A 144179-nucleotide genomic window follows, 5' to 3' on the forward strand; every position below is an offset into this window, starting at 1 on the left:
GCTTATGGAGAAGGGAGAAGAACCTGCTAGTACTATGTCAGCCCATGGAACTTGCTGTTGTGTGTCATTCAGGCTTGTAAAGTGCAATAGTGTCATGCACCAATAATGTAGGCCAGGGAGCAGCTTTGCACAAAGGTATCTGAGTGTCAAAAACAGTGTGCAACAAGTCAATCATGAGCCTGAAAATAAAGCCATCCTGGGCTCCATCAGGAAGAGCACTGCCAGCAGGCCGAAGGGTGAGAGAGCTTCCTCAGCTCTGGTGCAAGAGTCCTGGAATGCTGGGTCTAGTGCTGGATTCCCTGGTCAAATAGAAACACTGACATCCTGGACTGAGACCTGGGAAGGGCAATCAAAGTCAATTAGGAGACTGGACCGTCTGTAATACAAGGAGATGCTGACAGATGTGAGACTGTTCAGTCTCTAGAAGGCTCGGAGGATATTTCAATGTCTAAAAATAGATTATGAGAGGGAGTAAAGAAGGCGGAGCTGGTCTCTTTAGTGGTATTCAATGAAAGAACATGACAAAATGGACCCAAACTGAAATACAACAAATTCCATTTAAGCATAAGAAATACCCTTGGCATTCCAAAACCAACCAAATACCGATGAAACAGCTTGACTGAGGAGGTTGTGGTTATTCTTGAAGATTCTCAAACTTTATAAAGCCCTGAGCAATCATTTGTGATCTGCTCTGGGCAGGAGGGTTGGATTAGATGATCTCTAAAGATTCCTGCCAACTTCAATGTTTCAGCAGTCCTTTGATAGAGCAAGCTGATAACAAAGAGTAATTTTGCTCCTCATCTTGAGTAACAATACACACATTGTTATGCAATGATAATTTGCTGAAGAACAAGGGAGAAGGCTCAAGATGGATGTCTAGAAGATTGGGTATGAAGCTAGAAGATGGTCATATATATATCATGGAGTAAATTGGTCTGTGGGACTGAGAATTCTCTGAAACATACCAGCCTTCTTGACACCGAGGTAAATGTTGAGACTGGCACGCTGAGAGCAGCACAAATGGGATACTTTTAAGTTTTTACTCAGTTGACAGCTCCATGAAGGTCAGCTTGAGGAAAAAACCTTTCACACAACTTGGGTGCAAATTTTACAAATAATAGGCAAAGTCTAGCACTGAGCTGACTTGATAGAGGCAGGACCTTTGGAAGTGAGAGTGGGCAGTAATTGTCTTCAAAATGAGTAATGGCATTTTACCTTGGGCCTTGCAGAAAGGTGAGAGTGGGTGGATTAACAAGAGGAGTTAGATGAGAGGTTTAAAATAATATGGGCTGGATGAATGACAAAAATATTCCGCAGAATTCTGGACAGAGTAGAATGGTATTGGTCACTGTCAGCAAACAGAATGTTACAAGAAAAAATATTTAGTAGTGTGGATACATGGGGAAAGCTATGATTTAGTGCTGTTGTACTAGAAAATGTCAGCAAGGGAGTCAGGTAAAACATGAATGAGAGAGTCCAGAGAATTCTCTAAGACTAAGGCATCAACCAAGCTGTGGGCCCTAGAGACATATGGCTATTGATATTGAAAAGAGAGAGATGAGTGCCAAGAGAATCTGGAGGAAAGTAAAACCATTTTGTCTGTCTGTTGCCTGCAATGATAAAAAGAGATTTTAATTTGGATCAGAATTAATGTCTATAGTAGAAACACAGCAATGACTCATGAGATATATATGTACTTATTGACACAATTTCCTACTTTGTAGGCTTTGATTCAATATGCTAATGATCAAGTCCAAGAGACAGGAGAACTAGAAGTTGGCAATCATGCTAGTACAGAGAGCAGACGTCAAGGAGTCCATTGTAGATTGTGGCTTGACTAACAAAGTTGAGATGTGAATCTCAGTTTTGAGCTTCTAGGAAAGAAACCTCGACAAAGCACTTTCATTGAAGGGCTAGAATGAGGGGCTGCACTGGAATCAAAGGAAGCCCCCAGTGTTCATTGCAAATTTCAGGGAGGTTAGAGATGAAAAGGAAGTGCAGAGGGAACAGGATTACAGATGGGTGTGAAACTAATGTATGGTTATATCGCAAACAGTAAGAAACAAAGGAAAAGGGTAGGAAAACGAAAGGATGAAAATGAACACATGGGAGACCAAATGAGATGAAACCTATGTGATGTGGAAGATGGTTAAAACAATTGTACCCCTCAAAGCAATTATTTTATGGTGATGCATTTTTAATCTGTCCCTTGTATCCACCATGACACTAAGTTGTGTTCTTATTAAATTTAAGTAAAAGGACCACCAAAGTTAAGGTGTCCATTTTTTGCTACACTAATGCAGTTTTCCAGACCTAGATATTACTACAAGAACTTGTGATCTGTATTTTTATTTAATTTTCTCATCTTTATGACTGTTTATGTACAGAGAGTCACAACAGGCTTTTCTAACTTTGAAGCAGATCACTATTTGTCTTGAAAATTGCAAATCTGGTTTTCTATGTTAAGTACGGTATGGGTATTAATCTAACTAAATGGGTTTTGAATTTGAGAAGTCAGAGGGGAATCACAATGCCACTTTATGAGAGAAATAAAAACCCCCAACCAACCCATCCCAAAACCCAATACCTTTGCTCCTTCAGAGAAGCAAATCACTTCCCTGCAGCATCTCTTGTCTGGTTTAAATAAACAGCATTTGGGGATATACTCTTTGCTCAAAATATTGTATTGTATTGTTGGAATATAACCAATGTCTTAAACACCACCTTTATTATATTTCAGACATTAGGCAAAAGCCAATTTTTTAAAGGTAATACCCCACATATTTTTCCAGATAAAGAACAATCAAATTCTTTGATTTTTGCAGAATTCTATCAGACTTTATAAATCTGTACAATGTGAAAGCTGAGTATTTGCTAACATGGATGAGATTGTAATGAAGATTTACCTTTGTCCCTTGATGTGTTGAATGCATTATGTCTTGTAAATTATCATCTTGAAGGTGGTGTATTTTTCAGTAACATCTAGTATATGAATATTGGGGTGGCATAGTAGTGCCTGTGGGTACTGTGATAACAACATTTGAGATAGATCTTATAGCACCTTCCAGTACCTAAAGGGGGTCTGCAAGAGAGCTGGAGAGAGACTTTTTACAAGGGCATAGAATAATAAGACACGGTGAAATGGCTTCAAACAGGCAGAGGATAGATTTAGAACAGATACTAGAGGGAAATTCCTGTGTGGGTGGTGAGGCACTGGGACAGGATGCAAAGACAAGTGTTGGATGTCCATCCCTGGCAGTGTTCAAGGCCGGGTTGCATGGGGCTTTCAGCAGCCTGGTCCAGTGGAAGGTGCTCCTGGCCATGGCAGAGGGCTTGGAATTAGGTATCTTTAAGGTCCCTTCTAACCCATTCTATGACTCTGACTGGACAACAGCAGAAAGACAACGACAATAATCCAGAGAGTATGACGTGTGTTTTATATCAACTATGTAACAAATATAGTTAGATATTTGCTCAAATTATAACTGCAGTATCAGGGAGCTCTGAAAAAGCTTTTAGAGTGAGAGGAAAAAAAAGGAAAAAAAATAATTTCCTGCTCGTCGTCGTACTCGTACGCTGACGTGGAGCGGTCACTGCTGCTCCGGCCCCTGCATGAGTGCCAGGGGTTCAACACGACCGACGGCAGCACGGTGACGGTGACGGTGACGGCGACGCCGCAGCCCGGCCCGGGGCGCGGCCGTCCCGCCCCCTCCCGCCCAGCGCAGTGCGCGTGCGCGGCCCGCGGCTGTGACGCAGTTGTTGTGGCGCGGCGGGGAAGCACGTGAGGAGTGCGACGTCACCATAAACACTCGTGGGCAACATGGCGGCGCCGCCGAGCGGCAAGGTAACGGGGGCGGGCGGCGGCGGGGCCGGCCTCTCCCGCCTCTCCCCCCGCGAGACGCGCCGTGTCCGGCCCTGGGTCGCCCCGGCTGGCGGGAGTCGCGGGGAGGGGGTTCGGGCCGCTGAACGGCCGGGCGGGTGCGTTTTCCCCGCCGGGTGGGTGTCGCCTCACGGGGCCGCCCCTCCGGGCACGGCCCTCCTGGCCTCGGGCGGGCCGGGCGCCGGCCGCGGACCGTCTGCTCCGGAGGCAGTCGCGGCCGGCGGGCGGGACTCGAGCCCTTGCCGCACCTGCCGCCCGGGCAGCGCCCCGCGCCGCCGCGGCAGCTCGGCTCCGGCCCCAGGCTGACAGGAGGCCGCTCTCCGCCGCGGGGGAGCAGCCCCGGCGACCGCGCTGGCTCTCAGCCTGCGGCAGAGGAACGCGGCTTGTCCCGTCTACGTGGCCGGGTGTCCGGAGGTGCTCATGGACGGTAGTGGCCTTTCCCCCGGCCTGCGCGCTGGTAGCGTGCGGGAACCTGCCCCCGGCGAGGGTACAAAGCCTTGTCAATCCTACACTTTGGTAATTTGAACGTTTTTGTGTGCCGCGGATCCTTGCCGAGCGTTCCGGAACGAAAAATTATTGCTTGACGGGGACAGAGCTCGCAAGAGGAGGAGGTACAGGCAACACCCACTTGCTTCCCTCCGCCCCCGCCAACAGATACGAGTTGTGTCCGTATGGTTTTTTGTAGAAATAGCTTTATTTCATGACTGCCTTCACCGCGTTTCAAAGCAACGCTTTCTGTGCTCGAGCACGTGGATCCTTTATTTAGTATTTAAAATCTCAGTGTCGTGTCCGATTGTATGCGGTAGCCACGGTGAGTGTGTGATTGTCTGTGGTTTCACTTTTCCAGCATAGGGCAGAAGATGATAGTTTCAGCTCATGCTGATCTCGGCGTAAGAGAACACACGTAATTAGCCACGTCTGCGCTTCTCCGAGGGTGCTGAGGGGTGCTCTTAGCTATAGCACGAAAATAATAGAGATGTTGCTTTGTGCCACCTTACCATATCCGTCTAAACCCAAATTGTTGGAGCAGGCGATTTGTGCAGCTCGCATTTTTGCACTTTTGTGTGTTTAACTGCTGTTAGATGTGTAAATATAAAGATAGCCATACTGTCCTCTCAGCTGTTTCTAGCTATGCACATCCAGTTTTTATATATACAGAGAAGTTCCTCTTCTGGTTTTATCCATTTTAATAACAATCCAAAAGTTTATTAGATGAAGGGAAATATTTTAATTTTTAGATTAATATTTTAATATTTAACAGTTTATTTTTTCAGGTTGTTTTTTGTTTTCCATTTAGGCTTTTATCAGGATCTTCTTCAGGATGTTTCTTGTGAAAGTAGCAGTATTATGATGATTTGAGATTGTGGATTAGTGTGTAAATTAGCTGTGTATTCATTGTTCCTTTCAGAGAAGCCTGTTTGCCTGAGATTGAATCTCTAAGATGTTGCAAAACTGTTTCAGTTATGCCACGTCCGCAATACTAATTCAGCTTGTTAATGCAAGTTCTAATTTACTAACATTCTTTGCCATGCCTCTTTTAATACAGAGTAAAAAATGACAGCTGTGTTTTCTCAAACTTCGTGAAGTGGCTGGGCTGGTTTGACGTTTCACTGCTCTCAGGAGGTGTTCCATCCTTCTCTGTATTTCCCCACCTGTGTGGTGCACTCTTGCTTTCTTGGATACTGTACTCATTTGATCTGTCAGTGATTAGATCTAGCAAGCTGAAATAATACATACAACTCTGCTTACTTTTGTCTGGGTTAGTTTTTTGTTGGGAGAACATTGTACCACAAATTATTACTTTGACTGGCAGCAGGATTTTGGAAGGACTCTCAAACTAATGAAGTTTCACTCAAAGTGGAATAAATGCAGTGTGGGTTGGTACAGACCCAGCATTCTCACTTCAGGCCTTTGGCACTTCAGTGTCTTTACAAGATGTGGATGTCCTAAGTTAACTGCAGTGTTCCTTCTGGCTGTGCAGTTTTGTAATGGGGTGTTTCAGGTGGTAGCTTTCTGAAAGAACAGTAGGCATTAGTTTGTGGGATGCTTTAGTCTCACGCGGCAGATCTTATTGAATGAAAGTAATGTATTTTAATCTATGTGCTCTTTTCTGCAAAACATTACACAAAGTGGATCCCATGGAAAACATGTGGCAGTAAGCAGCTGGGATAACCTGCACTGTTTCAGTTTTCACAAAATCTTGTTTTAGAAACCGTGTAAGATTGTGGTTTCTATGACATTTTTACCATGTTTGCCTTTCCCTTCTCTGTTGCAGGTTTTGGGGTTTGGGATTTGTTTGTTTTTGTTCTGTTTGTTTTTCTTTTTAATTTTATTTCCCAGACATTATTAATATCAGTAGATTCAGAACACAGATATTTCATGTAGTCTCTGGTTCCTGCTCCATACATTAATTGGATATAAATTATAAATTTGGTTATTTCATGTACTACTTTACTTGAACTTTTGTCCTGTTGGTTTTTTTTTTTTTTTTTTTTTTTTTTTTTTTTTCCTTGCTGGAACCTCTCATGAGGTTCTTATCAGTGTTTTCCTCTATATGGATGGTTAACTCGGTTCAGGAAAAGTTAATGCAGTTGAATTCTGGAGTCGTGACTCATTCGTTATTAATGACCATCTGCCCTAGAACAGTGTGAGCTTCAGTTTTTTGCCCTTTCTTAGAGTTGCCAGATTTTTCTGGAAGTAACTTGCTAATAAGGTCTTTCATTTTCAGAGCTTTTGACTTTATGCAAACAGGTATATTTATATATTATACATGTATTATACTTTATGAAAACAAGTACATTTTTTCTCATTTTGTTGCTTAGCAAATGGCATTTTGTTTACTGTATTCAGAGAACCTACTCTGGATTCACCCTTATAACAGAAAACCACGTTAGAAAATGAGCTAAAAGTTTGTATATGGGGAGAATTTCAGTCTGTCAGTATGTAGGTGATTATTGCAGCTGATCTAAACACAGTACCGATATTTTTTTAATGTTCTTGGAGTTCAGAGTATCTTCAGCACATGGGCTGTTAGATCTTTCTCAAGTTACCAATGGACACATGGGCTGTGAGTGAAGTTATTTTTCACTTGCTTGTGCTCTCACTCTTGGAGTTAAAGTTTCAGAGTGTTAACTGGCCAAACATCTGAGCTTTATCTCTAAGCTCAGATGTCTGGTCAGTTCAGCAACTAGAAGTGTTCAAGGCGCACTGTAGCTATTGCTAAATAGTAGTGGTGTTAATGGTGTATTGTTTGGTGTTTGCAGTGGAAGGGTTTGTTTATTTATTTATTTATTTATTCTTGTAGCTAGAACTAGCCAAGAGATTTTAAATACAGTATGTTAAAATTAGCTTTGCATCCTTCAGGTAGTTTGTTGGCATAGATACAGTGAATTATTTTAGGTGTATATCTATTCTGTGGGAGGGACAGTGTCATGCTCCACCTTCTACTAGTTAAATTTGAGTGCACAGAGGCTCCTGTACTATGCATTGTTGTGCCAATTTATTAAGCGTTTGATTTAAAATATTGTAGTGGTTTTATTTAAAGCTGAGTGGAAACACTAATTAATGTAGTGGTTTTATGTTTGCTAAATTCTGTTTGTTTATTGTAGTGGTTTTAGTGTTTACTCTCTTTTTGTGGGAGAAGATTAAGAGAAGCAAAGTAGGTTTAAGCTTAAAAATAAATAGTTTTATTAACACACGCTAAAAGAATGGGAAAAAAAGTTGGAAAAATAAAGCAAAACTAAAATGAAACTTCAAAACAATCTTCCCTTCTTTTACAAGCTGTTAACTTTCTTAAAAATAACATAGAGAGACACAACTTGTGATTTTTAGTTAGTTTTACTATATAGACATAATTTTCATCACTTTGGGAGAGGAGTCTCTCTAGAGTCCTACAGGGACATTCGCCACAAGACAAAAACAGTCTTATGGCTCCCAGTGTCACAAATCTGTAACTCCCTGGAGTTTTTTGCAGACTGTGCTGTTCCACCCATTAGCAGCCTTTCCCCTGGCTACTTACAGGCTTTTCAATGTATCTGGGGTACTGTTTTAAGAATGCTTCCTCTACTACAAAACAAGGATTATTTTCTATCTCTAAAATTGTCTCTATCTCAAAAGAAAATAGAGACTTCTTTTTATCCCAGGAGCTGAGGGTTTCAAATCACTTTTTCTTTAAAATCATTTTCATCTCAAAGACTGAGCCTTCTTTTTACCTTGCGAGTGAGGGGATTTAAGATTCTCACTTAAATCTTAAATATATTAATCCTTAACTTTGGTTAGAACCAGCATTCCCCTAAACAACATTAAGATGTTACAAGAAACAGTCTATTTTTCCATAGTTTACTCCAGAGAAGTCTGGTTAAAAATGTCCACATCCTCAATCCTTCTTTCTAATAATATTTATTAGCTCTTTCACTCTTGCTCCACTGACTTTATGTGGTGTCTTTTCTATGTCCACTCTCTCTTACTTTTCTCTCAGGGAAGGGTTAGGCCTTGGAAGCTTCATGTTGCCAGGAATAGGGTTAAATCTGCCCAGGCCTGCAGTGGCCATGTGATCTCTGCTGGGCAGCAGTCTTTCCCAATGCATCTCAGATTGGCCCGGGTTTCCCTCTCCACTCCTTTCCTCTCCATCTAGAAATGAGGGTGGGGGGAGAACTCTGCTCCCCCTCGGTGACAGTCGGGGCGGCCTCGGCCCAAGCGGGCCCACAGCTGTTACCGGGGGCCCGGTGGAGATCCGTCCCTGCTCCGGAGAAGTTTGAGAGCAGTCAATGTAAAGCTGCAGCCTCTCCTCCCCCGCCGGCATCGATGGAGCCCGGATGGAGCCCGGCCAGGTGTCGGGGCCAGCTCTGCCCCAAAGTGGGGGTGAGGGGGAAGCAGCAGGCTCCACTCGGTGTTACCTGTTCAGCTGACCAGGAGGAAAAGGGCCTGACTTGAACAAAATCAGGGTTTATATGGGTACTTCCCAAAGTCACATTCAGCATTCTCAGTGGTCAAAGCAGATGCCAATATCCCAAACTAGCCTTCAGTAGGTCCCTGTCCTTCTAAGGTCCTGACAGGGTAACACTGTACATTCCTATCTAACTAAAAACTAAATTGTGCTAATCCATGACAAATATTCATTATATAACTTTTTCAGCCTTTATAATTTACAAATTTTATAGTTTTAACCAATCATAATTATTTTTTATTATATTGTACTTTGTGGGTTTTCTTTGTGAACAGAAGACTGTCTCTCTTGACTTTACTTCAGGTTTTATGATGCTTGAATGTAAAGCAGTTCAGTGATAATTCTGAAATTTCTGTATTTTCTTTCCATTTTCTATTCATTAAGGATTGCTCTTTGCAGAAGTGCTTACAATAGGACCAGTGGGTTACTACCTGAAGCTCTTGCCCTCAGTACTCTGAACAGACTTGTGTTTTCACTGATATCCTGCTATTGTTGCATAAGTGGCAAAAATACTTTGTGGTTCAAGAAATTTTCAGAGCACATGAGGCAGAGCTTGAAATATGTACTGTTGTCAAGTAGGAAACTTTTCTTATGATGTGTAATTCCTGGTATTGAGAGCTTTCTTATATTTGTCACAACATGAACAACATTTGTGGGATTCTGCCCCCCTCCACCCCACCCCCACTTAGAAATCGGGTGTTTTTAAGACTAGCAGGGTGTGAAATTTTAGTTTCTTGGAAAAAACGTTGAGCTACAGGCTCAGCAAACAGAAGGTTCAATGAGGCCAAGTGCAAGGTCCGTAGGGCAATCCCAAGCATAAGTACAGGTTGGGTGGAGAATGGATTGAGATGAGTTCAGGGGAGAAAAACTGGAGGGTGTTTGTGGGTGAAAAGCTCAATATGACTCAAATGTCCACCTGCAGCTCAGAAAGCCAGATGTGTCTTGGACCACATCAAAAGCACTGTGGTCAGCAGATCAAGGGAGATGATGTTCCCCCTCTCCTATGCCCTCATAGGACACCACATAGAGTACTATGTCCATCTCTGCAGTCCTCACCATAGGCATAGATGGAGCAAAGAGGGCTATGAAGATGGTCAGAGAGCTGGAGAGCCTCTACTATGAAGGAAGGCTGAGAGTTTTTCAGTCTGGAGAAGAGAAGGCTCCAGGGACATCCTAGAGCACCTTCCAGTACCTAAGAGGGGCTTACAAGAGAGCTGGAGAGGGATTTTTCCCAGAGGCATGTAGTGATAGGATAAGGGGCAACAGCCTTCAGCTGAAGGGGGAGCATAGGTTTAGACTGGGTATCAGAAATTCTTTGCTCTGAGTGTGGTGAGACACTGGAACAGATTACCCAGAGATGTCTGCTCCCTGTCCCTGGAGGTGTTCAAGACCAGGCTGGATAGGGCTGTGAGTAACCTGGTCTAGTGGAATGTTCCCTACCCATGGCAGGGTGCTTGCAGCCAGATGATCTTTAAGATCCCTTCCAACCCTTTCTGTTATTTGTATTTTATTACAATTCAAATGTCAGATATTGTAGCATATCTTCTGTGGAGCAGAAGATCATGTTGGTCAAGTAATGTTAGCTTGATGCTTTGTGGAGCAGTCAAATGCACTGGCACCTAGTCATTGGAAACAGACTCTTGATAGGTCAGTGGTACTTCAAGTGTCACTTCAATGTTACACTTTAGCAGTGGATGTGAGAGTAAGCTTTGGGCAGACGTAAGCTATTCCAAAGAGGAAGATGGAAATTCAAGCAGTATGATATAGACTTTTATATTGAGTCATATTTATTAATACTTAATGCATAATTCTGAACTAAGATGCTTTCTTTTGTGGGTGTAAAGTCTCTTAGTCCAGCCATTGTCTAAATTGAATTAATTTTATTGGCCTGTAACTGTTTCCTTAGAGTGCTGCATCTTTTGTTCTGTTTCCTTTCCATCAGAATTTGAAAATAAGATACTCCACAGCTGCTATATCTGTTGTTGATGTTTGTGGATAGAGGCATTTTTCCTTAATTTGAAGTTTGCAGAGCATTCAGACTTTTTTACTCAATCCTTTTCTTATGGACATACCTGCTTGCTGTTTCGGCTGTTGAATCCTTGGTGAGGTCCTTTACTTGATTCTCTAACATGAGGCAAAAAAATGAAGTAGCTCCTATTGAAAAGTTGTTAATACCAGTATTTACACAGTGCCGTAGTTACTTACTGACTCCAGAGCAGTGGCTGATTCTCTATGTAAGTTCTTCAGGCTGTGTCTCTTATGAGATGTTGGATGGCATCTTGGCAGAGCAGTGCCAGCCTTGAGCTGTACTCTCTGGCAGAAAAGGAGTGAGTGGAACACGCTCTCCAAGAACACAGGGTGAGAGTATGAAGTGTCTGAAACATGGGACAAGCTGGGAGAGTTGCAGTGCTTCTCCTTCCTCTTAAGTGTTCTGTGTTTGGCAGGTTGTTGATATGTTGCAGACCTAGGAGCAGCAGTCAGGAGACACAATCAGTACTCATAGTGACAGCTAATACTTCGGTGCTCAGCACAGGCAGGGTGAAAAATACATGGGTGAGGATGGCAGGACCATTCTGTTCTGTAGTAGCCCCAGATCTTAGCCCTCCTTTTAGTTGTTGTCTATGCTTCATTGTCTTAGGGTACAGTGTTTTCATCTTTCACTAGCTGGTAGCACAGGGTTGTAAATTGCTATCAAATGGCAAGCATTAAATCACAAGGCTTTGCTTGTATTCAGGCATATATTGGTGGTGGTGGTGTGGCATCCCAGAGGCCTTCTGCTCATACATGTCTTTGGCAGTAAAAATGCTACGAATATGACCTGTTTGCTGCTCATTGAAAGCAGTACAGTAGGAATGTGGAGATGGGCATTGTTCATGCTGTGTCCTTATGGTATTAAGAATGATACAATTTATTTCTCAGAAAATATTACTGGGGCAATGGTGGGACATCAGAAACCTATTTTTTGCTGGACACAGACTATAAATACTTGAAGAGTTTTCCAGAACCTTAACTAGCATATGCCATGACATGTAAACTGAGCCTACGTCGTGCTGCTTCCATCTGTTTTTTTATAGTAGGTGGGTAGACAGCTATTGCTTTGTGCAGCTTTCCTAAGTTTTCTGCTGTGGTTCCCTGTTTTTACAGACCCTCAGTTAGGATATGAGTTGGAATAGCTGTTGTCTCTGTGTGGTATGGTGCTTTCAATGACTGATCAGAATGAACTGTGAATCTGCCTTTGACCTCTTATCACCCATGCGGAAAAACAAACAAAAAAACCCAGGTCCAAGTGGCTCAGTAGCATTTGGAAACTTGCGTAAATTTTTAGCTTTTGGTGGGATTCTGGAACAGACAAGGCAATGAGTTTAGTTTTCATTCAATAGAACTGGACAAATAAAAATGCTCTGAACTGTGCTTGCAGGCTGCCAGCATGGAGTTCTTGACAAACAGGAAAGACCGACAAGCATAAGCTTTTTGGGTACATTTTATTTCAAACTTGAAACTTTAGGATTATTAAAAAGTAATACTTAAATCATACAAACTTTTTTCCCCCTGCCTCCATTATTTTCTTAGAGAAAAAACTTGCCAATTGAATACTTTTACAGTCTTAAGTTGCCTTAAGTGGTAATGCTTATGACTTGGAAGTATTCTAGGAACTCAAGGATACCATGGATGGATAAATGTGTTCTGCACAGAACTAGCTTTAAGCTAGTAATATGTCTGAAAATCTTTCAGTAATTCCAGTATACAGCCACAAGACAGAATTAAAATTTATTTGACATCAAGTAATTTTCAAAGTTGTTCAGCTCCTGTCACATTACATCTTCATTTCCTTTGGTTGCATTGGTGTGTGCTTTTGATAAACGCTCTTTTTTTTGCATTTGTGTTTTTGTTGCGGAACCAGCAGAGTCTGGCTTTCATGTAGGCAATAACATCTAGACCTGTGACATACGCATCTCTGTGGGCAGTTCAACAGATGTTTGCAAACAGGTACAGAAGAAAACAGAGCAGTCACTGTTTAAATCTGTAGCGAGGTCTGTCATTGCTGGACAGCTGTTTTGGCCTAGAGCAATGGCTCTTCTCCCAGAGGTTCTGTTTCAAGGACCGGTGGAAAGACTGTGCAGAACACAGAGTTCTTATTAGCTGGATGGGTGGAAGGGCTGTAATACTGGGGTGAGGGATACTTCTGGGATTTTATTAAAATCCTAGGGACATGTCAACTTATCTAATGACCTGTGGTGTGCACTTATTAACTTGTCTTTTTTTTTCATGATGGGCTTACTGATTTTGTGTCAATTTAAGGGAAGAGTGATGGCTCTAATTATGTGAAAAGAAAATTAAAGGTTGAGCTTGGCTCTACCCACTTCTCATATTTGTAAAGAAGCCCATGATGAATATGTAAAATAATGAAAAGTGCAAAACCAAGGTGAGCCAGTAGCGTGTTTTCCTGTCTTGTAATATAAAAAGCATAATGGACTAACTGAACAGATAATACTCCTTAAAACTCTTGAATTCTTTCACACAGTGGGTAATGAGGCCTTCCTAGTTCACTGAAGGCTGAAGGTTATCTAGATTTAAAGGAGGTTAGGTTGCTTTCCTATGCTGAGGGTGTTGACAGATAATACAGAAGCAGATTTGGGTTGGGTTTGGAGGGATTATAGTTACTTCAACAGCTAAGGAGGGGCACCAGTCTCATTATCTTGCCCTGCCAGTGTCTAGTTCTTTTTACTGTCTCCATATGTAGCAGGATCTCACTATATAGATGTTGCATGCAGACCTTACACAAGTCCATGGTATTTTACTGATGCTTCAGGTCCTCCAACATCTGCTGCCTTTTTGCATGTTCTGCAGTAACCTACTTAGGCAAGAGGCAGTGTGTGATGCCATTCCTCGGTTTTGAAATCTGTTTTCTTGAATGCTTAAGAGGTCCAAGTGTGCTGACTGATGGGGCATTTCCCTGAGTGTTGGGATGCAGAGGAACTGAGCAAAAAACGTTTACAGGCCACATGGTGTGTGAGATTGAGATACTAAGTGTAGTAGCAGTTGTCTACTGGTGGATGGGGTTTACCTGTACGTGTAGTTTAACATTACTTTGAATCTTTGAATTGACTTTGAATAGCTTGCCATTGTTGCAGTACCAGAAACCCAAAATCTGTAACAAGCTACGTTTTACTGTAAGGTACTATAAGAATACCTGATAACATTTTTGAATGTTCAGCTTGCTAAGAACACTGTGAAATATAGCCACCCAATGTAGCTAATTTTCAAGTGCTACCACTATGGCATTACATTTCCAAACTCAGTTTGCTCAAATGCATTTATGGAGTCATCTTACAAAGTACTGCTGAATAGAGTGGCTCGATATTTTGAAGAATTCAGGAAGGTAACTTCCACAATATTTTGCAGATGGATTAACTGTGGGAAAAGATCTAGATATTCTTTTGTATGGTCAGTGTTAATCTCTTTCTTCAAATTAGTTACAGTTCCAGTTAACAGTTGGAAAAAGTATCACGCCTGTGATTGGAAAAGAAAAATCTCAGCAGCTTGGCTTTCTGGCCTTTCAAACTTGGAGGTTTTCTCTTAAGTAACAATATGAGTCGAATAAGTTGCTTTGTGACAAGTCCTGTGTTTTACAAACACCCTCTGAAGTTCTGAGTATGTGCTTTCATTTTATCACTTGTTTTGGTGGAGCATGGCGCAGGGACCTGAAGCTGTTACAAAGAGCAGTGTAGGATTTTTCAGTTACATGACAATTGTGGCATTGGAAACACTTCCCCGCGCCCCCCCCCCACCCCCCCTGCTCCATGAAAGGAAATGTTTGTTCTTCTGAGATGGACAGAAAATGATAAGAATGTTAAATGGCATATCTTCTAGACTGAGAAGGTATACTTTATGATACTTAGTAACATTTTTGGCAGAAGTGCGCTTCTACCAGTATAACTGATATGAATAGATTTTTTTTTTTTCTGGAGCAGTTGTCCCAGTGGTTGATAACTGGGTCATATTTCTGACTAGTTTTCATGATAGATCTGGTCCAAATAGCTACAAGGTAAAATTTAAATAAACATCGAGGTTCCCTTGTTTGAATTTGAAAACAGATAATTGGCAGAAATAGAGGGAGGATCTTTTTGGATAGAAAAAAGGAAAAAAAAAAAGCTGTAATAGAGAACAGGAAAGAAGACTTCCAATATTTGAAAGGCAATGATGTTAATAGTCCTTCAAGAGGGAGATGTGCTACGTGACCTTTAGAGATTTCTTCCAAGTGATATTTCTGTTTAAACAGCACAACTTGAAATTTCTTGCTTGTGTAAAAGGTAGAGAAATTGAAGTAAAACTAAAACAGAAAGGACAAGTTAAGTGAATTTTATTGCTCTTTTTAAGCCATGTTTTCTCATCTGGCTAGTTAAGCTTACACATGTAAACCTTTTAGTTTACTGGCCTGATTACAAGTGTAATGATTTTTAAAAGGTGACAAATGAGAAAATAACTCCTGATATTTTAGAACCAAAAAAATACAATATCTGTCTCTGATTAGTTTAAAATTTTTGGGCTTTATATGAAAAAAATATGTTTCTTAAGGCAGTATTTGCAGCTTGGTGTGAAAATGAAAATAGTTCTGAAACAATTGCTGTTATTATGTCATTTATTTAACTTCCACAAAATCTAGGGGACTTTTCACTCTTAGTGCTGTGTAAAATAGGACCCATTTACAGTATTTGTAAAGCTTCTAAGAGTACGATAAGCTTTGAAGAGCCTGCTAAATTTTGACAACCAAGGGTTCTCTGATTGTATTTTTTTAAGAGCATTATCAGAATACTGTGAAGAGTTTTGCAAATGCTTAAATGCAAAAGTTATGTGGGCCCTATGTACTCCTACAAGCTTTTCTTATCCAACTGCTATATATTTTGTCTTTCAGATGGTATCTTTGCCACTGGCCCTGAACATAGGATTAGGCATTTAATTTCAGGGTGTAGTTTTTTATTTCTCTGGAGTTCATCTTTTTACACTATTTGGTCCATTTTTAATTTAAATTAGTTTTCTAATTTTAACATGCTTAATGGCAGGTGGCAGAAAGGCAGACTATATGAGAAAGCTTTTCAATGTTTTAGAAGCTGTATAGGACTTTCACTGAACCTGTGCCTGCTGATATAAAAAGAACTAGATATTGAACGCATCTTCTTGTGCTGTTCTGACAAAGTAGTAGTAGTCAGTATGTTGCTTAGAGGGTAAGTTTGACCAGTTCCATTTTTTATTGTTTATTGATTTAATTAAGTGAAAGACTTGGATCTTGGACTCTTTGTAACAAAATCACTAACAAGACACAGGTGTTTATTTCAACTTCTCATGCCGAGTCACAATGATGATGGTAGGGGGATAAGCAATTTTAATGATTTTAAAACATTGGTTTTTAAAATTTAATTTCTCATTTTGTTACAGGTTGTATATGAGCAAGAAGGAGTTTTCATTCACTCCTCCTGTGGAAAAAATGATGACCAGGACAGCTTAATAGCAGGAATACTGCGTGTCATAGAAAAGGTATTTGCATAATACGGTTACAGAAATTTTTTGTATATGTTGGCAAAGCACATAACAAGTTTGGCAAATCTTAAATGTCTTTTTAAAGTGTAGGATTTTGTAAATGATCAAACATCACATTGTGTTTGACATTGTCATCATTTATATGTATATGTAAGTTTTAACATAGTCACACCTTGATTATATATGGCAATACGGACCTTGCTGTGTAGCGTTGAATTTTTTTGTGATTTGTATTGTAGGAAAATGAAGTGGTAGTAGACTGGAGATCACTGGATGAGACTTTGGATACTTCTAATATCCTCTGTGCTGGAAAGGTTTGTTTGTTAGTTATCAGTGTTCTTCATTATGTTTCTGTAGAAATTTTATTTTGTGTTAACTAATGCATAGGTGATCTCATAACTGGATGCAAAACTTCTTTATTATTGGAATTAATAGCTATATGTAGGAAACTTATTTGCAGATTGCAGCCCATTTCAGGGCTATGTGTAGGTTGACTGTACTTAGTTTTTACTTAGTTTTTCACTTGGTTCACAAATAAAATAGTAGGGGACTAACTATGAATACTAAAGACCAAATGAGTGCAAATATATCACAGTCACCAAGTCCCTCTGCGTCTACTGTGTTGTAATTTGGTGATTGACTCTTCATAGTTAGACATGAAAGTGAGAGGTGCTGTTCTAATGCAAAATAAAAATAGAAGCCTGTGGGGGTTTCAAGATGCAGTGATATGTGGTATTTAAGCAGTATTAAGAGGATGTGACTAAATAAAAAAGATTCAAGTTTTACACTTAAAAGAATAGTTTATGTTCATAGAGTCTGCAAGAGAGGCAAGGATATTTTAGGATGTTGCAATTTACCAAGTAAAACCAAACAGTCATAAGTCCAAATTTTCTGTGTTGAACTGTATCACATTTCTGAGGATTTCAATAGATTTTCTTTTAATTTAGGAAATAGATGTGCTTGTTCTTCATGTTGAATCTGAGAAACCAGGTCAATTTTCATGCCTTCTGTTTTTTGATAGTTGCTTTTGTTGCTTTTCTCAGGATTCCAGTTCTGTTGTGGAGTGGACACAAACTCCAAAAGAAAAATGTTCCCGAGGAGCAGACCGTCCAAGTAGTTATGAGGCAGAATGGGACATGGTCACCACAGTCTCTTTTAAGAAGAAACCTCATTCAAATGGAGGTACTTAAAAAGAAAATGTGGAGGGTATTTTTGTGTGTAGGGTGTTTTGGTTTTCTTCCAAGATGGTAACTTGTAACTGAAGAATTGCCTCTTAGATACAGTAAAATGGAATTTATTAGGACTTGAAAGGCTGTGATTCATTCATGGTAAGTGATGAATCTCTGGATGTAGAAAAAAATTTACAAATGGAATAGTTGTCATCTGCCTCTGTTTTTTTCTTTAAATTGGTAGAGAATTGTATTGAAAATTAACATTAAATCTAACTTCTTGCTTCGTCATTACATGTAGTAGCAGTTTTATCTGCACTGGGTTTGCATTCTTTAGAACAAATGGAATTCAATATAGGTGTCATGTTAGACATGAAAATGGAAAAATAAGTGGTAACTACTCAAATGCCTTTCCATACTGCAGGATCGGGGGAGATGGAATGTAGAGTTATGACATACATGGGTCTTTTATATGGTCTTTTTTACTTGGGCAAAATAATTCTGTAGCTAGACCATTTTTGTTGCAATGTCTCAACAGAGATGTTGAAAAATGAGTTGTGGCAAAAGAACAGTGATTCTCAAGTAATAGTTTTTCTCTGATTCTCACATAGTGTTTTTCTTTTAATAATACTTGTTTTCCATCTATTCTTTCACAGCCTGTAACTGGGGACTATTGTGCTTGTTTTACCATCTTTATTAATGTTTTTAAATGTCATGTCTGTCATGTATGAATACAGGGTTTGGCTTCCAGGTTATGAATGTTTTTGAGTAAAGCACAGTCTTTGGCTTTTATACACACGCACACATGCATAGGATCTCTGTTGGGTAAATACGGTTTATCACTTTGCTAATTTGTATTGAATTTTCATCTCAAATCAGCAGAGCACGTCTTCATCCATAGTCAGTGTCACTGAGCACTACTGACTTGGATTATGCTCTTTACCACTACTTGCTTCTTTCCAATTGCTGCATCTTGATGGGAGCAGGCCAGGGGTTATCCCAAATTCCTTCTAGGCATCCTGGCAATTTTGTGTCCTCTGGAGAAGTACACCTTAATCCTTTCTCCTTGAATATATACAGTCTTGCACAGCATGTATACAAGCTTGCACACTAGAGGAGGAAGGGGTGAGGGTGTGATTTCCAATTCTGTTGCCCTTACTTTGGTAGCAGCCTTACGCAACACGTGGCTAATAACTGTGAGCAGTATATAGGTTACAGGATGGCAGTGCATTTAATTTTTAGCTTGAGTAAGCAGCACCTGGTGGAAGTGCAGGTTGGATTTAGGAGATGTACATTTAACTGCTAGATCACTTCTGCTGTAGGATCACAGAGTATCTTGAGTTGCAGGCGACTCACAGTCCAACTCTTGGCTCTGCACAGTCCAACCCCAAGGGTCACACTGTGTACATGAGAGTGTACCTGGAGAACAAGTCAGTCCAAATACTTCTTGAGCTCTTGTTAAGCTTAATGCTGTGACCACTTCCCTGGGAGCCTGTTCCAGTGCCCAGCCATCCTCTGGGTAAAAAACCTTTTCCTTATAAACTGCAGGTACAGTTTTAGGGGAGTAGATTTGTTGATTGTTTTATAAGTCCGTAGAAGACAAGGAGGTTCAAAGAGAAGTCCATAAATAGCAGTTACAGTGTGCATTTTACTATTAGAACCAATGCTGGTGTTTGTTTTGACATTGTTTTTTAGGAACAGTGACAGCTGTAATGTGTTTGTAATTGCTAACACTGAAAGTCAAACTGAAATAATTCGCTAATTTTGTTTTTAAGATGCTACAACTCATGCAAATGGAGAAAGCAAGTGGTCGTTCCTGTTCAGTCTGACAGATCTGAAATCAATCAAACAAAACAAAGAAGGCATGGGATGGTCTTATTTGGTGTTCTGTCTGAAGGATGATGTGAAGCTTCCAGCTCTTCACTTTCATCGTGGAGACAGCAAACCTTTGATTAAATGTCTTGAAAAGCACGTTGCACTAAATGAGTAAGTATCAGGCAAGTCTTAGTTCTGTAAAATACAGATTGTTGGTTGCCTTAAATTACATAATTCATTTCAGATTGATACTTCCTGATTGTTATTTCCTTCCTTTTTTTATTAGTAGAAATAGTTTTCAAGGTGACTGAAGCTGTGGTTTCACACATGCATTTGGAATCTAAGCTGGATTGATTTACGAAGTATTTTAGAATCAGAAGTGTTATTAGATCTGAATGCCTCCGTTGCTCCCTCTAGTGGGTGCAGAAGCTTCTCGTGAACATGCAGTGTAAAAGTTAAATCCTTCATGAGCTACTTCTATAAAATGGGATAATTTCTGTTACAATTTGAGTTTGTCTCCTTTGTGCAAAATATGCATGAGTATTTACATGAGTGTGCAAGGTAACTTGCAGTACTGTCAACTAAATCAGTTATATACCAATTGGTATATAAATGTTTTTCCCCACAATTCTGTTCCCCTAGAATTTCTTGCCTGGTGGATATTTCACTCTTGATCTTTGCTGCACAAATCAACTTTCTGAGTGTAAATATATTTAAGACCCTGTCATTCTGTTAAATACTTTAAGGTTGTTATGTAGTTATATTGTGTTACCTCCAAGTTTTTTACTAGGATAAAAAGTTTTTTGATCAGCGTGGCATAAATGCAGAATAAAGTAAAATCTTCTGCTCTCACCATGTAGGCATAGGTATAATTTAAGAAGCCAATAGGTAAATAAGGTTAGATAGAATATGAAGAAATTAATGCGATGTGACATGTATACCTGTAACAGCTGTACTATCTGTACTATCAAACTAATGTTAACAGTGTAACATGTAATCTGTTTTCGAAAGTGTTTTGCTATTGTCACTTGTAACATAGTAGTCTGATGACAGATTTGAAGGTGGATAGTGAAATTGCTGCGGGAATCTTTACAGAGGGCTCTTCTTACATTAGTAGATCACTGAGGTCAGATGCCTTCTACAAGTAGGGCAGGCTGATGCTGAGTAATACAGAGGAAGATTTTGCTGGGGAACAAGTCAGTAGGGCGTGAGTGGTGTACATTTATTGAACTAATTTGTGAAAGGCTTTGACAGTTTCAAAGACATGGTGCTGGGATTTGTTATAATCAGAAGTTTTCAGCTGCTTGGAGAAGGTGGCATGGTCAGTGTGTCCAGTTGGTGGAATGGTACTGGCTGTAGCCTTTTATGTGAGTTTTGTAAGGGGAAAAGTCAGGAAGACCAAAAGAGAGGCTAATAGGGGGACAAGATGTACTTGTAAATAGGAATATTCTGTGTACAACTGTAGATTAGAAAATGACAACTTCATCTTAAATCCTGAGATTTTTTTTCTCTAGATTTCTTTCCTTAAACATATTTTAATTTAGTTTCCTAATTTCACAGCCTCTGCAGGCATAGGGAAACACTGTTGTCCAGCCATCCCCCTCCCTCCCTCCCTCCCTCCCTTCATTTTTCCTTAAGGAAATAGTTCCTTTTTGAACATCCTGCTGTGTTTACTTATTTGTGGATACCTTCTGACTAGCTGCTGGTAAGGTGAGGCAGGTTTTGGGAGCAACTGATGTAGCAGACACTGGAAAAAGACCTGTTGTCTTAGTTTGGAAAGAGAGGCATCTGCCAGGGAAAGCTAGAGCTTTCCTTGGAATGGATAAGGTAAACACCCTCTCTCCAAATTATTTTAATTTTGCAATTAGGGGCTTTCAGGCAAAGATATGGGAATAGGAATAACAATTCTTTACTAAGAATATTAAAAAATACAAATGTAGTAGTATGAAAAACCCAGCAAACAAACAAAAAATCCTAGAAACCCTGACTGAGTCAGAATACAACCTGACACCCTCTTGGACAGGGTGTTGGAAGCAGCCCAGATAAATCCTCCTGGAGTAACAGATGTGGTTCTGTTGGGAGTAGAGATGATCCTGTAGAAATGGCCCAGTGGTGGTGAGATGAGTCCGGTCTTCCTCTGGAATCCAGTGGAAACAGGCTACCTTGGTGTTCTGAATAGCAGGTTTTATACAGGTAGAAATGCTTGGCTCCACCCAGTGGGTGGAGCATCTCACAATGAGATTATGTAATTGTATCAGTCATGTTGTGAACCTTAATGGCCCATTAACAGCAGATATCCCCCTGGAGGGAGGATGGGTCGGAAGAGATAAGAACATTGCTCCACCTGGTTTTAACAGCTGCCCCGTTAACAGAAGGCACCTGCCCCCTCCCTCCTGGAGTTATGAGGAATATGTTATACAAGAGATAAGGAAAAGAAAACCTCCCCAACCAGTTTCAACAGATGGAAAATAGAATACACATTTTTGGTTACATATTGCAACCCAAGACACCTGTGTTATATAGTGAGTCACAGGAAGCTTTGTATTAGATCTGTGTAAATTGTTGCCTGTGGACTGCAGCAACATATTTGAAATTTTTTAACTAATTTCTAGGATAAGACAAAAAAACCTGAGGTGTTATTCAAGCTTGCAGGATGTGTTGTGCTGCTTGGTATTGCCACCTTGAACAATTGTAGGCATTAATGAATGCAAGAGCAAATACTTCGGGAACATTTAAGTAAAAAGCCATGACAGCTACAGAAATTTGATTTGGATTAACTTAAACATTGACCCAAGCAGGAACTTCAATTTTTAGTTTTCTTATTCTGTTAATATTGCTTTTGTCACCAAATTCTCTTCTGTTGTCTGCTCATGAATTATGACAATTTTTTTTCCCAGGGAAAGAGAAGGGAACAAATAGGCTATCCAAGTTATGGAAATGACAGAGTCAATCTGTATGTTTCTGTTGTTTCCTGTGCTTATTCATTTTTTAGTACATAATGTATCTCCGCTCACAACCTCATTTAGGAAAAGATGTTAACTCAGCTGTTTGGATGCCACAAGCAAATATATGTCAGTGAAATTACTAATATACCCATTACCCATTACTCATTTATAAAAATTACCATTTTTATTTTATAAAACATGTGATATTGATATTAAGGCAGAAATTTTAGCTTCTCTATATATTATCTTTATGTTATAGGTATTTTCTTATATTCCTATTGCCTCAAAAGATTTTGTCCTTCTCTAACACCATTCTTTATAAAATATCACATCATTGCTGAAAGCAGCATGAAGCAGCTAAACTCATACAAAATGGTTGGAAGTTGTTGCCCTAAGGATTATGTGCCTTCTAGTTTGATTGCACCGGTCTCGTATTGGGAAAATACCATGTGCACAAATGACACTTTCTAAGTCACAGGATTATGAGGAAGCTTAAGGAAATGTATAGCTCATAAATTTCTGAACAGTACCTTTAGATGTTGATGCCTGCCTGATTGTCAAGAAAGTATGTGTAATTAAAAGGAAGGTATGGTACAAAGTTTTAATTCTTTTAGTTAAGGAAAGCATAATACATGACTCAGCCTTTGCCCCTGTGCTGCTCTTTAGAAAAAGCCAGTTGAGCTTCATTAACTGTTACTGCCTCAGAACTATGACTGTGATGTCTGTCTGTCTCGAAAGAGAGAGAATCTCTTGTTACATTTCATATCCGTCAGTGTTTACAGTGTGCTGTCCTGTTGCAATGGGAAAGAGATAAGGCTTATTAAAGTTCTTATCTTTGACTTCAATAACATGGTAGATGATGTAGGTGCTAATAAAAAGAAAAGTAATTTTTCTTTCTGAGACTAGAAATAGCGGATTTAAACTTTGTGAGAGAGCAGTAGAGAGGTATTTTATAAATGTAAGTCTGTGGAATGGATTAGGGTCAGATGGCAAAGTGCTTGGCTTTCTCCTGCTTTGATACAAACTCTGAGACTTGAATGTCAGCCTGCTTTCTGAGCTGTTCTCTCTTCTGTCACCTACTGAGCAGTAAATTTGTGATTCAGCAGCTGCTTAAGGAAGTAATGGGGTACCTGTGCTAAATAAGGGGTAAAATGGCATATTGTAGGGGGAATAGGTGTGAGAGCAAAAGAACAGATTCATTACTAGGAGCAGCATGGTTTCACTGCCTTTGTTGTCGCTATTTACATCTGCCCTGCTGAGTAGCAAATATATTGAGCAAGAGTATACAAATACAGTGAGTTAGGCCAAATCAGGTTTGTGTTCGTTAAGCTTTTGGAGTCTACACAGAAATATATTTGCAGGGCTATACTGAGATGGTTCTATTTCACAGTACAATGGATCTGGTGTCTTTTAAGTTCCTGTCAGTATCAATCGTCAGAGTATTCTGACAGGATCTGTTGTAATTGGTTAGAAATTTGTTCATGTGCTTTTATATATTGAAAAGCAGTTTGTATTCCTTAATGTAATGTTTTACAGGGTGCCATAATGTAAGATTTACTAATGAGTAGAAAGAATTCCTTAACTGTATGGGTGACATAGGCTCTTTTCACTTCCTCTGTTAGGTTAAGGGACCTTTGTTGTATATTGAGTTCAGGCTGACTGTGTCTCACTGCATTTCCTGTGTCACATTTTATTGTCCATTGTCAAAACCAGAACACTGTACTTGAAGATAATTTTGTCTCCTATATGTAAATGGAGTTATCTTCCAGAGTAATTCCTCAAAAAATTTTCTAAAGCTTCATTTTTCAGGGAATGAAATAGTGCAATTCAGAATTAATACAGAAATTACTAACCTTTTGAAAAATGAAAGTCCTGTTTCATATAGCATTAGTTGGTTAACTTGTGCCAAGGACTAATAATAATCTTGCATCAAATCTTGGGGGTTTTTTGTTGTTTTTTTTTTATCCCACGAAGCCTGAAATGTGACTTCAAAAAAACAGTAAATGTTCTGAAAACTTTACAGAAAAAAAAGTCGCACCCAGACACCCTTTTTTAATTTTATTGCAGATCTCCACATGATGAACGGGTTCTTCTTGTGAAGACTCAGAAGTCACTGTCTCAGTCTTTTGAAAATCTCTTCGATGAGCCATCATATGGCCTATTACAAGTATGTATTATCTTTGAATTTTTTATTCAGAAGACATGTATTAAAAAAATGCACCCTACCATGTCACAGGAATATTCACTGAGTAATGATTTAACGCCATTGTAGAAGCAGTAATGCCATTTATGACCTTGTTAATTATTCCCAAGAATAATACCATTATAAAAGCATTGACCAAATGCTTACTATAGAAAGTACATTTAATTGTAAATTGTTTTCTATGATGTAGTAACTTTCCTGTGGTATTATTTCAAACCTATTCAAGTTAATGTTCTTTGTCATTCATACATATGGGTACAGAGTCTTAGGGAGGGAAAGGAAAAATCTTACGAGTTATCAAAACATACTAAGTCTAATTTTCTAAGTTTTCCTTGACTACGTATTCTTTTAATTGATATTTTCTGAGACTTTTGAAGGGATAATGGAAATAGAGCAGAAAAGAGGACAATATTGCCTAAAAATACGGGGGTTTTTTGATTCTACAATGGCTTATCATTTGGTGGGGCTTATGGACTTGTGAAAGCAGCAAAACTTGAGTGACTTAAACGAGGCCAGCGGGTTGACCCACGGATGTGTTTAATTAAAGAAAATCTTCATGAGTTAATTACATTAGTTTCTGGATTTAGTTGTCAAATCAAGATTTGTGTGAAATTCCTACCAGAGTACATGATGGTTCGGACTGTTTTCTCTGTGAGGGTAGGGAAGCTGGGTGTAAGATCTGTTTTGTGCCAGGAATCACTGATAGCAAACAGTGGAGCTGATCCACTTCTATGCATAGGTCAGGCTTACTGAGAACGCTGCTATCTAATTTTTCAAATCAATTAGCAGTATTACCTTCATACTTAAGAGATGTTTTTAATCATGGGATGATAGTTCTGTATTACTGCCAATACATGAAGCTGAAATAATTTTGAGAACTACAGTACTTTTCCTGGTGCTTTGCTTTGAATACAAGAACTACAAATAGATAGATATATATTACAAATATTGTAAACACAAATGTTTGTGGTTTGCTTGTTTTCCTTGTTATAACAGAAATGGAAGAAAGATCCATACATAGTAACAATGGGAAAATTTTCCAAAGTCACAAACTATATTGTTGGTAGTTTACGTTCAAGTGATCCATCAAATCAGAGGCGACCACCATCAGAAATGGCAGATTTTCTCAATGATACCATTCCGGGGCTGAAGATAAACCAGCAGGAAGAACCAGGATTTGAAGTCATTACACGAGTGAGTCTATAAATTAATGATACAGATGCATTGATTGTCTTTATGCACTCCTTTAAAAGAATGGTAGGACTTGAATCACGATGAGTTATACTCTTTATGCAATTGTGGCATAATACCATTTATTCTCAAGAGTTAAGATCATAATCAGTTACTTTTGAATATATCATTTTTATGCATGCAAATGTGAGTTTTCTTTGAAGGCAAGTTTGTAATTAATGAAATAGTGACTATAGTTGTGTTAGAGGTGCTACCTTAAAACACGACTGATCTTATGTTCAGTGTGTCCTCTGAGGTCAGTTAGAGCTACGTGAAGTAAAATTGTAGAACGCAGGCTAATAACCAACTTTCTTGGCTAATTGCTCCTAACATTTCCGTTTCTTTTAAGATTAAAACAAAATATTTAATTGGATGATTAATGTCTAGGGTGCATAAATTACAGATTTATGTAAGAATGGAACCAAAGCTAGAAGGAACTTAGAATTGGATCATGATTCACTGTCGATGCCTGTTGGAGTCTATTACAGATATGTGGAAAAGGTTTATTTTTAAATGCTTGAGATTATTATATAAGCAGCTTACATGTTTTAAAAACATTAAACTGTTTTATATGGGGAATTTTTTGAGTTCAAAGTAGTGTTAATATCTTAGCAGTGGCTGCATGAACTATGTAATTCTAAGGAGTTGCTGCCTGGCACTTAGTTAATTCATCCATGAGAAAAAGCATAACAAATGCTATATATAGAAAATAGCGTTGACCTATATGTCTTGATCTGACAAATGCCTTGAACTTCTAAAGAGTTAAAACACAGATTTGGGGGTTGCTATCATAAAAATATTTTTAGGAAGTAAGAATTTACTTTCTGCTGAATTCTCCTGTACTTAGACATGCAATTTGGGAACTGAGAGACTAAGCACAAACTGAAACTTTTGATGGGTGTTCCAAATTCTGAAAGCACACACATCCTTGGGATTTTTAAGAGGCTGTGTACCAAAAATGATCTTTCCAGTCATATTGTGCAGTCTGTGTAGCGGTAGCATCTCCAAACCCGAGCGGGTTTTCAGTTCTCTTGTAAGATGCACTCGTGTATCAGAAATGTGTTTTTGAAGTGAAAGCTCCTGATTGTCCTTGTTTGCTGTGTTGCATTATTTTATGAAAAGCTAGTCAGAGATGTTTGTGGAGTTAGAAGGTTGTTTAAAACACACCTACATCCTCCAAAGTCTGAAATAATAACATGTATAGACAGGTCCTCAAATGTCTTACTCTAAAGATCTGCTTTTGTGTTGGCCCACACTACTTGCTCATGTGAGTGCAACCTTCGATCCTTACAGTGACTAACTGAGGTATGTGCATGTGTAAATGTAATTGCACTGAATATAAGATACTGGCAAGCATAGAACTATTTGTGCAGTTGTTTGCAGCTACTGAAGCACTTCATTGGGATTCACATAACGCCTTTGTGTGTGTTTCAGATCGACCTAGGGAAACAGCCTGAAGTTAGTAGAAGAGAGCCTGTGTCAGCTGAAGAATGGGCTAAGAATATGGACTCTGAAGGAAGAATTTTAGATGTTGACTACATAAAGCGATTGATATTCAAAGGGGTAACTAGTTTTTCTAAATTCAGCAAGACCTATGGCTTGATTCTGGCTTTTACTTTCCTTCCCGAACTGTGGCTATGCTGCTGTCATTACACTTGTAATGTTTCATGCAGAACTTTGAGCATGACTCAGTCAGTTGTTATTGAGAGACTTCATAAAACATGGTTTCATGTCAACCAAATACCTCAGCAGTCTTGCAGTTATGTAAAGTGCTCTGCAAGGAGAGAGATCTTGTAGCTGGCTAAAGGAAATGAGTTGAAAATACAGAAGCTTAAGTGATAAAACAAATGAAAGTGGCTTTCAAGAGAAGACCAGTATTTCAGTGTTAGGATAATTGGTTTATTCTTTTCTCTTAAACGGTTTTTTCTTACCCTTCTCCAGCAAGAGCTTCTGGTTTTTTCCAGCAGTTTGGTGGGATTTGACCTTCATCAGAGCAGTACTAAACACTGTTGCTGGTATTTTTAATTGAATTGAGGGGTTTTGCAATATGAATGTGAATTTAGTTTCAGTGATGGAAATTATGTCCTGTAGCTTTTCTGCCTAATGTTACTTCAGTATTTCTATATTTTGATGGGAATCCAGCTGCCTTAAGGCACTCATTTTGTGCCGACTGATGCATATTTGCAAGCAGAAGTAGAGAATGGTAACACTGTTCCTTAATATTCACGTGCCTGATGTGCCCAATTAAGGACCCTTCCACAATCATGAGAATTACTACAAAACTTTTCTTCCTGTAGCCCACTTTCCTGTCATCTCTGCCCATTGCCAGGAGCGTGAGTGCTCTCTTTTATTTATGACTCAAGATCCCCGAAGTGGGGATAGCAAAAGTTCTTTATTTTCATGACTATACTGCGGGAGCTGTGAGAGGGTCTCTTGATGAGAGCAGGATATGATTCAGCTTCATACGCTTTTGTCATCTAAAAATGTTGAACATTACTTGGAAGGACTTCTGACAAGCAGACTTCTTGAGTGGATGCTAGTATTTTTGACTGAAAGGTTCATTGAAGGTGGACCATGTCTTGTGAGATGAAAATATTTGTTAAAAAAACCAAGTAAATGGAAGACTAGTCCTCAAGGTTGCTTTGTGGCAAGACCAGAAGTTTGGCAACTGAAGCAGCATTATATTTATGTAAACGCATTTTAAAGGTAACTTTTTTTTGCTTCCTTAAGTCTGTGATGGCTGTAAGTTGTTTTCTTTTTAATCAGTGAAGCAAAAACATTGTAAGAAAGTTATTTTCTGAAGTTCCTTTTTTTAGCTAAGCGTGAATCCAGTGCTTCTACAGTTTTCTGGTTAATCATACTGTTTACCTTCTGTTTCTCCCAGTGTGATACCTAGTTAGCATATGAAACTTGGCTACAATGTAAAAAGAAACCAACTTGAAGTTGCTGCTTTCAGAAGTGTTGTATCAATCTAGGAATGTTTCCTCACATTATGAAAATACTTTTGTTGATGCTTCATATCCATTTTGCCGCAGGGTCTCTGCCATACTTTAAGAAAAGAGGCGTGGAAATTTCTTTTGGGGTATTTTCCGTGGAATAGCACTAAAGAAGAGAGAGCAAATCTGCAAAAAAGGAAAACGTGAGTACAGTGACTTTTTTCTTACAAAGAAAATTTAAAAGTTGCATCTTTTTGGAGACATAGAAATGTAGAAAGCCTTTTGAAACACATCTGCTAAAATTGTTGAATGCAAGAACACGTGACATTTTCTTAAAATTTTTATACTAAAGACATTACATAAACAGGGTGTTGTTATTCTGTTTATCTCAAAGAATGGATGGAATAAATGAATGCTTAAATTAAAAAAAAATGAAATGTGAATGTTTGGTATCAAAATTGTTTTTCTTCTTCAGGGATGAATATTTCAGGATGAAACTGCAGTGGAAATCTGTCAGTGAGGAACAGGAAAAGCGAAATTCAAGATTAAGAGATTACCGCAGTCTTATAGGTAAATTCACATTTAGAAACATACCTAACTGCACACACACTTTTAAAAGGAGGAAAGGGACCTGGGGGTACTGGTGACAGCAGCTGAACATGAGCCAGCAGTGTGCCCAGGTGGCCAAGAGGGTCAATGGCATCCTGGCCTGTATCAGGAATGGTGTGGCCAGCAGGAACAGGGAGGTCATTCTTCCCGTGTACTCTGCACTGGTGAGGCCACACCTTGAGTGCTGTGTCCAGTTCTGGGCCCCTCAGTTTAGGAAGGACATTGAGATGCTTGAGCATGTCCAGAGGAGGCAACGAGGCTGGTGAGGGGCTTGGAGCACAAACCCTGTGAGGAACGACTGAGGGAGCTGGAATTGTTTAGCCTGGAGAAAAGGAGACTCAGAGGTGACCTAATCACTCTCTACAACTTCCAGAAGGGTGGTTGCAGACAGCTGGGGGTTGGTCTCTTTCTCCAGACAGCAACTGACAGAACGACAGGACACAGTCTCAAGCTGCGTCAAGGGAAATATAGGTTGGACATTAGGAAAAAGTTTTTCACGGAAAGAGTGATAAGGTACTGGAATAATCTGCCTGGGGAAGTGGTGGAGTCACCATCCCTAGAAGTGTTTAAAAAAAGACTGGATGTGGCACTCGATGCCATGATCTAGTTGAGGTGTTAGGGCATGGGTTGGACTCGATGATCTTGAGCATCTCTTCCAACCCAGACATTCTGTGATTGGGTGTGATTCTGTGAAAAGTTAATATGAAATTGAAAAAAGTACCCTTGCAAAGAGCCTGCATGAAGAGGCACTAAAAGCAAAGTGTTACTCTTTTCAGAGGTATCTAAACTTGGTTTTATACTTAATAATAAAACTTTCTCGACTAGAGTAAGTCAGAGAATTACACATTAGTGTTACAAACTGGCTGGATTTTTAAGCTTCCTTTACTTAATAACAAAAGATTCTTCATTTTGTGTTATGCCATAATGTGTTTTTACTGTACATGTTGTTAAAATAATGACATAAAATATGAATGTGAAAATGTGTCTGTTCATATTTTATAATTTCTTATAGGGATTTGTGTATGTGCATTCTGACTTTTGGGGTTTTACACCTACTTTTAAAAATTTCATCAAATTAGCAGTTTATATCCTCAGTTCTCTTTGGTAGTGAGATTTGGGCACCGGTGTTTAGAATTACTAAATGTTTTTTCAGGAGACAGGCCAAGATTTCTTTGTTATTCTGAGAAAAAGATTAAAATTATTTCAGGTAGTTATTCAACAGGCAAGCTGAAAGGATCAAAGTAGTCTAGTCTTGGTAGATTAATAAACTACATTTTTAGAAAATGATAACAGAAAAATAAATAATAGTCTAAGTTTAAAAAAGGCCAGGTGTTTGTTTCTGTTGAGACAATTATTTTAATTTTTAAGCATTTGAAATGTATGTGGCAATATTAGGGTTATGTAGTGTAAAATAGTTCCAAACCTACAAATACTCCCTTTATCAAACTGCATTCAAAATTTTGCAAAATTTCAAAATATATTAGTCTTGAATTTCACCTTATTAAAGAGTATACTGTGTGCTTTGTATGTTTAAAGCATCAAAACTGCCTGATGAGAGGCAGTTTCATCTGCTATGAGTTACAGGAACTTGTTACACAGTATTTATAAAATGCAGTAATGAACTTTCACAGTATCTCTGAGCTGATGATGTGGGAACTTTCCAACAGTGGGTTATGCTGCGTTGCATCGGTATTCATAAATGGCATTGTAGAGTTAACTTGCATAAAATTGGTTTTAATCCTCATAAGTATCAAACATTATGGCTGAATTATAATCAGAATTTTTCATAAAATGCATTATCAAAGAAAAGGCAGAAAGCTTTTGTGAGCAAAACCTTTCATTGCAGATAGGAAGGATTTTCTTTATTTTAAAATATCCTTTATTTTGAAATGACATTCAGTTATGCAGTTGTCTCTGACACTTCAAAGCTTTGCAACAGTGTTTGAGGAAGAAATTATCAGCTTTGACATTCTGAATTAATTTGATACTGGCTTTGTAGGACTGGTTGTGAAAGTGTTTTTAAATCTGGACTGTTTTCTTAGAAAAAGATGTTAACAGGACAGATCGAACAAATAAGTTCTATGAAGGCGAAGATAATCCAGGACTGATTTTACTTCACGATATTTTGATGACCTATTGCATGTATGATTTTGACTTAGGTAAGTTGTGTCCCTCTGAATTAATACAGAAATTTGAAAACTGTCTTGGCTTCTGATAAGCAGCTTTGCTTCTGCTAAGTCCTATTAATAGAAATGAACTTTTGTTGATTACAATGCTTTTTGTAAATGTTTTAAAAAAGATTTAATGTTTTGTAGTATTTAATGATGTAGGCAACTTTGTTCACTTTTTCTTCCTCTCTTCAATTTGATGCCTCTCTTAGGCATCTGAACTCATCAGTTGTGGTGGGATTGGGAATTAAGTGGTAGTTTGTCTTCACCACAAACCTATTTTTGTGGGGTTCTTTTGTTGTTTTGGGGGTTTTTGTGTGGTTTTTGTTAAGGTTTTGTGGTTTAGGTCTATTTGTGTTAACTTCTTTAATAGAACTGAAGCAGGCTTGCTTTTCAGAGTTTTAAATGGGTTTGGGTCTTTGGAGCTTGAGTGTTATATGTAATTTTTAAGACTGATAATATCAATAAAAATTATAAGCCAGCTGCCACTGCTGTAATTAAAGCTCAGCATCCTGAAACAGCTGTTTGGAAACATGATGTTCTTGTGAATATTTTAAAAGCTGGTTCTTGAGAAGTGCACTTAGCAATCTGTCAAAAATTACATTTTAGTGCATGCACCTGCTGCAGAGGGAAGAGTATATAACATCTTGCTTTAATCTCAGTGTTAATGTGATGGCTAAGTCTTGGCTTCTTGTTGATTGTCTTGAGAGAGAGGGAAAGATACTTGTAGTTGGTTCCCCCTCTGCCCTGGCATGACATTTGGCTGTTGTGTACTTAGGAGGTTTTTTTACGGAATTGTGTATCAGAAAAGTTTTCAGTTTCTAAACCCCCACTTCGTGCCAGATTTTGAAAACAAAAAGTAAGATTAAGTCTTTAACTGCTAGAAAACATGCTGTAGAGCTGTCATTCAGGTTTTGTCCTCTCTGGAAGAGTCTTGATCTTTGGCTTGAAAAAAGAGAAAAGTAAAACTGATGGTTTAAACATATAGCTCTGTTTTACTTCTTTCCACATTTCAACATTCATTAATGCACAGTGGCATTATAGGTGAAAGTAAAGCAAATTCACTAACCACTCCATTAAAAACATTGTTGAGATGGCTTAAATGTACACCCTGGATAAGACTTCTGTTTTATAAACAAGCAGGAATAATGGGAATACAGTAAATTTGACATTTTAGTTGTCCAAGGCTTCTACACATTGGTGCAGTCTACTCTTTGTCTTTTGGCAGCAGCTTTAGAGGGGTCTGAATAATGCCACAAACTGCCAGATAGGGAAGGGGACAAACCAGCTGCTATAGAATGTTTTTCTGAATTAATTCCTTAAATCGGCATTAATGATATTTGTTTTATTATTAACTAGACTTTTAAACTGCCTTGGACAGAATTTTCTCTATATTTATTTTTAGTTCACTGTAGTATTAAAAATGTGGGGAACAAAACTATTCTTTTCTTTTGACCATTTAGTTATTTACTTGTTTGCTGTTACTTATCCTATTTTTCTTCTCACTGTTGCTCCATAGTTTCAGTTATTGACTAATCCCCTTTTCAGTTACACAGTTACAATTACATCATTAAGAAATAAAGTCAGCCAATGAGAAATGTTATGTTGAACCAATCACTGATGATAGATACACACATTAATTGTGTTCTCTTATTTAGGGAGGTCAGCAACAATTGGGCAATAGATAAGCTGACAGTTGCATCAGTGGTAATTGGAAGAATTGAGAAGAAAGGGAAAAAATTACCTGCAAATATTGTTATGCTCTACTTAAATGGACTATTAATTGCAAACAAGAAAGCTGGAAGAAGCATTAAAAAACTAAAAATTTGAAAAACTTTTTTTATACAACTATAAAATTTTACAGCTGTTTGTAAAAATTATATGCTTTAGTGGGCATTTCTTTCTCCAGTTAAATTAAATCTTTTCTTGAGGACTTGTGTGAGTACTTTTTAGGTAGTATGAATTTTATTCACCAGTTCTAGGCACAAAACCTAAAAGCACGTCCTTGAATCAGATCTAGATATGTGTTGCTTTTGTGCTTCTTGCAAGCAATACTTTACTGTTAATTCCCTTTCTCACTTTGATAGGTTGAATTCTTCATTGTTGTCTGCTTGGTTCAAAACAAGTACTGTCCAAGCAGAACAGTCCCAACTTCCTTAAATAAAGGAATCTTTAAAGTATATTCAGTGACAGAAATTGTGTACAAACTCAGTTTGTACATATTTGAACAGCTACTAGAGCAATGTGTTTGCTTTATGTTCTCTTTAGATTGGCAGAGATGGCTGATACATCTTATTAGATCTTCGGGATGTTGGTGCCTATTAATACAAAATTGTCTTTACTGGAAGTTGAATTGGAGAATTATAATATCTGTATGTGCTAACATTTGTTTTACTCAGTCATTCATCACGCTTCAAAAATTACTGTTTAACTGCTGAGTTTAAATTCCTTTTTGCTTTCCCCCCCCTGCTTTTTCTCCATCAAGGTTATGTACAGGGGATGAGCGACTTGCTGTCACCTGTCTTGTATGTTATGGAGAATGAAGTAGATGCCTTTTGGTGCTTTGTATCATACATGGATCAAATGGTAAAATGAGGCTTTTTTAGCTCACATAAGCAGATAAGCTTTAGATAGTATTTGGGGTTAATTTTACTTTATAAATTTCACTGGGCTTTTTAAAGAAGTCATTTTATGTTTGGAGTCAATACGCTTTTGTTGATTTGGGTTGTGGTGGGTTTGCAATAGTATTGCTGTACAATACAGACATATTTGGCTCTTTAAGAATTCCAAAGTAACTGTCAGAGACAAATATGTGTTTATCAGGAGTCCTCAAGCAGGATTTTCTTCAGGATAATGGTTTCATTGTATACCTGCCTTTTGGCTTTTGTTAAATGCAGTTTAGACATCCCACAAACTGAAGCTTTTATGACTTGTGCATGTGGCAAAACAGTGTGTGACTGATATGACAGTAAAAGAAAATTAGGGATTTTTGTTTGATTGCGGTCAATGCTGCTTGGAAGTACAGAGCTTAGGCATATTTAAACTATCATTTGTTACATACAAAAATGTTAGCGAAGAAATACAGTTCAGTGCTTTAGTTAAACTTCTCAGTAAAAGACAGACATTTCATTAGATAGAAGTACAGTTAAATATCCATATGCTAAATACCTAAAGGGTGAGGACCACCGTTGCAATAACAAAACTTCTTTTAAAATAGCTGCAAATCTCAAAATGGAGTTAATAAAAATTACAGTGCTAATGTTTTATTCCATACAGCATCAGAATTTTGAAGAACAGATGCAGGGTATGAAGACACAACTAATTCAGCTGAGTCATTTGCTTCGTTTACTAGACAGTGGATTTTGCAGTTATTTAGGTAGGTGTATTATTTATGCATAGTAACTGGAACAGTTTCCTGTATTCTGTCCCTTACCAGTCAAAATATAATTCCAATAATATGAGTACAGGACTTGTAACTTTATAATGCCTAAAATATTTCAATAATTGCTCCATGCTTATTGAAAAATAGGGTCATCCTGTTACCAATTTTAAAAATATGCTACACTGTGACCAATATCTTTGATTCTAAAAAGGGCCTGCCATCTTAAGAATTAGTGGTGTGAGCATGTACCCATAAAGTGTGGGGTTTATTTTTTTTTTCACCTGTTGTCTGAACCAAATTTGATGCTTCTGAAATGTCACACTCTTATTCCTAGAATCTCAAGACTCAGGATACCTTTATTTTTGCTTCCGGTGGCTTCTTATCAGATTTAAGAGGGAATTTAGTTTTCAAGATATTCTTCGACTCTGGGAGGTAAGGAAGTATTTCATCACACAAACTCCAGCAGTTTTTGGACTTTAGAACAAAAAGCATGGATCATTTTGCAAAGCGTTTTTTAAAAAAAAAAGGATTTAGTACAATGATCTCAGGACAAGAGAGCATTTGTTATGTCTTTTTAGGCTAAAGAACAACTTGTGAAGTTAATGAAAAAAATACTTACTAGAGCTGGTTTGGAGAAACTGTCTTTTGCAAAAAGATTTGCACAGTGGCCTTCCACTGAGACTCTCAAGTCAAAACAGTAAGTTAACAGTTAATGGAAAGCAGCTCATGATAAAAGAAAGAGCATTTGTTTGATTAATTACTTGGTATTGGTGATTCTTTATAGATTAAGTTGAATGAAGCACTGTCAGTGTAGTTTGTGTTAGCTAAAACCATGACGAGGATGATGTCAGATGATTGTTAATCTTGGCGATAAGACCTTGTGATGCCAAATAACATGATGTAAAACATCAAAATGTTGAAGTTTGGATAATTCTGGGTTAATGAGGTGTTTTGTGGGTGGTTTTTTTGTTTGGTTGGTTGGTTGGGGTTTTTTGTTTTTGTTTTTGTTTTGTTTTGTGTTTTGTGTTTTGTTTTTTGGTTTTTGTTTGGTTTTTTTTGTTTGTTTGTTTGTTTGTTTTTTTTTTTGTGATCTTGGGATTAGATGGAATAATTAAGATGAACTAATATTTTGTTCTTTAACATTTTGTTCCAAGAAAATTGGGAAGTGTGTCAGCAGTACAGTCTTATTGTCTAAGATGCTTTTAACGGGGCACAATATTCACTGAAAACTCAGAAGATGAGAATAAATGTTCAGATGAACCGAGGGAGTATTTTCTAGGACATAACATAATATGTGTTGGGGAACAGAAGGGTAATGAAAAGAACAGGACTAAGATGCATAAGATTTGTACTATAATGAAAAGTAATGTTGTTTCTGGTGTGATGAAAAATAATGTTGATGCTTTTATTTACTTCTTCCACTAATAAAAAAGGAGTCACATAAAGAGAAGGACCAGTATTTAAAACGGCCTAAAGTAAATATTTTTTAGCTTTTTTATCATCAGTTGGTGGAATTTACTATCATAAAGTATTGAGGTGGTATTTCAACCAGAGGACAAAAAAGTTTATGGATAATTGTCATAGTTTTAATTTCTAACTGGGTGGAAACACTAATTAATGTAGTGTTTTTACGTTCACTAAATTTTGGTCTTGGTACTTATTCTTTCTGTGGGAGAGAGACTAGGAGAACAACAAAGCAGGCTTAACCTTAAAATGAGGAAATAGTTTATTAACATACACAAAAAGAAAGTTGGAAAAAAAACCCCTGAAAGATAATGAAACTTCAAAAACACTCCCCCTTCCCCTTACAAACTGTTCACTTTTTTACAAAACAACGTAAAGAGACAAAACTTGTAATTTTTAGTTAGTTTCACTATCTGACAATAGTCTTTCATCAGTTCATTAGGGGAAGAGTCTCTCTTAGAGTCATGGATCCCACTGACAACTTAGAACAGTTCTCTTGTGGGTTTTAAACTGTCACAAAAACAACTGCCTGGAGAAACCTGCCTTTGTGACCCTCCCAGGAGCAGTTTCCCAAGCTGCTTATGGGTCATGGGTCTTAGACTTTTGCATACTGGGATGTCACCTTTTAAAGATGAATAACTCCAAAGCAAAGGATTTTTTACTTCAAGGTACAGAGATACCTTCTCACTTCTTCACTGGCGCAGGGGGCTTCTCATCTTTATCTCTGTTCAAGCGTATTATAGGATATTACATAGTCCATCACAAACACCTTTGCTTAAATCTACATACAAATTAAAACAATTATCTCCCCAAATGCATATCTTTCTCATGATTTAAAGAAATGATCTAAATACAGAGTTCATTTCCATGGCTCAAGTAAGAATAGAACAACCAACTCTTCAACCCTCTGTCCTAATAGTCTTTTCACTCTTGCTTTACTGACTTCATCTTGTTGTACTTTATGTTCACTCTGTCGTTTCTTACTCTCTCAGAGAAAGGCTAAGCTCTGGAAGCTTCATGTTGCTAAGAAAGCGTTAAATCTAGTTGGCGTCTTTGTCTCTCTCTCTGTAGCTCGTGGTGTTAGATGTTCAAGGCTGAGCTAATGAGGGAGGAAGAACTCACAGAAACATCAGAGATTGGAGCACTCAAGCAGTCTAGAATCAAAAAAAAAAACCTAGGCAGGATCATAAATGCCTTCTCAGCCCGCCCCTCAGTGTAAATTGGGGTGGCCTTGGCCCAAATAGTGCCCATAGCTCTTATCAGGGCCCAGCAGAGATCTCTCTGCTCCAGAGAAGTCTGAAGAAAGTAGCTGTTGTAAAACAGCAACCTCTCCTTCCCGCCCTTCACCCGGGAGCCGATAAAATCCGGCCAAGCCTCAGGCCAGATGCCCCCCAAAAGGGGGGAGCAGCAGGCCCAGCTCGATATTACCTGTCTCTCTCTGGCCAAAGGAAGAAGAAAAAAAGACTTTCTTACAGGAAATCAAGGAGTTTTATATGGTACTTCCCAAAGTCACAGCTAACAATTTCAGTGGTCAGAATAGACGCCAATATTCTAACTAACTCTCTGATAGGTCCCTATCTCTTCTAAAGCAATTCTTAGGTCCTGACCTGGAGAATTATTTTACATTCTTTTATAACTAAAAAACCAAACTGTACTAACCCATAACAATAACATTCATAAATAAGGAAACCAGTATGTACAAAACCAGAAGAATTCTCTTATTCCAAGGTATAAATGATAATGATTTGGGAGGGAAAATGCACTCATCTTTTCCCCCACATATTATGTTTTTTAAAGACTAATTTTTCTTTTTAAATTGGTGATAACAGTATTTTTATTTATAATTTATAGTCCCAGGCTAGCATGTTTTTATCATCACTGCTTTAATGCATATATACGTGTACATACAAAAAAGAAACACACTATATTTCTCTCCCAAGGTGGGTTTTTTTCCTCTCTTAGGGGGACGATGGAAACCTATTGATATATCATAGTCTTCTAGGTTTCTTATAGCACATCATAATGTATGTTTACTACAAGGATTCAATTTCTTTGCTAGGAGATATGGAATGGGAAAGGGAATATCTTCACTTCATTTTGAAAAGGAAAACATTAAGGCATTATGTTGATGTTTTTATGCTAAGGCCAGTGTCACCTTGATCAGTCCAGCTTACAGTGGGCTGTTATTTCTCCTGTGCATAGCTATGCAGCTCCACTGGTATCAGTGAAGCTTACAGTGGGATTTACAAAGGCCTTTAAATTAACTACTTATTTGGGTGTTTGGCTGAGCAAACCTCATGTCCGGTTTTGTAATAGCACATGAATTGAGGGAATCCATTTGCAGGCTATATTACTCTGTGACATACTCACTTGCAGATCATAGCATGAAGGCGAGGTACCATCTGATATTTCAGTCCCACATTCTAGGACTTTGAGGGCGTTTTCTGCCTGTTGTGCTAATTTCAGGATTCTTGTGGACCTCTATTTCTGTCCTCTGACTTGTATGAACCACTAAGTTAGTACCAGGCGCTTTTTCCCTGTTCCCCCTGGCTTCATGACTTCCAGTGTTTTATCACAGAAAAAGGAATAAGAGATTCTTCCCTAGTCTGGTTTCTCCCATCTCCGTTCATCTTGGAAGATACCAGTTCTTATCATCTGGAGTAGAGTATAACTTCCAGCCTCTGGGAGTTGCACTTCCTGAGCAAGAGCAATAATCAGATTGTGGTAGAAAATCTAAGTGATTATTTCATTGCTCTGTGACAGAGCTGCATGCGACAGAGAGGTGACATTCCACCTTGTGTGGATAAGCTGAGACGTGTGATGTGAGTACAGTTATTTGTGATGTTACATGCAATCCCTTTTGTGTGCGGGTTAAACTTCTCTGGCTGCAGAAGGATTTACTTATAGCTCATTTTAGCAGTGCCTCTCAAACACAGCCCAGATAGCCTACTGACACTTTTCTTAGCTGTCCCAAAATTGAGAGTAGTTCAGTCCCTCCTGGACACTGGAGAGACAGGCAATATCACCTGGTAATTCCAGCCAGTTCTCAATCTTATGTTCACAGAGTGGGCGGCTTGGAAGAAACCCAGAAGAAAAATTCTGTAACAAAATTACAACTAACACCTAGCTCCAGTGTTATTCTAGTAGCATTCACCTAACATAAAGCCAGAATGACATAGGAATCAGTTACTTTACATACATTGGTTATGATATTCATGGCTGCTGAGGTAGCACTAGAACAAATGAGTCCTTACTTGTGTATCTATATTGGAAGAAAAAAAGAAAGAGTTATTGCTCCTTATTTTTATATTTTTACTTTCACACTTATAATTTAAATGCTGCTTTTTCTTCCATCCTTCCAGCATGTTGTGATGCTCCTGTTATGCATTTACATACATAACCTTAAGTTCATGCTCTACTCCAGACTTCAAAAGTTTTATCAAAAATGGTAGCAAAGGAACTTTTTTTGCAGCAACTTGATATTGAACCAAATCAATACACCACTCTTAGTATGTCCTTCTTATGAATTAGGAGTAGAAGAACACAATGGTGTGTAGACAGCCTGTGTTTGGTAGATAATAGGCATTTTCATTCAATTGTTATTTTTTATCAGCCTACTTGCATTCCAGTCTTTCTCCTGGAGTGAGAGAATGCTTTAACAGAGTATTGGTTGTCTGAAAAAGTTGTGAAATTTAATTTCTGAACTGGATCTTAATTGAAACATTCAAGATTAATTGCACCTTATTTTGGGTGAACTTGGTTTGGCTATCTTTGGGATTTATGCAATTCTCTTTACAGGTCACATGTACTAGTGATGGTAGTTCATGTATAAGCTCTTGCTCAGCTATAAGACTCTGTTCCATCAATAATGATGAAAAAAGTTTTTTGCTAATCAAGTAATGGGTTTTCAGCAGTCTCATTTCTTACTTACCTCTTTTGAGTGTAAATCCATTGTCTTAAATCCCTTTATCTGTCCGGGCAATTTGTGCAAGCAGACTTTAGCTTCTTTCTGGTTTTGTTAGTAAACTTGTTCTCCAGCTTTCTGCCCACCACACATGTTCTTTTAAATACTTTTTTTTAAAAAGGTCTTTCTGAATGTACAAAAATAGGGTATTAGTACTGAGGTTGCACTTTTCTGTCCCAGTGAACTCAAGAGTGATTAATTGTGTCCGCCACAGGACCGAAAGCCAATGTGTCTTCAGTCAGAAGGGAATACCCACCCACCCTCAGTACTCGCATGTACACATCTTTTTCTCATAGTGGGGGGATTGGGAACAACTTCAGCACTTAATAAGTAAATATTAGAGCATTTTTAGCTGTTACTGGGCATGACATACTTCTGCCAATTCACACTTAATGCGGATACTCTAAACCACACAAATAATTTGTTAGCTTCAGTTACTTCTGTTTCACATGAGCTGAGGCAGAGTCCACATTCACAAGACCACAAGCTCAAGCAGTTTAGTAGCATTATAGTGGACAATGTCTTAAGAACCAGATAAGCATTTGGTGACTCGGACTTGCAGTTGTCTCTAAAAGGCCAAAAGTAAAATTCCAAATAATATTACAAATACTTAGTTGCTTTCAAAACCAGCTTATTGTTAGTTAAGTGATTTGGTTGGAGGACTTATTTTCTAAGAACTACTTTTCAGAGGAAAAGTATAAGCATTTCAAATGTGGGGTTTTTATATTTTAACAGGTCATGTGGACAGAATTGCCTTGTCAGAATTTTCATCTTCTCCTTTGTTGTGCTATCCTAGAATCTGAAAAACAGCAAATAATGGACAAGCATTATGGCTTTAATGAAATACTAAAGGTACCAGATACTTATGCATTATTAAGCTGGTTTTGGCTGGAGCAGAGTTGTCTTCCTAGTGGCTAGTATGGGGCTTTTGGGTATTAAATTAAAATATTAGTTAACTTTTGGAGTTAATACACTATGATTGTGGTTTATGCTGGGGGGGAGGGAAAGGTGCATACCATCTTCCGAAGAGTTAAATGTCAACTGAATGTCTATCCTGCAAGCTTTCAAAATGGTATTGGGTGTCAGTGTTTAATGATAAGGTCATTAATAGATCGAAAATGATTCTCCCCTTGGATGACTGCTTATTATATTTAATACTAACTTTTGCTATATATTGTATGATCTAATTTATCACCTCTGAAAATGTGAGCTGCTGGGAAAAGTATGTAGGAGGGCCAGATAATTTGTCATGTTCAGAGATACTATGGATTCCTCTTGCAGACTTTGGATGCTGGTGAAAGGCAGCTGTTCCATACTGTTTCTTCAAGTAGTCTCAAAGCTTACAGACTATGTCTAGCATTTCACAGCTTAAGGGGCAGGCTAGTAAGGTGAAACTTATTAGCAGTGTAGTACAGTATAAGTGTATTTTGGGTAAAACATAGTTATCATTTATCTCACTATGCCTTTTGAATCTATTTTTAGCATATCAATGAACTGTCTATGAAAATTGATGTGGAATATATACTCTGCAAAGCAGAAGCAATTTCTATGCAGATGATGAATTGCAAGGTAAAGATACCTATCTACTGTGAATGTTTATAGACAGTAAAAGTATGTAGTTAGCTGTAAGTATTCATGTATGACTTGTGAAATAACTGAATGCCTGGGTACAGTAAAGCATGTTGTGTAGCTGTGCAATGCCTGTATTTGAGAATCTCTGAGCAAGAGTGATTTTGTATACCGTTTTAATACTGTTCACTGGGGGAAAGCTGAATTGTGCTTTTTGGTTGTGATTTCTCAACTCTCTCTAGGTAACCTCACTCGAAGAAATTTGATGTTTGGTGTGCTCGAGAAAAACTAGTTGAAAGGTGCATTGCATTGAAAGCATGCCAGACTTGCTAGGCAAAAACTAGTGGGTCACTCAATAAAAATAATTTTAATAACATGAACTGTAATTGTAATAATTGATTAGACTTTTACTTTTGTAATGAAGGAATTGTTAATTGTATTGTTAATCAGGAATTGATTCCTGAGTGTGTTCCCTTTGCTGTCTTTTTGAAAAGCAGCTGCAGAAAATGGCAACTGTAATGTAAGTATTGCTGAGAGATGTTTTCAGTACAGTTAAGTTCAGATGAATGATTGCTCAGATGAGTGAGTACTGGGAATGCAGGATGGACAGAGGGGACTTGGTTGTTAACTTTTTGCATTTAATTACAGTGATTTTTAATATTTCCCCTGCCGCCTCCTTTCTAGGAATTGCCTCAAACAGTCAGTGAGATCCTGGGGATAGAGAACAGTTCAGTAACACCAGATTCAGATACTGGAGAGGATGAAAGTGGAACGGAGTTGAGTTGTCCAACGTCGCTGTATCAGAGTGTCTCAACCCCTGTAGTCTCTGCCAATGGGACAAGGGACGGCGCTCAACAGACGGCTGAGACGCAAAGCCTGACACCTGCGTAATTACACTTGGTCACGTTGGAGAAGGACTTTACTGAGCACGTTTTGTTCAAGCACTTGAGAGATGGATATTTAAATTTGGTGTTGATTAAGCTTTAAGGTTGTAAAGAAAATCTGTACTGTAATGCTTTTGCATTAAAGCTTTACAACATGACTCAAATATTTTTGTAGTTTCTTCTACCAAAATAGCCTTTTGTTTTCAATAACATTCCTTAATATTTTTGTAGCCAAGTGCATTTTCTTTTTGCTGGTAAACTGGAAATGGATGGGTGATTAAGAATGAAAGAAATTTCTGCATTTGCTGAGCTTTCACACATATAGATATAAGACAGTGTGAGCTCTTTGACTTGAGCAGATTCACAATATGCCAGCTGAAGCTGCTGTACAAAATTTTCAAGCTGAAGTGATGCTGATGTGCTAAAGGAGGATTCTTTTGTAAATGGATTTTCCCTATCTCAAATGTTTACAAAAATACTTCTAAGTATTTGTTGCTGGTTGAATGTAGATTTGAAATGGACATTCATACTTGCACAGTTTAATGTCCAAATACTGAATTTTGTGTAATTGGGAGTGGATGAACAGTATATTTTTACATTAACATATCTTCACTTTATATATACATATATATATTTACACACATACACACACTATATACACAAATGTTTGTGAATACTAAAAGGGGTAGTTGTATTTTCAATATCTGAATAAACTCGACTGTTCATTCATATGAATCAGTTTGACCAAATTAATGCACAGCTCCAATGTGGGCTCTTTTTCAAAACTTTTCTAACTGAAGGTAACTTTCATGTGAATACATTCAGTCCTGCACTTGATGTAATTTTGCAATTGATGTCTTGCAAACTTTACTAATGTTCATATTTGCTAATATATTAACTGATGAATTAGCTACTTACACTGTAAGTTTTTATGGCAACTTTATCTGGAGAATTAATAAGCAGGTTATAAAAAAGCCAACCAACGAACCACACACAAAAATAGTGATCACAATTAACATTAATGCATTTTTTGTATCTGCAATAGGCAGTGAATTTATTCCATGCCATGCTGATGTCCTTTGACGTTATGTGAAATTTAACATAACTGATTAAGTGTGTTCATTATTTGGTAACTATTGTACATATATAAAATAAAAGTCAAAGCTGATTTAGTGTTTTTAATTAAATAATATTTAGAGAAAAAAAATCTAGTTGTCTGGTTGTTAATGTAAGAACGTGAGACAGAGGGGAGAGCTAGTGGTTATTCCATGAATATGACATATTTTGTGGGTAATGCAGGGTTGTGGGAGGTTCTGCTTGTTAACTACAGAGTGGAACACTCCTTTCCTCTCTAGGTAGTTGAGGTGTGGGATATGGCAGAGCTTTCTTTTCTTGTGGAGCAGTTTATTTTTACCAATGTTATTTGTGCCATCTTAAGCAAATACAAGTAATACAGAAAGGCTTTTAAAAATCAAGTTGTTACAATAATTTGGGAGTCAGTTCAACTTCTCTCACCAGTTGTGTGCAAATACTGGACAGCTGAATCAGTACAGATTTCAGTTTTAATATCATCAATGTGCTATCTCTCATCAGTTAATAAGAACTTGAGTTCTATGCCGTGAATGTCAAGGATTCACAGCTCAGTGTTATCTGTAGCCTTTCATTTCCTGCCTAGGAAATTACTGTGAAGCATCATGCCTTTGTTCCCTGGTGAGCATTGTACTTCTTGGCAGTTAATTTAATGTGACAGAATACAGAAAGGCATTAGAACTTAGATATTCAACACTTTGCTTCAAAGATGTTAAGCAAGTTAGTTTCAGTATTTTTTGGAGTACCTATTTCAGTTTGAAGTGTACTTGCAAAATATTTTTCATCAAAAATTATGTTCAATGAAATTATGGAAGGAGGAGGGAAATGTCTACAACAGAAATGCAGTGGGCAAGCTATCAGTTAACTGCGTGGTTCTTAGTTACTCAGGATGTGCAGCCATAAAAAAACTATTGAAGATACTAAGATCTCGAAGAATGCCATAACTGGCTGAACATGAATATTCAAAAGTTTGGGAAAGGCATATTTAAGTGGAATTCTGTAATTTCTTGGAATTACAGCTATGGCTGCTAAGAAAATCTGCCAGCCCTTGAAGTAAAGTTTGCCTTTCCTTTTTTGGGTATAATTGTTCATCTTTTCCCTTTGTATTCAGCACTTGGATGTCAAGGATGAGAAGGTTGCTTGTGAGCTAACAGTGAACAGCTGCTGTGGAGGCTCGGGGTAGGTAGGCTTGCTCAGCTTCCCAATGCTCAGATGAAAGGCTCCTCGCAGCATTCATTATCTGTAGTTTCCTTCCTGTTGACAGGCAGCCTTTCAAAGAGTTGCGGGGGGAACCTTATTCTCCACCAAACTATTCCTGATTGTTTGGGATGGATTTAGTCTCAGTGGAGAATACAAAAACATTGTGAGAAGCCTTAATCAGGATCATGATGGCTAAAATGCCATGAAATGCTTTGGGTTGACTGTTCAGGATGTTTAAATTTCTTTTGTATTTGAACTACTTAGATCGTTCAGAATGAATGTGAACTAAACCAGAACACAGGTTGGCCACAGTTGTCAGGCCATAAAAGAGGCAATACTGGTTTAATTCTTGCAAGCCTGCTTTGGTTTTAATGCTTGACAATTGAAGATAATTATCTTCTGTGGATGAGGTTTAAAACTTCGTATTTTTCAATCATAGCAGTTTTCCAATGTTGTGTGTTCCAAGGTGAAAATTACACTGACATAGTTCTTTCAAAGACTTTTTTTTCTTATTTTACCTCTTTGGACAATTTTTTTTTGTTTTGAAATTACGTTATTTTTCTTCTGTTTGTTGGCAAGATGATAGCTTACAAAACAGAGAAATGGAATTTGCTTCCAAAATTGAGGTGGAACTTTCTTGGAAATTTGGGCTAATGTGAATGTTTGTGAAATGGTTTTGATACTGTGAAGTGAAAAACCATAAAAAGACGATCCTTAGTTCCCCACGGTCATGACCTGAAGCTTCAGTTACATTGAGTAGTGTTTCTGTTCAGCTACAGTGACTATGTTTGCACCAGTGAATGTCATAGCCAGTGGCCTTCAAACCTGTGTTGGGTTTGGAGATTTTGTTTTGGTTGTTGCAGGTAATCTTCGTAAGGAATTTAAGGCTATATATATGTTACAACAGATCCTGGTTGCCTTGAGAATCAGATGTAGAAATAGTGTGATAATTGAACTGCAGATCAAAACAAAAACATTGTTTTGGCAATGTTTTTGTTTTGATCTGTAGTTTAATTCCAAGTAATGTTCAACAGAGCCGAGTTTTGTTGCTAACAATATTTTTCTTAAAACTTTTTAAATTTTTCTAGTGGACAGTTTTAAAATGCTGATGGTGCCTCATGAATTATTCTTTTTAGTTTTTCATCACACATTACTTGACAGTATTTCTTGGCCCCAGTCAGCCAAACAGCAAGGAACTGGTTTCCTTGTTACTTTCAAATACATTCTTGAGCACCAAATTAAAGCTCTATTGATGAAACTTTTCAGAAACCTGTAAGAAGTATTCTTCTAGCTTCAACATTTTGGGATAACATTTTAGTTCAAAATATGTGAAGCACTTATTCCTCGTTTGTCTAAATAATTTTCTATTGCAAGACAGTTGCCTAACTTGAAGATTTTATTTTAAATAATTTACCATTCAGAACTTGGATTATGAACTAGTTTCGGTATCACTAGCATGATTTATGCATACTACTGTGATGCAAATGAAGCCTCACCAAGTATGGGATTGAATTTCTGTAGGTGGAAGCTATGTTTTCCTCAAACCATTCCCTGTTGGACAACAGGGATGAAAACGCTGAGGAGGTTAGTGACATTTTAAAAGTGCATCTGTGAATTGATTTGTGTTACAAATATGATTGGAGAAAAGCAATTAAGTGGGCTGAGTACAGGATTAATAATTTGCTCCTTTGTTAACTGTTCCTCAGACTCAATTTTAGTCATTGCATTGATGCAACTTAAAACTGAAGTTTTGTGGGCTGCAGAAGAGTGACTGGTAAAAGTTTTACCTGTGGTTGGCTAAATATCTTAAAATATATTTTTCAAATCTGTTGCATGTTTTTTCTGAGTATTTGGTCTGTGGCTGCTGCCATCTCTGTGTGAAAGGACCATGGTGAGAGAAGTCAGTGCTTGTTCGTACAAGAAAAATTCCAAGAGCTGTTCTATGGTGGCTAAGTTTAAAGCCAGAAATCCTAACCCTTGGTTCTGTCTGTGCAATTATGTCTAGCTCAGTAGCTGGGGTGACCATGAGCATTGATAAGGCGATGAGACACAGATACCTAACTGAACACTTAAAAGACAGGTTTCATATGTGTGATACTATATTTCATTTGAAGATGCTCTCAAATGGTTTTGTTTTTTCTTCAATGGTGTTAAAAGATAAGTTGTGGTTCACCTTTAGTGGGACTTCAGAATGTGCTATTCAATTAAGTGATATTATTGCAGTGCAGGCCTTGTATAGACAAAGCTTGAATTTGATTTTTCATTCAAGCAAGGATTTTATTCTTAAACACTTTTTAGAGAATGTGTGCTATTCTTTCACATTAAATCGCAATATCTTTGGCACAAATTGAATTTTTCCGATGAATTTTAAACAAAATACATATTGTAGGATGTTAATTTTTACCTCATCCAAAATTAATTTCACAGTTGAATCAAATACATATTTCAAACTTTCTATGTAATTCAAATAGATGAATTCTATTAATTTCATTCTTCTATTCCTTTCTTCTAGATGGGTTTTGTTTTGAAAGAATTCAATTATAATATATATTTTGATTATACAGGCCTCATACCCTCCTTTAACATTAGCTCTTAGACTCTTTCTACAGGTGTATCTTGTTATTAACCAACCTCTGCAGAGCCTGATGTGCAGAGCTGAAACTGCTGCCCAGGCTACAGCAGTTCAGCAAAAGGTGGTCACTTGTGTCCTCTTGGAATGTTGTAGTTGATCCTGGCCAGCAGCCACGCACCTGCCCAGCTCCCTGCCTATTCCACTCTTCCATGGGATGGGGAAAAAATAGAAGGAAGGCAGGAAGGCTCATGGACTGAGGCAATGACAGTTTAACAGGAAAAGCAAATGCTGCTCCTACAAGGAAAGCACAAGGAGGATTTAATGCATTTCTGCCCCTCAGCAGGCAGGTGTCCATGCACCTCCTGAAAAGCAAGATCTCACCACAGCATCCTTGGAAAGACGAATGCCGTGATCATGAATGAAATGCCATGACCTACTTCCTCCTTTCCTTGAGCTTTTATTACAGAGCACAATGGCACGTAGTGTGGAATGTGCCTTTGGTCAGTGTGGGTGAGCTCTCCTGGCTGTGACTGCTCTCAGGCTTGTGCCCACCCCCGTGAAGTAGCCAGAGAACCCCAGTGCTGTGCAGCATTCAGCAGCAGCAGCTGAAACCCTGCTGTGTTACTGACACTGACCCAGGCACAAACCCAAACACATCACCATACAGGCTGCTATGAGGAGAGTGAACTCCATCCCAGCCTGGCCCCTTTGGTGTGATGATTCTTGATGATGAATGAGATCATGTTAGGAAAAAGTCCTTGCTATATTGAAGAGGACACTTTTAAAGCAACCATCTAGATCTGGTGCAAAAAATGGTTGTATTACATATAACTGGTGTGCAGATGTTCTGTTTTGCTTGCCAAAACTCAACAAGATACAACACCAGATTTTTTCCAACGCACTCTTGGTGTATGAATTGGTCCAGATGACCTTTAGGTTCCATCAGTACATGCCACCTTTGGGCATCGGTCTTGGAGAGCTTGCACACACTTTTCTGGTTTTACTACTCCAGTAAGTGATGCAGGAGGACAAGGAAGTCTTTAAAGTAAAAACTTTTGGGTTCAGGGACTTGATAATTCCTCAAGCAACAAACAGTACAACTACTGTGACCAAAAATGGCAAACCCAGTTCTTTGTACTCTGCCCTGTGCTGCTACACTTGTTAGGCTGTTATGATTAACTTGTGCAGCATATGGTGAACAACATAAAGGAGATGATAAATTTCAGACCTAAATTATCTTAGCCAGATCAATCATACCACACATCTTTTCATCATGTGGTGAATACCTGTATATGTACATAAAACAAGTTTGTTAGAATTCCAGATTTGCAATATTGGAAGGCACTCTTAAAAACTTGTCAATAATTCATTAGCTACAGTATCTCCTGTTGGAAGGCATGTCTTATGCTAGATGCCCGTTTAATCAATTTGTAGGATACTTTTGGAGATCCTGCACTGTATTATGTAAGCAAGTTTCAGGTGTTTGTGGATTTCCTGGGCAGGTGGAGTGATTGCACGCAGCTGGAGATTTTCTGTACCTTCTGACTTCCCTCACATGAGGTCTGCCTTTGCTGGTGATTGTGCAGCTGATTATGTGTAAGCAGCCCACTCTGCCCCAGCATCTGTTTAAATTTTGTAGCCATTATAGTATTTCTGGGGTAGGTACAGTCTGGGAATTTATAGCTGGGCTCTAGGGGCTCATGTAAGACTACCTAAGGGTTGGTACTTGAGGCTCTCCTGTTCTCTGCACCCTTCCATTTAACTGAATCCACCCCTTTGTACGATCTGTTACTCCCATCTGTACCTGTTTCCCTTATCTCTTTCGTGAGAATATTATGAGAGACTATGCCAAATGTTGCACTACCATCAAGATGAATGATGTGTATTGTTTTGCCTTGGTCCACAGGACTATCATAAAAGGAAATGAAATTTGCTTGACTCAATTTGTTCTCAGCAAATCTGTCTTGACTGTTTAATCATCTGTTATCTTCTGGATCTTGACAAATAATTTTGGTACTTCTGTCTTCTCAAACAAATGAAATTAGACTGGTCCGTAATTCTTCAGCCCTTCTTCCTCCCCATTATCTTCTTGGAGATTGATATAATTTTGGCCTTTTCCCAGTCTTTTGTCACTTGCCCTTCCCCATAGTTCTTAAAACAGTTATTGATGGCAGAAGTTTAATGAGCCTCCTCTGTAAGTGGTTTCTGTGTTCTCAATTGCTGTGATCAGACTCATCATGAGTGTTCTCCAACATTGTTTCATCTTGTTAAAAGCAAAGAGCTTATCTCTCTGCCCTTGCTATTAGTTATGATAGACATCTGTTCACAGTTGGCTCTTTAACAAAGACTGATGTAAGAAAAGTGCATTAAATATCTAGCCAATTTTAAGGTGGTTTTTTTTTGTTTTGTCCTTTCCTTGTTTTCAGTGGTCTGATAGCTCACTTCTCGCTGCTGCTGTAGCATTTTTTTAAAAAAGTTGCTTTTGATGTCCTCTATTAATGACTTTGAATTTTGTACCATAGCTTTCATCTATGTGCTTTTCTGCCTGTGTTTGGTAGCTTGGTCCTAGTTTGCATCTCCTACAAGCTCCTCCTTTGAATTGAAGGTAATAACGAACTAATGACTTACGCTGCTACTACTAAAAGTGTAGTAGAAGACAACACTTCCTCTGTAAAGAAATAGTTTCCTGATTAAACTATGTTTTCCCTGGAGCGAGGAAAGAACAGTCTTTCTGCCCTAGGTTACCTCTTCTTGGCTCTTGTAATATACTGAAGTTATTGAAATCCTTTTTTTTTTTTTTTTTTTTTTCATTGTTAATTTCTGCTTTTTTTTTTTTTTTTTTTCCGCAGAACTTTTGCTGAAGATTGTAAATTCACTTTAAGTTCATAATATCATCTGTATTCCCAGATCTTCCTAGCCAGCTTATCTTTTGGTAGATATCCTTGCCCAATGGATGTCAGTTGGTTAAAATCCCCTTAGTGTTACAAGAGCTTGGGATGGTTTTGCTGGTTGCTTGAAAATCTATACTTTCCATATCTTCATGACTTAAAAATTAAGTGTATATTGTCATCATAGATTTTTCAGCAGACCTACATTGCTCAGAGAATTGGAGGAGTTTGTGTGTGTATCTCTGGTAAACAGGAGCAGATTGCACATACTTCTTTCCTTTTTGAAAAAGCTCCTTTGGTTAGTGTGCTTGCCAATTGTTTCACAAAATCATTGTTTTACCAACAAAATTTTGACTTGAAAAGGTAGTGGGACTTCTATTTTCTGCTCATGTCAACATCTCTTATGCGAATAATTAGCACGTGTTCTCTGCCCTGCCTTTTTGACCTAGCTTGAATAATGATGGGGGTTTACATTTTAGATCCTTGTGGAAGCCATCTTCCTTTATGCTGTTTTGATATCTTTTCATAGCTTCATTTCTTTGTTCTGCCACATGATGACTTGAGGGGTTTTCCTGCTGTAGCATGCCTTGAGACAGAGGCTTGGTGATCTGGGAGAGCCAGGGATAAATTCAGATAATTTCTTGGTCTATACTAGTTTCTCTGCCCTGTGAATTTCAACCCCCAGTTAAATCAAGCTACAGTAAATGTTACAAATATTTTTAAGGAAAACATGCTGAAACTGGAAGTCGATATCTCTAGTGGAGGTAAAATGACTCAACATTGAAAACATCTCACAGATGTTCACTTTAGATTTCAGTTTTCACTTGAGAATTCTGCAAATCTTTAAGCTTAAAATGTGCATAGCTGAGGATTTCAGACAACAGTGACTCTGCTGTCTCATGAGAGAGAAAAAAGTGTGCAAAGAGGGCTGTGCAGTTTCTGAATTCTGATTATAGGCAATGTCCTTTGATCTGGTGCTGGTATGGCAAAGTCCACCTACAAAAATACAATTTGCAAAAGAAGAACTTCCTTTCTAGAGAGAAGCAATGTCCCTGTGGGACATATGGGCAGACAACATAGTTAAAACAATTGAAGCACTTGAGTCCTCCTACCTGTTATTAACACCTGCTGACACAATACACCTTTGTTTGTTTTGCATTCAGGAGTCATGCTGAAGAGGTTATGAGAGACAAAACCTTTGCTGTGCTCTGGTTATCGCACAGAGATGCAAGGATAACAAGGCTCTGGAGCAGTAGGGTCATTGATTTGTGTGATGTCCCAGCTGCAGAGTCAGGATCTGACAGTAGATAAAATCATGCTCTGTCACGCCTGTAGGTGGAAAGGCAGCTCAGTTGTGCTCAGTTTTGTCACTGGACCATTCAGAAAGTGCTAAGCAACCTCACTCATAGATTGTTCAACTGTAGGAACCGTGTCTGTGTATCTCATGCACAGCAGATAGGAATATCAAAATCCAAAGATGCTTTCCTATCATCAAAAGTAATGAGAAAACAGGACAGAGAACATATTTTTGTAACTTAGGGTATGAGACAGAGCTAATAATATGTGTAGACGTGCTTTTCTCTGACTGGGAAATGAAGTAAAACTTTGTGGGCTAGCATAACAAAAATGGTTGATTTGCATTAAAGGAGCAGGTAGAGGAAACAAATATTACAAACTTACTGCCAACAAGAAGAAATTATCTTTATTACATGTTACTCCTGGGAAACTCTGGACAAGTGAGTCAAAAAGAGTTTAGTTCTGGCCTCTCATGTTCTGAGGCAGCTGTGAACCTGTCCTGATCCTGAACATCAAGCATGACCATCCATTTCAAGAAGGGGAGCATCTGACTGACAGCAGCCAGTTTGGAGTGGGAGTGCTTTTTTTTTTTTTTTTTTTTTCCCCGCCCCCGATGTGATAAAACATAATTCCATGATATTCAGTGTGAGAAATTGAGAAAAAGCCTCAAATCTGTTGAGCTTCTGTGTTGTTCTTGTAGAAGAGGAAGACGATTTCCCAGGTGATGCTGATATGTAAACGATAGTTACGAGGTGTGGAGTCTTTCAACGGTGAAGGCTTTGAGGCTGTGAAGGGGGTTTGTCTGCAGCTGAGTTAGATGTGACGTGAGCTTAGCACCGACAGGTATACTTTCTGCTGCTTGCCTTGTGCAACTTCTTGCTCAATGTCCCACCTTCAGTCGATCTAATTTCAAACTTTTTTTCTCAATCCGTGTGATCTGTGTGTGTACCAAGCTAAGGCCATGCGCAGTCAGCTGTTGCGTTCAGCTAGTTTGCCTCTCTTTGAGGAGGCTCAGGGCAAGTCATCCATGGTACTTTTCAAGAGGAAGTAGTACGTTTCCCCTGCCTGGTGTGTTGGAACAGAGAAAACTGAGTCTGTATTTGAAGGAAACTGACACAGTGCTCCTAATTCAGATGTGCTGTCCGGTGCTACATGCTGTAAGGTAACCTATTCGAAGGATGTCGTGGAGAAATTTTGCAAGATGAAACAAGTGAGGAGGAGGTGGGACGGCAAGTGACTGTGACACGTCACAAAATGAATGTTACAATGAAAGAGAAATTAGAAATCCTAAATTTCGCAAGTAAGCTTGCAAATAGAGTTCCTTCAACCCTGCAGCCAAGTTACTGTTTCAGCAGTCGCCTTCTGCTCACTTAAACGGAGAGAGATGAATTTCTACACAAAAGAGTTTCTCGCTATCTCTGCACACCTCCCCTGTGCCGAAGCTCATCCCCTGCAGTTCTCTTTCATGCTGTCCCCACACTGCCGAGCCTGTTGCTCCCGGGCTCCGAGCCCTGCCGCGCCGCGCCGCGCCGCGTTGGAGGCTCAGGCCGGGCCGGCCGTGCCGCTCGGGGGGCTCCGGAGCGGAGCGGCGGCGGCAGGCGCAGGTGTGAGGGGAGGGCGAAGGAGCGGCCCGGAGCAGCCCCAGAGCGGTGGCGAGAGCCGCTCCGCAGCGGCACCTGCGCGGCTGCTGCCGGGGCCCGGGGCCGCTGCCGGCGTGAGGCGGCGGGATCGCTCGCTCCCCGCGCTGCGCCGTCCCGTCCCGCCCCGGCTGCTGAGGTGAGCGGGGACCCGAGCGTCCGCCTGCCCGCGGCTCTCGTCACCTGGAGACGGGAGTCCCCTAATCGCGTTTCCATCAGCCCCGGCGGACGCGTATAAAGGCGGCGGGCGCGGGCGAGGCGGGCAGAGCGCGGCGCTGCCCCCCGCCCGCCGCCGGCCCCATGCAGCCCGCCATGATGATGTTCTCCAGCAAGTACTGGGCGCGCCGGGGCTTCTCGCTGGACTCGGCCCTGCCGGAGGAGCGCCCCGCCGCCGGCAGCCTCACCGTAAGTGCCGGGGCCGGGGCGGGCAGGGCGAGCCGCCGCGGGTCGGGTGCCGCCGGGGCGCGGTGCGTCCGCCTTGCTCCGCGCCTCACGGTCAAGTCAGCAGTTTCTCAGCAGCTGCGGGGGCCGGTGAAACTAACTTTGCTGTCGAACCGGTGCCCGTTGAAAACGCTGCCTTGAAAGTGTCATAAATAGAAAAAGTTTCTTTTGCATTACAACGGGAACACCGTGCCAGGGGACTGCTGCAAAACACTGTCAGGAGAGAGAAATGGTTCTCTGAGGTGATGATATGGGTGCAACAGGGGCTTGCTTGGGTGGTTTCAAACATGGCATAAACTTCTGTATGCTCACAGGTAAATTTATTGTGACTAAATAAGGCAACCTGCTCTGAATAAATGAAATATTTAGGATTATGAAGGCTGTGACTCCTATAAAAATTTTGTAACAGATGAAGATTTTTATCGGTTGAGTAAAACCAGCAAAATATACGGGCTTGTGCCAGTTTTGAATTGGCTACTACTGTCTTTATAGTAAAATGTGGGCTATCCCTGTTTCTATATGCTCAGCTTCCATTGAAAGCATTGAATTGAATGGAATAAATTTGTTTTACTCTCTTTATATTTGAGTTACTTTCTTCATTGAGTTCTGCTCTAAGTGACTTCTTTTCCTGAGGACTTGCACTTGCTCCAGATAATTTTCATTAGGAAAGTTGGTCTGGTAGTCATTGTTTAATTATGAACTGTACTAATGAACGTGGCTGATAAAATTCAAGTTCATCCTCTTCTCATAACAAATAGGTATTTATTCTAGTTTTTAAATGCTTGAGAGGGTCCCTCAGTCATCACTTTGGGTAATGCTCTCTTGAGAGTATTAAGGAACCTGTGACAGGCTTGGAAAGTGCCGAGTGCCCTTGTTTTCCTCTCTTTTTGACAGTATTGAGATTCTCAGGTGCTCAGTTGATTCCATGATCCTGTGTGTACAGAACTTCTAGAAAGCAGCACACACAGAAAAACCACAGATGCTCTAAAAGCAGCACCTTTGTCACTTCATGTGGAGGTTGTGTGCTTGATGTATGTGAAAAGGACTTAGACAAATCCCAGATATTACAGAAGTTAAAAGTCACCTACCCCTACCTATCCCTGGGCAAACCTCCTATCATATCAGGTAGGAGCAGACTCATATAAGCTCAATTGCTAAAAAATAAATGTTCTAAACTGTTCATATATAATTCTGCAAACAAATTGCTTTTCCAGATTGTTTCCTTGTATACTAATATATGATGAGAAAAGACCACAGAGACTTCTTAGCACGTCCCGTAACAAGTTAAAACATGGCTGGTTTCACCTGTGCCATTTAAAGAGTGTTAAAAGATCTTTTTAAAAAGCTGAATTTTCAGGTTATTTTCTGTAAGCTGCTTTAGAAGTTACTGAAGGACAATTTAGTCCATTTGATATATTGAAATAGTGTATTTTTTAATGTCTATCTTCATATTTTTTATGGATTATAACAAAGCAGTTAACATCTCACTGGAGACTGATTTTTTTCTAGGAGTAACAGCCTAGGTATCAGAAAATGCAAGCTGCGTTTTGAAAATCATGGTCAGTGTTATAAAAGTTGTCTATAAAGACTGTACTGTTGGCATCTCAACAAGATTTAAGCTGATAAAATGACATTTTTTGTAAAATGCTGACCGAAATTTTGTTTAAAGCAGTCTTGGACTCACAAATAATGAGAAGAATGTAAGAGTGGCAAGGATGGTGTAATTTTCTGTATTTTTTGAGTTCCTCAGCCAACTCAATTTCTGTGGGATGTAAAGTTTTTCACAATGAGAACAATTAGCCATTGGAATAATTTCCCAAGAAAAGCAGTGGATTCTGCAGCAGTGGATAATTTTAAGATTCTGCTGGACAGGTTGCTGGGTCATCTTGTCTAGACCGTGCTTTTGCCAAGAAAAGTTGGACCAGATGATCCTTGAGGTCTCTTCCAACTTGATATTCTGTGTTGCAGTCTAAGTATTTCTGTTCTTTGTATAATCAACAGAAGTCTTGTTTTCTCAGGAAGAATTACATTATATGATAACATTAATTGTACTGCAACAGAGAATATAAAGTTTTGGCTTTAAAAGTAATAATTGTTAATACAAAAATACAGACCAGTGCACATCTCCGTAAACTGACTGGTACAGATTAGAATAGCGTCCCTGTGATTTTGCAGCAATATTCAGGTTACAATAACTGATCTGCAGGCTTTACCAGTAATTTAGACTGTCTCCATTTGCTTCACATTTACTTCTAATGATAGCATTGCCCAAATAATGCCATCATATTTGTATCCCATTTATGCTTTTCCTTAGGGATTTTTAAATTTAGTTTTAGTGTGGTTTGTTTTTGTTTGGTTGGTTGGTTTGTTTTGTTTTGCTTGGTATGAACTGGTCTTTTATACAATTATCTCTAGCAGCTGCCTTTAACCTGTGATTTTGATTTCAAGCATGATCTTTTCTTTCAAATTAAGCCAGGATGAGTTCTGTTCAGCTATTTTTAAACAAAAATTTCTCTTGCGAGAAATGCCTGTTTTCATCTAAAATGATCATGTCTTTAATCCGTTTGTAGCTAAACAGATCAAGTTCTGGGAAAAATGAGGAGAAGAAAGGGAATAAGGGAAATGGGAAAAGTGAATCTGCTTCTGAAGGTGGAAAGACAGCTGTGGTGTTTTCCTTGAAGAATGAAGTCGGTGGATTGGTGAAAGCTCTCAGACTCTTCCAGGTAACGTTTACAAATCATTTATGCTGGCTGGGCTGGGGACAGGTACTGAGGTCAGGCTCTCTGTTGATAACAATCTAATGGACCGTGGCAGGAGGAGTAGAGTGCAGCTATGCTCGCTCTGCAGAACTGGATAAAAGTAACTTAAAATTTTATGGACCATTGAACAAAGCATTTTGGGCCTGTAAAGAGTTTTCTGGAATTAAGTTTGACAGTGATGCTGATGTTCACATGATTCACTTTAGGTTTCTGATGTGATTCTCAACGCTGTAAATTAGATATGAAATTGTCTGTGCAGGCCACAATGAAAGGAGGCACTTTCAGAGAGCAGTTTGGAATCTCAGTTACATACAATCAGGTGATGCTGGTGGCAGCCTTGCTTGGTCTTCAAATTAGAGACACCTTGAAATGTTTGCAGGGTCAGGGTTTTATGTGTCTAACTGGAATGTAAATTGCGAGGTATTGGTTCCCACATAGATCCCCATGCAGTCAGTGCTTGTTGATCAGGCTCCTGGTCACAATGCTTGGAGGTGTGTCTGAGGAGCATTAAAGCAGCATGATAAAAGTCTTAAGCCATTCAGTCTGTGCAGGGAAGCGAAAGTTAGGAGTCTGCCTCTCAGGCCAGGGTGTAAGTGTGGGATCACTGGGCGTTACCAGTCCTCACTCATAGTAGCTGGCTCTGGGAATAGGTTCCCAAGGCTAGTGTAGATAAGACACGTAGATTCTCCAGCCAAGTAAAAGAGGTGAGTTAGACCCACAGGAGTGAGTCTGCCAGGAAGCAGTGTGTTTGACAAAAAGAGGGGATGAGTGAGTGAACAGAAGTTGCAGTAGGGGTTGTGTTTTCAATGCAGCTGTTCTCCAAGGGTTAAGTGTCTAACCTGCAGCTCTGGCTGAAATGCTGGTATGGGTTAATACCTGAAATTCTCGATTTAAACACCTGCTACCTCTTCTTGGGAATAGGCATAGAACTCACATTGGTCTCTTAAAATGTGCCTGGAAGAGGTGTCAGGGATGTCCACCCACATCCATGTAGTCTCTAAACAATTTGAGTACTGCAGAGGGGAGTGCAAGGTTTTGTTCTCAACTTAACCTAGGGAAGACAAAATTGAATTTATTATGTGATTGGGTTGCTACATTGTATACACAGTTATGGATCACACCAATGAAAGAACTATGTCAGTATATCCAGAAGTGTGAAAACAGACATCGCTGGTTGGCTCTACCAGAGGAGATCTCCCCCCGAAATGGACATTTATGTAAAATACAATGGGCAAGTGGAAATACAGACACAAATTTCTTCCCATTTGGAAGTCAACAAATGTTTTATTGGCTTCACTGAGTAAATGCAAGAATAGTTGTGAAAAGTAATAGATAGTTTCTGTCTAGCAAGAAAAAAGAAAAATCAGAGTCCATAGGAGGTCAGTCATGTTGAGAACAGCCATCTAATCCAACCTCCTGTTTTGAAGCAAGGCTGTCACACTAGATCAGGTCAGCCATAGCACATTATAGTTATCTGTGTTTGTATGATACCCTTGGCACACCAGTAGCTGTGGTGGGAGAGAGACCCCACAGGAAAGTTTTCATGCTAGAAGTATTTACACAGTTATGGCTGTTGCATGATTTGTGTTTGATGGGACACTGCAATAGAGAATAAATTGAGCTAGATTTTAATCATATTGCTGTTAACGCTTCATGTTATTGATAATTGCACAGTAGATAGGTGAGGATTGAGGCACATTTACTTTCATAAAAATATTTTCTTCCTTGCATAGTAAGGTACATCAAGTAGTATGTTTAATAACATCTGTTTAAGAGGCACAGTCAATTATATTTAAGTTAACATTATTGTTGTGAAAATTGACAGCTAAATTTGCATTAGAATTTAATATTTATAGCAAAGAGAAATATAGAATTGTATTATTAAAAAAAAAGTGTTATACTGTCCTCTGTAAGAGATTGTTTTGGTAAATAAAATGAAATAATTACTTGGCTTTCTTCATTAAAAATAATAATTTTATTTTCACTTTCCATGTAAGATTTTTTAAAATAGTTTAAAATAGTTTTTAAAATAGTATGTGTCACTAACTAATCCTGTAAATAGAAAGAGGAAATACCTTCAATAAAAAGGCCTTTTAATAACTGGAAAAACTTTCCTGAAGAATATGCCACCAAAATTGCTCTTCTCAACTTGCTCTTCTAGGTATGTCTGTATTTCATCTGTTATTTCATCTTTCCACAGGAAAAACACGTGAGTATGGTTCATATTGAATCACGAAAATCAAAGAGAAGGAATTCAGAGGTGGAAATTTTTGTGGACTGTGACTGCAGTAAGAAAGAATTTAATGAACTAATCCAGTTGCTCAAGTTTCAAACGAATATAGTATCTCTCAATCCACCGGAAAACATCTGGACTGATGAAGAAGGCAAGGCTGTTTTTGTATCACTTGGTTTAGATACTGACAGATGTTTTGCACAGGTATCTCCATGATCTTACACTCCAGTACATTAAATTTGCATTCTGTCTCCTACAGATCTCGATTGTGTCCCTTGGTTTCCCCGGAAGATTTCTGAGTTAGACAAATGCTCTCAGAGAGTTTTGATGTATGGATCTGAGCTGGATGCTGATCACCCTGTAAGTGTAACACAGAATTGTCCTGTAGATGATTTGTTGGGTTATTTGCCAGTCAAATAAAAAACCTGTTGGCTGCTGGTTGTTTTAGAAGATGAGGATTGGTTTCTCTTTGGTTACTTCAGTGAATTCATTTTCTTTTACTGTAGAAAGATACACAAAATGCAGGTCCCTCGCAAAACTTATTTACTGTTTAGCAAGCATATCCTCTTTTGCACTGCTTGCATTTCAAAAAAAAAAAAAAAAAAAAAAAGTTGATAAAAAGGTTTCAAACTTGAGAATTTAGACCAATACAACCTTCAGTTCTGCCAGAAGTAGCTCTTGGGTAAGTATTACAATTGTCAGTAGGTGTCAGAGAAAAAAAGAATTATGAAGGAATTATTTGGCTCTCAGGAGGCAATTACAAAATAAAACAGAGAAACATGTTCCTGCTTTTGATGAATGCAGCAGATGGGAAGGTGTCTCCATTGCTTCCTGACTTTGGTGGCAGGAGACAAGCCTGCATGCACAAGTTATATCTGTAGTAGTGTCAAGTGCTCAATGCAAAAGACAGAAAAAAGGGGTTTTTATTGTTTTATTTCTTTTGGCTAATGGCTATAAATGCGTAACCTCTGAGTCTTTAGATGGCAGATGATTGCAAGCATTTGTGTTAAAATATTTTCCCTTTCTATAAATCCGAGTTTCTACCTCTGAATGACTTGACTGAAAGATACTGGTGGTAGATAGTTACATTAATTCCTAAAAAAGGCTGGATTAAACTGGTGTTGTCGGAAATTTCCAGCTGAAAGGAAGTAGGCAGTGAACTAAGGTATCTGACCATAAGACTGTCTTGTAATAGAATCAATTAAACTCCAGCTGTAGATGGTAGTTTCCTTTGATTTTTATTGCACGCATTTTGTGCTGTGTGGGAGCTCAGGCACAGAATTCTCACCCCTGTGCACACAAGCCAAATGGACACCATCACAAAGCTCCATGGCAGCCCCACTCTCTCTGGTGTCACCTGCCCACATACCAGCCACAATCATCATCATCACCTTGCTTGGTTCTCAGCCTCCTGTATCATATGGGAGCCCTTCCCATACTGAGGGTCCATAGTCAGGGAGCACCTTCCGGAATCCTGGTTTCTGACGTGGACTTTTTGATGACAAACTAGGATTTAATTCACATTTTCTCCAAAAGAAAAAGCCTGTTGATTGTCTTCAACCCTATACCATTATTTGGTTCAAACAGAGTTTGTAGAGACAACTCATTCCAGCTTTGAGTTTATGGCTGTGACAGGCCTTTAGACGCTGTTTTATGTTCTGAGCTGGTACCTTAATTAAATACTTGAGCGCTCTGCTGAAAATTTGCCTTCCGATTTACAGAAAACAAAAAAAGACATTTGCATTATATGAATATATATTTTACACTTGGGAAGACTCTTACCAACACAATTTACACACCATTTGTTAGCCTATGCAGCATGCTAGATGTAAGAAATGGGGTAAGAGCCCTTGAATCTGTGCCTGGCGTTTGAAAGGCCACTCCAGGTACCTGCCCTGTTCCTTTGCAGTGGCATGTATGTGCCGGAGGACCAAAGGGAATTATCCTTTCCAGAACCTGTCAGGATAGCACCACTTCAGCAGCTTAGCCTTAACCCACTCCATAATGACTGATGATCTCAGTCTCAGTTTCATTACACTTGACAGCCTTTTAAGTCCCCTGTGCTGTCTTCCATCACTTTCCAGGTCTCCTGAGTAGTCTTTAGCTGAGTAACTCAACATTTACCCTAAAAGGTATTAAGGAGACAAGGAGGCTCCCCCAGATTACAGCAGCTCTTTGCTAGTCAGAGACGCTTGTCTGTGTAGGAATGGAGGTTTGAAGGATTTCTGTAGTCCTGTGAAATTCTCCCATACTCTGCTCCAGCAGCGCAGCTTTGGTTATGGAGCAGTAAAATGTCTTCTGTGTTTTATGGAAGCTCATATAAGTATTTCAAATCAAGCAATGCTATCCTTTCATTTGTTTCAGTGTTTTGCATTTGTCTGTGGGAGCAGTACAGAAAAAAGACATTTTAATTTTCATATTTGACTGGGGGAAACTTAAATGTACTTTCTGGGCTACTAACTGGGTAACTTACATAACTCTTTACCCTTTTTTACCTTCAAGAGATTGGCAGCCCTACTTTTAAAATGGATTATTTTTCTTGTAGTCCAAACCAGAAGTGTCTTTGTATTTTATAGATATAGAAGAGACCTTGTTCTAGTTTTGTTATAGCTCAAAGAGCTGTAACTGGTCAGTGTGTATGTATTATACAACTCTTTTGCTCTTAATATGGAAAAGGTGTCAGCTTACTGTAGCCCACGAGGTAGAGCCTTTCCTTTGTGACTCAAGCTGGTGCTGGAGGCTGATGGTTCAGATCCCAATGTGTTGGTTAAGATGACAACTGCTGAAATAAGAATCTTCAAAATGAGTTGCATGTGATATTTAGATGCTTGATTCTAGTTGAAGAAAGATGTATGAAGAATAGGTAGATTATTGTGCTATGTACCTGTCTGTAAATCTCAGTTCAGACCAAGGAAAACATGAGTGAGATGAAAGGACAGGAAAAAAGTTTCCCTTTTCAACTGGGCTGTACCTTTGCACAAAACTCTCCTGAAAGAACTCCTGTGGAACTCTGGTGAGGAAAATAAAAAAATCCTTATTTTCTCTTGCAGTCCAATAGACAGTGTTAATCAAAATACAATGCAACTAAGTACTAAATAAACACTTCAATGATTTATTTCATAATTCTTACAGCTAATTTTATGTCCTTATTGTAAATTACTCTCTTCTTCCTTGCTTAAGGGATTTAAAGACAATATCTATCGACAGAGAAGAAAGTACTTTGTGGATGTTGCCATGAGCTATAAATAGTAAGTACTGGCATAATTCTTCCCTGTGCTGCTGACTAGTTAGAATTCATGCTCTACTTAATTCTGTAGGATGAAGTTTAACAGGAGACAAAGTCATCCTTTAAACTTTGACTAGTTTAGTGTAGGCGATAAATTACGAACCTGATGCTTGGAATCCCGTTACATTTTTGATATAGCTACAGGCAAGTAAAGCATTTGTGTCTTGGTTTGAAAGGACAGGTATCTGCTAGGGAGAGGCGGGGCCTCTCTAGGAATGGGGAATTCCAGTCCCTTCCCTCCATGTTATTATAATTTGGAAGATTAAAAAAAAACTTTTCAGTCAGAGCTATAGGGAAAGGAATAACAATCCTTTACTAGTAAATATAACAGGACAGACAGACGACAACAGCAATAATAATAATAATAATAATAATAATAATAATAATAATAATAATAAAAAACAGACCCAAGGACCCCGAGGGGCTTTGTCTCACAAGTCCTGGGCAGTCTGATCTCTTGGGATCCCAAGAGCACCAAACCGAAACGGGGGAAACTCTGGGGCTGATGGCTGGAAATGGTGGGGTGTCCCCAGCAGACAGGGGGGTGCCCTGGCAGATGAAGTGAGCAGTGCTGAAGAAGCCACGGCGGCTGGACCCGAGCTGACCCAAAATCCGGCAGGGCAGGCAAAAAACTCCGAATTCCTGGGCGCTCCAACAGATGATAGAATTCTCAGGACTGAACCCCTCTGTTAACAGTGGAATCCACGCAGCTACCAGTCGCCCGACCGTCCTCCCCGGAAAAAACCGAGAGCCGAAAAAGAACCACCACCCTCAGTTCCTGGGAGCCTTTCCCTCCCGCTAAACTAAGTGATCCACACCCTTTTGTACGGGTTAAGCACCCTTTAACTATCAGTATTTAGTCTCCTAGCAACTTACGGGGGGGAAAAATTCCACAGGAAAACTTAACACCCAACAATTGAAAGGCAAGCACTTTCTTTCAGCTTGCCTTTTTATTCACAGCTGCTTAATATTTTATTCACAGCTGCTTAAACTTTGGAAAATATTTTACAGATATTTGCATGTCTTACTGACAAACTGCTGAATCATACATATCTGGCATCCATACATAGTTGGAAGAGCTCACTAAACAGCAAGGTTATTATTTTATTTTGATGCGTATACTGAGTTGAGGCCAATGGCATGAGGTTCAACAAACCATGTGCCAGGTCCTGCATTTGGGTCTCAACAACCTGGCCTCTTCTCCCAGATAACAAATGACAGGATGAGAGGAAACGGCATCAAGCTGCACACGGGTTTTTTTATTGAAAACGTGGTCGGGTGTGGAGTAGGCTGCCCAGTGAAGGGTTCAAAAGGTGTTTGGATGTGGCACTTTGGGACAAGGTTTAGTGGTGAACATAGCAGTGCTGGGTTAACAGTTGGATTTGGTCATCTTAGAGGTCTTTTCCATCCTTAACTATTGTATGATTCTATGATTCTACTGGATGCTGCAAAATGCCATTTATCGGTTTTGCTAATACAACTCCAAATTTCTTAGAATTTAGTCAGTACATTCTATGTAGTTAGAGAAGCTGGTGACTGCACACAAGTACACTGCAAGTGTTTTCTCATTCTGATTTTTTTCTCCACTTCAAGTCAGTATTTTCAATTTGCTACAGTCCCTGGAAGTTAGGAAACTTGCTGTTCTACCTACAAACACCTACTGTGTTGCAATTTTCTTGTCACAGAAGCACTCAACTAGTTCTAATCCTACTCTGGGTTTTATTTGCAATAGGTTTAAGCCCCCCTTCTCAAGGGAAAGAACATATTAATTTCATCTTCTTTTCCATTTTCTTCTCTACGCTTCTTCAGGTTTTCCGTTTTTTCTCCTTTGAGATTTCTACCTATGTAGTTTAAGAATATGAAATGTGCAGTTTTTTTCTCCACTTCTAGGAGGCACATCCTGTCAGGAATCAAGTCAAAACTGAATTTTTGGAGGTTTTTCAGCATAAGGCTGTTACACAAGCTGCAGAAGACTGGGGGAGACAGAAGGATTAACTCTGCTTTGTGGCCATATATAATTCTGATTATATTTTTCCTTTGCTTTTGTCCCATGCCAGTCATCAAGTTATAACCAGTCTTACACATGTGTAGGTGCTAGTGTTCTTTCCCTTTTCTTGCCACAGTGGTATTTGTTTAGCTGGGTGCTCATGGCATCCATCCAGCACACTGAGCTGCTACCTGCTGGGGCAGGTATTTGTTAGTAGAGAAGCTCTCCAGGCTGCCCAGCTAAGCCCTGAGTTTAGCCATCTTTCAACTGTAAATTGAGGTAGCTTTTTTGTTAGAATGTTTGTTTAAAGCTGGTTGATTTATTATCTTAAGTCTAATGCTTGCAGTGAAGTTAGTGCTTCTTGCCTAGCATTTACTGCAGTGTGAAATGTCAAGTGGATACCTGTGGATGAGGGCAGGCTGTATGTGCTCTTAGGCCCTTTGAGTAATTGGGATAGCTCTCCATTTATCCATGATGGTAGCAGAAGTGCTATGCATTTCACAGCTCTAACTTGCTGGTAGGATCTTCCTTCCTTCTCAGGCGCCTAAGTGCTGGAAAGGCGATGCAGCCAGCTAACTAAGCAGTAGTTGGTCTTTTGCTTCAAAGTGTGGTAGTTTTGTCCACCCTAATGACTTATTAAAGAAATATGGGTATTGATCTAGTATCGATACCCAACTGTGACGGACAAAAACTCTCTAACAGTTTAAAGTTAGAAAGTGTATGTTTATTACGGCCGGGCAGCACGCGGGATATTTCCCTAATTCGCACTGCGAAATTCACAGGTAATTACAAAGCCTTTTATTTACAAATGTGTTGAATATCCAAAATACAAACGCGTATTCATACCCCTGTCACCTCCCATTCCTCGCTTGGTATGCTAATTGGCAAAAAGGCTGTTAAGCATGCGTACTTTGTTTCTTAAAATGAGTCGGGGGTCTATTCTGGGGAGGGGTCACCCAAAATGAGGAAGTAAGATGAGTCTTCCTCGTCCTGACATTTCTACCTTTTCAATGCATTCATGGCAAGTGATTCCTTGGTAGAACTTACAGTTTCCTGTGTTCAATGGGTCCTTTAAGCAGGAAATCTGCAGCTATCTTGTGTCCTATTTACCACATTTTGTTTTTCATTACAAGCACAACTACATAAACATAAACCTGACAAGAAATAAGTTACAAAATCCGGGGTAGCTTATCTAAGATCTGGCTTTCTGTTAACTGCAAACAAAGATTACATATCTATTTCAGCTAGTTCAGCAACTTCCTCAAAATTAACGTCTCATTCCCCACTTCTTCTTTGAAATGAGTAAATTCTTTTACTCAGTATACAGAGTCTTCCTCATCTATCCAAGCTGTACAGCTAGTGTCTCTCAAGACTAAGCCATACGCCTTTGATAGTGATGTTAGAGCTGCCACTCGTCGTAGCATCCTCCAATTCCAAACAAGTATTACAATGGCTAACACTAAACTTATGCTGACCAAAATAAGCAACACGACTATAGGGTGGATTAAGGTATTCAATATTCCGGTTGCTGTTGGTAACTACTCAAAAAGCACATCCCGCCAATGATGAGACAAATATTCCTCAAGCCTTTTAAAAACGCCTTTGATGGTCTCTGTGTCATGGTGTATAGTCACAGCCTTTCTTGGCACTGGTGGAGTAATCTTGTTCTGGTTCTTATGGTCTTCAGTACATACCTGAGTGATGTTAAAGTCTTATCGCACTTATCGCACACCCTTCTGTTTTGAGCCTAAACTCTAGACATGTACTCAAGCATTTATCACAGCATTCAGGACTAACCCTGATGAGTTTCATGGGTGGATGGTAAGCCTCGTGGAACCCATCCTGTACAAATGCATACTTACATCCCCAAACATTTCTTCCCTCCCACAAGCTTGCATTTGTGACTTTTAGTATCTTGTTTAAAGCCTTACGAGAGTAAGGATCATAAGCTCTTCCTTGGCACTGGTATATTCCAGTCACATTATACCTTCGTGGTATTGCATTGACTCCTGTTATGGATAAGGTAATTACTACAATAGTTACAACTTTCCACATAATGTCCAAAATAACTCTTAGTCCATTTATTCGTTGTTCCGAGTGGGCTTCAGCTTCAGTTCGTTATCGCCTGGTGTGGCTTTCCAAATTCCCTCTGGGGCTTTCTTCACTCGGGAGTGATGGATCCAGGCCTTCTGTTCTTGGATCTTGATTGCAGTGAAGGTAGTGAGGAGCACCTGGAATGGTCCTTCCCACTGTGGTTCTAAGGTTTTTTCTGCAAAAGACTTAACATACACCTAATCCCCAGGCTGTACAATTAGGTACTGGCCCATCCAGTTCTCTGTTTTGAGTTCCAGGCACATATTTCTCAGTTTCTCTAAGTTGTTTATTTAGGCCCACCATATATCCATGTAGGGTTTCTTCCCCTACTTGAATGGATGCTGTTCCCTCTTGAACTGCATATGGCCTTCCATACAATATTTCAAAAGGGCTTAGTTTCTCTTTTGCTCTTGGTTTTGTCCGAATTCGCAACAAGGCCAATGGGAGAGCCTGAGGCCAGGGCAAATTTGCTTCTTGCCCCAATCTTACAATTTGTTGTTTAATCAAATGGTTCATCTTTTCCACCTGGCCACTAGATTGAGGGTGGTATGGGGTGTGCAATTCCCAGGTGGTGACTTATTTGCTGCACAATTTTCGAAATAAAGTGTGGTCCCCTATCTGAGGATATGGTAGTTGGAACTCCAAATCGTGGTATTATTTCTTGCAACAGTGCTTTGGTCACCTCTCGGGCCTTAGCTGTCCTGGCAGGAAAGGCTTCTGGCCATCCTGAAAAGGTATCAGTTAACACCAATAGGTAACGATACCCTCCCTTCCTGGGCAGTTCTGTAAAATCAATTTGCCATTGTTGCCCAGGTCCACAACCTTTCCCAATTTGTCCCACTTTAGGCTTTGGGGTATTTTTAGGGTTAGTTCGGAGGCAAAGACTACACGCCCTGCCATTTCCTGGCCATGATTCTTTCTTTCAAATGGTTATACAGGGCATCTATTCCCCAGTGTGTTTTCTCATGTTCCCTCTGTACTAATGACCACAACAAATAGGAGGGTACTACAAGTTTCCCTTCTTCTGTTACAGCCCATCCTTCCTGGTTATAGCTTGCCTTTTCTACCTTGATAAGTTTCTTATCTTTCTTATTGTTCACTGGCTTACCTTCCATAGAAACTTTTCCCTCTGGAATCAATGCTGCCTCAACAGCCTTATCAGGTACCTCACCTTTTGCTGCTTCTTTTGCCTCTCTGTCTGCCAGCATATTCCCTTCTTCCAATTCAGAGCTCACTTTTTGGTGTGCCTTTATGTGCATTATGGCTACTCTCTCAGGTAGTTGTATGACATCTAATAGCCTCAGTATCTCTTGTGCATGTTTAATACTCTTGCCTTGTGAATTCAGCAGTCCTCTTTTCTTCCAGATGGCTCCGTGAGCATGAACCACTCCGAATGCATACCTTGAGTCCGTGTAGATGTTGATCTCTTTTCCTTTTGCCAGCTCTAGGGCTCGGATTAAGGCAATTATTTCAGCCTTCTGTGCAGATGTATTAGTTGGTAATGATCCAGACTCTATTACCTCTCTGCTTGTGGTAACTGCATACCCAGCATGCCTTCTTCCACTGATGACATAGCTGCTTCCATCAGTAAACCACGTGTCAGCATCCTCAAGCGGGGTGTCCTTCAGATCTGGGCGGCTCAAGTAGGTGGCTTCAATGGTCTCCAGGCAGTCATGGATCACTGGTTCTCCCATACACCCACTGAGGAAGGAAGCTGGGTTCACAATGTTAGTTACCACAATTTCAACATCATCTTGTTCTACCAGTATGGCTTGGTACTTCAGAAATCTCTGTGGGGAGAGCCAATGTCCCCCTTTTGCCTCAAGGACTGCAGACATTGTGTGATATACTAGCATAGTCATCTTCTGGCCTAGGGTGAATTTGTGTGCTTCTTGGATGTTTATTGCTACTGCTGCAACTGCTCTGAGGCACCCTGGCCATCCTTTAGCTGCTGTGTCCAGTTGCTTGGAAAGATAGGCCACTGCCCTCCGGTACAGGCCTAAGTTCTGTGCTAATATTCCCAAGGCAATCCCCTGCTTCTCATGAGAAAACAGGAAAAATGGTTTACTCACGTTTGGAAGTCCTAGGGCTGGAGCTGACATAAGGGCTTTCTTTAGTTGGTCAAAGGCTCGGGTTGCATCTTTTGTCCACTGAAGATCTCTGCTCCCTTCCGTGATCAGGGCATACAGAGGTTTAACAAGCAACCCAGAGTTATAAATTCACAGTCTGCACCACCCTGTCATGCCTAAAAAGGTTCTTAGTTCTTTCACTGTCTGAGGTTTTGGGGTCTGGCATATTGCTTCCTTGCGATCCTGCCCCAGAGTCCTTTGTCCAGCACTTACTTCGTAACCCAGGTAAATGACTGTTTGCCTCACCATTTGGGCTTTCTTCTGGGATACTCGATACCCCTGCAGGCCTAGAAAGTTTAGGAGGCTTACCGTCCAGTCCACGCATGTCTCCTGGGTCCAGGTGGCTATTAAGAGATCATCCACATACTGGAGTAACTGTCCTTCTCCTGGTGGAGGTTCCCAGGACTCTAAATCCTTGGCAAGCTGTTCCCCAAATATAGTGGGGGAGTTCTTGTACCCCTGTGGTAACACACACCATGTGAGCTGAGTTTTTCTTCCAGTTTTAGGGCTTTCCCACTCGAATGCAAAAATTTTCTGGCTGGCTTCATGGAGAGGGAGGCAAAAGAAAGCATCCTTTAGATCTAGAACAGTAAACCAAGTTAGTTCAGGTGTTAAACAGGTTAACAAGGTGTAGGGATTGGCAACCACTGGATACAAGTCTTCAGTTACCTTGTTAACAGCCCTTAAATCTTGTACTAATCTGTATGACCCATCAGGTTTCTTTACTGGCAGAATAGGAGTATTAAAATCAGATTGACACTCTCTCAGTAGTCCTAGCTGCAGAAAGTTCTCAATAACTGGGCTAACCCCTTCTATATCTTCTTTCTTTAGAGGGTGTTGTTTAACCCTTACTGGCTGTCCTCCTTCTTTAAGCCTGATTTGCACTGGTAGTGCATTCTTTGCTCTTCCTGGTATATTGGAGGCCCACACTCCTGGAAATACTTGATCCATTATTTTCCTAAAATTTTCCTTTTCACTTGCCACTTCAATTTCTTTGGTTATTAGCATTAAGTTTAACAGTTCTATATATTGTTGATCCTTTACCTCCAAACTAATTTCCCCATTTTTGAATATTATTCTTGCTTCCAGCTGCTCTAGCAAATCTCTGGCCAAAAGTGCAGATGGAGCATTAGGCATGTATAAAAATCAATGGATGCCCCACTGTTTTCCCAATTTATACTTCAATGGTTTGCAAAAATAAGCTCTTTCAGATTGGCCAGTTGCCCCCTTTACCATAATATAGTCATTGGTTACAGGTATTAGGGCCTTATTTAACACTGAAAATGTTGCCCCTGTGTCTATCAAAAATTTCACTTCTTTTTCTTTGTTCCCCAGTTTAACTATAACCAGAGGGTCCCCTAGGGTAGGGCCCTCCGGTCCCCTTCAGTCCTCTTTTACATGAGCAACTACCTTTTCCCTTTTCTGATCACCTTTTCTATGTTCATTACCCTTTCTTAATTCTGGGCACTGGTTTTTCCAGTGACCAAATTTCTTACAAAATGCACATTGATCTTTTCCTAGTCGGGGTGGTCCTTGTTTTGGTGGACCTTGCCCATGTTTTCCTTTTTCTCCTTCTTTTACTACTGCTGCTAGTTTCTTCATCCCTTGTTTATACCCTTCTTCCTGGTTACTAAAAACTCTCCAGGCCTCATCTAATAAAGTTTCTAAATTCCGTCTGTTTGGGCCCCGGATCTTCTGGAGTTTCCGCCTGATATCTCCTGTGGATTGTCCTAAAAATAAGTTTATTAATTGCTGTGTTCCTTCATCAGATCCAGGATCCAGGGTGGTGTGTCGGCGCCTTGCGTCTCGCAGGTGATCTAGAAATTCAGAAGGTGTTTGAGAGGGGCCCTGTTTGATAGCATATAAGGCTGACCAGTTTATGGTTTTGGGGATTGCTCTTTCTAGCCCTTTTACTATTAGTTCTTGGTATCTCTTTAACCGCCCTAACTCCTCATCATCATTAGGATCCCAACCTGGGTCTTGAAGGGGAAATACATCTTTAACATCCTCCTGTGTTGTCCTACAATCATCTTCAGCCAGATCCCCAGCTACTTTCCAAACTAATTGTTTCTCAGTTTCTGTTAAGGCATCAAGTAGCAGTTGCAGATCTGCCCAATCAGGCGACAAGGTGAATGCTGCTTAATCATAAACTTCATTTTCTTAGCAACCCCTATAGGATCACTTCGATAGCCCTTAGCAATCCTTTCCCAAATTTCTAAATCAATTGAGGAAAAAGGAACTTTAATCAGTTTTGTTTCACCATCAGAGGTTATTGCTTGTCTTAGAGGTGCTTGTATGACCTCTCTGGTTTGTTTTCAGGTCCTTGATGCTATAGGTCCTTGTGAGGGAATCTTAGGACCTGGTGGGAGGGGTTCAGGTTCATCCCACTCACTGTCACAGCTAGGCAGTGGTGGATCCCGGGGTTTAGGAGTGGGTGGAGAAACCCCTACCTCAATTGCTGTCCTCCCAACGGAAGATGAAGCTAAAGATGAAGTGGAGGGGGTTGGAGTCAATGATGGTTCTGAATTTGCATCCCCCACCACCCTCCTCCTTTCCTGCCTCCTAGGGGCTGGCTTAAGTATGTCTTCTGTCTCTTGTTCCAAAGCCTCTGCTTGGTATACTTTGTCAGGATGGGTGCACCTCTGATTTATCGAGCAGGTACTACAACACCGTTTGGGCTTCCCTTTAGTAGCTTTATTATCCTTTTCAAGGGCTAATACTAAAGGATCAGATGGTGACCTCATTCCACAATCCCTTTGTCATTCGGGATGATTCCTGAGAGTGAAAAACGTATCAGCATAAGCTACTTCTTGCCACTTTTGTTCACGCCGAAGGAAAGGCATCAATTGTAATAACGTCTCATAGTCCAGTGTACCGTTTACTGGCCACTTCACGCCTTCATCAAGTTTATATAATGGCCACCATTGTGTACAAAGCTTAGCAAGCTCCCTCTTAGTTTCAGTACCACCACAGCCCACCAGTTCTTTCCAGTGTGTTAAGATACACCCTAAAGGGCTTCCTCTGGGAATCTCTTTGCTCTCACTTGCCCCCATGTTTAGAATCCCTTTTGGTCCGAGATGTTACAAAACACAAAGTAGACGACTTCAATTGTGCTTCTCAGCACCAAAAATTTCTCGGCTATTTCTGCTAGCTCTGGGCATAAGTTCTGGGCTCTCTGCTTTCTGCACACAATCAAAGCCTTTTCTTAGAGAGACCCAACTCCAAACACCAACCGTTTTAGGTTCACAAAGAAAATAGCCAGGGCTCCCTCACGACCCCAAACACACTCTACCAGAAGTTTCAACAAGGTCTCGCCGAAAAATCATACGGATTTTGGCCGGGACACCACCCACAAATCCCTCCGTGAGGAGGAGGTGGGGGGGTAACCCTGATCCCACGCTGCCTCTCCACTCTGTGGTTAAGGACTACACCACCAGGACTTTAAAATATTGCCACACACTCTAGCAACTGCAAGCCTCACAAACAAGCAAAAACGTTTTTCCCTTTAACTAAAACACTCACTCGCCAAAAGAACTTCTTAGGGTTTTACAGGGATTTTAGAGACACGGTCCGAGACTGCAGAGCCTGGATTCCCCCGCAGTTACCAGGGAAACAAATCACCCCCTCCCAATTCCTGGGGCTGGCTCAGGTTTCAAACCTCCTTACGCCGCTTGCTCCTTTTAGTTCAAATATAAACAATTTAAACTTACACAAATGCTTTTTTTTTTTTTTTTTTTTCCCCCACCTAACAAAACGTCAGCAAAATCTTGTTGCCAAAAGCACTCGCTGTTCAAGCTCACACACAGTCTAATTCCCCTATAGCACACAATCATGATACAACACAAACACTTTAAATCCTTCCGTCCTGCAAACAGAGGTATCCCTCCACTGCTCAGGCGGGGAATTCAAAAGGCTTTTACAACTTCAAGCTTGCAAAACTCCTAAAACCATTTACACACGTTACTAACACACTCCAAAATCACACAAATCAAAACGCTTACACAAACTCCCACAGACCACGATACATACGGTGCACCAATAATTCTTCCACACCTGAAGACACAAACACACAAAACCACGAGACCACAGAACACGGATCCGTTCACACCACACACACTCCGTGCACTCGGGGCCGCAATCGGGATTTTCCGGGACCCACAACGGGACCCTTCGCGTCCCAGCACGGGCTCGCCACACGGATTACGGATTGTCAAGGTACCTTTAAACCACAAACTGTAACCGGAGCCACCGCTGCTCCTAATACACAACAACAACAACACCGGTTATTTTACTGCCGCCGCTGCCTCCTCACGGGACACGGACTACCAAACCACTGATACCAAGCTCCGCAGAGCTGTCACAACTTTTACAAACAAACCCAAGAGGCGTATGTTGTGCACGAGACGTCTCTCAGTGTCTTACCAACCGCCTATACCAAGGTACCTCTTTTCAAATATAAACATACCTTTTGTCCGTAGTTCCAGCAGGTTCTGGTCTTTTCCCGGGTGGTCAGTGGGACCGCAGGAGCCCTCTTCCCAGAAAATTCCGGGTGGGCGCCCAGAGGGGTCCTGGACCCCGCTGGCCCCACGGCCAGAGAGAGCAGTCTCCTGCCTGGCTCGCCAAAATGACTTATTAAAGAAATATGGGTATTGATCTAGTATCGATACCCAACTGTGACGGACAAAAACTCTCTAACAGTTTAAAGTTAGAAAGTGTATGTTTATTACGGCCGGGCAGCACGCAGGATATTTCCCTAATTCGCACTGCGAAATTCACAGGTAATTACAAAGCCTTTTATTTACAAAAGTGTTGAATATCCAAAATACAAATGCATATTCATACCCCTGTCACCTCCCATTCCTCGCTTGGTATGCTAATTGACAAAAAGGCTGTTAAGCATGCGTACTTTGTTTCTTAAAAAGAGTCGGGGGTCTATTCTGGGGAGGGGTCACCCAAAATGAGGAAGTAAGATGAGTCTTCCTCATCCTGACCTTTCTACCTTTTCAATGCATTCATGACAAATGATTCCTTGGTAGAACTTACAGTTTCCTGTGTTCAATGGGTCCTTTAAGCAGGAAATCTGCAGCTATCTTGTGTCCTATTTACCACATTTTGTTTTTCATTACAAGCACAACTACATAAACATAAACCTGACAAGAAATAAGTTACAAAATCCGGGGTAGCTTATCTAAGATCTGGCTTCTGTTAACTGCAAACAAAGATTACATATCTATTTCAGCTAGTTCAGCAACTTCCTCAAAATTAACGTATCACTAAAACCAAAAGAGAAACACCTTTTTGCAAAATAACATAAAGTTATCCTGCATATTTCCAGAAAATAAAACAAATAAAGGGAAGCAAAACCTTTTCCTTCTTTAGATTTTGAAGGCTTAAGAACATTTTTGCAGGCACATTGCAAAAATTACACAATCCAAAACAGAGGTTATTTGAGGACCAGACCTTGTACTTCAGCAAAACTGCTCGGATGTATTCCTTCATTCCACTCATCTTTTCAAACCTTTAAAAGATTTCAAACTTGTCCTACTATTACAAGCAGAATGAAAAGAAGAGGCTCCAAATACTCTTAGCTGGGACCAGAAAAACTGGGAGGCCAGTTCTTAGGGCAGTTACCTAACGTGTCAAAAATCTCATTCCTACTTCAGGTCTCCTGCACTGGTTATCCTTACCCCCAGGGACATGCTCTGTCTGCTGGTCTGTGCAGCCAGTCTGCCTCTGGGTATCCATGGAGGGACAGCCCAGGGAGAAAACCTCAGTATCCTGCTGCAGCGCAGCCCAAGCCATGCTGAGGAAAGACAGATATGCTCAGGGAAGACTGTGCTGCTGCAGCTGGGCTGTTTCTGCTACCCATGCTGTGGAACTCAGAGTTACTTTAGGTGTCTTGACACTATATCACAGTCTCATCACACTCTCTTCTGCTGTCTAATGACTATTTACTTATTTTTACAATAAAACCAGCTCTTTTACAAGGGCTGTTCTCCTTGGAGATAAACATCTTTCAGTGTCTTCCAGGCAAGTGACCTCCCTAATCACTTACTGAGGTTTGATGTGTTTCTACTTCTAATTTTCCATTGTAAAAAAACCAACAACTCCCACTTGTTTCCTTAAAAAACAAACAAAAAAACCAAAACCAAAAACACCCAGAGATTTGGCTGCAAGGAATTGGCTCCATAAAAAGTTGAGTTGAAAATCCCAGGTCAGCATTTCCTTTATGAATTGCTACTGTTCTATAGTCGTAGATGCTTTGCTTTGCTTGAACATAAAGTGGTGTCTGAAATGAGGAGAGAGAAAAAAACATTACTAAGTGAACTTGGAAGAGCGGGTATTTACTACAGCTGGCTGTTAAAGGAAAAGACATGTTAATAGAGCACAGCAGTGAAGATTCAGTGTATGAAATAAATGAACCAAAAAAGCCATAAAAACCCATATTCCTCCCTCTTTCACTTAGCTTCTATCCTAAAGATAGTGAAAATGCATTAATCTTGCTAATTAGTCCTTTGAGACTGATTAGGGTTTAGAAAAGTGTTGAGAAAATTAAATCTGTAGGAAACATATGATGTTTAAGAGGGAATTAATAATATGAGTCGATAGCTCATGACCATGGCAAAGTGGAAAGACCCTATTTTAATAAGGAGAAATAAAATTTCAGATTAGGTTAGCATGTAGAGTCATCTTAACCACAAGGAAACTGGCTATAGGATTGGCCATTTCCATGATTTATTGAGATCTTTGAGTGCAAGGTGGGTCTTGCATGTTGAAATAAGAAGTTAAGAAACACAAAGTTTGTAGAGATGAAGGAAAAAGATATGGATCCTTCCACAAGTCTGGCTGCCTTGATTCTCTCTATAAAGAAAGCAGTCTCATGATTAGCTGGAAGTAAGATCAGCTCTCCTAGGCATAAAGCCTGTTAAAGAATTAGCGTTCAGCGAACCTTGCTTCAGTACTAATGAATTTTTTGAAACAGTAACTAAATTACAAACTTTTTAGTGAGAAGGGAACAAGCTTCAGATCCTTGATTGTGCTTATGCCTTTCTAGTGCCAGGCTAAATAGAAACGTGAGCTTTTCTACTGGTAAAACATATCTTCCTACTTGATGTGCCAGTGCTGACCCATACTGGTAGTATCCATAGCAGAGGTCAGGCCTAAGGAGAAGGGATGAGGCTGAGTATTCTGGCAAGTGCAAGTGCATGGAGTAGCAACCTGTTTGTATCTGTCGTGTATAGTACAGTTCAGAATAGCTATGCTACGCTTTCCATGAGCTGGCAGGCAGCTTAGGGTTGATGAAGTGTTAAGGAGAAGGGCAGATACTAGACCTGAAGGACTGTCTCCCACTGCAGGATGGTCACAGAACCAGTGCAACTTCTGCGGGTGAGAAATACTTCACTAAATGTGTTGCAATTCTTGTCACGTCTGCAAAAGTGGCTGACAGGGAACTAGTGCATGTATTGGATATTCAGCAGTCCCTACCAAGTATGAGCACCTCATACAAAGTTGCCTTTGACTGACAGGTAACTGCCATGAATCAAAATCCTTTGATATCATGAAAGGCAAGGGGATTAAATGGTAAGTTTTCAATAAAGATGAAGGGACAACCCAAATGAATGTAGGGCAGATGATCCTCTCTTGTGCATGTAGGGACTGCATAGCAGCAATCAAATGTGACATGAGGGCTTATTCCTTGTTATCTTGTACAGTGGAGACAGGATTATGAATTGAGCAAGAGCTGGCAGCAAGAGCCCAGCACTGAGGTTCTCCTGCTGCAGTGGAACTGCCCATGTCTGATATGCCTGTTCAGCTGCTGTCTGTGGCACTGGGGAAGCTGCAGCACTGGGCTGGCTGTGCCCGTGTTGCCAGCCCTGTGGCAGGAGAGCGAGAGATAAGGACTGATGGAGCAAAGGAGGATGCTGTGAATCCCTTTGCCAATCTGTACATTGTTACAGTGCGGCAAAAAAAGATGCTTGAGGAGAAAGCAGATTGCAGAGATTACATATTCTAGATTGTGAATATTAAATCCAGAGGAACATTATAACATTTCTAGGGGGAATTAATGACGTGAGATGATGGCCCATGACCATGTCACAGGAAATTCCTTACAGGGAATACAAGGCAGTGCGAGTTGGAAGGAGCTCTTCACAATGTTCACACTGTCAGTCAGTTTTGAATTAACTGTAACTACTCAAGGCAAATCTTGGATGTCAGAAGCAGATTTGCAGGTATCCTGGAAGGCTTCTGCTTTCCAATGGCTATACATCTGTGCGAGCGGAAGGGGGCAGAGGAGCAGGACAAGATTAAAACAAAAGGAGAAGTATATTTAAAGACTTAGTTTCCTCTAGGCTGGGCAGCTGGCTCTGAGATGAGCTTCCTCATAATGTAGTCCTGCATGAATTCAGGGTTCCAAACATATCTACACATGTAAGAAATGAGTGCACATTTTTTTAATTGGATACATACATTTTTAAGTATCTATGTAATTGCCTAATCTTCCCCCAGCATTTGATGCTGTGTGAATATTATATATTTTACAGAATGCATAGAGAATGCAGTGTACTGAAGGTCTTACTCAATTTACATCTTAGACTCAGTCAGGATCTTCAGCCATCCACTTGCAAAGGTACCAGTGGAAGTAAGTGGAGGATTATTAGTCTGATATAGGAACATGGTATATAAGAAATCCATCTTTCTACTATGATACATACAAAGATTAAGAAGTAAAGAGATTGCTTAGTAAGAAACAGTTCTTAAGGAAATGATAGAATGTGTACATCATGACATCAAGAAATAATTCTAAGGAAGAGGCATCAAGCTGTCAATTAAAAATAGTTCAAATAGTTATAATAGTCTCATTTGCCTTTTTTAAAATGATACTTCTTGTGGAAATGTTGCTATCTACAATGTCTACAGTCTGGTTGTATTCAGATGTATTTTGAATTTTTTTTTTCCAATAGTGGTCAACCCATTCCCAGAGTGGAGTACACAGCTGAAGAGGTTAAAACTTGGGGGGTGGTATTTAGGGAACTCAGTAAACTCTATCCCACCCATGCTTGTCGTGAATATTTAAAAAACTTTCCTCTGCTGAGCAAGTACTGCGGATACAGAGAAGATAATGTGCCTCAGTTGGAAGATGTTTCTATTTTTCTTAAAGGTAAGATTCATATTTGGTTTCTCAATAGATATGGTTTAATGAAAACACTCTTTTTGCTAGTACGGAGTACAAAGCACGTTGAATGAAGACTCACAGCACTGTCAGTGGCCTTTGGTTTAGCCTGAAGTATCATTCTGGTCTTGTGTTCTCTGTGGCACAGAATGTTTTTGGGTCAAGAGAGTTTTATGTGGGTATTTGCAAGTACGAAATGGGGAGAAATGAATCAGTTGAACATGTAAGGCATGATGTTATCTTGGTACAGGGAGAAAATCCTTCAGTACGGTGAAAAGGAAGAGCTGAGTTGACACTGCTCTCTCATTGCCACAGATGGGGACTTCTGATAACCTCACTGGGCATCCTCCAAATATCCAGGCAGGAAAAAGAGGGAGTCAAATACCAAGATGACTGAATTAAAAGAAAAGAGCAGGTTTGGCATGCTGTTGTGTAGCCTGATGAATATTAGGCTTTCCTGAGTGCTTGAGAGAGACCTCATGAAGCTAATCCTTACATTTGTATATTGAAAAAGATCTGTTGGGCACCATAAGTGATGTGGTGCTTCTCTTTCATTTTATTTTTTTAAAGGATCAGTGTATTATATATTTAGGTTTGAAAATAAATTCTTATTTTTCATTTGCGACATGATATATCCCATGTGGACGATGTGGCAGATATGGAGCTGTTGTTTTTAGCTCTAGAAGAAAAGCCACCAAAGAATTAATTTAAGAGTTTAATTTCTCCTCAAAGTCCTTCAGATACATATATTTGTTTCTTAAATCTCTTACTCAGAAACTAAATTGTTATAAAGGTGGGTGTTTGAAAAAACCAACTTATGTGCTGGTAAAAGAATGATTAGCAAAGCATATTATCTAAATATATATATGAAGAAGCTAAAGAAAATACAGAATTTGTAATGACAAGCTCACTTTCCTCCGTCCATGTTTCATCCATAATTCTTGTTCATGAAAACCTGCGTTTGCTAGTAGCTAACTCATCATTCCTTGAATTTGATTGTGTCCTTCTGGGTCTCTCCTGTATTGTATTACGGTCTGTAAGGAATGATGACAAATTGTACAGATTTTCTCTCCCTAGCTAGAAATTCAAAATCACACACTTCTTTCAGAAATAAGCTTTCAGACTACATAGAGCAGGTAGTAGTATCTGTTGCAGAAAAACTTGAAATATTGTCCTGTAAAAACTTTGAAAGAATAAAGAAGAGAGAAACACATGCTTTTTGAAGTCACTGAGTCTGAAACTGTTTAACTCTAGGACTAATCTGTAAAAGGAAGACTGTTAAATATTTTAACTTCAGCTATAAAAATCTGTATTTTATTGATACAAAAATATTTTATCTGTAAAATAAGGGCAGATTTGTTTTCATCCTATTCTGTTCTGTTATTTTTTTAACATATTTTGCATATTTTCCAATATGGAAACTTCTGTTCCATTTGGTACCAGACATAAAAATTTTAAGAACATCACTTGCGTACCTTAGCTATTTTTTTTTTTTACAAAGATATAAAGACCAACTTTGAAACACCTCCAGCTGTTTTCATTATACATATGCTAGCAATGCAAAATACTTCTTGTATGTAATAATTGGAAATGATGTGTGGTGATCATCAAGATTGTTTGTGTCATGCTTCTGGTAGAATAATTAACAACAGATCTGTCACCAGAAAGTGATACAGTCATATATGTAATGTGATGTTTTATTATGTCCTTCACTTCAGAAAGGTCTGGCTTCACAGTGAGACCAGTTGCTGGGTACCTGTCTCCCCGTGACTTTTTAGCTGGCTTAGCGTACAGAGTCTTTCACTGCACTCAGTACATACGACACGGCTCAGATCCCCTCTACACACCGGAACCGTAAGTTACTGCCTTTGCTAAAGTACTGAAAAAATATGCTCACCAGTTTCTTGAAAGAAACAAGGGAATTTGCCAAGATTGAAAAGAGGAACCATTCTACAAAATGAAAGAAATTCTTCTTAAACTGTTGATGACAGAATCTTTCACATTGGTGAGCCAGAATTTAATTCAAAGACTTTTTTGTTGACTCTTTACAAGGGTCTTGAATGACTGGGTTATTTATATAGAGGGTTAGAAATACTATTTAAATTATGCTTCAGTGGAAAATGAGCCTTCACCTCAAAATTTTGAAAAAGTGTCCACATTTTCATTTTCTGCTGGACAACTAGAAAGAAGTTGTGGAAAAAACCCCCAAACCTGAATATCTTAAAAACCCCTTGCTTTCAGAATTTTAATTTGATCTTCTGTGCTCTCATTATTATATTTTTTGGACCAGGTTCCACAGCTGAACTTCGTTTGTCTCCTATAACACAACACAAGCAAGACATGGGGCACTATTCTCTTACCAAGAGAGAATATTAGATATGAAGCCTGTTCCAGGGAAATTGTGACAGAAATAAGAAACACTTTAATTATGACTTTTGAAGTAATAATTTGGAAAAGCATTGCAGATTTTCCAAAACAGAATATTGCAAGTTAGTGTGAAATATTTTGGCATATGGTCTTTTGATAAAAAGTGGGGAAAAAGAAGATCAAAGAGATTGTAGTTCTTTTCCTGTGTTATATATATTGTATTCTGTGCAGTAATTGCAGAACAGTACATGTCATTCAGATGATATGGAGGTAGTTTTACCAAAGGTATCTGCTGATCCTGTAAGTACAGGAGTGACATTTTTGCAGTGTATTAGTCGTGAGACAGTTGGCATAAAATTGGAGCTGTGGTTTAATCAGCTTGGACTATTTGAGTATGTTTGATCTTTTTCCAAATTTACACAAAGGATTCATACATTTATTTTCAGCTCCAGTCCTGTAAACATTTGGACTCATGCCTAAGTTTGATTTCATGAACTGGCTGCCAAAACCATGGAGTGATATTTTTGAATATAAAAGGTTCGATGGCACGGCATACTAAGGTGTATCTAAAAATGCAGTGGCTTTATTCTGGCAGGAGTCACCAGGTGGTGCTGTTAGACACCCATCTACCTTTTTCCTCAGCGTCTGAACTGGGCGAGGTACTTGCTGAAATGCTCTGAGGCTAGCTTTGTGTGCGTGTTTCTTCTGGAAAGGACGTGGTGACCCCTGAAGGATTTCGGTCACTTCTATAACCTCTGTAATTGGAACTTAAGTCTCTTAAATTTGTAGGCAAATTGATGGAATGGAAAATCTTGAGAGAAGGGCTTGGATGGAAGGAGAGGCTGAACCTCTTCTGGTCTATTTAAAAATATCTGTAGATTTCAAAAAAATAAATTATACAAGAGAAGTACTAGGCTTTGCATCAATGATTTTCTCTCCTGTGGGAAGCCAGTGTTTCAGGCTGCAGCATGTACCAGTGTTCAGCAAAGGAATGATGACATTTATTAACGTAGTACAAACTAGAAGAACATTTTCATCTACTGATAAGAGATTTAGGTACATAACTCCAGCAGGATAAAGGCAATAACATCTTCCAGGAAGCAATTAAGTGTGTCTGTGCATTTCCTGATGTTCTTTGGTTCATTGATTTGTGTATTTGAGAGTCCTGCAGTTTTCAGGATGCTGCTTACATTCAGAATTATGCAGTGGATCGTAGCAGCTGCTTTTTTGGTAACCTTTCTGGTCATGCTGTCTGGAAAGTAGATGAGTAATAATAACAATTGAGTTAGAATGAGGGTTTTTATTCCTTATTTGGGCTGAACTTAAAAATACAGGTTGTAGTATTAACACCTCTAAATATGACTAACAGAGGATTTAAGTTGTCATTTTCTAATGATGTAGTACCCTCTTACAGACCTACTGGTTCACATTAGTTAAGTAATGTGTACTATCAGGAATTCCATAGGAAAATTTTGAAAATCCTTTTTAAAATGTGTTTAGGCTTTCTTCAATAACATAGAACACACAGTAAGTGTTACCAGAAGTGTAGAGTGAAAGCCTAGTGCTTTTTTAAATCGGTGGCAAAATTAAATTGACTTGACTGGGGACAGCTCTTAATCTTCTGCAGTAGCTGCAATGCCCTGAGATCTCCTGGTTGATATATGGGGCCATAATGAGGTTTGCTGCAGGTCCCCCCACTGGTGAATGTTGTATTTCAATGATATAGACCTGGTAAAAAGGCTCCCTTTGACTTCAGTGGGCTTTCCATCAGATTTAACACCCGGGCTACAGAACCAGATACAAATTAGAGAGTTCATTTGGTTTGATCTGTATGACTACCGTATGCATTTTAAAAGATATTTCTTCCTGATTTTAATTATGTTTCTACTAGATTCACAGAGTTATGTAGATTTCTTCTGCTTTACTAACTAATTTTCTCCAAGAAAAATCTTTTGCTGTGAAAAGTGCATTACAAAAATCTTATTTTCTCTGAGCAACGTGTGTGAATAAATTAAAGGAACTTAATTATTTTCAGAATAAGACAAAACAAAAGAATCAAGCAAAGAATTATATTGTTTAGACTATCTATAAAGGGCCAGACTGGCAAAGAAGTCTAAAAGACTCCAATGACAATCCCAAATGCTGGTTCATGTTTCTGCCTGACGGATTTTGTGGGTTTGGGGATTTTTTTTGTTCATATGCTTTTTGCTTTAAGCTCCCCTCTTTGTAACTGCACTTTCAAAATACTACTTTGCATAGCTTTCATGGAAGAATCTACAAGCTAAAGGCATGAGAGAAATATCTCCTGCCTCCTCATTCTTTTCCCCTTGCCAAGAGAGACAAGTTAATGGGATTAGGCTTTGTCTAATTTTGTCTGCAAGAGTGGACATAACAAAGACCATGTGTCCCAGTGCAGAACTAGGAATAAATCATCTTTGCTTATTTGTTTCTGAAGGTTGTGGCTTCAGCATGGGAAAATAGAGATGTAGGCACTTGCTCAGGTGTCAGTAGTAGTGGTGCTGCTGTAGAAGCCTGTCTTCAGATGAGTGTGCTTACTGGAGCCAGAAACTCGGAGTCAGTTTCACTGTTTGCTTCTGCTTGAACTACTGATACAAAGCTAAATACATCTGGACTGATGGAGTGTAGCACAGATGCTCAGCAGTTAGTGTTGATTTGCCTGGTGGAGGTAAGAATTGGTGTGGTGGGCTTCCAGAGAATGGGCTTAGTAACTTAGTAACTTAGAATTTTTATGTTGGAAGTTGATGGTTGGAAAAATCAGGTTCCTCCAGTGAATTGCTCAGTACTGGGAAGTGGCATGTCTGTCAGACTGCAAACTGTATTCCCCAGCTGTCCTTTGCATTATTAGTGAGCTATAATCTTGCAGATGATAGAAGAAATTGTTGTGATTGGAACTGAATTAATTAAAGAAGGGCCTGTAGCTTTGATGATTATCCAGTCAAGTGATGCAAACCACCTCCTGAACAAAGAAATGGAGGCATGCAGAGCAAATCAGTTTTTCCAGTCTGAGTTCCAATGAGAAAGGGACTCCCATCTAGACTATGGGTCTCGTTGAATGAATTATTCTCATGTGAAGTTGGCTCAAACTTGTCACACACAACTTCAGAGAGGTGCTTGTCTCACCAAAAAGTGTGGCTGTAGTATGAGCAAAAGCTGATCTGCATCTGTCAGTGAGACCATTTGGACCGAGAAGGAAGACTTGTACGTGTCCCTCTGGTATTGGAACTGTATTTGATACACTTTTGGCGAGGCAAACTAGGAATACCAAAAACTTTAATCTTCATTTGTATACTCAGAAACTTCTATTTACAAGTATCTACCTACACATTATTGGTTCAGAAACTTCTATTTACAAGTATCTACCTACACATTATTGGTTCAGACTTCTTGGTGAGGATACTGAGTAAGAAAACTTTAAATTATATAGAGGGTTGTTTTTCTGCTCATGATTTATCTGAAATGTCATGTTCTGTGACTTTTCAAACAAGAATAGTTTGTAAAAGACAAATTGGATGATTTTGGGTAGAAGGCAGAAAACTTGGTGTTTTCTCCCTGGCTTTAAAACATTTGTTTGCAGCTTAGGACTTAAAAAAAAAAAAAAAAAAAAAAAAGAGAGAGAGAGAGAGAAATGTCTTTGAAGAGACAAAAGCAAAGGAAATGTCAGCTTGGATTTTTAAAGTGAACTTTACTACCAAGTCCATTATTTCCTGTGAGCAATTGCAGCAAAACTTTCAGAATTGTTTGAAAGCTTTTGTAGATGATGCATGTGCACTTCCGTTAGCAGTTTTTTGTACACTTATGTCTGCACTTTGTCATGACTAACAATGCACTTACAGATGTGAGCAGCTGTTCTTTTTGAAATTATTTGGATTCTCTGCTTTTTCTGAAATCTGCTTGCTGTAAAGTAGACTGCATAACAAAAGTACCCAGTAATTGCAGTAGGATCTTGTGACTAAGTGAGAAATTAGGCACACAGAAACCTCTGTAAGTATTGCCCCATATATCTGGAGGCAAGTGGCAAAATGTTTGATGTGAAGTGCTACCCAGGTACAGAAAGAGGAATGGACAAGAGGAAGAGGGAATGTCTTGGATTTTGATGTATGTGGAGAAAAAAGATGAAAACTGCACTTGTGAGACATCTGGCTTTCCCCTGGGCAGTTCAGTCTTCATGTCACCAAATTTGAAAGATTGTAGTGATCAGGCTCTTCACTCAATCTGGAAATGATGAGCAATTTACAGAACAGCTGGGGTTAAATGATATATACACTATTTAACAGAAGCAAATGTGTGTGCTTCTACCTACACGTGGAAACCATATACACAGAGAAGAACTACACTGTAAAAACCACGTTTTGTTGTAAGACGTCTAGGGTAGGGGGTCAGACTTTTGCAAAATGGCTTATGTTAAATTAATTATGGAATTATTATGGTATTAATTTCTGTAATGACTCTTTTCATTTCCATTCCCTTAGGGATACATGCCATGAACTCTTGGGACACGTGCCTCTACTTGCTGATCCCAAATTTGCACAGTTTTCACAAGAGATAGGACTTGCTTCACTGGGAGCATCTGATGAAGATGTTCAGAAATTAGCCACTGTGAGTCAAAATCTTTTTGTGGCATGTTCTCATCTCTCTTCCTTTTTAGCTGAAGAACTGATGTGCATTGTATTATTAGAGCTGTCTACATTTTCAGGTTCCAGGTGACTTATGATGTGACAATTACAGAGCTTTAGGTGTCTTTCTGTTGTTTTTAAGAAGACCAAAGCTGATCGCACTAAGTAATCAGTTTCAGTTTTACTTTCAATAATCACCATTTTTCATGGCTAACTGAGATGAATTTTGTCTGCTTTAAGGTGCTGGAAATGAGTAAGAAAGGTAAATTTGGAAAAAAAAAGAAACAAACATAAAACATTTTGATGTGTGATCTGATCTCTAGACTGTTAGCTCCTCCACAGGTGGCCACTTTGGCTCTTAGCACTGTTATTTCTGTACTCACTGTTCAGTTTTGCAGCTCTTAGTTGTATTCCAGTGTGTGACGGATTTTAAGAAGATGTTGCATCCTTTGCCTACTGCTCCCCTTGGAGAATATGTAGTTACTAAGCCAAAGCTGTGCAGTAGTAGATCTAGATCAAGACCAAGTGCCTTGGCCAGCAGCTGGGAGATGGATTCTATGTTGCATCAAGTGAGGCACAAGTCAGCAGACAGTGTGAGCTGTCTGTGTGTTAAAACTGTTAGATGCTGCTGAGACTGGAGCCTTCATAGCCTTTGTGTGAGGGACCCTGTCAAGTTGTCGTGAGCGCCTGCTCCTGAGCACCTGTCAGCCCTGCTCTGTTGCCATATTCCAGTAACTGGGATGCAACCTTTTGCATTATGACATAAGTTAGTGACCACTGGTCTTTACCACTTGCTTTGTTCAGTTGCTTTAACTTACTGTATATTTCCTTTGGTGGATCCTGTTAAAACTGAAGTGGCAAATAATTTAAGGAACTCTATTGGATTAAAAATCTCCATATTTATAAAGCTCCACATTTAAATGTTTTATCTTCTGAAAAATTCTGTGAGATTGATTTGGGGAATTGGTTACTTTAAAACTTTTGCAGCATACTGCTGCTCTTCTACACAAAAAGTGCAGTGGGGATTTAAAGGCTTGGAAATAAGTGTTGGATGTGGAGTCAAATTAGGTTCAATTAAACTTCAGAAGTTTTGATGTTCTGGCTTAGCAGAGGCTTAGAGTTCTGTCTGCCAAAAAAGGTTTTACCCCTTTGTTTGATTTGAATCCTGTTTGATTTGAATCTTCTGGCTCCTTCCAGAAGAAGCAACTAAATTTAATCATACTGTCTTCACTCCTTAGTTAGACAGGCTCAATGCCTTGCTCATGGCAAATTCTTCTCACATGATTCCGGGTGTGTTCCTTGTTTTTCTAATGGATGTCTGCAGAGAAGAAGCCATTGCTTGTATGGAGGAATCATGAAAGTTGAGTGGGTGTTTCCACCTTTGCTTGGGAGGGACTTAGCAGGAAACCTTCCTTGCCATAACATGCATTCTCAGGAGAAACTACCTAACTGGCTGTCCCTGTAAGTACTTTGAGGGAAATGGTATGTCCAAACGTTCACCCCAAAATAACCTTGGATGACATGGACCTGTTGCAGAGGATGAAGTTGGTACTGGGCTGTTTGGGTAGAGATATTAATATAAAGTGACCTCTGAATATTATATAAGAGCTTGTACTCATCCCCCTCATAGAAGTTTCCAGTTATGACTGACTGTGTCATCTGAACAATGAGCTGCTCCTGAATCATAAAGCAAAAAATAAAAGAAGACAGCTGAATCACTTTCCCTTATCACACTGAGAATCTGATATCTGAGTCAAAGTTGATTTCTCCTCCCATGCTGGAAATAGCTCTTTCAGCTGGAAGAGACGTTCAGAAAGAGTCAGAGGTGTTATTTTTTGTTGGAGCACAATGAGGGGCTGTGCTCCCCTGGGGTAGATGCTTGACAAATACAGAGATGTTACTTGCCCTAAAGTGTGCAATGTAAACAGCCAACTTGAGAGCAAGTAGAAAGAATACCTCTCGGTGGTGAGGGTGAGGAGGCCAAGAAATTCATTCAGCTGGGCACCAAATGTCACCTGAGGTGTCATTGACTAACATCTGCAGCATTCAGTCCCATTTCCGTCCTAGATAAAAAAACTGATGCAGCAAGCTGAGAAATGCCAGCCAAAAGAGTCTTAACACCAAAAAGCATTACAGGTTCCAGTGAAGCGACTTCAAAGTAAGTAGAGAAATGAATGGAGAGGGAGTATGCATATTAATGAGCTTGAATCAATATGCCCAAAGCAAGCTTGCCATTAGCCTGACCTGTTTCAAAAGATAGTGACATTAAGTGCTGAGCCATTACAGGGAGGACAATGGCATTAGGAAGAGAGGAAAACACCTCTTAGGAATGAATTCAGACCAAAAAGCAAAGACTTATTACAGGTGATTTCATAATCTTTTGCTCCATTCTGCTCTCGAGAAGACACTGTGTATCAGCTTTGATAGAGCTGCGCTTTGTGTCCTGCCCTGAGCTGCAAAGGAAACGTCTGATGGTTTTGTCCCTGCAGGGCTGACACGCTGGATATAGAGCAAGCTGGAGCCTGGTGCCTGGGCAGACTCGAGGTGTTTTGTAAATCGGAATTAGTCATGTCTGTGCAGCCCCATCGAGGGCAGGAATTAAATGGGAGAGCATTGCAGGGGCCCTGGTGCTGGCCAGCTGGAGAGAGAAGAATGGCTGCAGGGGAAGAGAGCTGAAAAGACAGAATGCAAGTTCCCTTCATCTTCTTGGGGCCTTGTAGTCAGATGAGGGAAAGAAGAAAGGAATTGCTTCTGCTTTGTCATGGAATACTGAAAGAGCCAAAAGGCAGTCTTTGTAGTGGTTTGTTGAGATTCCATTTTCATTTACAATGTTTTAGGAGAGTAAGAAAGAGGAAAGACAAAAAAAAATAAAAAGGTAACAGAGATTATGTTACTGAAACAGGCCAAAATATTTGCACCATCCACTTCTTTTCATGGAGTGTGGTATAATGCAGTTACTGGTTGAGTAAATACAATATTGACCATGCATGTCTGGGTTCTAATTATTATCATCATCATTACTCATGTCTTGTCCTATTCTGATTGATTTTCTAAAACTGCTTTTGAACTGTTTTTGCAGCATGTCTGGTTTTTCTATTTTCACATAGTACAGAAATAAAAAACTGCTGTCTTTTCTGCTTACCTATCAAATCATAAACTGTAGAGAGGACTTGATACGAGATGTTTCAACTAATTTATATAGTATATCATTTACAACATTTAACAGCATATAACGTAAGGTTCTGTCAGAAAAAATATACCAAAAAATACATCTTGATTTACATTTCAGTGTTAACTTTTAATTTGTGAACTTGGGAGCTGTCTTTTTAAAGCTGCAAGTTGCTAAGCAGGAACCTGCCTATCTTGCTAATGGCAGAAATGCCTCCTGACTCCTGTTTCAGCACAGCTCAGGTTGCCCCTTCAAGATGCAGTATGTATAGGATGTGTTTGTGAAGGTGAAATTCAGTGGGTGGCAGTTCAGAAAAGGGGTCAGCACAGTGTCTTTTTCAGGCAGTTCATCACCAGATCTTTCCTCCCAAGGATTTGGTCATTAGGGCCTAATTGGTTTCATTAAATTTTTTCCCAGTCATTACTCACTGGAAGTTATATTTAAACATCTAGTTCTTTAGAGCTGTAAAACTTTTATCTTTTCATCTTTCTTGATAATATTTGTTCTTGAATTTTCACAGCATGAGACAGTACAAATCAAGAAATTTCTTTAGTTCTGGCTGTCCTTTAAGTAGAAAACCACAAAATTTGCTTCTAAATTTGAAGGAATTGTGTGTGATGAGATCTTGTAAATGCATGTCAGACTAGTTATGAATCTAAAAGTTTTACCTTGCCTGGATGGTGACTGATGCCAATAGTTCATTTCTAAAGCTAACTTCAATTTATCTGCGTATGTATCACAAACAAAATATTTTAGAATTATATACTGAGTTAAAAACAACATTCAGAACTGCCTTTCTCTGGGTTGTGGTAATTCTTGTGACTTTACTTGCCTGTCTTACCTAAGGACCTATATTCTCTATTCTTGTTGACATCATTCTACTCCTTTTTCCATGCTGAAAATCTGGCACATAATTCAGGACAGTTCTCCATTATGTTTGCTGAGGAGATAACCAGAATGAAAGAAAAGGGAGCATTTTGGATGAAGACTGAGTAGCATTCGGTAACGTAGGGAAGACCCAGCATTCGTGGTCTCACTAGATAGATTAGCCTCTCATCTTCACAAATAACAGATTAGATTTCCCATGGGGGGTATTTGGTACTGCTAGGCTGTAAGTACAGTTTGTGAACTGGCTTACTGTCTTCCTCCATGGATGAACAAATGGAGCTGAGAAGAAAATCTGAGATTTTGAACATTCCTACTGTACATCTAAAAAATCAAGACCACCCGTGTGTTTCTCATTTATAGTTGTGAAATGATTGATAGGAAACTAACCACCATTGTAAGTCTGTGACCAGGTTCCCTGCTGAAAATATTCTGACATATAAAAATAATGAGGTGTTGGCCAACTGAAACCTGGTATTACAGCCCAAGTGCTATGGCAGTCACAGAGGATATTGAAATTTGACATTCAAATCTCTGCTTAGTCCTTTTTCTGTATCCCAGTTTAATGCCATTTATATGTGACAGGTGCCGAGAGTGAGCACAGTGAGTACCTTAAATCCAGTGGTGACATAGTGGACTTTGTTACAAAAATCTTACTTCTGGGTACACCTGTAGTTAGTGAATAAAGGAGCAGCAGCATTAAGAGCTGGGAGTAAATATGACTTAAAACTGCTCGAGTAAATTTTGATAGGCTTACAGAAGACATATGAAATTACTCTGATTCGGGCTTGATGTCACTTAAGGGAGAGGAATCAATTCCCAGGTTAACAGCTAGGATGATAAAGCTGAAATCAGGTATGATGGATTGCTATAGACAGACGTGTCCTGCTATACTATGATCTGTATGGTTCATCAGTAGATGGCCTGGGCAATGTTTCTGCTCCTGACTTTGACCAGGCAAAACCATCCATATGAAGATGTATTTGGAAATTACCCAAGTATGAAAACTGAAACTTTAACAAGGAGCAGAAGCAGATGAAATTTCATGGTTTTCTTGACCATCACAAAGTCACACAGGTGTGTGAATCAGGAGGAAAGGATAATGATGGATTATTTTGTTTGGGGAGAGGTGTTGCTGGGCTCACTGACTGCCCCTCTTAAACCATTCTGTAATTTGTGGGTTTGCTCTGAAAAATGTTCTAAAGGATTTAATAGAAAGTAATGGTCTCCATTTTTAAGGGTTTGTTTCAGCAATACTTTTCAATAAAGTAGCTGAAGCACTGATGTGAAGTCTTTCCTACATTATGCATAATCAAAAAGGTGGCCAGACAAGATAGTACGTATGTCAGAAAACAGGACTAAGGGGGAAAGAAAACAACTGTAGATTCCAGGGATCAATATTTAATATTTTAGAACACTGCAGTGGTCTCCTGAAATGCATTTTTACAGTCATTCTGTCACATATTTGTGGCACAAGAAGAAAAATATCAGCAGAGATACTTAACCAGCTTTAAACTAGCGCTGCAGATTGAAGAGTTCCATTACTGGAACTGGGAGCTAATTTTGTATTTTGTGCAGGAATTGTGGAAGTCTGCTAAGGCCTTTTTTCTGGGTATGAAGAGTCTGTTCCCAGGCTTGGATCTGTAAGAATTGTTGTGCTGGTCAGGGCTCTGGCTGGTGACTTGTGCCCATCATAAATAGCTGCTTAAGGGAGATGAAAGAACAGGATGAGCATATCTGATTATTTTCAAATGTTTTCCAAGCTTCTCACCAATCAGGAACTTGGAGAGCTCTTGTTCCCACAAATGTAACTTCTATGTATCGAATTATCTTGAAAGGATTTCTGTCTAGAGACAGCTATTTATGTTCGAAGACAAATTTTTAGTACCTGCAGTAACTTTGTCAATGACCTCTATGGCTCAACTATTCACTGTCTGTTGAACTGTCTCATTTTGTTGCTTTTAACCTGATTCCTACTAGTTTTTTTTGTATCTGAAGAGAAAATGATCAAAGCATCCCTGGAGGCTTTCGCTATGCCATCATGACTACAGAACACATTTTCTTGCTTAGTTCTCTCTTTTCCTGGGTAGGGAACCAATCATTTGTTTAGTCACTCGTCATGCTATTGAGGATGTTATTCCTCTCCTGAATCCTTTCCACCTTTCCAGCTAGAACTGGAAAAGGGAGAGGATATATCAGTCACCAGGCTGTGGAACACAGTAGATCAGCAGCTTGAACACCGACCTGAGATTTGATTAGGAGTACCACTGTGGAGTCGAGTCAGTTTTGTATGTGCTTGCTATAGAAGTGGGGACCTTTTGTGTGATAGGAAGACTGGACCTGGTGTGGTAGAGCTGACACAAGCTGTTGCTTAGGGATGAAAGAAATAGACTGGATGCAGAAGGAAAGTAGGATTCAGTGGATCCATCTTGCATCACCATACAAGGATGTGAGTCCCTCCAGTTTGTGATCAGAAAGGGGTAGGTCAACATAGGATGTGTTAATCTCAAAAAGAAACATGTGCTTTATACGGGGTCTCTCAAAGCTAAGAAGGTGAAAGAGTGCTCACCTGTTGCTACAAGGGTGTGCCCAGTTGGTCAAGTCAGTAACCTGCTTCTTGAAAGGATCTCATATTGCCCTAAAAGACAAAATTTTGTGCTCACAAGTAGCTAGAAACAGTGTTGTTCCAAAAAGTACTTATAAATATGTATCCTTGTGCCCAGCCCTGTAATGAGGAGGCTAGGTGAAAGAGAGAGCTAATTTGACTTAATTGGGAGCAGGGAAGAAATTAGAAACTTTACTGTAGAAATAATATAGTTCATTTTAGACAGGATGTGATTTATGAAGATCAAGCCCTAAGCAGTTAAAAACACTAAAGAAAAAGGCCCTATTAAAATAACAAATTGCAGCCAGAGACTGAGTTTTCTTCTATTTCTTATAGCATTTTGTTTCCAAAAGTGGTTAGATCATAATCTGTGAGGTTACTGAACTGCAAATGCGAATTTTCATGCACACAAGTAATACATTTTGACATGGAGGTTAACAAGAGAATGGTGCAAATTTCACACAGCACTGGCTTGCTAATTACATTTGTTTATTTTCAGAAGCAACTTCATTTTCATTAAGGAATTGCAGATTCTACAGTGGTAATCTTTGTCAGTAGTTCAATAGCTCACACTCTGAACACTTGCTCTGTTACAGTAGTAATGAAAGTGAGCCTGAAAAATAGCTTAGAAAAAAATTGTGGAATTTAGGAGTGTGTGCCAGTGGCAACCATCTTCCAATTCAGTGTTGGATCCAGTTGAGAAAGGTTGAGGAATGGGTGAAAGGAGTCTATGAATTTTGATAGGATTTTTTGCATATTTGTTTTCTCTTTTGACCTAGTGTTGAGAATGTATTAGCAAAAAGACATAAAGTATCTTTTATAGAACATACGTAACCAGGAAAAAATAACGTATCTATCATAAGCTTCCAGGGAGCAACAATAAGACAAACATTTTGGGTAACAACTACTAACAAATAACTCATAAGTTACTGGAATAAAGGTTTAAATAAGGGGGGGGGGGGGGGGGGGGGCGGGGAGGGGGGCAGGGGGGAAGAGCAATAAAGGAAAGTTTGTAGTATATTGCTGCTGCTGTTCCTGACTGCCCCTGTGCTTTCACCAGTATGTAGAAGGAAAGCAAGAATCTTGGGCTCTGTGTAGGTATTGTTCACACTCTAAGACATTATTTAACTCATTTGTACAAGACATGGCCGTCCTCCAGAACATAGGTATATCAGGTAGTGAAGGAGTTTAGTGTGTGGCAGCTCATTTCAGCCGTGTCTAGGTCTCGCTTAGGACTGAGGGAATGTCTGTGCTGTGGGTGCATAGGTGGAGGAGTTGGAGCCATGGAGCCAGAGTAGCTGAGGAATGCTGTGCTAAGATAGCTTTGGTGACTGTAGGAAGGGTTCTCTTTGGAGTAGCTCCCCGAATGCAGCCATCTGGTTACCTGGCTGGGACCCACAGTGGTGTTGGGATGGGCCAGCTTCAGGCTCTCTTTGCTCAGGGATCTGTGCATCCTGCTGCATTGTGCTGTGCAGCCATGGCTGCTACCCTTCATACCCAACCCTCTTTTCAGGGGTCAGTGACTCCATTAGGAGAAGGAAGCCAGGAGACTCTGCACTCAGGCAGAAACCAAAACAGTTATGTGTAATCACAAAGTATCACAGAATGGGTTAGGTTGGCAGGGACCACAATGGATCATCTGGTTCAATCTGCCTGCTCAGGAAGGGTTATCCTCGATCACATTGCACAGAATTTTGTTCCAGATGGTTTCTGAATGTCTCCAGTGAGGGAGACTCCATGACTTCTCTGGGCAATGTTTTTCAGTGCACGGCTGTCCCCACAGTAAAGTTCTTCCTCAAGTTCAGGCGGAACTTGCTGTGTAGCAGTTTCTGCCTGTTGTCTCTTGTCCTATTTCTTGGCGCCACTGAGAAGAGCCTGGCTCCCTCCTCTTGACACCCTGCCTTCAGATACTGATAGACATTGATGAAGTACCCTCTCAGCTGTTTCCTCTCAAGGCTGAACAGGCCCAGCTCCCTCCGTCTCTCCTCATGAGAGAGGTGCTCTTGAGTCCCTGATTCATCTTCATAACCGTTTGCTGAAGTTGCTCCAGGAACTCCATCTCTCTCTTATACTGGGGAGCCCAAAACTGGACACAGCACTCGGCACAGTGAGGTGTGGTCTCACTGATGTCCTCAAACTGTTCACTATTCTTTTTATTGTCTGGGATAGTTCAGTAAATAATTTTGCTTCTAAAAGGACATACATACATGTAGCTATTATGCATAACCCAAATAGTGTTGTATGGAAAGAGTCTTAAAATACGTACCTGTACAGAGCTGAACAGATGCCAACTTAATGTTCACAATCACAAGACTTGACATACCTCATGTGCTCAGTCTAACTATCTCACACAGCATGTTTGAGTGCTTTCTTTGTATGTACAGATTAAAGTATGGAAGTAAGACAAAATGCTTCTGGCATCCATAACTATGCCAAGGGCTTAATTCCTTAATGCTTCAACTTTGGAAGTGATTCTTATGCCTGTCGTCACCTTTCTATCAAATGGCATCAAAGGGCTAGATGGAATATGGTCCCATAAATTTTTAATTGAGATATTTTTGGGATATCTACCATAATAATTTTGCAAGTATATCTTAATTATATATTTATAAGTCCAATGCTGATGCTATAGAGGGCCAGGGGGCAGTTTGCCAGTGCTTTCAGTAAGCTAGGTCCGTGGGCTAAATACTAACCTCATTTCCATGTCTACCATCTCCTAAAAGATGTTGAGTTGTACACATGCAAATGAAAGTAGAATTCGTTGCTGTAAAATTAATTTTTATCATTTGCTTTCCAAAACATCTGATTTAGAAATAATGGTTTCTGTGGGGATTTAATTGATTCTGGAGGACACGTGATTTTGCAGTTGTGTCTCTTCCTTTGTCCAAACTTTGTGCTACAACATGCAACAACTTCTGTTAGCTATTTCTTAGAGCTAGGAGGCTTTCTGAAGTTATTGAATGAGGGTTTTTGTTTTATTTTTTGATGATTTTGGAAAGTTAAAGCAAGTACTCTAAACCTGAAAGCATTGTTGAAGTCAAAGACTTGGTTACAGAGAAGGGCCTTGGTTTTGGTTGTTTTGGTTTGATTCCAGCTGTGGCTGAAATTGTTGCAGTTCAAGATCAACAGAACTTCAACATGGTGGTGTCCTTTCAGGCACACTTTGAACAATGTCTTCACTCTCTTATTCTCTTAGTTTGCTTTTGCATCAGACACAGCATTAGTTTAGACTGAAGAACCTGGTTTCAGTTGTCAGCTGTAAGTTTTATATATTTTGTACCTTATAGAGAACTTTCTATAGACATTCACAAAGATGGCATCTACTAATAGTGCTAAATAAAGCAGTTTGATCTCAGAGCTTTTTCAAGACATGCTGGAAAGAGTGGGTCCTCACAGATTATTATTATTTTTCCCTGTAAATCATATTACCCTTTTTTTCCCTAGAGATTTTTGTTCCCTACCTTGAGTCAGTAGGCTGCAATTGTGATAATTATATAGTTTGACACATAAAAGTAGCTAAAATTATAGTTTAACAAGACATTTTACATCTCTCAAATGTAAACACCTTTATAGGATTAATTTTCTATCTTTGAGTAAGCACATTAGCTTATATACAGACCTATACTATATATCTGCAATGAATTTAGGACCTATACAAGAGCAGAATTCTTACATATCCATGGGAATCTGGTCACTAGTGACAATTTTTGAGTGATCTTTGCTATTTGGTAAGTCATTTTGACAGCACAGGCACTGTAAATTCCTTTGATTTTGGTACAGTGAATAGCCACAGTCTCTCTGCTCACAGGTATTTGCTCAGTATATTTTTCCACCTTGCTGAATACATGTTCATGTGATTTGCTTTGTGTTTACACACTGCTGGAAAGTAAGTCAGTGGTGACTCAGTTGACTACTCTGTGGTTATGATAGATTCATTTTACATGCCTTCACTGCTGAAAATCAGGGTGCTGCGAGAAGGTATTCAACTATACTTGAAAAAGATTTTGTTTGGGGCTGTGAAAAGCATCTTCAATTTAGATATATTTTTAGTAGCAAAATTAATAGATATTTAAAATTCCTTGAGCTACTTTTCTTCTTTGATCTGTCTGTCAGCTTGACATGAATAGAACTTACACTTTTGTGCTTATGCCTACTATCTTTTTTGCTTCTTTTTTGCAAAGCAGGTTGAGTTAATGCATTAAAAGTCACAAAAGCTTTAGGGAGTCCCTTGGCATTTCTGTGATTAAAAGAACATTGGGTTTAAATGAAGTGTTGCTGTTAGAAACTGTGATGTTTGAAAACAAGTCTGAGCTATTAAAACAGTTTTCAGTAAATAGATACAAGAAGTTAATTTTCTTTTTAAAATGTTTAGAAAATTAGTGTGGATGTTAGTAATTTTGAAATTAAGTCCTAACTTTTTTTTGCTCTTCAGAAATAAATTTGAAATGGATATGACTGTGAAGTAGTGCATTTTTTCCTTGAAGTTAGAATTTTAGAACGTCACTGGCCAGTTGTCTCTGTCTCTCCTCTCAATGTGTTTTTGCCCCCACAGTTACAGAACTTGAAAAAGGTCTGATATCCTTTCAGCCCCAGGAGGCTGCTCCCCTTTCTGAAGATATAGGCTCCACTTATTAGAAGATACATTAGGAGTTTTGCAGTTGATCATGTACACAAGAAGCTCATACCCCTCCTTGGCTAAAATGACATGGGAGGCTCAGTGGCTCTCCTGCATCACTCCCTGCAGTACAACTGTCATAGGCAGTAGCTGGCCTGCCAATTAGTGAGAGCACAGCCTGCTCCAGGGAATGGCATCACGAGAAGTACCACACGAGCCTGTTGCCTTCCCCAGGGGAACGCCTATTAGGGAGGACACTGCGGGTCTGTCTCTGGGCTGGGTGAGGATAGTCTCTAAAATGGCCTTGCAGCTCACAGTAATTAATTCTGACAGTGGACTGGCACGGGGCAGTGGTTCAGTAAACTCCCTGCTAATAAAAGTGAGGGTTGCCTGTACTGTGATTAGTTGCTTCACCTTTGCGACTTGATAATCTGTGGATTTACTAAGCCAGTCTATCGAAAGCTTCTCCCAGGATAAGTGGAGGAAAATCCTGTGCCAGTTTTTCCCCTTTTGTGGTCTCCTTAGAGCATTGCAGCATTTTCAAAAGGATGAACTCTGTCTCCCCAGCCTGAAGAGTATTTCATGGAGTGCTTCATGTTTGTGCTTTCTCATCTGAGTCACCTTCTTAGCATGCTTGCCATGGAGTGGAAGAGGGCCTTTTTAGAGGATGACAACACATGTTGGACTGGTGCTGAGTTCTACAGGTAACTGTGGTAAATGCATCCTGAGGACTGAGCTAGGCTTCTGTAGAGATTCTGGCTCTCGATGCTGGGGGAAGAGGAAGTGTCTGAGGTGGTTCTTGTGTATTCTCTGGTTATTCTTCTAAGCAAGGCAGTTCACAATTTGGGGTAACAGTCCTAGGGTCAAAGACCCATAAAATGACTATGCTGTCAGGCAAAAGACAGAAAAATGATCTCTTTGTATGTGTATTCGTTTCAAATTTTCTCTCACTTGTGTGATGCCTCCTGTTGTTGTTCAAGTCCCTGACTCTTTGCTGGAGGACTCATACTCCCCAAGCTGTAGCAGAAGCCACAAGGCTGAGGAGAACATTGTGTGGTGCTAGCCCTTGCCCCTGTAACCTAGCAAATCAGGACTCTTCTTGCTTTGATAGATTATGTTAATGCCAAGTCCTCATCTGTTATAAATGAAATGGACCAAATTCGATAAATCAAAATTTGGAATTTTATTGAGAGACAAAATGACAGTCTTGGACAGCCACAATTAAAAGGACAGCGTCGAGCCTGGGATCGGCGCCGGGTGAACAATGATAACACACTCTGCCAGTCTGTTATCCCCAAGTTCACATTTTCGGTTTGCAGCAGTCTATTTTTATACACTGGATCACGGAGAGAGACTCGGGATTTTGATGGTCCTTCCTCCGAGGCATCTTCATTAATCATGCAGGCCTCAGTTCCAAGAGTCTGAATAGATCAGCGGGGGAGGACAATGCTGTTAATGGTTGGGTCCAGGTGTGGTGTGGAGATGTTAATTTTTGGCAGAGACGATCTAGATATTGATCTGATGTAATCATCTGGTTCTCCGGGCTATCATCTCCGTTTTCCGTTGCCTTTTGTTCCCCTTTCAAGGATTCCCGGCAGTGGCAGTTTCTCGTTCCCCTTTCTGGTAATTCCAATCATGTTTTTCTCGTGTCCCTCTCATGTCTTTTCAGGCTAGAGAAATTCCTTTATTTTGTTGTGCCACCTTTCTCTGAGTTAATTCACAATATGCTGGTTTGAACAAAACTTAACTTATAACATGCTAGTTTATACAAAGCTTATATTTATATGGTTTGTATTACATTTTATATACTATTAACACGAATTAACTTTAGAACATATAGCACATCATCTGTAAGAGCAGCAGGACAAAGAGGTGTAAAATAGGAATGGAAAAGCCATAAAGACAGTCCCTGCTTGCAGCCTGTGAATTTTGAAGGATCTTAACAAACCAAGTGTGTCATATGAGGCAGCATAGACTGAAGAGTGTGGCTGGACAGCATTGATATGTTTACTCAGCTTTTTTTTTTTTTTTTTTTTTTTTTTTTTTTTTTTTTTTTTTTTTTAATTTGACTTTCAGAGGACCCCATCTCTTGTAGTCCCAACTAACGTCAAAAAACCTCACTGTCCCTGTTATGTTACCTATGTGAAATCTCTGGATGACTGAAATTTGAACCAACACCTTGAAAAAGAAATGAGGGAATACTTGCTCCAGCTAAAATAGGAAGCACTGAACGTGAATTTGAGTTAGATGTAAAATAAAGTGGAAAGGTAATGGCTCATTATTGCACATCATTTTTTCTTAATAACTCCACATGAAATTAATAAATTTTAAACCCCCAGGTTTTAGAAGTTGTTCTAGATAAGAGTCAAATGACAGGGAAGAGGAAATAGGAAGGACAAAGCATTAGAGCTTCAATGACTTATGTTTAACAATTATCTAAGCAGCAGTTTCTAGTTTCAGTGATCTCATCTTCTTAGCTGCATATTAAGCTTCAGCACTGTTAGTTAATTATGTTGAAAAAGCTAGGAGTTCTTTTTCTGGCATTGTTGAGCAAGTGTGCTTTTTGGGGCATTGATTTTTTCACCATCTCTGTGACCACTAGCTTTGGTGGAAGGGAATTGCTGCCTTGACAGGAAATACCAGACTTTCTGCATAAGTGTTGAGGTTCCTGATTCTTCACCTCCAAAGCACTCCAGGGTTTTCAGCCAAGGTAAAATGAGTGGGCTGGACAGACTTCATATTTGCACAGAGCAAATCTAAGTTCAGATTGCTTTGAAGTAATTCAAACATGGAGCAGAATGTTGTGTGACTTCAGCTCTGTGGGAACTAGCATCTCTTGCAACAGAAGAAAAATCCCAGAAGGTCTTCCTCCTCTCTCTCTCTACTTGCTCTTTAGAATAGCAAGAGGGCCTCCTTCATGTGAGAATGACCAACAGAAATATTCTCTCAAGAGACATAAAATTGTTAGTAGGAGTGTTCCCTAGGTCTTATTCTGGAAGTCATATTGCGCCTGCAAGGTTGGCAGCTCCATACACATTGTCTTGTCTTGGCAGGACTCCCCTGCTGGAGGTATAGTGTTACCTCCTTACTTGTGCTGCTTGAGGTACATTTTCTGCTTCATAACAAATACATGATGATAATTTTATTTTGGTTACCATTGTGAGTTTTTCTGCAGAAACTCCTGAAAAAACAAGCATAATTTCAAAATATTCATGAGGGGTTAAGCCCCCCTGAGCTCACTGTAGGCCATGCTTTCTCTGAGTGTGTCAAGCCTTGCATTAGAGGAATTTGCATGTAGTGGTGCTGTGTGCTGTGACTGCCAACAGAAATACAGAGGCTGGTGCGTGTCTACCCCAGAATGCTCTAATGAGCAGTGCCACATCTACTCAAACTATTGTTTATAAAGAGATAGTTTCAAGCATTCACCCTTAGTGAAAGGTGTGAATGTAACAAGGGAGATGAAGGGAAAAAGGAGGCTATTGTTGAATATATCCACTTTGAAATCCCTGAAGGAAACCTCATTTCACTGAGCCTAAATGCTTTTCAAAGTGCCAGATTAAACAAAATTCTCAAGAAGGAAAATCTGAAGAATTAAACTTTGTTGTTTTTTTTTTATTTATTTAGAAATGCTGTTGGTTGTGAATAGGGTCACTGCCTTTGTTGGAAATAGGTGGATCATCTATAATGAGACTTGGCTATCGAATTTTACTCCTTCTCTGCTTTTGATCTATTCACAAGCTCGTCATGAGATTTATTTGTTGTTCAAAAATCTTCCTGCATTTCAACTCAATAATGTTCCCACATGAATAGCTATCAAATAGCTGGTATTGCTTGAGGTCTGGATTCCAGCACTGGGCTGTATTGGCTAGTTGCCTGGGTTACCTGTGTTACATCTATCTGTTTCTTGTAGTAGAGCATTCCTGGTTCTACTCTACAGACTGTGAATTTTGAATAATTCAGTCAAATGTGAAATGCCAGCTTGGGTTTTAGGGTTTTTTTTGTGATGATTTATGTTTTTGAGATTGAAAAATAAGAAACTATTCAAAAATTTATTTGCACCAGCTCTGAATGAAGAAAGAAAGCACAAATGAGAGTCACATATATTTCTGAGCTGAGAGTTGCTTGCAATTTGAGCACCTTTTACAGGGGGAATGAAAACACTTTTATTCCATTAATTCTTGGTATTAATTTCTAACAATGGGATTCTTAAAACTCTTTCAGTGGTATATAATTATTTATTTATAAGATAATTACAACTATATGAGAGATTTAATCTCTAGGTGAATATTTTTTGAGCTAAAATACCAAAGGACTCCTAAAGAAAAAGGAATTAATCTTTGCATATTGTGTACATATCACATGCATTTGAATGAGTGGTCCATTCAAATTTGAATATCCTTTGAAATCTGAAATCCAGTAGAAATAAGGTAAATATATTTCTTAAGCATATTTATTTGGCACTAGTCTTTCAAGTACTTACATATATTAATAGCTGTATTGTCTTCATGGTAACTAATTTTATATACATATCAAGTGATTGTTTGTGCTACTACACATCAGCTTGGGTCATGTAGGTCCATGACTGGCAGTTCATGTAGTGCTGTGTCTTCTGCCCATGTACCAGGGTTGTGTTCATGCAATTGCACAATCTCTCATTCCTCCCCCTTGTAGCAGGGAGCACGAGTGAATCAGCTCTTGACATGCTTGGCGTTCGTAGGATTCATCCTGACAACATTTTCATAAGGTACTTTCAGAGAACAGATAAAATCTCATGCTATACATTGTGCTGAAAATTGCCAAGTGAGCACAACTATCAGCCTCCAGCTCTACCATATGAAAATTAAGCAAAGGGGCTTAAAAAAGCTTGAAAGGCCTTTTTATGAACAAGTCAGATTTTCTACTACTGACTCTGTGACACTAGGACTCTACGCCATGCACAAACTCTGCACAGGTCCCAGGAGGGAGATTCTCAAATGCAAAATGGTGTGGTGTGAGAAGGGATTTTCAAAGGCTTAGAAACCAGACAGGTGAGGAGAATTGAGCCTATCAGACCCTTTTTCCTGCCTTGGAAAATATCTAAGCACCCTCGAATAATGATTTTTTCTGTTAGCTGTCATAGCTGTCACTGATTCTTTCTTTCCCTTATGGTAGTCCAGTTTATAATGCAGGGCAGTATCTGAATGCAGAGAAGAAACACTGTATTTACCCTGGAGACCAGGTTTGGAGTTTGCCAGGGCTTGATGTTCTCTATATCTTTCCTATCAATAGCAGGACAACTGATCTGACTCCTAAAATCACACATGCACTTGGCCAGACAAGCTAGCCCAGTATCTTGTCTCTGACACAGGCTATTGCAGACATCTGCAGGACAGTGTTTGTCGAAAGCCATACAGTGGTATCTTCCTGATGTACTGCTCAACTTGCCAATGACTTCTGATTCAAGGGCTCTGAAAGAAATCTGCTATATTAGTATTTTATAACCCATAATTGGATTTTCTTCCATGCATCTGTTGAATAATTTTTGAACCCATTAGATAATGTTTCATGAGCATAACTGTAAAGTATCTTTCATATATTTTTGAATAAATAAGAGAAATAGAATAAAATTATACTGAAGACAGTTTTGTGCTCCTGGCACAGTCTTGATTGATATCACTTAGTATAAAAAATTATTTCTAATCCCTCATTTGACATTTTGGTTATCATCTCATTTTGCTGATTTGAATTAACAGAGCAGAGTTTTACTGTAAGGCTCTTTGAGAACTTCAGAATTTATAGAACATGGAAAGCCACTTTTCCTTCAAGAGGTTGTAGTTAATACACACTTCACCCAAAGATGAGGAACTGAAAATAAAGGCAGATAACCACATGTCACTGTAATTTATCTGGAGCCACAGTCTAGGGAGTATGCCATAAACATGTCCAAGATTTCATAGCAGGAGAGCCTGGATGCCCGTTTGTACCTGCATTCACCAGCTGACATGTAACAACAGTGTAATAATAAACTTTGTCTTCAGGTGAGGCTTCAAAAAAATGTTTTTATCTAAACAGTCACTGCTCTCTTCAGCCATTCTCACTCCAGTGCACTTACCCTGTGTGTAATACAGAGTATCACAACTGTAGTTTACCATACAAAGAGATGCATTTACTGGGGTATCTATGTGTCTGGTCTATAAAAAGTGTCGCTATGTAGTTAATATTTAAGCTCCTTATCAGTATGCCTCGATGTTTGTAGGCTTGGGAACACAACTTACCAAAGCCTGCAAACTCTGGTGCACCTCATGAGCCACCTTTGTGTGTCTGGGTAGACGGGTGGGGGAGCCGTGTGTTGCTGACTAACGATCTGAAGATGGCAGCATTGGGTGAGCTTTGCACTTTCTTGGCTAAGCAGGGCTCTCCTAAATACAAAATTGTAGTTGTTGCATATGACAAATTTATAAAACAGCTTTTAATTTGAAAGGCTTCTCTTAATGCTGTAGTTGGATCCCACAAGTTAGTAGTAGGCAGGCATATTGCCATTTATGTGTTTTATTTTAGTTAGTTATACTGGGAGTACAAGTCTTACAAATACGAAAGATTGGCTCTCACCAGAAGATATTAGCTCACAAATATGACTCCCTTTCATATCAGTAACTATTATAATAATTTTTGAACTAATGTAAAAGGAGTTCCCTCTTTATATACTGTCTGTCCATCAAGGAGGAAGTGGAGTCTACCTGTCTCATGGGCAGGATACTGTTCACCTGGACAGCAGGGATTGTTCTCTCCAGTGCCTGTGTTAGCTCTCAGCCTTCTGCGCTTTCCAGCCCCCAGAGTGCACGTCCTCAGAGGACTGGAGAACTCTTCTCCTTTCCTCTGCTGGCCCTATGGGTTGCCAAGTGGGCATTTCACTTTCTCCTGGGAACAACATGACATTGTTTGGTCTTCTTCAGCCTAAGAAAGTTCAGCAGTAAAGGTACTGCACATATGGGGACTAAGCGCTGCTCTTACAGATCTAAAACATACAAACACTAGACTCCTTTTTAGCTGCTATTGGTTTTAAGAGTGGAAATGAGCATGATCTCTGTGTTTTATCAGGAGTCAAGTCCTGCTGTATGTCTGTAAGAATGTTAATGTTCACAGCATAAGAACTACTACCTGATAGATTCCTTTAAGGAACCTTGAGGAAGAGGGGGACAAATTTAAAGATGTTAGTAGGATTTAAGTGTAAAGCTGAATAGTTAGTTTCTGACAGTGTCAGCATGAATACAACCAGGACTGTGGCCTACTGATAGCTCCTCTGGCAAAATATGCAGGCAGGGAAGTGAAGTTTGTACTCTTTGTGATAGGTCTTTCAGCTTCACTCATTACTTCTGTGGTGCCTTTGTCATTTTGTGTACCTGGCTGTTTGTCCTTGAGACAACATTTTGGAATCCAGTTGTCTTGCCTCTACTGAAAAAAATTATGCCAGCTTGGTTTATCTGAGTCAATAGCAAAGCCAGGGATGGAAATTTGATTTTTTTGGGTTTGTTTCTTTGTTTCGTTTGATGATTTTGTGCTTTCACCTCCCTTTACCGATACCTGTGCATTTGACTACTGTGGTGGAATCAGACTTAAGACATTTGAGGTCTCTGCCACTATTCCTTCTTCTCAGCTGACCAGGATCAGCAGGTTTGGATTAGATATGGGGCTTATGTTTTTTATATTTTTTTTTATTATTATTATATCCTTCTGCATAATGCTATGCTGTATGAATCACTAGCTCTACAGAAACTTTAATGAGGCTAAGCAATTAGTAATTTCTGAATTTCTAAAGACCTGTTGAACTTAAAAGAGCTGTTAATTTCTGGTCTTCTATATTTTATATGATACCCAGTCTGGAAGAGTTGGGAGTTAAGGAAGAAGTGAATGAAAAAACCAAAACATTGTATTAGGGTGTATTCTGAAGTTACTTTAAAAAAATTAAATTTACTACAAAATATTGGGTAATTTCTTATCCTATAGTCATATCCACTGCAAAGACATGTAAATCTTCTCAGTTCAGTGGAGTTATGCCCCTTCGCACAAAATCTGAAATTGCTAGATAATGTAATAAACACCAACATATATAAGGATGTGTATGTATATGTGCAATATTTTTGTATAACTTAGAATTCCACTTCCAAAACCTTCATATGTAAAAATAGTTACTATCTTAATCTCAACTGTTCGATCTAATATCAAAAAGCATGTGATGTGTTGTAACAAAACCAAAGTAAAACTCAGTACTGTGGGAGCAGAAGGAGCTGTGATCTTTTGCATTTAGTACAGTGGGCTGTCATTGCTTCTTATGATTTTCCTGACATTTAACTTTGTTAGGGGGGATGCAGCAAAGTTAGATACAATACTGTTATGTTGATTTCACACATCTCTTTTCACAGTTTTTCAGCAGTTTTAAGGTCAGATATGTTACCTGATTGAATGTAGATCTAAAAACCAATTGTTATTGTTCAAGTGAATTAATTTGACTGAATATAATTTTTTTCTGCAATTTAAGAAGCTAAATGCCATATTCGTTCTTTATTTATGACAGAGTAAAATCTAATGAAGGCAAAGGCCTCAACTCAAGAAGACTCTTAAGCAGATACATATAAGTAAATTCATTCTAACTCAACAGCTCTTAAATATGTTGCAGACTTTAAAGTTATATCAGTTTGAGCTTAAAACTGAGTGCTCTGAACTACATCTTAGAGATCTGCAGACGTTCCTAGACAGTCAGATCAACTACCTTGCAGGATTTTATTTTAAGGCATCTCATTTATTTCTGAAGGTTGCAAAAATCTCTGTAGGTTACTATCAGCACCTTTGATACCTAAAAATGACCTTGCTTATCTGTTCCTAGCTGGCCATTTTTGGGTACCCAGACAAAGAACAAAATCCCAAATTTTCATGCAGAGCTTCCTTACTGCTGAACACGACATTTAAATTATTTAGCAGCAGTAGCTGAGATTATATTCAAAGTAGGTAATTCTAAAGAAGTTGGACAGGCAAGTGAATATGATACTGATTGTTATTGCTGAAGTGCCTGTTTTGCAGCTGTACTATTTGTAGCTGAATATCTGTATATTTTACAGTGCTATTTCTTTACAATTGAATTTGGCCTTTGCAAGCAAGAAGGACAACTGCGTGCTTATGGGGCAGGACTTCTGTCTTCTATTGGAGAGTTAAAGGTATGTAAGCTTAAAGCATAGTAAGCTTTTAATCTTAACAAAATAATAGTTGGATATAAATATATTGACTGTCAAATAACAGTTAAAATTCTCAAGATAAAAAGCTTGTATTTAAAATACAGTATTGACCTAAAAACTTTGTTTGAAATATCAGCTGGCACTTGAAGCATGAAATGGACTTGTAAGGCCCAAAGTACCAAAGCAACTATAAACTAAAAAACTGATTTCTGTTTGAATTTTCATTTCTTGTCAAAGGAGGCTCAAGGGTTCTAACAGGTAAGAGTGCCTTGGGCTCTAAAAGCTTTGTTTGGATGAGAAGCACGTATTTTTAATACCCACAAAAAAGTGTTAGGAATCAGACATGATTCTGCTCTAAGTAATCCAGTGTACTTGAGTGGATTCATTATTGGTATGAAAAGAACAACATTCAGTAGATTAATCATATTTAAAATGAAGAAAAGCATATAAACTCACATTGAACTTACCTATGTGACAATACATAGAGCCCTACTCGTTTAAGGGCGAAAGTGTTTAACCTTGCATGATGTGAGCAGTTGAAGTGGATAATTTATTGCCTCTTTTAATGCCTAGAAAACATGGGGAACAGGCAAAAGGTATTTTGTCACAGCTGTAGTATTTGGGGACATAATACATCTCTCTGTTAGCAAGATGGGAGGGAAGGGTAAAGAGACAGAAGAGTACTATCTTCAGAGACCCAAATGAATGTTTGGCGGCTTTGCAGGTAAACATTTGGATTTAGAAAGCATCTACAGGAGAGTATTGAAAACTATTTTGCAGTATATCTGTTGTTTATTTGTATTTAAACCTCTTCCCACCCTCCTGGGTGGCTTTCAGTGAGCTACCTGGTGGTTTAATAGAAGTATCTCAGTCCCTTTTTGATGTTGTTTTACCTGTAGCTGTGAATATCTGTGGTGAAACTCATTAGTAAAACTGCTATTCTTCCAGTAGTAGAAAAATGTTGAAGAAAATTACTTTCTCCAGTGTTTTTTCTTTGATTGCATTAGAGTTGCTCTCAGTTCTGTGCATACTTTAGCCCCAGAAGCATGCTGTATCTGTCTGGCAATATTTTATACTCACAGTGTGATGGTTGAATAAAAAGAGATGGAGATGTCCTGCTTGTTTTCCTTTAGCTCAGCAACATTCAGTGCTAAGCCCCAAACGGCAGGATTTTGTAAAGAATCTGGCCTTTTATTTAAGCTAACAGTTAAGGTCGCTAGGTGATGGCCCTGAAAATACCTGCCATATCATTTACAACATCTAAGGGCATAAAAAGGAGGAAATGGATAGTCAAGAACATAATAAATCTTCTACCATCAATGTCATAAACAAATGCATTATTCTTGTCAAGTCTGCATATTTGGTACCACTCATTTGTGTGTTCTTTGCTCAGCAGTAAGCTCAGAGTATAAACGCAAAGAATTATCCTTTTGAAAAGCAACACTTAAAGCTAAATAATCTGCACATAAATGGACTGTATTGATCTGCTACAGTGTTATGGCCATATATATATCACATTAATTTTGCCATAAGCCAATAATATTATATACTTTCCTATTACACTACATATATATTTTGTAGATATGATGCCAGAAGGCGCTACTAGATCATCTGATTTGACCTCTTGTGTATCATAAGATACTAAGTTTCACCACATCTTGCATATACTGAACTTAAGTTAGAAATTTCAGTTACTGAGAAACTAAGCACTTGTGTGCTGAGGGAACAGAACAGCACTATACCACAAGTAGACATAGTCTCCATGAAGGGACTGATAAAGTGAAAAATATTCAAAAAGTCTGTGGAACTGTGCCCCAGGGTAGAAAAGAAGGTAAAAGTTAAGGGGGGAAAAAAAAAAAAAAACAAACCAAAACCAAACCAACAAACAAAAAAAAACCCACAAAAAAACCCCAAAACAAAACCCAACTACTTAGTTTTCTGATAAAATGACCATGGGAGAAGCCATTTCTAGGCCACAATCCTGGCATGAATGTGCTTCTTGTCAGCAAAGTATTATCAAGGAGATGATTAAGAAGAATGTCTGGGCACCCATGACTTTGGTGCACAGCCTTGCATCAAGTCATTGTCATTCTCTACTGTTTTTTGGGAAAGCAATCTCCCTCCTAGCACCTACTGGGAGGGCAAATTTCTTCCCTGACCTGAAGGAATGTCATGCTAGTTGACTGTTGTTGAGATCCTCATTGTAACTGAAATCCTTATTGGTGGCAGCAATTGCTCTGAAAATGATGAGAACAATGCTGACTATTTTGGTGGTGAGCGGGGATGAACAGGAGGCTCAGATTGCATGGCCATGACATGTCCCCCTCATTTGTGCAACGCTTAGACTTCTCATAGGTGTCAGAGTGAAGATGTCCTTTCAGAAGTAACTTCTGCTATACTTTAGATGGGGATGGCTGTGACCCATAGAAGTTCAAATACTTATGTATCCCTGCCACTAGGATCTTGAAATGTTGAGTTTTGCTACCTTGACTTTTGAGTCATAGAATAGTTTAGGTTGGAAAAGTTCTCTGAGATGATCAAGTCCAATTGTTAACCCAGCACTGCCAAATGTGCCACTAGGTCATGTCCTCAAGTGCTGTATCCACACATTTCAATACCGCCAGGGACAGTAACTCAACCACTTTCCTGTGCAGCCTACTCCAATGTTTGGCAACCATTTTAGTGAAGAAATTTTTCCTAATACCCAATCTAAACCTCCCCTGGCTCAACTTTAAGCCATCTCCACTTCTCCTGTCAGTTGTCACTTGGGAGAAGAGACCAACCCCCACCTGGCTACAATATCCTTGTAAGTAACTACAGAGTGAAAAGTCCCTTTCCTCCTGACTGAACAAACTCAGTTCCCTCAGCTGCTCTTTGTGCTCCAGACCCTTCCCCAGCTCCACTGCCCTTCTCTGGACACCCTCCAGAACCTCAATGTCTTTCTTCTAGTGAGAGGCCCAAAACTGGACAAGGACTTGAGGTGTGGCCTCACCAGGACTGAGGGACAGTCACTGCTCCTGCTGGCCACACTATTGCTGATACAGGCCAGGATGCCATTGGCCTTCTTGGCCACTTGGGCACACTGCTGGCTCCTGGTCAGTGCTGTTGGCCGGCACCCCCACGTCCTTTTCTGATGTGCCACTTTCCAGCCACTCCTCCCCCAGCCTGTAGTGCTGCTTGGGGTTGATGGCACCCAAGTGCAGAACCTGGCACTTGGCCTTGTTGAACATCAACAACTGGCCTCAGTCAATCAATCCATCCTGTCCAGATCCCTTTGCAGAGCCTTCCTGTTCTCCATCAGAACAATGTTCCTGCCCAAATTGCTGTTCTCTGCAAATTTACTGAGGGTGCCCTTGAGACTGCACAGTCATTTTTTATTAATATGCTTTTGTGAGTAAGAAGAAAAGGGTTTCTCCAACTTCTGTCCCTATCAGGTCTCTTTTCAATGCAGTGGTATGCACAGGAAATAAAATGGTGGCCAATTTAATGTATAATTTTTATAAATTTCTAGAAATACATGAGTCTATTTTCAGGGTAGAAATGGCCAGCAGTATTTGGGTTGTTTGGAGGAGTGAATGGCTTGTTCAGTCATCCTTGTTTCTGTATTATACTGCTCCACTTCACACATATGGTCAACAGCTCTAGTAACAAATAACTGTAAAATCTAGAGAAATGTGTGCACCAGCCTATCAATATAGGATTCCCTCAAAATCTTTTTCCCCACTCAGTATTTAGATCTAAAATTTCAGATAATGAAAAATGCATCTCCGTATGTGCATGCTATGAAAGCATCAAGTTTAAAAAAAGAAAAAAAAAATTAGAAGCACAACAAAATAAGGAGAAGATTAAAAATGAAACCTGGGGGGAAACGAATAATACAGTAAGTAGTTATAAAATGTTCTTCCTAATATAGTCAGGTTAACTCTAGCTAACACTATTACACAGTATGTATTTGGGGCTTAGAGATAAGGCAGAAATAATGTACATTTGAATTATTAAAACTGTTTCTAAAAAGCAGTTCAAATGTCTTTGGAAACTTTAATCCATTTAATTTGTGTGATGCTCTCTTGAACTCTTTCATTAAAGGAGTCTCCCCTATCAGCTTCAGTTGGCTGTAGATCAAGTCACACATCCCTGTTGTATGCTTTTATATTGAACAGAGAGGTAGACTTAAAATCTCTTTCTATAATTTTTTAAAGTCAAATACAGTATCCAATTTTATTCTTTTGTTTTAACGATAAGTTAGGAAGTGCCAGCATTAGACTTTATAACCAAAAAGATTAAAATGCAATTTTTGGCTCTGTTTTGGCTCTGAAGAGGATGAAGAAAACAACTCCTGGATTCCAGATGCTCATTTTAAGAATCTTTAAATAGAGAGATTTTCCATATTTTTCTAGACAATATATAAAATTGCACTCTTGAACAAAATTCTCTGGTAATATCAAGACATTGTCAGATTTGTAACTTATTTTATAGATTAGCAGGAAAACATTTAAGAACAGCTTTTTCAAGACTCTTTGTTCTCCCCCTGGGAAAACAAGGTGATAAAATCAGTACTGGCACACACACAGCTTCTCACCTGTGTTCCTATTCTGCCCTCCTGTACTTTTCACACAGTGCAGTATTTATAACTCATTTCAAGTTTTCCTCTTGCTAGCTGAAGATTTTACTTTTTGGGGGTTTTTTTTTTCATTTATTTTCTTTCCTAAAACTGAAAAGCTCTGAGTTGTATTATTGCAATCCATTTTTATACTCAGAGGAGGAATTACAAGACCAACCTCTTTTTTCATGTGTCAGTGATAGTGGTCACTTAGGAAGTGATTCATAGTTGTGCAGTTTAAATGCTTGGTGCCATCTGACATTCCCTAGTATTTCTGACCAGCTGCCACTGCAGAAGCATGTAAAAGTCTTCTTTAGATCCTGTGCTGTATCTTCCATTCTCTGTACAATGCATCAGACAGCCTAGGCCTTAGAGACTTGTGGTTAGGTACCTCAGTCACTCTTTTAACCTTTCATCTGGCAGGGAGTGGAGGCATTTCTTTATTGTTATGCTAATTTTCAGTATGAATGATTGTCTAATTCTTAAGATGTCTGATACTGCTGCTTTTCCTGAGAATCAGTGGTGATTCGTGTCAAAGCTTCACTCCAAATTCTTATTTCTTGAACTGAAGATGACTCACCAATAGTTTTATTAGCCTTACTAGTACAATCAGTATGAAAGGACCATTAGACACAGTTATCACAGATCCACAAGATGGTGAGATGCCCTATTTTAGCAAAAGCTATCTTCCATATGAGTGTTAGCCCTAACATCTCATTGGAGGTGGAAAACATAGAGGTTTCTCTTGGAGAAATACGTATTGGAGTTCACTAAAGAACTGAATGTCCAACCAAACCAAACCATAAGTGAATAATACGTATTTTAAAAATACAGGCCTGAAGCGGAAAGATTTTGCACTCACCAGGCCCTTTTTTTTTTTTTTTTTTTTTTTTTTTTTTTTTTTTTTTTTTTTTTTTTTTTTTTGTGATTATGTACTTCATAATGTTGGGAATGCCAAAGACCAGCATTTTACAGCATTGTAAAGTTTCTGATAAATGCTCTGGTCAGTTTTGAGTCAGTGTCTTAACCATTCTAGTTCACACTAGATAGTTTATGGTCTCTCTGAAGGTTTGTCTGCAGGTTCAGTCCAGTTGCTGAACTCTGGCATTTCTGGCCTCAGCATATCAACTCAACAGCATATGTTACAGATACCAGGCTGTGGAATTTGAAAACACCATCCAGACTCGAAAAGATGAAAACATTGCTTTGGTAGCCATGACAATTTCTACTTGATCTAAGAGCCAGAAGAACTTATCCCTGGAGGGGAGACAGGTATCTTGGGTGGGAATTCACCAGAATTTACACCTTTTGTTTCCAAACTGCAATCCTAAGAATAACTGCTCTGTTGTCACCCAGTTTTGAAGGTATGTCTGAATACTTAACCCTTGGTTTCCAGGGTGCACATGTGTTGCTGTCTTCATGTTCCACTCTCTAGAGAGTTACTTTGTGAAGCAGCAGCTCTGTTCATGTGTAGCTAAACTGGGATCCAGAAAGGATGAGTCATTTCGTATAGATAACCTGAGGAGAATAACTAAAAAGGCTTTCTCAGAGGACATCCCCTGTGACAGTCAGCCTTTCCTTCTCTTTAAACTTTCTACTTTTATAAAATTAGGGCTCAGTGAATGGAGAAGTTGTTCACAATGTGGGAGCCACAGTCTGGATCCCTTCTTGACGCTGATAATTTCAGTCGCAAGGACTAGGACTGACCCATCAGAGGCCATTAGTAAGTAGAGAGGTTAAGAGCGTCCCTCTTCCTGTTGAATCTTTCACAGTACAGGAAAGCATCCATGAGCCAGAAGTAGTCAGTTCCTACACAATCATGGTCTGTATCATACTCTTGATTCCCTCAGTCAACGTCACTCAGTCCACTCAGAGTTTTGAAACTTTGTGCTCTAGACATTTGAGGCATCAAGTCTCACCTGGAAGTACAAAGGCACCTTAAGAGGCGATTTTTATAGTTACCCTGCCAGGGAATCTATTATAATTCCAAGTGAAAAAGGCAGATTAATTTCTATAGAAGGTGGTAAATGCCTTAATTTATAAGCATTCTGCTACACCATGGCTACAAAGAGAAAGTGACAACAGGCATATGGGCAGGGGCCTAATAAGGTGAGCCTGTTCCTGCAGTCCATTTAGAAGAGTATGATGTCGAGAGACCATTTTTTATATTTGCTTTCAAACCTGTTTAACTGATGGCTGGCTAGAAACAGCAGATCTTGTGAGAAGAATGTAAAAAAAATTAAAAGAAAGTTAATTCTGTGACATTTTAAGATTCCATACATTAATTTTTCATGTATTTATTTTTGGAGAGAGAGGAGGTGGGAGGAAGAAGCTCTTGTTCCAGTTTTCTGTCCTGTTATTTGGAGACTTCAGGTTGAGAGCTAGTGTGATATTTTCAGAGCCTTTCACAGGGATTTAGGAATGAGCATAAGCAAGAACAAGGATAAAAGTTGTGGTGAATACCTTAAGGTTAATACTTTACCCCGCTATAAAGAATGTTCATGCAGGTAGAAAGTACATAGATCAGAGGCACCTTCGGACCTCAGGGACCTGCTTCCTCCCTGTCATTTCTTTATGCTTTTCATTCACATCTTCACTCTGTATAGACATCAGGAGACTAAAGAAGGTTGAAAGGTGACCTAAATATGCTCTGCTTCCTTAGCTTATAATTCTGTAACAGAGCACTGAGAATGAAAATATGTGTGGCCTAGAAGATAAGGTAGATCCAAAAGCCAACACAATACTCAAGCTGAAAGGGGAGCTAGGAAACATTGTCCTGGAAAATGTCTCCATACCTGATTTTCAGTTCTGAACTTCTCTTTTCTAGCGAATTGTATAAGTCATATAAAGAGAAAGGCTAATCAGAAATCTCTGCTCTGCGTAGCAGCATTTGCCATATCTGCCCAATGTCTCTTCTGTACTTATATATATCTGTTTAGTTATTTTATCTTTGCAGTAGTATGTGAAGCATTATTGCTCAGGTTGTGTGGGAGAGGAGTAATGCATTTCATTGCCTTGCAATACATTGTCATTATTTAATGTATTTTCAGATATGTAATTTCACTTTCACTGTCAGGAAAATAGTATATGATTTTGACCTGAAAATAAAAAGTACAGATTACATGAATGGTTTAGTCAGACCCAATTTACCCACCAAGACAAAGATGAATTCTGCTAGTTAAATGAGATTTTGGGGACATATTTGTAATTGTATAGATAATTTTTCAGTAATGTTTTTCAATGATTTTCCTTTTTCCATATGAATATTTACATCTGTATGTCTTGATGGCTGATGCATTTCTAATATCCTCTTTATTACTTTATTATTATGGGGAAAAAACCTCTCTCATAGTAAGAGGTTTTTAAATAACAAATTCTCTTCACTGTTCAAACTGAAAAAACTCTGTATGTAAAACAAGATGGGCTACCAATTAGTGGGAAACATACAGAACAGCAATATAAAAGCTGTACATAGGATCAGCTGATGTAGATACACAGCAATATCAAAATCCAGTTTAACAGATCTTGTGGTGTATTTTGCAGCATGCTCTCTCTGACAAGGCCAATGTGAAGACATTTGATCCAAAGACAACCTGTTTGCAAGAATGCCTTATCACAACTTTCCAAGAAGTTTACTTTGTTTCAGAGAGTTTTGAAGAGGCCAAAGAGAAGATGAGGTAAATTATTTTCCCTGACCCAAAAATCTAATTTTCTCCTCTTTAGTTTTTTGGGGGAGGGAGGGAAAGGAAGTAAATTTTCTTTTTTTTTTTTTTCAGGGACTTCGCCAAATCAATCAATCGTCCCTTCTCTGTGTATTTCAATCCATATACGCAAAGCATTGAGATTCTGAAGGATACCAGGAGTATAGAAAATGTTGTCCAGGACCTTCGCAGTGATCTAAACACTGTGTGTGATGCTTTAAGTAAAATGAACAGATATTTAGGGATTTGATATGTTTGGCAGTGTGATTTGCTGTCAGTTGCTCTTTCTGTAGCCAGTTACATCACATAAGATGGTTAATTTGTCAGAGCCATCAGTTTTTCCTTTACAGCTTGGCCTGTGGCTTGCATAATCATGTAGCTCTGTCTAACTGTAATGTGCAGACCAACCAAGGCAATGCTAATTTGTAAATGGAACATGGAATGTGGCAGAATATAATCATCAATTCTTCAGCACGATGTCATGTACAAGTATACCATTAAAAACTTTCCTGGCAACAGTTTGGTTTCCATAAAATTACTCACTTCAATGTTTAAGAAATGGTGTTGCTGATTTCATTAGGTCTGAGTGTATTTCCTCATTTCCCCTTCCCTTCCCTTCCCTTCCCAAGAATCCAGATAAAAAATGTTTGCAACATTTTAATTTTCTTTGTAAGAAAACATTATTTCTTTTTCTAGTGGTAAAGACACTGTTTTGTCCATATATCTGTTACAGAACTTTGAGTCTCTGTATGATACAATTTTTATACCAGTAGGTATCAGAGATCAGGAAGGATATGTATTGGTACTAAAAGGTCTGTAAAGATTATACATTATGAGAACCCACAACTGACAAATGTCCAATGTGGCTGAGCAATTGCAACGCAGTAAAAAATGAAACCTCTGACAGTTCATGTAGAAAGGTATTTGTAGTTCACATGTGTTACCTGTGACTGTCCTGAGAGTGCTTCCTTACTTCTCTTGTGTTTCAGGCATAGTTTTCCTTTTTTCATTATTCCACATTCAGCCTTGACTTGGCCATGCTTTACTGGGCCTACACTGTACCAGTATCAGAACATATAAAAGAGCGAATATGGAAGTTGTTATTTAATTATAGCTGAGATGATTTGCAGGTACTAGAATATTTGTGGAGTGATTAAATCATAGAAACATCCAAGCTGCCCTGCTTGTATCAGATGGATGCAGGTAATGCCTGACTTAATAAACTCTTAGGCTGGCAAGCTCTGACAGAAGTACAAGCTCTGTCTGGGGAGCACAGTGCAGAAATATTTTAGCTGGCTTTTATCTGGAAGTAGTAATTATGCATGTCTTTCCTTTATCTGGGTTATTCTATTCTCCTATTAGCCAAGATAATGGAGAGTTGACTATATTGTGTGGACCCTTGTTAATGGAAACCACATGGCTTATGCAGAGCATGTCAATAAGGGTGAAAATGTCACAGCTTGTCTACATATATGGAAAATAAGTATCTATTGAAGCTGCTCTCCCAGCTGAAAGAGTCGTGCAGAGACTCTTAAGTGTTGCTAGCAATTTCAGCATAAAAAAGGCACCACTTGGTAGTGCCAGCATATCCTTAAATAAGAGGCAATCTATAAGGATAATTTTCACAGGGATATCTGCTGCCTCCTCAAAGATAACTGTGAGATAACAGAAAAGGTGCGTTTTTGGTGGTTTTTTTTTTTTTTTTTTTTTTTTTTTTTTTTTTTTTTTTTTTTCCCCTGTGGATAGTCCCTGCTGCATTCTAATGCTGCTGTTAATAGGGTGTGGGAAAACCTAGTTTTAAATTCAACTGTGACTGCTGTTGGTACAAATGACGAGCTGTTGAGTTATCCCATAGGGTTCAGCATACTGGAGGAGTTTATAACCTCCCAACATTAGTGCTGACTGTTAGGTAGCACTTACCACAGAGAAATCGCTGGCAATCTTAGCAGGAAAGCTTCTCCCTCTTTCTTTCCATGGAATCTGATGAACCCCTTGTAGCACTTTCTGAAGAAAATGGACTGTACTGAGATTTTCTTTAACCAGTCTGAAAAAAATCATTGTGCAAGAAATAGTAGTTCTTATTTGGTTCAAGAATTGTCAAGGTATTGTTGCTTGCTTAAGTAAAATAAAGCCACAAGAAGCAACAAAGATTCAAAGCTTACAAAGTTACCAAGGCTTTCCCTTGAATCAGAATTATGCAAGAAAATGTTAAATACTTATAATGTCTGGATTTATACTTGACTTTTCTGAATAGCTTAAAATTAGAATCCCATAACAGTAAAACAATAGAAGCATATCTTTGTTTTGTTTTGTGCTGTTAGCAAGTAAATCTCATTATGGATTAGGGAGAAACCCTTGAAATCCAATAGTCATTCTAGGACTAATGATGGCAAGGAAACTGTCTACAGTGAAGATATAATGTCAATGACACAGAACATTGTCAAAGGATAATGGGCTCCTGCTGCTAGATATATGCTTAATCCAATGATTTTATTTCTATTATACAACATGATTAAAAATAAATTAACTATAATGGGCTAAGGAATAATAGTGATTAGGGAGACAATCACTCATTGTTCTTACATAGCAAAGCTGCCGTCTTACAGGCTGCAGAGCAAACTGGCTTTGGGCTTCAGCCAGTCAGGAGCCAGGACTGGGAAGGAATGCTTTAAAAAGTGCACTGTTGCACTTTTATGAATCACATAGTTTCAGCTTAGCTGAAATTCTTCTCTGTGGTTTTTATTAGCAAATTAAGATCAGCCATGCAGCAATCTCCTTAGATGACAAGCTCATTTAGGCATAATGAGGGAATTATTGACAGTTATCAAATTACACTAACGTTTTATTTGGAATAGTCCATATTTATATATGGTACTTGTTTAGCTTTAGTGAGCTGGACTCTGGAAATTGAACTTCTGGCTTACTCTCATTTATTTCCTGTGTAATTCTGAATGGATGTTTTATGCGTCTGAGATATATGCGCTTGCTTTGCCTGCACAGAGTAAATGGGCCCGAGCTTAATGAATGTAAAGCAATGCAGTGTTTACTACCATGCAAAGCCTAAAATGAAAAACAACACTCTGAGACATGGCAGCAAATACAAATACAAAGTTTCATTTGCAAACGTAGACATGGTTCATGCATTTCATTTAATTTGTTCAGTAGAGGGGCTGGAATGAGGAAGGTGTTAACATAATATATTGCGTTTTCCCTCTCCACTTTTCAAGACCTGTTGGGAATCCTGTTTTAAGTTCGGCCCAAAAATGCATTTCTCTGAAATAAGGTGTCATTTTCTTTTCTCTTGTTAGGATATCCTAATGTGATGGAGAAATTCCAGAAATTTACTGTACTGTAATATGTATTTACTGACGCGCTGTAATGGATTATGGAACAAAGTTTCCCGTCTTTGAAAGGACAGCCTAGCTCAGAGAGCTAAAGATGCTGAAGGCTTTCACCTACAGGCTTCTGGTACAAATCCAGTCCAGTCAGCAGTTAGTGAGAGCTGTCACCAGCCAGCAGCAGCTTGGCTTCTGTGTGATGAACTGGGAGGCTGTGATTGCACAGTTTGGAGTAGAGGAGACTGAGGGGAGGCGTGATAGCCTTTTTCAAACATGTAGAAATAGCTGCAAAATGGAAAGGACAAGCTGTTCTCCAGCTTCAAAAACTAATGACTTAAATTGCAGGAAAGGAGCATTATGTTACGTAACAGTGAAACGTAGGGGACAGATTGCCTGGGGAGACTGCAGAGCCTCCATAATTTTTCAAGAGAACAGTTTAGGCTGCTTTCTCTCGGGAGAGGGACTGGCACAGTCAGTCCCATCTTGAGACCAGAGGAGAGGCCACACAACCTCTTAAAGTCCCAGCCTGCAAAAGGCTTCAGAGAGCTCATAAAGAGCAGTAATGGTTAACAGCCACCACTGTGGAGCATTTATATGTCAACCACACTTCTGCCTTCTTCAGTCTTTGACCAACCCTAAAGAGTAGGTTCTTCATCTTTCTGTCTTTCCTTAGGGAATGAATAGGATCCATGGTTAGAGTGTAGCCCTGTATGCTGATTGTGGTGCTCTATTTCAAGTTCATCAGCCATTTGGGAGAGCTCTGTGTGTGACTCACCTGCTAGTTACAGCTGCCCAGAGGCAGAAGACCAAGAACGAGCAACCAGCATTTGTAGTTTTTACAAACAAGGTTTAAAGCTGTTCAACTTCATAAGCAAAATAGAAATTTGTATTTCATTCTGTCTGTGCCTGCCATTTAGTTGTCAGGAGGACTGTACTCCCTTGAACACTCTAGAGAACTTGGAGCTCTTCCAAGCTGCTGAACTTGAGTGCTCCAGCCATACATCAGCCTTGTGTCTTTGTGAAATCTGGGCACAGAGCATCCTGTTCTCCCTAACTCCCCTTATTTCCAAGGAAAAGAAACCCACTGGTGTAGTCCAGAAGGGAACTTTGGTTTAGGCCCCTGTCTTGGTTTGAAAGACAAGTATCTGCTAGGGAGAGGTGGGGCCTCTCTAGGAAAGGGGAATTCCAATCTCTTCCCTCCAAGTTATTATAATTTAGAAGATTAAAGAGGCTTTTCAGTCAGAGCTATGGGGAAAGGAATAACAGTCCTTTACTAGTAACTATAACAGGACAGACAAGCAACAACTACAGCAATAATAATAATAATAATAATAATAATAATAAATAGAACCAAGAACCTCAGGGGGCTTTGTTTCACAAGCCCAGGGCAGTCTGATCTCCTGGGACCCTGAGAGCACCAAGCTGGAGCAGTGGAAACTCGGCGCTGATGGCTGGAAACGGTGGGTTGTCCCAGCAGGCAAAGTGAGCAGTGCTGAAGAAGCCACGACAGCTGGGCAGGGCTGGCCCAGCTCCAGCAGGGCAGGCAAAGGGGCTCCGAATTCCTGGGCGTTCCAGCAGATGATGGATGGTGATAGAATTCCCAGGACCGGACCCTTCGTTAACAGTGGGCTCTTCACGCAGCCAGCAGTCGCCCGACCGTCCTCTCTGATGCTGAGTGCAGGAAGAGGGCACCCTCAGCTCCCAGAGCACTGAGCCTTTCCCTCCCCCAAACTTAAGTGATCTTCCCCCACCCTCACCCCTTCTTTTCTGTGGGTCGAGCACCCTCTAAGCATCAGTATTTAGTCTCTTAGCAACTTATGGGGGGGGGGGGGTGTGGGGGGAATTCTACAGGGAAAGAAAAAAAAAAAAAACAAAACCAAACCTAACCCCCAACAGCCCCCAGGGAACTTGGGGACTGCACCTGCTGTCCAGCCTAGTATCACGTTAAGAGCTAGGTAAGGATCAGTGCAATGCTCCTATACTCAGGAAATCAGCTTTCCCAAGCTGGAAACTTTTCTTCTTGTTTTATCGGAACAGTCTATGTCTTTTTAGAAATATGACAGGTTCCCTTCTAGCTCAGGAGGACCCATGATCATATTTCCAAATCATTTGTGAAGGGAGTAATTCTGCTATGTATATAAAAGTTATGCTCTGTGTTATCAGTCACTCCAGTTCTGGAGATGTTTCATGGGCAAATTCTTGCCTTCTCAGTGAAGAGTTGGACAATAATGACAAATTTGTCTTTTGGGCTTCAAAGTATGCTTGAGACAGGACTGTAAGAGAAAAGACCTGGTTATACAAGAAATTATTGGTGATTTAAAAAATATATATCAGGAAATAAGTTATCAGAAATTAGTACCTCCAGTTGTCATACCAAAGGCTGTAGAGATATCCTTGGCATTTTTATTGGCAATTTCCTGTTACTTAAATGAGCTTGAATGCTAAACAATGTTCTCCTCAATTGAAATGCTCTATGAAACCTCTGTTACTATATTTTGTATGTGGTCCTCGAGAAAACATAAGTAGGCATAATTAGAATTTAGTAATGTCTATTCAAAACAACTATATTTAGTTTAAAAAAGCCCTCCAACACCTTAGAGTAAGAATTCATATTTCTTTGCCATCAGCTGAGATATTAAGGTAAGACTGAAAATATGTGTTGGCATCGACATGGAATCTGGCCCAGAGGGTGGAATAAGTGTGAAATGGGTTATATAGTCCCATACTTTTAGATACAAGTGGGTGATGGATATTCTGGTGGACCTTTTTTCAAATGTAATCAGAAATCTCAAATGTCCAGAAAAAATGGAGAAGCTGCTGTTGCCACATTCCATCTTTGGAAGTAAAGAGCTGAGTTTGTGAAGCAGCAGGAAGTAGATTTCAGTCCATGTTAAACTGGCACATGACCGGAAACACAACCCAAATACGCCTATGTCACTGGCTTCTGTGTGAGCTCCTGTGTGAATACAATCCTGATAACAATGCAGCAGTAAAGCAGTCTAGAGCCAAACAGTCCTGTTTTTCCATAGCAGAAAATGTGGGTGATTTGAGACCAGCATAACACAAATAAATTAACTTATTTCATAGGAAACCTTTTAAAATATGGTATTATTTTATTTTTGATAAGAATTATATTGTGGAATGGTTCATGCTCTTTGTATTTTCTGTCTTGAGCTTTTCTAGTTGTCACCAAACTCCCTACTCAGTCTTGCTACTTTACACGAAAGTAGAGTAATGCTAAAGATGTGATGCTGCCATTTCCCAGGGCTTACAATTGATGGGTATGTCTAGTGCTACCCTCCCTCACCACCCTTCTTGCAGTGAATTGCAAACCTGAGAGATGTGAATAAGGTCAGTTAATGGTAATGGAGTTTAAGGTTATACACACAGTGGATTTGCCACTCTAGCAGAATTTCTCAGGGGCATCTATTTGGTTGAGTTCCCTTTTGATGATTACCCCTGCTGAATCACTTGAAGGTGGACTTACAAAAAAGCAAGTATCTCTCATCAGATGGGAACCAGGGAGCCAAGATCTCCACTGCTGCAAAGCCAGCACATGTTCCAAGAGAGGTTTCAGTGCCAGTGGCAGTCAGTTCAATTGGAATTAGCTCAAAATAGATTTCGTAGTCGCTGGACTGATAGGATACATTTTACCTGCAGGTCTCAATCCAGTCACTGTTTTCTGAGGTAGATCCATGTCTGCTGGAACAGGAGATAGAGCTGTAAGTCAAGCATGTAAAGCCTTACTTCATTTGCAGTCATTTTTAAAAAGAAAATGTCATCTCCAGAATAAAAATGCAATGTGCAGAAGGTGAAGAGGCAACACAGTCTGCTGTTTTCTGAGAGCTCATTCACTGCGCTTTCCCAGTGCTGGTCAGCACAGTTCAGGCATTCAAGGAAAGACTCGGCCTATGCTAATTGACAGGGGCAGAAGTTACGAAGCTGTCTGAATCTCAGAGAAGAGTTCCTGCTCCGAGGTGCTCCTGAGGCCTCAGGAGGCCATTGTTTGTCTTCTGTGACTTGTTTGTACAGAGTAACTCCTCAGGCTTTGTCTGTGGGTGTCTCTGTAGAGGGATCATTTAACACATGCTGTCATATGTGCAGGGAAGGTAGTAAAGAGAGGTTAGGAAGTGCCAAGAATTTTATTCCATAGCTCTCCTTTTCAAATCATCTCATACCTGGCTGATGCTTTAAAAAAAAAGAGGCCCATGAGCACCATCCATCCGTGCCTCCTTCCCACTGCAGTCCTCAGGCAGGTGTTCTGTAGGGCGTCATTCTCGTCTGTCCCTTCTCACCTCTTCTCTTCTCTGAAGCCAGCAGCAGCACACAGTGGATCTGAAGGGCCGGGTGAGCCGTCCCTGCTGTGACCCCCAGGGCGTTTTCCCGGTGGGACATCACAGTGCAGCTCCACGGGGAGTACAGTGAGTACAGTGTGGTGGTGCACAGCTCTGAGATGGCATGCACAGCCTCACTGCTGGAGGGACACACACCAGGCTACTCGGAGTGCTCAGTGGTGCCAATACAATCTCCCTCACCCCATTTCAAAGGCAGAATTGCTTTAAATAAGCAATTGCTTAGGAAGCCTAACACTTGGGACCATTAAAAAAGCCAGTGGCACCCACAGACTTATAAAGAAAGGGCATGGGCAACTGTGTGCTACCTATAGGCAAATATTGATTTTCTCATCACAAAGTCAGCACAAAATCTGGCATACAGATGATGTGGAGTTCATGCGGATTCAGTTTTGTTGCACCATCTCTCGAAAAGCTCAGGAGAAACAAAAGACAGTCTCTTTGCAGCTGGACAGGCATAGGGACCTCTATTTAATGTCTGTTTTCTTGCCATTACCTTATTTCCAGTGAGGAGGAAGAGCACTGTACTTATGAATGCTGTGTAAAAGCTGGTGCATTTTCACTGAGTGATAGTTTGGTCTGTCAAAGTCAGGAATGAAAACATGGTTAGAGGCAGTGAATTAAACCTCAAATGTAATGCCTCTGATTTGCAGAAGGGAAAGGGGAAGTGCTAAGTGAATATAGGAAATTGCAGCATTATGCGTTGTGAGAGCAATTCTTTCCATCCTTGTAGCTAATGGACTGAACAGAAAGTGAACAATTTATTTCATACAATGATTCACCAACACTTTGACAGGGTTTCCAATTCTGAGCTCAGTTTCATGTTCAGCTCCCTGTTTACTAGTGAAATAGTACAATTATCTGTCTACCTCTAACACTTTATAAGAAGGCAAGGCTGCAGGATCTGAAAAGAATAAAAATAACTGTATAAATCCTGAATGTTTAAGGCTGGAGGGAAGGGAAATGAAGCAAGTGTTATCTTTCCTGTGGTCTATTGGAACATTCCTCTAAAAATAAAGTTAAATTCCCTGGGAAAATAGGTCCAAAAGACAAATGCCAATGGAACTCGGTTTTCAATTTCTATTTAATGTTTCCCCCATCTAGGTTTGTGAAAGGAAATCACAAAACATTTCTCGTTTGAGTCCACTTGTCAAATTGTCGATAGTAAAGTAGCCAGAACTGTTACAGCTGAATTGGTCACATAAAACCTGGTGAAAAAGGGATGCTTCTCCCAGAGGCATTTAGTAAATGTGCTAAGCCGCTTTACAAGACAGGATGACATTTTTCTGCCGTTAACCCCAGTTTTATTGAGAATAGAAATCACTTGGACTATGAGGAGTTTTAGTTTTTAATCTCTAAATGTTTGTGAGCCAGTTCTGACTTCGCACATCTCTTGCTCATGGGATCAGTGTGTTTGAATGGAACAGCCTCCCAGAACAGCATAATTAGCCACTTATTAAGTTTGATTATTTTTGATATATCAGTGTTTATCAAGGCTATCTGGAAGGGGATTCTGGACAAATATATTTTGGAAGTCCGAAAGTACAAATTCAGTAGAGCTTTTAAAATCCAGTGAGTGTCAATGGTGAAAAAAGATAATGGCTATAAAATTGGAAAGGTATTAATAAGAATTACAAGATGAACATTTGAGGATTTAGGAGTAATTTCAAAATGCATAGGTAAAACAGAAAAAAATTAGAAGTCCGTAGCAGCAATTACCTGTTGCAGCCCCTTCTGCCACATGGCAGTGAGACTGTCACTTCATGGAAGAATCTGAGTCTATGGCTTATGCTTAGTAAAAAAATATGAGTAGAATGTTGATGCTAAAAATGCTGTTAGTCTGAGAGCCACTTAAATTGATGGCAGGAGCAGCAGTCAACTTGGGTGCTGAAGTCTGGGATCTGGCTGAGGAGGTAGGGTGGGTAGCAGTGGGCAACTGCCTTTATTGGGAATGGCATCCACCAGTGGCTTCAGAGCCTCTAAAGAGCAGGAAATTCATACTGCCATTTTGCACATTGTTCCTGCAGACTCAGGAGGGAACTCTGCATAGCAAGGGGAAAGTATCTGCTTTTTGGGAATAACAGAAAAGGGACAGTCATGCATGACTTGGTAGGGGAGAGGAATTTAAGATTATCAACAGCAGAGGAGTTCCCTAATCCTAGCCTATTAAGGAAAAAAAAAAAAAATCCTCATTTAAAAAATCCTTATAAGTCCTTAAAAATTCTTTGCAAATCCTAAGCTATGAGTACCAGTGTTTATGCACAAGAGGAGTATCCTCAGTTCCAGGGCTCCCTCAATGACGCTGGGGGAGAGGGAAGAGAGGTGCTGGGTTAAATGTCTGCTGAGTCTCTGTGTGAGTTTTCTGCTGCCCTTTCTGGAAGCACTGCTCTGGGCCTGGGTTTGCTAGGCAAGCCAGTAGTCCTGGCTTCATGGATGAGACTTGCACTGGTACAATTAACCTGCTCCCTGTAAAACAGAGAAATGCAGCACTCTCACTGAATTATAGGAGTGAATATGGGGCAACAGGGACAAATTTAAATTAGGTATTTACTACAGGGTGAAAAAGAATGTAACCTGTGAGTGTTTTTCTCTGTAAAATTAGTCCTGAGTACAGTTCTGCAAATGTAACATTACTTCATGCCTCCATTCAGTTGGTTGGCTCTCACTCTGTATCTTCCTGACTTTATCAAAGTTCCAGGCAAACCTTGGCAGATGTCTGAACTTAAGTAAAGTCAGCCATTTTGTTAGCTCTGAAATAAATCACGTATCTGGAGGAGCAGGAGAAATCTGCCTGATAAAATCTGTGGTAGTCCTTAGCAGTAAATCTCTGAGCTAAGGAGCATGTACTGTGATGGCTCTGAAGCTCTCTGGGCAGAATTTGCGCAAAACCATTGCTGTGACTTAGGAACTACAGCAGATTTCTCTGGATTTCCTTAATTCCTGAGTTTCGGCTTTCTACGGGGTGTGGTATAAAGGACAGGAATCACAAACTGGGAAAAAAAATGTTCCTTCTCTCTTGGTAAGCAACTGGTGCAAATAGAAAACTTCCCTTTTCAGCATTAGCAAGTTCAAGAGAGTGACTGTTGCACTTCCAGCCTCCCTAGCACTCTCATTTCAAAAGCTGGTGTAGACAGCACTTGTTTCCTGTGATTCCCTCTAGCAACCTTATTTTCAGTTGCCTGGAGCATGGTGCAAGGTGATTTGTGTATCTTTTTCAAAAAATGCCTTTATCTTTGGTAGTGTAGGAAGGACCTTTCTTTCTTACAGATTTGGGAAAATGTTCTTTGGTAAGATACCAGTACATCTACTTTCACACTTTTCCCCAAGTGCTTCACTGTTGGACATTTCACAGTTCTGGGACATGTAAAATCCTAAAGAAAAAACGATCTATTTTGGTCTTCTTAGAAGATTAAAGCAAAAAAGAAAGCTGATATTTCACTGCCTTCTTTCTCTCCAATGTTTAAATGGCCATTTGCCCTAATTAATCTGGCAGGTGGCTCCTTAGCTAGGCAATATATTTTTTCAGTGTGTGTATGTATGCACATGTAAAATAAAAAGAGGCCAGATTATTTTCTGAGCAGATTTTTCCATGGTCTCCTATGTCTCAGTTGCTGTGTTGGGTTCTAAGAAGCTGCATGTGTAGTTCTCATGCAGAAAACAGAGCAAACATAATGTAACTTAACCCAAATTGACTACCAGATGCCTCAAAGTGTTCAGGACTTGTAGTAAACTACTGTTTTCATTGGTCTGCCTCCACTCTGCCTTCTGATGCTTTTCCCTTTGATGCCCTGTGACCTCACGGCAAATGCGATGCCTTCTGCTCAGTGCTCTTGGGCAGATGGACAGTGGTGCCAACAAGGAATCTCAAGAGCCAGCCCACTAGACTCTCGCTTGTCATTCCTCAGAAGGATGGTAACTGTTCAGCTAAAGCTAATGGTTTCTGACAAGTGGTAAACTAGACTTAAAGAAATACTGTCTCCGTGAAACCAGAGTCTTCAGACAGATATTTAAAACTACACTTCTCTGTCAGCTGCCGGTGTTGGTAACCATACTTTGCCAGCTGATCACATCATAATTACAATTACTCTCCTAGTCCAGAGAAAAGACTCAGTTCATTGGTCCAAGTATTGATTAACTGGTGCGGTCAAGATTACTTTACTTCACGAGAGAAGCAATAACCATTAATAGTGTTACAATTACAGCCCAGAAAGAATGGTGATGAGAGGCTCGATTGGAACTTCAACAGATAAGGAGAGAGGCATTGTTTATATAATCCTGAAAATCTTAGAGCTTGCTATGTTAAAGGAGGTAATTGAGGGAATCAGAGAGGGGTTCATGTCCTTAGGTTTTGTGCTGGGAACATTCCCCATGGGAATCCTCAGAGGAAAATATTTAGCTGATGGGGCTGATGCATGTGTGGAGGTGTGAGAAGGCTATGTTTTGTTAGTGTGAAACCATCAAATACAGCCATACCTGCGCAGGATGGCCTTTTAATTACTGATCCTTGTCTGCTCTGCTCGGGCAGGAATGGGAAGGAGAGGCCATAGCACAAGGTGGCACCAGGACTCTCTTCTCTCCTCCTCCTCTTGCAGATGCAGGAAAATGTACATTTTCTTTGAAACAAAGTTTTGTGTGGAACAATAAAATTTTGCAGAAGAAAACAGCAAGTTAGAGCTCATTAAGTTTATAGGGCTGGTGTTGGTTTATTCCTAAGAGTGAGCTGCAGATTTAAGAATTTAACAGCCCCTTCAGCTCAGCAAGGAAATCCTGTGAAGATTTTCCCACTGTGGAAAAAGATCAGAAGAATTTTCTTAGCGCTTTGTGTGTAAAAGCCCAAAGTCCAAAGGCCAGGTCACTTTGTCCTGCCTTGAGAGTGCTCAAATCTCTTGGATTAGCAGAGCTTCCAAAAAGCCACAAATGGAACCTCATTTTTCTGAACTTCTGGAGGTGGTGAGGCAGGACATATAGAAAGGAAATAGCTTTATTGATGAAAAAATTATTGTCTGAAGTCAGTAAATTCATATCCTCAATCTCTTTGATCCCAATAGCTAAACTTCAGCTAATTTCAAAAGTCAGTCTGTTCCAAAACACAGCCAGTGCCTCTGCTGTTCCTGGATCGCACAGCAGGAATGTGACTGTTCCTACTGAATAGCAATTGCCTGTGGGCAGTGAGTGTGTGCTTATATTCCCTCATACAGCCCATGCTCCCACACAGGGCCGTATTGGTTTATGTAAATTCATGCTAATCTCAATATCTGTACATGTGGGCATATTTCACCCATCTGATAAGGATCAAGGGACACACCCCTTGCTATATACTTGATATTCAAACAACCTGGGGTTAATTTGATGCCAGGAGAACAGCTTTTAATTCCCCTTCTCAAGGCATTAAACTACCAACATTAACTTTCTGTGCTCAGCTCTTGGGGTCTACAAGGAAATGGTGTGAGCAAATTTGATAGCAGGTATATTGACATGTGAATGTAAATTAGGTAGAGAGCTGTAGGCAAAATGAATATCAGGCTGTGTGGTGATTTACAAAGGAAAAAATTGAACCAAATTAAGCTCAAGCTAATTTTCTTTTTTTTTTTTTTTTTTTTCCCTCATTGTGTTGATAGTTTGAGTGTTTGATCTGTATGCTGTGGGCAGATTGTTTGGAAATAGTAGATGATGAGTTCTTTTGTTAATGAAGATGTGGAGGGCTCTTGTGTCCCACTCTTAAATGTAAAATCTCTTTGCCAGAGCAAATCTTAAAATTAATTGGATTTATTTTCCTTTTTTCTTCCTTACCTATCCTCCCTCAAATTCTACAAAAAGATTCAGGCCTTCAATTTCACCAATTTGGGCCCATAATCCAGTGGTGTTCTTTTTATTTACAGACTAGATATTGACGAGAGAAATGTAGATAAAAAATAATCTGCCCAATTTACAGATACTGTTTTCATGCCTCCTCTTTACCACTGCTGCTCTTTTCCATTTCACTACAAAAGTTTTGTTAGATTTTATGAGGTATTTGTAAAAGTCAAGAGATTCCAGAAAATTTTACCCTTCTATTCAAGCTAAGGTAAAATATATCAAAACTTGTAGGCCTTTTCAGCAAAATCATTGCAAGCAGGTCCTGCCCTTTCTTAAACTGGTAAGGTGACAGCTTGAGCTCATCCTCTGAGTGCCACTGTGACAGTCTGATCTCTTGGGGAGAGTAGTGTCTTACAGACAGGCAGATCTCAGGCCATTTTAGTAATTATGGGTGAAAACTAACAGCTTGCCAGTGCAGATTTTTGAGTGCCCAAGGTGTGTGCTTACAGGAGGAGACTTCCCAGTACACTTGCTGCATTCAGTGGTTCTGCAGCAGCTTGTCCAGGGGGCCCCTGGAGAGAGCATCTTGTAAATAGAATACTCAGGAGATAATAAGTGTAATGGACAGCAGTTTTGCAAGCTCCTGACCCGCTGGAGTTGAGAGACCCCATGCTAGCTAATGCAGCTACATGATTGCCAGGCGCTGGCTGAGCAGCCTTTCAGTTGCAAACCAAAGTAATGTTCCCTCTACTCAAAGACTGTGTATAATGTTTCTTGATTGCTTCTACCAATAAATTTTCATCTTCCACCAGCCTGATCTTACCTGTTTGTTGCTTTAATGAGGCAGTGAAGTTCCAATCTCATTATGGAACAGGGAAGCACATACTGTCAACCTTAATATCAACAGCATGGACATCAGGCTGTCAATTTTCTGTTCATGTAGGAGTTAAAATAGCAGCCTATTAGCAGGAGAACACCTGTTTCTTCAACAGGGCTTTTCCTGAACTTAGGCATCAGCGTCAAAACAGAGTGTAAAAGCATAGTTTAGGCAAAGTGTAGACTCCTAAGTCAAAACTGTTACAGTGTGTTAATTTGGTCTATATTGTGTTTCATTTTTATATTGGGTTTTGTAATGTTTTTCTATTGTATCCCCTGTTCCCCTTGGAAACTGTATCACGTGGTTTGTCCCTGCTGGGCCACGCCCATCCTCACGCTGGAATGTAACCCAACTCTGTTCCACTCCCACCTTATCCCTGACTGGGTGGTGGCTTGTCCCTGCCTCTGGGCCCTTCCCCCCTGGGAAAAAGCCCCGGGACAGCCGAGGGCTCAGTCTCTCTGGCTCCGGACGGGGACAGAGCTCCATAGTGAGCTCCAACCGGCGCAGGCAGGACCCCAGAGTAAAGCCGTGATTTCCCCCAGACAGAGAGCAGACTCTGTGTCTTTTGCCATCAACGGTTGTCTGGGTCTCTCTAAAGAACCACCACACAAAATGTATGGAAAATGCCACCTCCTTTCCTATTGACATGCTGAAGGTGTTTGAATTCCCTAAGAGTCCCAAGGCTTGACTCCGGCATTTTCCAATGCCTAAATCTCTGGAAAAATCCAGAAGTACCATTGTTGGGACTAGGAAATTGCTTAGGTTCAAATGGGATTTCCAGTCAGGCATCTCCCTTAGCAAGTCTCCTGAAAGTCATGAACAACTTGATTGGAACCAGGAGTACTAATTTCACAAAATTAGGAAAGTGTGTTCCTTTTCCTCAGGCAGGGAAAATCTCCCTCCTCCTCCAAATACAGCAGCAGTCTGGAAGCAGAATTGACCAAAGACGTAAGAGATTTTCTGCCTAAAAAAAAGAGAACCCTTTACAGAGAAGAGAACTGCTTATCTGGGCTAGAGATCCCAGCCACCAATGCACAGTCCATCTCTGCCCTGATTTGGGCTCTGTGGATTAAGAACTGGAGAGAGCAAGGTGAAGTTTGATGTTAGGACATAGTTTTATTTCTCCTTTACCTTAACTATAGTTGTTTAGAGTGACTATTCCTCCCAGAATACAGTGGGAGTTTGAATTAGCATGGACACTATCTTTCCCTGATTAAAATATATATATATAATCTATCTATCTATTGCAATGTGTCCATCAGGCGTTTGACAAGTTAACAAGGCAGACATGACTGCATCACAGAGCACCAAACCTAGGCTTCTGTTAAGTGAATTTCTAACCACTTTTTTTGCCATGATAATCTTCCCACACTCTAACTAACATAATGTTGTCTGTTTGAGTCTGCCTTATCAGAAAATGGTGAACCTTTCAGACCATTCATCTCAGTGAAGCAACAACCTCTCACTCAACTGGTTTCACTCAATGTTAGTGCCACTTGTATTGCTGGGTGTTTTGTCTGAAGGTTTGGAGGGACATGCAGGGTAGGAAAGCACAGGAAAGAAGACCAGTGCCACAGAAAGGAAGGCCATCCATGCAGCCATCCTCTACGTGTGGTTGATGGATTAAGCCCCTCTGGTGACAGCAGAATAAATAGGGGCTGGAGCTCTGATAAGCTCATCCATTACAATCTCCCCTGAGAGCAGCCCCTCCACATATTCCACAGCTGTTAAAGGTAGAAACCTTTTCCCAACACCAGCTCAGATCATCCTTCCTGCAATCTGGGCTGGTTGCCTCTTGTCCTTCTGCCTTGTCCCACTCTTTCTGTGGCTGTAATTTGAGCCATCACAGAGACCGGTGTGAGTGAGTATTGTGAATACCCTGAGTGCTGTTAACCAAAGATGTTGGTGTTGGTAGTGACACCCTAGCAGCTCTCTGGAGGCTCAAGTCTTCTGCCTTCCCTGTATCCAAAGTCTGCATTTGCCCATGTCTCCATCACAGTGGCCCCTTCCCTGCCCAGGTTCTTCTACAGAAAACCTTCCCTTCCCCACCCTTTGGGTTTTCCCTCACCTTTTCCCTGAGGGTTTTCAATACACTGCAGTAAGATAGCCTTCTCTATGTCACTTAAGTGGGACTCTCTGCTTTTAGTTTCCTTTTTCTAAGCTGTTCACTTGGTCTATACCCAGAATTATAAAAGTGGCCACTTATAGGGACTAGGACTCCTGCAACACTGCTTCTCTAATGCTTCAGATGTGAATATTGTAACTTGTGCTCTCCAGCTTTGGAACCTTTGTTCTGGATGCATGACAGAGAAAAAAATCAAGGATATGCTGCAAAATGTTTATCTTTCTTCTTTTAAGTCTAACAATGAAACCCCTTGATATTTTCCTCCTCTCTCTCTGCGCTGTAGCTTTTTCACACCTGTCCGCTGAAGAACTCCTTCAGAGGCACTAAAAGGAGTCCCTAGTTCTTTGGATAAGAGGTGGTTAAAAAGGCTGTGAGGGGGAGATGGGACTATGGAGCTAAGCAAGGCTGAGTCAAGGCAGAGGAAAAGGCAGCATCAGCTGAAGTCAAGGAGAGGTAAGGGCCTGGAGGAATAGGGGAGGGCGGGCTGTTGGAGCCTGTCCTTCATTGCCTCAATAAATAACCCACATGGCAATAACAATAAATAATTTTATGAGGAGCTAGATAAGCTTTTAAGGGGGAAAATGGTAGGGGGTGTAACTGCAAAATTGAGAGGGAAAGCAGCTGAGATAGGTTTCTCTGTTGCTGTCTGTCCTCTATTTGGCAGCAGTTCATTTGTGAAAAAAGCAGTCAAGAGTAGTTTATGATGCTAAGACATTTCAGTGACTTACACTTGGTAAAAATCCTTGATGTTTCTCCTTTAGCTAGGTTTTGCTACTCAGAGTTAGAAGCATTTCCTGTCTTAAATCCTATTTTGCTAAACCTGGCAATGAGTAAAATCACAAGTTCCTTAAGAAAATCCTCTGGGCTTGAAAAGGGACGTGTTCATTACCCTTGTAATTAACAGGAAAACTTCATCTTGACAGGGCACTCAGTCCCTTCTTCCTACCTTCCTCACAGCTCCTTAATCACTAGGTGCCATTCAGATTGTGGATTGACACTATTTAATATGTGTTGTAGAAAACTCTGGTTATATTTCACTGTGAGACACTTAAAGAGCTGGGCCATAAATATTTCCATCAACCTGTGTCTCTTCCATCCCCAGGACTCCACTTCCTGCAATACAGCTAATCCCTCAAAATGCAGTTTGGGTTTTGCTTTCTGTGGAGTTGATCCTTATGCGAAGGGAAGGTTACCTTGGGAACAAGGTTAAATGATAGCCTCATGGACCTACTCTCTTATTTCCCCTTTATTTTATGATGGAAATGCAAGATGTTGTGAATGGTTCATCATAACATATGCCAGCAGAAGCATGCCAAAAATAGCAATCTGAAGCAGCACACGGTATGTAACGCTTGCATACTTCTCCGAGAGTTAGGGAGATCATTGGAACAACACATGTCAGATGCTATTACTGTCATATTGCTGGGGCCATCTGTTAGAGGCCAAGACCAAGACCTGCTGCTTTCCTGGGAACAGCAGCTCCACAAAGAACTGTAGCAAATTAAACTAAATCTGCTCAGGCCCAGGGAATTCATCTAAGGGATTTTCTTGTTTTGTTTTGAGATTTCATCAGGGATAAACCCAGCAGTATATTTTGGATATTACTCCAGGGGAACTCTGAGGACAGGCTTTTCAATTATTTTTTGTTTGTTTGCTATGGGGCTTTTTTTGAGGGACTAAATTGCAGGACCAAGATAAGGATTGAACTGTCAGGACAGGATGTGCACATTTGCACTCACAGCTGTGCTTCTTGGGAAAACATGTTCATAAGTAAAGTTCATACAAATGTGCACAAGAAATTCTTTGCAGCTACCAAAGAATAATTTGACAGCAACCTGGAGTTGAATATGACAACTGATTTATGCAGGTGATTACACAGACGCAAATTTTTAAAGGAAAGCAAAGACTTTTGAATTTCCATATGGAATCTGGATGCCATTTCCTCCTAGTGGTCTTCAAAATCTCAGCTAGGATACCTGTAAATGTATTTATTAAAAGTAAGATGAAGTTCTGTGTAACTTGGATCCACAGGGAATTTTGCTGCTGGAAGCAGTAGGCTGGATTTCACACGTACACTTACTGTATCAATATAGCTACTCATGCACACATTTATCTATTCATATAAAAATAGATAGATGTTTTCAGTAGTATTAGCATAATGGCACAGTTTTAGTTCCACTGCATTCATAGAAATTTATGTAATAAGCATATGTTTTACTGACATGTTTCATAACAATTCTAAACAATGTCCTTGCTACACAATTAAATGTATTGATGTGGAAGATTGGAAGTCTCTGTTATGGAGACAGACGTGGTTCAAATGCCATGAAGTGGGAGCAATTTGCAAATGTAGGAAAATTACATCATAGGTCTGGAATATTTTTGCACAGGTTTTGTTTTTTCTGCATGTTTGTGAAAGACTTGGACCCAGCTCCTACCCATTCTGCACGTTTCACTTAGTAGAGGAACTTGCACCACAAAAAGCCTCCAAAGCTTTGCTTTAACTCTGCTGCAGAAAGAGGTTCTGTTTTGAAATCTCAGGCTATGCTACCACAAAATAATTCTTTTCCTATGGACTAAGGATATTTACAGTGAGTGCCTCATTCTGCTTCTGGAGGAGCCCAGCACAGCAGGGTGCAATAGCAAGGGAGACCTTTCCATAGTGGAGGATGCTACAGTCTGGTACTAAAATAAGGAGAGAGCAGTGAGGACTCTGCAGGGCAGGAAGGAGATGCACGGGGAAGAGAGAGGACTTTGGGGGATTAATGGCTGGCAGCACCTTGTCACTCTGCTTGTTGGCTATTTCCATGTTTTACCCAACGACTGCTTCATGAAAATCTGTGGATGGTCCTTGGAATTGGAATAGGAACCAAGTCTCCATTTCCAGGACAGCCTTCTCACTGGCAGGATAGAGATCTGAAGTTTATTAACTACACCTTCAGGACCTTTTGCTTGTGGAGGTCAGACTCTGGAGAGAGGACAATAACTTTATGCTCACAACAATTTTATAATCTACTGCTGCTCCGTCCTCTGGGTCTCTTGCAGGAGACTGGTGTCAGAAAGATGCTGCTGCAGCTTTTGCCAGTGAGGAGTAATGACCCCAACTGCAGCACCCTCTGTACACATATCACTGTCTGAGGCTGTTAACAGTGCAAACTGATTATGCAGTGCAGAAGTACCAAACAACCTTCTATTTATTTCTTTTGCAGGAGAAATTCCCCAAGTACGTCTCTGTCGGTCCTCCCGACCATTTCGACTTATTGCATTGTTCAATCAGAAGTGTTAAAAATACATTTTTGGAAGCTTTGTTTGATAGAAATTTGTCATTTCCAAATTAATTTGGATGAGTTGGAAAGCTATTTGTTTCTTTGGAGGAGGGAAGCAGGGTGGAACTGAAAGATGGAATGGCAGTTTTGGAGCCAAGCAAAAGGCATGCTTGCAAACCGCAGGTACTGTGGAGATATTTGTGACCCCTGAGAAGTGCTAAGCTAAAAGAGAAGCTTCCACAATATGAAATAACTTCCCCTTCCCTCCCTCTCTGTTTTTAATCTGAGTATTTTTTGGGGTAGAATCAATTTTCTGATTTTGAAACGTGCCAAATGACAAACTCCCCGGACAGGGCATTTCAGCTCACTGAGACTGATGTTCTTGTCACTTTTACTGCCACCTCCAGCATAAATGGGCAGCAAAGCAAATTTCCCTGAGCAGCTGCTGGCATCTGCCACCAAAAGGGACTCTGGGGGAATCCACCAGCAGACTGGCTCCAGCCGAGGGACCACACAGCATCCAGCATCCCCATTCTGGGGCAGGTGTGCCAGTAGTCAGGATGACTGATCTCAGAGGACTGTCTTGGATTAAGCAAAAGCTTCAAGTGCATTGTCTGACATATTTTGGGCTGCAGAGGATAGTATTTTTTGACTAAATATGTGTTTCAACAATATGTTCGAACAATTCTGAAGATTTCCCACAATCTAAGTGCTCATGCTATCTCCTTGCTGGCACTTTGGAGTATTCTCCAATTTCATTTAATATCTTGCCTGTATGTGACCAGAAAAGGCTCCCCAAATGGTTCTGCTTTTAAATTCATGGAAAAAGAACAGTCAATTCATAAATGGTCTGGCCAGCATTGAAGCATTTTCTACATATTTCATAGTAAGTGGTAATACAGGACTTTCATAAAGCAAACCCTAAACCTTCCCAAACTGTGCTTTCCCATGAATGAATTCCATCACAAAAACTGCCTGCATGTGGACCGCAGGAGCTCAAACACAAGATGTGTTAACATGAAAGCCGTGTCCAATCTCAGTCGTGACACACAGAGAGAGTATTGCTAATCCCACTGCCAGACACTAAGTCATTCCTTGCAGCAAGAGGTTTGCTCAGTCCCAGCAGAGAAAGAGGCAGCTCCACCATAGGGGCTATCCAATTATGTGAAAATTTTCAAGAAAAGCTGTAAAAATATTTTCCTTCATGAGCCTGAGCTTGAGCTGTTTATCGCTACTGACACAGTATTTTTGTTCGGCTTGGCTTTTTGTGTTGTTCATGATGTGACAGTTTTCAAGTATTTAGCGATCGTAAGATTAAAATGTGCAGTGTAAAGGTGGCAGCAGCGTGACGTGTTTGTTTGCTGCTTTCTTGCTTGATTTTCCTAAGGTTAGAAGAGGCCAGAAGGATTCAGATAAATCAGAGCTAAAATGTCTTTTTTCAATATTGAGGAAATACAGACTTACTTGTTTACACTTGGAATATTCTTTAATGAAGGCAACCCTTGGAGCAATCGTATATATGGAGGAGGCTGAGGCTGGAGCTATTTCTCCTAAGGGAATTGTGAATTAATATGTGTTCCTCTCTTTTCCTCTAATTTCTTTCTGCTGGTAGGAAAAATTATATCCATAACGTAGCTTCAGTCCATGTCATTTAATATACTAGGCTGGTTCCCCTTTGGGATGTAGTGGAAGTGGCAAGAAGAAGTATGTTTAGAAAAGGAGATAGTTTGTCAAGATTTGAAGAGCATTTTGGTCAAAACAAGACCCCTAAAAATGCACTGGATTCAATACAGATTATTTTAAAAATGTTTTCTAGAAATTCTGTGCTGCTTTTGCCATGTCCTATGGTTTCTGGATTCAGGGATGGAAAAATTACAGTTTGCCTTACCAAGCCACAGTCTTGTGAGAAATGAAGACTGCCAAATAGCCTGTCCCTGCTGATGGCTGTCAGTGGGACCTCAGGAAGAGAAAAAGAGAAACTGGACAAATCCCTAGGGAGCCTTGCCAGCGCCCAGTGCTGGTCACCCAGCTCCTGGTGCTCTGCCTCTGTGATGGGGAGCACTTCTCCCTGGGGAGCTGATCTGGTGGTGCATGTTGGCTTTTTGGGTCCTCTGTCACTCACCAGTCCCTCTTTCCTCTGCCCACGTGGAGCTCCCCTACCCAGGAGCCCCCATTGCCTTTGGAAATGAGCTGCTGTGCTTCCCCCTTGAGGAGCAGCCACACAGGGAGGAGGCGGGTATTAAGCCCCTTTTTTGGCCTGAATATTACCTGGTTTATTTCAGAAGTGGTTGTTGCCTTTCACTGTGCCAAATTCCTGTTCCTAGAAAGCACACAGTCACAAAGCCGCTCAACACACTTTGACATTACTAGGGGGAAACCATTTATTCATTTTATCTGCTTTCTCCCCTGGGAAGTAGTCCAAATGAAAGTAGTCCAAATGCCTGAAGTGTCATTAGGAAAAGCAAGAGGGATACTGACAGTTCTTGTTTTGTAAATTGTCAAATGAACCCATTTCCCACTGCTGCTAGTGATGTCTTTCATTATGGCTTTAATGAAATTGCATTGACATATTTATGGTCTAATAAAAGAAAAAAAAGAAATACCCTGTAAAGGAAGTTTTCAGAAGCTGAAATGTTTTATTAATGGTTTCATAAATTATTTTGATTTTTTTTTTAGTCATAAACTTTGACAAAATGAGTGTCATATTATTCAAAACCACTAATGAAATGGTCTCTGGACTGTGCCACTTAAATCCTGTAAGATGTATTTTCTCCTGCTTCTTTAAATTCAATGCCCTTAATTTTTAACATCAATGGGAAGCTGGCTACAATGCATTGTATCTTCTTCCTACACAGACCATTTATCCACTATTATATTTTCCTATTTTCACTGGGAAAACAGCACTTTGACACACTGTTTTATGATTTATACTTTTAAACACCCACGTGATCCAGTTTTATTATGCCCTCAGTTCCTGAATTCAGCTTGGGTTAAAGTAGGGACTTAAGCATCTGTTTTGAAATTGTTAGGGATTAGCCAGAAAATTTTGTAATGACTCTGATGAGCATCTGTCAGTTTTTTGTGGGGCAGTGGTGAGAGCTGCCAGATGGATTGTCATGTCTGGTGGATCTAGATCTGGACTTTTCTTAAGTCTAGGATCCAATTTGTTAATTGTACTACTCATTTTCAGGACTGCAGTTCTGGTTTCAGTAATAGATGTGTAGAATTTATTTATTTATTTATTTATTTTAAACTTATAAAATGAATCTGACTGAGAGCTTTCTATGTTCACTTCACTTATATGAATCAGCCAATTACTCTAGCCAGCTCAATTAACATCTGAATTGGCTTTTACAAGAAAAAAAGTCTATTGGTTCTATCCCAGAGGTTACAGCAGACTAAGAAAATAAAGGTCATGTTATATTTTGAATTCAGGATACACAGATGTTATAGAAAGATAAAATCTGAAATTCAGAAGGAAAAGGAAGACTTATCTGCAGCTATGCTATGTACATATAGATGGTAACAGATGATTTACTGGCAGTATATATATATATTTTTAACAATGAAATATCATAAAAATAGGCAAAAGAAAAAAATAAAATGGACCAATGAATAATAATACATAGTCAATCTCTCTTAAACATGCAACTGGGGGAATATATGCTAGTTTCTTAGGATATGGCTAGTAAATATGTAGAGGCTTAGTGGCAAATCTGCCATCTTGGAACAATAGTTCCTATATCACAAATGAAAATAAGGATATATGCATCAAAAATAAAGAAGAGAAACAATACATATACCCCTGAGGCCTCTGTATAATTCAAATCAGTTGTCTGCAAGAGAGTTAGAAAGTACTTCATACATTCAGGGAATACGGCTTTCCATCAGAGAAATAAAATAGATATATCTAGGATTTATCAGCACTGGTCTCATATTTCCTTTCTCTGGGGTTTGCTCTGATGTCATTTCATAGTAGCCATGCTTTTCCCTTTGAAACTCACCTTTGTTAGCTCATATGCAGGGACAAGGAACATTTCAGAGGCAGAGCTCTTGGCACGGTTTTTGCTCACGTTGTATTTTCAGCCTGTTTCACATTTTTAGTCCCCTCCTCTGCCTGCTGAGCTGAGCAACAGCAGAGTTCACCATGTTTGAGGCACGTCAAAAGCTAAGCAAATGTATAATTTCATCTTCCATGAGGTGGTGGTGGGGGACATGGTGACACAGAGTACAAGGAGTTTGGCCCATTTTTTCAATAAAGGTGCATGTGATAGTTTTCAAAGTTTTTTGAAGGGGTTGTTGTTTTAAGCTGTTTGTGGCTCTTGTAAGTATATTTGTTTATCTGCCTGTTCAGGTGCACTTGTTCCATCTGCCTGTTGTCTACCTGCCTGTTTATGATCAGCAAACCCCAGGAGTGTGGCTGCAATGGCTTACATACTTACCTAGGTGTCCTGCTTAGATTTGGACAAGTTTTCATGCTGAAATCTACCCATTCCCTGTTTCCTGATTATACTCATAATATACACAGCACGTGAGTGAGTGTAGTCTCCAGGCATCTGGGTGGGATGTTCTGTTCAGTCTCACAAAAGGCCATGATAGCTGAGATGGAGTAAATGAGTTCCCTAAAGTCACATGTGGTGTTTCAGTAGGAGCAGGAGCTGCAGTGAATTTCTTTGGTAGCTCCTTGGATATATGACTGTGATTGCCATCAGCCAACAAGAACAGAATATGCGGGCGTTTGTGGTTTAACATGTGTGTGCTTGAACACCAATTTACAATATAATAATAATAATAATATGCATTTATGGTAATGAGTTTCCAAGGATCACAATAATATAGGCGAATATAGACATATAAGAATATATCTAAATGTAGATTTACAGTCCTGTGACCTGTCTTTTGTGCCTTGAAAGCACGTGAAGCAATTCTTCAGTAAACATGTGTAGGACTTGACTTTCATGTGATATCTCATCTGAATCTCAAATAGAAATCTGCATGATCTTAAAGCAACATCCTTACAAACTCATAGAGAAATAAGTTTTGAATTGTGATATATGCTTAGCCTCAATTACAGGTTGTGATTTATTAAAGAAATATGGGTATTGATCTAGTATCGATACCCAACTGTGACGGACAAAAACTCTCTAACAGTTTAGAGTTAGAAAGTGTATGTTTATGACGGCCGGGCAGCACGCGGGATATTTCCCTAATTCGCACTGCGAAATTCACAGGTAATTACAAAGCCTTTTATTTACAAAAGTGTTGAATATCCAAAATACAAATGCATATTCATACCCCTGTCACCTCCCATTCCTCGCTTGGTATGCTAATTGGCAAAAAGGCTGTTAAGCATGCGTACTTTGTTTCTTAAAATGAGTCGGGGGTCTATTCTGGGGAGGGGTCACCCAAAATGAGGAAGTAAGATGAGTCTTCCTCGTCCTGACCTTTCTACATTTTCAATGCATTCGTGACAAATGATTCCTTGGTAGAACTTACAGTTTCCTGTGTTCAATGGGTCCTTTAAGCAGGAAATCTGCAGCTATCTTATGTCTTATTTACCACATTCTGTTTTTCATGACAAGGACAACTACATAAACATAAACCTGACAAGAAATGAGTTACAAAATCCGGGGTAGCTTATCTAAGATCTGGCTTCTGTTAACTGCGAACAAAGATTACATATCTACTTCAGCTAATTCAGCAACTTATTATCTTAACTTTCCTAAAAATCCTTAGTTCCTCAAAATTAACGTCTCAGTTGAAGTGCTGAATTTCCCTGGTCTTTAATTTATAAAATGTCTTCCATTTCTTGCAACACAGAAATTCCTAAAACATAAACCAAGCCACAAATATAATTTATCGGCATGCATTAGAAGCCCATACAAACTAGGTAGGTTAGTTGATACCTCTAAAAGGCCTGGAATTGATTTGTTTGTTAGAATGGTATAAGTGTTCTTGGAGGTGTTCTTAAGATGATTTTAAATGAGACATTAATAAACTAACAAACTCTGTAATGTACGTTCACAAAAATGTACTGAGTATGGAGCGTATTTCTTACTAATTTGCAGAGGCTGATCTATGTCTTCAGGAAACACAGAGGTTTGAACTTTGCTATAATTTTAGTGCAAAATTTAGAACTGACCTATTCTAATGTCTACTAGATTCTCTCCTGTTTATTACTTTGTGTAAATAATTAGTGACCTGACAGGACTCCTGGTCCATTTAAATGGTGAGGTAAATGTGCCTCAGGCTGTATCAAAAGACAGTATACTTTTCATTTAATGTGAAACTTCAATAGTAACCCTCCCTGGGTTTTTACAGGATTGATCATTATGTTGGAGAAAAAAAAAGTATCTTTTTCGTGCATGCTATTTAGTTTTAAGAGATAGTAACACACAAGAATAAGAAGATATTTTTTTCTTGCACAGAAGTAAATGGTAACCATTTGATGAAACATTGTCACAAGTGTAGCAATTAAATTTCACTCCTCAGGTAGTTTGTTTTGAATAAAAATGTTGCAGAGTTCTGTACCAGTGTTTCCTATATAGCTTTGGCTTTTTTAGGGAATACTGGAGAACTGGAAATGCAGGCCTGTTTGTTCTCCAGATTTGCGAAAGAGGAATTGTACTGTGAGGCAATTTAGAAAAGAAAGGTGTTTGTGCAAGGAAGACAAATTTTAATCCATGCCTGACTTTATAAACGTCACCTTTGTTCTTCATTATCCAACACAGAACATGAAGTGGTTTTGTGTTTGTTAAATCATTGGTCTCGGTCCTACTATTGCCATTCAGGGTCTGCAGCCATGACATTGCATCTGTCTGTGAAGCTGAATTCAAAGCACCCTCACTCTGACTCAGAAAGCTTGGGTCAACTGATCACAATTTTCAGGAAAAGAATTTAACTGGTTGCTTGAGGGTAAAGGGATTTGCATTTGCTTATTGATCCCCTGATCCCCTCAGGCTGAGACACATCTACTGTGATGGCTAAACTTTTGATATGGATCTGAATTGATGTAGCTAATGGAGCTGGACCTCATGCCTCTGACCTTTCCTGGTCTTCCCTGTCAGACTGGACTGGCTATTCTCAAAACTGCACCTGAGGCTGCCTTTTCTGAAATCTATGAGCCAGTGCATATTGCATAGATCCTTTTTAGGTGTCTTTGCTTTAGATCCCACTGTTTACATTTATAGCCATGATGTTATGTGATAAATGTGTTAAAGTTAATTCGTGTTATCAAATTATACAAGGTAAATGTTGAACTGTATAAAATATGAATGTTAGAAATGTGCTCAAATGTACATAAAGTGAAGGTAAAATGTAGAAACTAAAAATTAGAAAATTTCCTGGCTTGGGAAGCACAGGAGGGACACGAGGAAAGTATGATTGGAATTACCAGAGAGGGGGCCTTGAAACTATTGCTGCCGGGAATCCCTGAAAGGAAACAAAGAACCACGGAAGAAGAAGATACAAGTCCGGAGACCAAGATAATCACTTCAGATGGATATCTCTACTCGTCTCCGCCGAAATTAACATATACACGACACACCCGGGCCCGGTCATCAACAGCATTGTTCCACCCTACCGGTCTATTCAGACCTCCGATACCAGGACTTGAATAATTAATGAAGACGCCTCGGAGAGGATAACGTCAGAATTTCGGACTTCACTCCGCGATCTTGTGTATAAAAAGGGACAGCCGGAGACCAGAAATTGTGAACTTGGGGGGATACCAGGCTGACAGAGCTTGTTATCCGTGTTCACCCGGCACCGATCCCGGGCTCGGCGCTGTCCTTTTAAATTGTGGCTTTCCGAGACTGATATTTTGTCTCAAAATAAAATTCTAAATTTTGATACTTTGAATTTGGTCAATTTTATTTATAACATGTTACAAGTATGAATTCTCAAATAACAAACTATTTCACCTGTAGACAGATACTAACAACCTTAGTATGGTGTTGCATCTGTAAACATCTGCTCTCCCCTGGTAGTCCAGAATAGCACTGTAAAAATCAGCTCAGGGCAGGAATCACCAGAATTCCCTGCTCACATGATGAGATCTCTCCTGGTTTTGTTGTAGTTTTAGTGGAACCTTTAGTTTCTTTTAAAGAAATGCCTACTTCTCACAACTCCTCTAAAAATCTCTCTGGTTTTCTGTGTGATAAATTGCCTCTAAAATAATTTCATGAGTAGAGCTGGTACAGTATTTCTGAAATGCTCATGCAGAGAGAGTAGGACCATTGCAGGAAGGGGGTTGCCTGGATCTGGTGTCTAGTAACTCTTCATCTATGATAGAACTTAGCACAGCTACAACAGGATGAATAAATTGTTCTCAGTCACATACCAGTGGAAATTTCTCTTCACAGCATCACTTTAAAAATGAAGCAGTTCCCCTAAAATTTTAAATTGATGTTCCAGCTGAGCAAAATAAGAGTAACTTTTGAAAGAGGATTTGATTTTTATACTCTTCTGGTTCAATATCCGGTAGCCTTAGGTATCTGAAAATATATCCTGACTACATAATCAGCCTATGCTGAAACCAGCACAGGTTTCATATCTCTCTTATAAATACAATTCCTACAAAGGCTGGTTGCCCTACCACAGTACACCAAATCACTGCACGAACTTACAAAAGTGCTCTGAAATAATTTAAAATGTAATTCTTTCGAATAAATGACATTCTCCAGTTTCGTAATATCATGTGGCTAAATGCCTCTTTCACTAATTCTGAGGGGACTACAAAGCTCTGTTTGTAAAATTTTGATTTTCCAGTTCTTGAGATTGGAAAATAGAATAGAGACTTGTCCTATCCTTCTGGCAGAATGGACAAATCATTAATTCCATTTCTGTGTGAAATTTATCAAAGAGAATTCCATTTGTATTAACAAAAAAGGTTATATGCCATGGCATTGAAAGGTCTCTTCTCGTGCTCTTACTTTTATACTTTCACCTTTATTTACATGTTCTTTTTAAAGCACTCTTACTGTCATGTGCATAGAAGCTTCAGACAAAGATTATCAGTGATAATTTCCTGTTAAGTCATGAGGTGCAGAAAGGATCCCCTGGTTTTCTGAACTCCTCAGAAAGGAGTCTAGGTGTGGCTGGATCCAATCCTAGTCCCTGACTTGGTCAATAGTTTATGTCTAAAGGATTATATAGGTGTAATTGAGCCTTTATACGACTTCATCCTGCAGGATTAAGGATGGCAAACCGATGAATTATTTATTTAAATTGATGATAATAATGATTTGACTAAAAGAATTTAGTCTTAATAAATTTCTACACAGTATAGATAGTAAAAGCTACAAGTATAGTAGACCATTTATTAAATCAATAATTTCAAAGCTAGCAAAATAATTATTAAGAGAGATTGATGTAACCACTACCAATGATTATGGCCAAGTATCGTTCACTCAGACTCGAGGTGTAACCTTGAGGGGCACTGCCTCTCAAGGGAGGAATCTCCACATGCACTCCTAACAGGAGTCCGTGCTAGAAGTCCCTGCTGTTAAAAAGTGGGACTATGCCTTTATAATATGAAGTGATTGACTGTCAATCATGTGTTTCTAGGCCAGCTATATCAGCCCAGCAGCTTTAGATAAGTTATCAGTACTATCACTTGTTGGTTCCTTTATCTGGAACTTTTTCTGCCACGTCCTCATCAGTAAAAGTTCCTGTCAGGATACATTGTTTTTCGCATTCTCAAAGTGTTTAAATTTGGGATTGTTATCGGTCTGTTCTCGACATTCTTTAACAGCAAAAGCAGCATGACCTTCCTTCTATGCTCACTGATGCAAACAGGTAAAGTTTGAGATGTTTTACCCTCAGTTAGGCAGAGGACCTTGCTTTGTGTATCCCGTAAAGAACCTACTGTGGTTTACTGTGAAGCCTTCTGCTTGTTCTTGTCCATTGCACTCAATGCACTTTATGTCAAAATTGCAAATACATCAATGCTGAATGAACATGTTTGCCCATCTTCAGAAGGATTGGGGAGGAGCAAAGGACTGCATGCAGCAGGCAAGCCCACTGCACTTCTATTCCCACCCAGCCTGCAAACTTCAGTGATGAAAAGGGTATTTGAAGGTTGTTTGACTAGGAGCAAATTTCCTTTTTTTTTTTTGATTCCAGGAAGAAAACACTCTATTTCCTGCTTGGTGGACTTGCCCCATTCCAGCAGGTGTTGGTGCTGGCTGGTGTATGTGAACACAGCTGCAGCTGGAGCGCTGGTGATGATTTGCAAGGAGTGCTCTGCTTCTGGGGACTGTGCTGTGCTTCCATTGGAGATCAGCCTCTGGATGTCACAGAGAGGCACAAGAAGAGGAGGGTTAAGGGTGATCTCTGATTAAAGTTCCATTTGCTGATGCTCTTCACTGATTTATATCCAAGTGCTACTTTGCTAATTAATGACTGCTCATGAAATGCCATGTGTCAGCAATGAATCACTTATTTTTGTTGCACTTCAGTAGTATATGGCTAATGAGCAAGGACAACTCATATAATTAAAGCCTAAAATAGCCCTGTTGGTAGGACACAATCAAGTGTTTATATCTTGCTGCAGTGTGTGGACTACAGTATATCACTTTCCTGTCTTTGCCTTTGGTAGTTTTATAAGAAAAAAAATGGAAAGTTGAAAAAATTTGGGATAGCAAATGTTTTTTCAATGGTAGTAGTATGAGGAATTGAATTTCATTTTAAAAGAAGTAAAATCTTGCCAGTTACCTGTATCTGGCATAATCTTATAATAAGACTGTCTTAATTATTGCCTCTAATGGGCCTCACCAACTCAAAACTAATTAAAAAAATAAATAATAGGGAGAAACTGCCTGGATGAAATAGGGAAGGTTAGTGCAAAGTTACTGAAAAATCTGTAGTTTGTGTTTCCACAGCTGCATGCAGGTAGGAAAAGTGAGAAACAAGCCCACTGCGAATGTGTGTAGACCACTGTTCATACTTTAAGCAATACCTTGAAAAATTTGCCACTGAACCAGTAAACCAGCAAATAGAATTTCTCCTCTTTGACCTGGTCAGTGCTAGCACAGCTGGGATCTTGTATTTTCATTCATGAGAGGTAAGATGAAGCCTCTGGAGAACATTTGGTCCATCCATGCACGCTGTCTCCCTTTCCCCACAGCGTTATGTACATCATAGTCTGAACCACGGATGT

At 39.6% G+C, this 144179-nt stretch overlaps 2 protein-coding genes across 4 annotated transcripts; both read left to right on the forward strand.

Annotated features, from left to right (window-relative positions):
* The first annotated feature begins 3725 nt into the window (after positions 1 to 3725).
* On the forward strand, positions 3726 to 42863 carry TBC1D15 (TBC1 domain family member 15). 3 transcript variants are annotated; one of them, XM_040061684.2, is made up of 17 exons: positions 3726 to 3844; positions 16260 to 16358; positions 16601 to 16675; positions 17405 to 17543; positions 19306 to 19516; positions 24358 to 24457; positions 25490 to 25687; positions 27158 to 27286; positions 28759 to 28862; positions 29135 to 29229; positions 31311 to 31427; positions 33922 to 34022; positions 34713 to 34812; positions 35153 to 35250; positions 40982 to 41098; positions 41729 to 41815; positions 42500 to 42863. In XM_040061684.2, exons 1-17 carry the CDS (start codon positions 3821 to 3823, stop codon positions 42704 to 42706), a joined length of 2001 nt encoding a protein of 666 aa, XP_039917618.1. In that variant the 5' UTR covers positions 3726 to 3820; the 3' UTR covers positions 42707 to 42863. The 3 variants fall into 3 exon arrangements, with proteins under 3 accessions (XP_039917618.1, XP_039917620.1, XP_039917619.1); XM_040061686.2 differs by lacking the exon at positions 3726 to 3844 and adding an exon at positions 4349 to 4367; XM_040061685.2 differs by lacking the exon at positions 3726 to 3844 and adding an exon at positions 4376 to 4491.
* A 10784-nt stretch (positions 42864 to 53647) lies between these two features.
* Positions 53648 to 113782, forward strand: TPH2 (tryptophan hydroxylase 2). Its single transcript, XM_040062240.1, has 11 exons — positions 53648 to 53786; positions 56393 to 56545; positions 58782 to 58965; positions 59074 to 59174; positions 61995 to 62062; positions 77274 to 77470; positions 79201 to 79336; positions 84340 to 84466; positions 104850 to 104945; positions 113107 to 113240; positions 113340 to 113782. Exons 1-11 carry the CDS (start codon positions 53682 to 53684, stop codon positions 113512 to 113514), a joined length of 1476 nt encoding a protein of 491 aa, XP_039918174.1. The 5' UTR covers positions 53648 to 53681; the 3' UTR covers positions 113515 to 113782.
* Positions 113783 to 144179: the final 30397 nt, after the last annotated feature.

Source organism: Hirundo rustica, chromosome 4, assembly GCF_015227805.2.
Source record: "Hirundo rustica isolate bHirRus1 chromosome 4, bHirRus1.pri.v3, whole genome shotgun sequence".
Classification (NCBI taxonomy): domain Eukaryota; kingdom Metazoa; phylum Chordata; class Aves; order Passeriformes; family Hirundinidae; genus Hirundo; species Hirundo rustica.

What these genes read in the sequence shown, in the direction of transcription:
- TBC1D15 (XM_040061684.2), top strand. Translation starts at nt 3,821, where the DNA reads ATGGCGGCGCCGCCGAGCGGCAAG. An exon ending in GAAACCTCATTCAAATGGAG is followed by an intron (nt 17,544 to 19,305) that starts GTACTTAAAAAG and finishes TTTGTTTTTAAG; the next exon opens with ATGCTACAACTCATGCAAAT. An exon ending in AAGCACGTTGCACTAAATGA is followed by an intron (nt 19,517 to 24,357) that starts GTAAGTATCAGG and finishes ATTTTATTGCAG; the next exon opens with ATCTCCACATGATGAACGGG.
- TPH2 (XM_040062240.1), top strand. Translation starts at nt 53,682, where the DNA reads ATGCAGCCCGCCATGATGATGTTCTCCAGCAAGTACTGGGCGCGCCGG. An exon ending in CCGCCGCCGGCAGCCTCACC is followed by an intron (nt 53,787 to 56,392) that starts GTAAGTGCCGGG and finishes ATCCGTTTGTAG; the next exon opens with CTAAACAGATCAAGTTCTGG. An exon ending in GAGGCCAAAGAGAAGATGAG is followed by an intron (nt 113,241 to 113,339) that starts GTAAATTATTTT and finishes TTTTTTTTTCAG; the next exon opens with GGACTTCGCCAAATCAATCA.